General features: G+C 46.0%; 1 protein-coding gene and 1 long non-coding RNA gene across 3 annotated transcripts; one reads left to right on the forward strand and one right to left on the reverse strand.

Moving 5' to 3' along the window:
• Positions 1-3,638: 3,638 nt before the first annotated feature.
• LOC125393414 (uncharacterized) lies at positions 3,639-4,603 on the reverse strand. Its single transcript, XR_007229804.3, has 2 exons — positions 4,156-4,603; positions 3,639-4,054 (listed from the first exon to the last, which is right to left on the reverse strand). It is a non-coding gene; the product is annotated as an uncharacterized LOC125393414 (long non-coding RNA).
• A 22,475-nt stretch (positions 4,604-27,078) lies between these two features.
• On the forward strand, positions 27,079-121,257 carry Tgfbr2 (transforming growth factor beta receptor 2). 2 transcript variants are annotated; one of them, XM_048424419.3, is made up of 8 exons: positions 27,079-27,583; positions 46,556-46,630; positions 71,119-71,287; positions 73,242-73,432; positions 95,650-96,449; positions 101,912-102,053; positions 115,677-115,804; positions 118,524-121,257. In XM_048424419.3, exons 1-8 carry the CDS (start codon positions 27,490-27,492, stop codon positions 118,701-118,703), a joined length of 1,779 nt encoding a protein of 592 aa, XP_048280376.1. In that variant the 5' UTR covers positions 27,079-27,489; the 3' UTR covers positions 118,704-121,257. The 2 variants fall into 2 exon arrangements, with proteins under 2 accessions (XP_048280376.1, XP_048280377.1); XM_048424420.3 differs by lacking the exon at positions 46,556-46,630 and having other exon boundaries at positions 27,081-27,583.
• Positions 121,258-121,896: the final 639 nt, after the last annotated feature.

Here is a 121,896-nt window from a genome sequence, read left to right on the forward strand (position 1 = left end):
CCTAGCACTGTGGCCATCTCTCTGAGGTCACAGCAGGACTGTGTAGTTGACGTGTTCACCCAGGTAAGAGATGACAATCGAGGCTGGGCTCCAAAGCCAGGCCTGACTCCAGAGCCTGTGCTCCCAACACCTGCACTAATAATCACAACAGCTGTTGGTAAAGTCGGATTTCAAAGTCTGCTGTGATGGAGCTCCGCCGGAATTCCAGCGCGTGGCGGTGGATGCAGCAGGAGGATCAGAGTTCACTGCTAGGCAGGGCTAGGGAGCAAGCCTGAGGTCAGCTTGGATTACATGAGATCCTGTCTCAGGCTTTGCAAGGCAGCTCCCGTGTGCTCCACATTCAGGTGACTGTCGTGCTGACCTCTGCTCTCCCCTGCTCCACCTGGGATGGTGTTCACGAGATTCCCGGGGATCAGATGCCCTGCTGTGAAACTCCTGCAGGTGACTGAGGAAGGGGACTCAGATCGCACCACACCATGCATGCTCCTTGCAAGGATATTCAGGGACAGACAACAAAAGCCAATTCTATCCAGAGAGCAGGGTCAGAATAGTTACAGCCTTCTGAACTGCTTGGTGGTGAACACCACTACTGTCTAAGCACAAATGCTCCGCTCCCGTCCTGGGCATCTAGGCCTGTGCTTTCTGTTTTACTTTACCCAGACCTTTTTATGTTCCAAATTTTGCATTTTGTTTGATTCTGTTCTAATTACTTCAATGTAATTTGTCTGTCATTTTGTGAAATCTTGTAACTTTTTTCTAAATATACTTTAGAGGGAAGCAAGGTATATAATAAACTAGTAATAAAATGACTTGGCTTACTGCCAAGCCTGATGACCCGAGCTTGACCCTTAGAACCCACATGGTAGAAGGAAAGAATGAGTCCTCTGAGTCTCACTTCCAGCTGACACGCTTCTGTGCTCTCTCTCTCTCTCTCTCTCTCTCTCTCTCACACACACACACACACACTAAATAATTTAATACATAAATAAAATTCATAAATAATAATTCTTAAAAGGTAAAAGAAAATGAAATGATGCCCAGCCTATGAACTTACATCAATGCTGGAGCTCTTGCTAAAGATATGCAAAGCAAGCCGTGAGTTCACCTTGAAGCACTGAAATAAGTAGAACAAGAACACACCTACTAACAAGGCGATTTTAAGGGTGGTGTAAGTCAGTAAACAATCCCAGCAATCAGGGCGCAGAAAGAGAAAACATCGTAAGGTGAAAACCAGCTGAGTAATAGAGAAAGTAAAAAACAAAAACAAAAAAACCAAGGACTGAGAATGACTCGGTGGTAGAACACCTGTACATATAGAACACCTGTGCTCTGATCTGGAGTTTATCCCATTGTGCAGAAGAATAAAAGATAGTTTTGAGTACGTGTACAAACTGTATGTGTTATTGTGTTGAATCTGTCTGTGTATGTATACAAGTTGTATGTGTGTGTGTGTACAAATTATGTCATAGGTACAAGACCATATTCACTCAAAAAGATAAGTCAAGTTTCAGAATTGTATAGAACTTAAAAAAAAACTCATGGTTGGGTGCTCACACCCATAATCCCAGCACCAGGCAGGTGGGACAGTAGGGACCAGGAATTCCAGGTTATTCTAGGCTACTCAGTGAGTCCTGAGTCAGCTGGGGTGACATGAGATGCTGCCTCAAAAACCAAGAGAACAGGAAAATTCCTGTGAAAATATCCCATTAAGAGAAGGTGACTTTAATCCCAGCACTCAGGAGGCAAAGGCAGGTGGATCTCTGTGAGTTCAAGGCCAGCCTGGTCTCCAGAACGAGTTCTAGGACAGGCTCCAAAGCTACAGAGAAATTCTGTCTCAAACGAACAAACAAACAAACAAACAAAGTGTTTTTAAAAACCCACATCTATTAGTGTTCTCTTAGGTGAACAAGACAGAACACTGACCTAGGACAAACGACAGTCAAGGCCTCGGATCCTTCCTCGGCAGCAACATGGCACAGCCGAGGTGGTGTATGGCACTCGGCTGTTCTTTGCCTGGATGGCTGGTGAGGTGACTGTCACTCCCTGATGGGCTGCTGTCAGCTGCAGAAAGTAGGGGCAGGCAGCTCACACGACAATAATTCGCTTTCAGTCCTTGCTGCTTCTACCACAGAAGAAACCTCCTTCCTACAGACTCAGCAAGGCGGCTTACCTATCAGTCTCCTCCGTGCCCGGAGCTATGCTGGGCCACCATTTTCTTAAAACCTCCAGTAGTGGGGATGCGAGCAAAGACGGAGATTAAAGGATGAGGGGCAGGGAGGTGGCTCCATGGTTAAAGGCGCACAACACCACACCTGATGACCAGAGTTTGATTCTTGGGTCTCATTGGTGGAAGCGGGGGGAAAAAATGATTTCTGCCCAGTTGTCCTCAAATCTCCACACACACGCCCCAGGGTATATGCCCCCTCCACTAAAGAAAATTAACTCAATAAAAATGAAAATCATTTACTTTGATTATTTTAAATTTTATGTGTGTGCCTGCACGTGGGTATGTGTTTCTGAGCGCAGGCGCCTCCAGAGGCATTGAGAGCCCTGAAGTTAGAGCTACAGGAAGTTGTGAGGGGCCATGTGGGTGCTGGGAACAGAACTCAGCTCGGCTGAAAGAAATAAGTATTTTTAACTGCTCAGCAACCTCACCAGTGCCTACAAAAGAAAAGGACTATTTCGAAGCTACAAAGATGCAACTTCCCTGGTTCTCTCGAGCTAGACTCCTCTCTAAGCCCTTGTGTTTCCCAGCTGCCTCTGAAGGTTCCATTCCGCCTCTGGACCAGTACTCCTGGTTTCTCTTGGCTCCTGTCCACATATGTAAAGTAAAAGTCCAGCTCTGCACTGAAAGTGTTCTATATAAATTAGCTCGTGGTCCCTGCCAGGAAGGTTTTCTTCCTTCCGTCAATGAGGCAATATTTTATAATTATTCTGCCTGATGCAGGCTCCCATCCAATGAGGAATTAAATAGAAACAGGCGAACAAAGAAGGCCAGTGCTTTCTGCACGCGGTTGCAATGCAGGCTCGCCTTGATCAGGTTGCAGCACTGTGACATAGACTGACTTCCAAGGGTGGGGGCTGTCAGCGTGCTTCTTGCGACTGCAAAGTGTCTGGGGACATTCTTTTGTGGTAATAATCCCCCTCTCAGGTCATGAGATTGTTTCTAGAAATTAAACCAGGAAGTTCTTATGAAAATTATAGCTTTTTTTCATTGATCGCGACAAGAAAAAAACCCCACAGATTAATTAAGGACTTGTGCATTCGTTGCTTTACGGTATTGATTTCAATTCAGGATTCAAACACACCTTATCACAGGAGAAAGCTTGTGAGCTAGTTCGAGACCCCCTTCTGGAAGGGTTTAATTCATTACTTCAGGTAGTCTTCCCCCAGCTTTAATTGTTCTTAACAAACAAAGCAAAGATGTTTGTCATGCTTGGCAGAGTGAAACTAGAGCGCTCCCAACCATGGACTTTCAGCATTCATTTTTTTTCTTTTTGTAATTTCTCCTGAGACTTCGCTATTCATGACAAGGTCTCCTCTCCGTGATGTTGTGAACATGGACCCAAAGAATAAGAGGCTGGGTTTCCTTCACAGAGGAAATTCCCTAGGACCCCGCGTGGTAATCAAGAGGGATGTTGTTTTAAAAATTTTTATTACGTTTATTTATATGTGTGAGCCCACATGTGACCAGGGCATACATGAAGAAGTCCGATTACAACTTGCTGGGATTGTTCTTGATTTCCACCTGAGGGTCCAGGATGCAGTTCACATTGCCAGGCTCAACAGCAAATGCCTTTACAATGACCCATCTCGCTAGTCCAAGAGGAACAGCTTCAATGACAAACAAAAATGAGACTTCTCTTCCTGCTTCAAGCTTTCAACCTCACCTTCTCTTCGTTCCTCACTTTCTCCTTCCTTCTTAATGTAATTACTTTTCTTATTAACACTTAAAATCTCTTTGTAGAGTCGCCATCAAATACCATTTTGTGTCTCAAAGGAATGCCGAGGAAACGAGGGAGGAACTAAAGCCGGCTTGGAGGTGAGCACTGTTCTGTGCAAAAGCAATGCAATATTAACGAGAAATCAAGCTAATTACACTGGAAGCCTTAGATGAGAAACCACCCCCAAATGCAAGCATCAGTGACCACTTACCCCTCAACTGCTCTTTGACTTGGAGAGCGAATAGAGCCCCTTACTTGTAAACACTCTGTATTCTTTTTGTTGCCCTGATTCTGTCCAGTTTGGGGATTTCCGTTTGTTTCATTTCCACTTCTAATTCCTGTTTATATCTTACCGGAAAAAAAAATCGAGCGACTCCTAAGTGGGCCTCAAAGTCCCGCTGGGGAGTGGAGACAGTTGATAAAAGTAATCCCCTTTTCTTCCAGCCTGGTGGGTGAAAGCTGAGTGGATTAAGCAGATTTGAACCAAACCAACAATGGTCTGTGGAAGGTCAAGCTGTGAGGTTGGTGTCAGGGCAGAGGACACTCTGGAACCTCTCCTGAGGAAGGGAGAAAGGGAGTCAGCCTTCCCCCACCTTTTTTCTTTTTACAAGGATCAAACCATGTAGGATACCTAAAAATTAGCCAGGCCTGACGCTGCACACCTGCAAACCCAGTACTCAGGGTGGAGGCCTGAAGGCCAGGAGTCCACTGACCTGGAACTCACCGAGTTTAGGCTGGCTGACTAGGGAGCTCCATAGACCCTCCCTGCTCCCCATCGCCAGCTCTGGCATAATATGGGTGCCACCACATCTGGCTTTTCAAACTTCCATTCTGGGCATGTGACTTTGCAAGCACTTTATCTACTCAGCTGTGCCCCCGGGACCTGAACTGGCTTCCCCATTTTAAAAAACAAATTCAATTACCAGATCTGAAGTAGCATTGGCCTTCACACCGTCTTCCATGAGCTCATTTTGTGATTAGATATACAATATTCATGTGTGGGAGGAGGGCACATTCAAATCACAGTAATAGATACACAGCAGATTAGAGTAATTTTTCTGCTTCATTACATTTCCTATTCTTTGTGAAAGTTAAGGAAGTTCCCAGATAGGCAACCTGACAAAACTTCTGAACTTAGTTCTGTGAATTCATTTGTGAGAAGTTGGTGGCCCATGGCAACTCAGGAAATCCGTAAGTCCTGCTAACTGTGCTTTCCTAGGTCCAAAATAAACAATGAAAACACATGACTGTGAAGAGAAGAGACAGCACTCATATGACTTCAGTCTGGAAATTCATAGTTGCTTTGCTTAATTTTATCTCATGCGTATGAGTGTTTTGCTTCAGTATGTGTGTGTACCATATGCATTCAGTGCCCTCAGAGGCCAGAAGAGGGTACTGGATTCCTCTAGTACTGGAGTTAGAGATGGTTTTGAGCCAACACATGTGTGCCGGGAATTGAGCTCAGGTCCTCTAAAATAGCACTCAGTGCTCTTAACTGCTGAGACATCCCATAGTATTCTCATGTCTGTTTATATTTCTTCAAATGCAAGACATTTAAAGACCCCAGGAAGGATCCTATCTTGGAGAAACAAAGATGTGAGTAGTTAATTTTTCTGAGTTATTAAAACCAGAATGTTTTAAATCTTTGCTGAACATCCTTAGGTTTGAGATATTTCACAATTATTTCTGTTGCTTCCCGTGAATGAAGCTTTCTATAATTAGAATGAATAAAGTACATTCTTTAGCCAAATACCTGTGCTTCTTTAGAACATGTGACTAGAAACCTCTATGAAGTCACTGACCAGCAGATAAATTAAGGCTTGGAAACAAGCTAGGGTTGCAAATGGGGGCTGCTCACAGACTGATGTCAATTCTTTGTTCAAACCGTTATTCTTCCAAATGATCTTGTTGTTGTTTTCTGTCTGTCTGTTTGTGGTGTTGGTGGTAGTAGTTTTAAGACAAACTTTGATGTATTCCAAACTATCAGGATTAAATCATGAGAATGGGACCCAAGATTCAGTTAATTAGACATATGAAATTCTTATATAGCCAAGGATGACCCTGAACTCCTAATCTTCCTGCTTCCATCTCCCAAGTGCTGGGGTTATAGGTGATTGCTCTATACCCGGATATATTTTTTTATTTTTCCTCTGACCATTTCTATTACTAAGAACTTTGTTTTATAATTCATAATAACAATTTTAATCTTTAAATATATATAAATATATATTTATAATTCATAATACCAATTTTAATCATATATATATGTATATATATATATTTCTACTCCATGGGGCTGCAGATATGGCTCAGAGGGTAAAACACTTGCTGTGTAAGCATGAGGACCTGAGTTCAAATCCCCAGAACCCAGGTAAATGTTGGCTGGGTGTGGCAGCCATGCCCGTATTTTTAAATTTAGAAGCTAAGACCTGGAGTAAGCTGGCCAGTTGGACTAGCCTGAGACCCTGCCTCAATGAATAAAATGAAGACATTAAGAAAGACTTCAAGTCTTTATATGCACATTCACACATGTTCACCTATACACACGTGAACATACACGTATACATGCACACATACACAAAGGGATGTTAGCATTGGCTATGAATATAAGTTTTGCTAGATCTTCCACATTAGAAACTACTGCCTGAACCCCACATTAGAGCCCATGGTGTTGCAGATCTAGAAGCAAGTTTTCTTTCCACGCTCTCTCATCTGTAGGGCTCTGGGCCAAACACCACATCTCACATGTGTTAGGCCAGGGCTCTGTCACTGGGCTGTACCTCAGCTCCAGGTACAGCAGGTTTTCAGTGACCCCGCATCTTACTGGATTCTGCACCCATTCAATGTCCATATGAGAATTTTCTGCATTGTGACCCTTCCCTTGAGTTCCCTACTCCTGGACATCTGGAGTAGTTCTAAGTTGGTCCCTTAGCGCTTTGTCCTCCAGCAACTGTCTTGGATGAGGGTTTAGATGACAGCTTTGCCCAATGACACAAGTTCCTGTAATGCATGGAATAAACCACAGCTAATTAATTGCTGCAATGTTCAGGTATTCCGTACATTTCAGTAAATGAATGACTAGAAAACTGAATATTAGGATGCTGTTCTCAGTGATCAACACTTCATAAATACAGAAGATGTGCCATACTGTTGCATTAAATAGATAATGCTAACTCTGTTAACACCAGTTTAAAAACAAATCTCACCTATGTGACTATGAAGAAATCTGGACAAAGTCTTTGGAAACCCTGGAATAACCAATCAACGATACAAAGGAACCTATCATCTCACTAGTACCCACACCAAACACTGCACGCATCTCTGCCTTCTATTTCTGTGTGGTAATTTAGGGGGTTTGGTTCATTAGTTAGATGGTTGCTTGCTTTTTTGAGATAGGATTTTATTTCACTATGTGGCCTGGTGATCTGGTTTTAGTCTGTTGCTGCCGTACAAATCCCCAACCAAAAAAAAAAAAAAATCAATGTGCAGGAGGATTCATCTTACAATTACAGATTATAGTCCATAGCTATGGAGAAGTCATAATGGCAGGAGCTAGAAGCAACCAGTCATATCACACCCAAAGCTGGAAGCAGAGAGAAATGAATGCGCCTAAAATGTCTGCTGGATGACTCTGTTCAGCTGGCTTTCTTCACTCACACAGTGTAGGGCTCAGCCCCTCAAAAGGTGCCACTCCTGTTCAGAGTGGGTCTTTCCATCTCCGTGAATGAGCTAGAGAGTCCCCACAAACATGCCCACAAGTCAACCTGTTCCAGGCAATGTCTCCTTGAGACTATCTTCCCAGGAGATGTTAACCTGTGGCAAATGGACACCAGGGCAGTGGCTGTGCCATCAAGTATATCTCCAGCCCTTGCTGTCTCTAAGAGCCTGTTGGTCACTCCCACAACAGAATGATCCAATTTTATCCCCCAAGAAATCTACATCCCAACAATTACATGCAAGTAAAAATAAATAGGAAAAACACAGTGTGCAAATAGGAACGAACATAGAGGCTGAATCTCCAGACGGCACCAACATCAGCTACCTGACCTTCAAGAAGCATTGCTTTCTGGGCTCCAGAATCTCTACACTTAGTTCAGTTAGGGAGTGGATTGTTTTCATTCAAAGTGCTAATAGATTGTATATCTCACTGCTTAATCTACCATCTCTTTGTTTTCTTTTTCCTCTCACTTCACGCCTCTGTACGTGCGTGTGTGCATGCATGTGTGTGTGCACGTGCTTTCATGCTTGTGGGTCAGAGGATAATCTTGGCTTCAGTCTTTCTTCATTGCCCACTACCTTTTTGTTTTGAAACACAGCCTCTCACCGGGAACTGAGGATTGCTGGAGAGTCTAGGCTGGCTGGTCACGGAGCCTCAGGAGTCCCAGATCTGCCTCCCAGTGCTTAGATGTCAAGCACACACATCTATATCCAGCTGTCTCATTTTTTTTGTTTTTAAGTAGGTTCTGGGGATCAAACTTAGATCGTTCAGTTTACCAACTGACTGAGCTATCTCTTAACCTCTTCTCCTTTTTCCTCTCACTATGAGAATATGAGGAACAAAGTTCTCTATGAAAAAGCAAACGCCTTTCTATTGGGATTTCAAGTTCAAACAGGTTTTAGTTGAAGTCCTCTTAACACTCAGCTTATGGAGCCGCTAGCCCCGCTTCCTAAAAGGGTGTTCCCATCTCGGGCTATCCAGGAGGTTCCCGCTGTGTTTGTGTTGTTGGAGACCTGCATGCTCAGAAAGAAAAAACGCCAGCAGCAGGAGCAGAAATCAATCTCTGGGATCTGAACAGCAGATGAAAATCTTAGGAAACATCTTTTTTCCAGTGACAGAGAAGAAGTCCTTAGGGTTTTGATTGTACATAGAGGGCCCCTAGAACATTTCATTGTGATCTGAAGAGAATAATAGATATGAAGGGCTCCCTGGTGATCATGCAGCAGATTCCCTCCAGAAACACACGCAAGAGCTGCAACTGGGTTCCTCCACCTCTTGAGCCTGAGCCCTCAGCAGGCTGCCCCCACACATATTTCCATGGGGCAGTCACCACCATGGTCAGAACACTGAAGACCCTGCTTTGGTAAACCTCACTTCCATCCCTGGCTCTGCTATGATCAATGAGGACACTAAAACTTACTCATGTTCTCAGAGTCGGGTTCCATCTGCAAAAATGGAGGCTATGTAATATTTTACTGAGATGGACTGGAGGCTATGTAATATTTTGTTAAGATGGACTGGAGGCGATGATGTAATATTTTGCTGAGATGGACACACTCTTCACTCATTATTGCATGGCCAACTATTCTAGGACTGGGCAGAGCCTGCCTGTGTCACAGTGCTCATGGATTTCCTTGTGTCCCGGAAGTTCAGGTAGCATAGCTGGTGTAGGTTCCTTGAATTCTACTGTGTCAGAAGCCCAGCTGAGAACTCGCAAACTGCTGGGCGGGCTTGAATGTCTGGAAGTCAAGATTATCCAGACTTTGGTTCTATTGTGTCTGGCGCCTGGGTCAGAATGATGCTACCGACACCTTGGTGTCCCATTCTGTGTGCTCCAAGAGCTTCACCATGGGGCTTTCAGCAGGACTCTCAAAAGCGGTGACCTTATGGAAAATGGACTTCTTCCATAGAGACTTGGATGCTCTGCCTGACCCTTCCTCAACAATGGTACAGTACTATCTCAACACAGCCCAGCCTTGCTCCAGTCCACCCAAATTTATGTATCCCACTCTCCCCATGAAGCCCTGAAGATGAGTTTCTATTGCAAGGGGGACAGTAGACCATCTTCTTATCACAAGATGAAACTGGTTTGGGGGTGTTGAAGAGCACCCCATGGGATCAGGTCATGCCAACTGGTGCCGTGTCTCTGGTGAACTTTCTCCTTTTCCCATACTGTTCTCCTAAGTCCCTTTCTTCCTGGAGTTCTTTCTCTATTTAAATAATGTGAACACCCTCTTTGGTGACCCCACCTACGAATGTCCCTGAAAGCATCTTGAACCGTGGGTGGTGTCTTCCTGGCTCTGCTCTTCAAGCTGAGCACTCCCGGATTCTCTGTGCCCAAGGGAAGTCCAAGGGAAGTTCATTGTTGTTTACCCTCCGAAGGCTCCTTGGAGTTCTGTAGAAATCACTGGGCTCACACTGGGAAAGGTGCCTGAGAAAAATTACATGACCTGAGCTAAATACGGCAGGCAGCGGGTGATGGCTCATACAAGGCAGAGTGAAGGACAAAGTGTCCTTCTGATGTAGATGCCACTGACGGTTTGCTAAGAACGGCAGGAAATTAGGCCACTTTACTGAGATCCACATCCCTGGAGGGACATGTAAGGTCACCGAGAGACAGGATGGGTGGATGGTCAGAGTTTAAGTCAGACGTTCACACACCACTGCCAGCATCGCATATCATCATGGAAAGATTTGTTCATCTTTTTACAAATTAGTTGGGATACAGTTTGAGGATGTGACATTGGGTTTAAGAAGTTATGACATATGCCTCCACATGGGAATTTCTGAACCTGTGCTGACCAATATAGTAGCCATTTATCACAGGCTATTGTTGAGCCCTCGGGACATGACTAGTACAAACCGACGATGGATAACAAATCTAAGAATGAAAATGCACAGGAAAGACTTACAGAATACGGTGGTACAAACCGTAAATCCCAGCACTCCTGAGACAGGTGGGAACTTGTCTGAAAGTTCAAGGTCAACCTGGATTGAGTTCCAGACTAGTCATGGCTACACAGCAAGATACTGTCTCAAAAACAAACAATTGACTGGAGAGGTGCCTCACTGGCTGAGAACAACTACTGCTCTTTTTTTAAAAATATTTATTTATTAATTATGTATACAAATATTCTGTCTGTCTGTATGTCTGCAGGCCAGAAGAGGGCACCAGACCTCATTACAGATAGTTGTGAGCCACCATGTGGTTGCCGGGAATTGAACTCAGGACCTTTGGAAGAGCTGGCAATGCTCTTAACCTCTGAGCCATCTCTCCAGCCCCATGACTACTGCTCTTGCAGAGGACCTAGGACCAGTTTCCCAGCACCCACATGGTAGCTCATAGTCACATGTAGCTCTAATTACATGAGATTCAATGCTTTCTCTGGCCTCTGCAGACTCCTTCACATATATACATGATGCACATTTACACAGACACACAAAATAAAATAAAAAATTGAGAAACACAAAACAAACAAAAATGATTCAAGGATTTACTACAAAGAAAAGGTAAAGTGATAATTTTATGCTGATCATGTACTAAAATGGTATTTGAATACGTTAAGTGAGATAATACTACTGAAATCAGTCTCATTCCTTTAAACATGGCTATTAGATTGCAAATAGGGAGTTGGTGACTCTTTGACCTTATTCTTCTGCAATACTTTTCTCCATCCTGTGATCAACTTCTGTAATATTTTTCTTCTTGCCTGATCAAAAGCAGTGTGAGGAAGGAAGGGCTTGTTTTGGCTCACAGTTAAAGATAGTACAGTCCGTCATAGCCAGGAAGGCATGGCGGCATCTGCAGTCAGGAAACAGAAGACGGGAAGTGACTGGGCTGTAAGAACACCCTCTGGTCTTACCTTGCTGCCTTTCCAGAGGACCTGAGTTTGAGTCCAAGCACCCACAACCACCAGGGACACTAGCATTCATGGATCTGACCCCATCCTATCTTCCAGCCTGCATCCATTGGCCTCTGCACATGTATGACACATATATGAACATGCACATGAATAAAAAGTAGAAGTAACTCATTAAAAGAGTTACATCCTTCCATAACAGCTACATCAGCTGAATGCCAGGCCTACAAATCCCGGACTATGAAGGACATTTCACATTTAACCACCTCTTTTTTCCCTTCCCTCCTAGGCCTGGATGAGACAGGACTCAGAATGACAGGAGCTTATGACATCAGAGAGCAGTCAGATTCATTCTGGCAGGTGAAATCTTAAGTTTGTTTCATATGAGAGAAAATTTGTTACACCTTCATATTCCCATAATGAATAAAGAAAGACAACCAAACTCTTGAAGATCTGGATCTGTGGCAAGGGTAGAATTCCATGATTAGTGATGAGAGATGTGAAAACAAAGGGAACAGGGCCAAAGAAGAGTGAGCTGGAGGTCAGGGAGGAGCTGTCTCTTCAACACCTGTCCCAATATCCCTGGAGGAGCAAGCCAGCCTGATCACCACTGCTCTTCTGCTCAGTGGGTCTTTCAGAGACACTGTATCCATCACTTTTCCATCCCCATAGCAAATACTAAGGATCAAGATCAAAAGAAAGAAGGTTGTTTGTTTCTTTTTTTTGCTTTGTTTGTTTCTCAAGGTTTTGAAACCTCATGGTCAGATAAGCACCTTGTTTGGGCCCGAGGCAACACAACACATCACAATGGAGATATGTGGCCAGCAAAACTGCTCATCTTTTGGACAAGAGGCAAAGGAGAAGGGAGAGGTTGCAACGCCATCAAGGGCTTACATGCAGTGACGTTACTTCTTATAGGTTCCTCCCAATAGCACTCCTCTGGAAAGGAATTGGGCAGGTTTGCTGTGGGAGGTCCTTCTGTCTATGTGTTGTTTTTATTGGTTAATGAATATAGTAACTGCTTTGGACCTATAGCAAGTCAGAACTTAGGTAGGCAGGGAAAGCTAGGCTGAATGCTGGGAGGAAGAAGGGCAGAGTTGGAGAGATGCCATGGATCTGCCACCTGAGATAGACATGCTGAAACTTTGCTGGTAGGCCACGACCTCGTGGTGATATACAAATTAAGAGAAATGGGTTAAATTAAGATGTAAGAGATAGTCAATAGGAAGCTAGAGTTAGTGGGACAAGCAGTGATTTAATTAATACAGTTTCTGTGTGATTATTTCAGGTCTAAGCTAGCCAGGCAGCTGGGTGAAGCAAGTGACCCCTACCCCTTCACAGGATAGAGGGGTTTTTTTTGTTGTTGTTTTGGTTTGGTTATTTGTTTTTGGCTTTTTTGTTTTGTTTTGTCAAAATGACACAAGCTGAGAAGAGGGAACCCCACTTGAGAAAATGTCACTATATGATTGGCCTGTAGATTGCAAGTCTGTGGGACATTGCCCTGAATAATCACTAACGTGAGAGGGTCCAGCTCTCTGTGGGCGATGTCTCTTCTTGACAGGCAGCTGGTTGGGTTGTATCAGAAAGCAAACTGAGCAAGCCATGAGGATCAAGCGAGTAATCAGTGTTCCTTCTTGGTCTTTGCTTCAGTTCCGGCCTCCAGGTTCCTGCCATGACTTCCCCGAGTGATAAAGTATGATCAGGACATGAAAGCCAAAGAACTCACTTTTCCTCCCCAGGTAGCATTTGGTCATGTGCTCGTCACACCAAAATACATCAACCCTTTATAACACATAACCTTTGGATGACCTTCAAGATGTAAATGACAGCTGACACCTGGAGGTTAGAGGAGACAGACTTTCTTCATTTGCAGTTCCGCACTCAGGTCTTGTTTTCTCTCATTCTTCCCCCTTTCACTTGCTCTGCCATTGCTTTGTGGTTTTTTTTCCGTGTGTGTGTGTGTATGTGTGTGTGTGTGTGTGTGGTTTGTTTTGCTTTTGTTTTTTTGAGACAGGGTCTCTCTCTTTATAGTCTTGACTGCTCTGGAACTCACTGTGTAGTTCATTCTGGCCTTCAGACTCACAGAGATCCTCCTACCTCTGACTATGAAAAGCTGTGATTAGAGGACTGTACCACCATGCTCTGCCAAACCTACCGTTGTTTCTGAAGACTTATGCAGTCATCTGTTCTTTCCGCTAAGGCCAAAGTAGACTGGAAAAATTACAGATCAAAGCACACAAGTTGCGATGAGGTCACTCGCCTACCGCATGAGAGCAAGACCAATCCTAGGCTCACGCTTTGATCACAAAAGGCTGTTTAGCTATAGGAAGAGTCTTGTCAAGGTTTCATGGGGGCTGGAGAGGCCAGGTTATCACTGTGCAGGACATATCTTCTAGCACAATCTCAGGTGTTGACTCACTTCCAACATCACAGAGCTTTTCATTTCTGTCTCTCTAGCCTCTGCCTTTGAACACCATGTGGAATTCAGATACCAATTTCAGCCAGAATAGAGTAATTACATCTCCACTTCTTCACCTCCAGAGAATATCTCACATTGTCCAAAACAGCACCCTCTTCTTAGACTGAGTTTTAGGTTTTCTTGATTCTTGCGATCTTTTCTTCACATGAGCATCCCTGGAATTCATTCCTTCATTAACTCATCTGTTCATTTGGCAAATAAAGTATCAGGATCCTGGGAATTCAGCCTTCCAGCCAGGTGTGGTGGCTTGCAGTTTTAATCCCAGCACATGGGAAGCAGAGGTAAGCTATGTTTATTATAACTGAATCTCAAGAGTTGTATGACTCACTAGATTGGAGGGTCACGATGTCAAAATCCTAGCCTTTTCTTATAAGAGCTATTTCCTCGTTTGCCTAAAATCTGAGAGATTTGTATTTGCATTTGATGATAGTTTGATTGGTAATTGAGAACTAATTATGTGTACACAACATTTCTGTATTCTGTTAATGTAGACTGATGTTAAATTTAGCATGGTGGAAGTGCAGTGTGACCATTCATATGCAATGGACTTTACTGTGTGGTTAAATATTCTAGTCACTGTGTGAGATGGAGAGGCCAGCTGGATTAATGTCATAAGAATGGATTGATTTATGCGATTGAAGTGAACAGAAACTGAGCAGTCTTTAGGTTTGATCCCAAAGTCCCTGGCATCCTCAGTTCTCAGTTTCCTATAGCTCTCTCTCTCTCTCTCTCTCTCTCTCTCTCTCTCTCTCTCTCTCTCTCTCTCCCCTTTGTTTGTTTCCTCATCCCTCAAGAGGCCAGGCAGGGGTTCTGAGGGTCTGTTCCTGCTTCTTCACTTCAACGTAGGGGAGATTACTTTTATATAAAATATCAATGAAAACCCAAAGTTTCAATCTGACTATGAGTGTTCTTATTAGCACCTCCAAATTCAGAAGAAAGGTGGGGTTGTCTTGGTTAACATCAGCCAACTGCTATGTCTAGTGCCTGAGGTGTAATTACTTTCTGTCTAAACATTATATCCCATATCCATAGAGGAAGGGTAAAGCAATGATTGAGGAACTCCAGAATGTCACTGCCAAAGAACAGGGAGCAATCTGAGTTATATAGCGTACTTGCCCTGGTATCAGGGACAATTATATGAAACCTTGAACATAACATAGACCATACAAGGGAAGAACGCACAGGCTGGGTGAATGAATTTACTCACAAGATAATTATAATAGGACTGGAATTCAGTAAGTGACCAAAAAAAAGTAATACAGGTTGATAAATCAGTATCAAGAAAAACAGAAATGTGGGCTTGGAAGCACCGGGATTCGAAGCCCAGTTCTACTATGCACTAGCTGTGAGACCTGAGGCCCAGTTCCTTGGCAGTGAATGTATATGAAGGCATTTCATAACTATGGGCATCTCAGTTACACAGAAAACAAAGCCAGAACTGTAATTATTCTGACTGTGAGATAGTCATTTACCTCGTGTTTGAGAAAATCAGAGTGCATGTGTAAAGGTACGAGTGGCGTCATTAAGAACCGATACAGCGCCTCTGCTGCTGGTGTCTTTTCTCGGGACTATTTCTTCATGTTTGCTAGCTGGCTACAGTATTACAATCTCTATACACAGACGTGCTCATAACTCACAAAAGGGAGCTGTTAAAGAAAGCTATTTTAAGATGTGCTTATGCTGTGTAACATTTGTTTAATGATGCAAAGATGTGTTGCATTCTTTTATGTTGTGTTTGCTTAACTCTGTGAACCTGTGTTACTTTGCCTATCTGAAACACCTGATTGGTCTGATAAAGGGCTGAATGGCCAATAGCTAGGCAGGAGAAAGAATAGGTGGGGCTGGTAGGCAGCAAGAATAAATAGAAGGAGAAAAAATAAACAGGATGAAGGAGCAAGAAAGGAGGAGAGAGAATTTTCAGGACCAGACACCCAGCAACACAGCCAGACATAGAATAAGAAGGAAAGATAAGGTATACAGAAACAGAGAAAGGTAAAAGCCCAAAGCAAAAGATAGACTGGATAATTTAAGAAAAGCTATAAAGAAACAAGGCAAGCTAAGGCCAGGCATTTATTTAAAAAAAAAAGTCTCTGTGTGTGATTTGGGGGGGAGGGATCTGGGTGGCGGCCCCCTAAAAGAGTAAAGAGTAATAAAACAACCAACAACAGGAAACCCTATATCTCTCACTAAGAGCAATGAGATTGTCACAAACTGCCTTTGTCCTGTCTCCTACTCACTTCCCAGCCCCAGCAAACTTCCTGTTTGGCTAGAACGGTACCACAGGCCAATGTCTTGAACTCTAGATGGCAAGCTAGTAAAACTGCATGCTGGACGCAGATAAATGGATGCTCATTCTCTTGATGTGCAGGAACAGTGCTTTCCTTCCTGAGGGTTATGTGGATCTCCAGAAAGGAAGCCCTTAAACAGAGTCTGCAAAGAAATCCGGGACAAACGTGTGATATGCTGTGGAAGGACACAGTTCTGTAAAGGCTCGAACATGAGACCCACCCAGGAGGCACTTTGAACTGAAATTGTCTCCTTTTTGCATGGCTCTTCCTGGTTGTTTCCCTAGCGCTGTTCTAGAACAAATGTCTTCTACATCCTCTAAGGTGATGTTTGTGTGTCCATCACAGCAATGAAGCTGTCCGTCTATCCACAGTTACTCTCCTACACAGTCATATTCAAATCCTAGCTCTAGGATGCAAGGATCTGAAATAGAGATGGGTGGTCCAAAACATTTCCTTCTGCACAGGCCTCCCCATGGGAGAATCTTATAAAGATGGTGCTGAGCGGGATCACATCTCAGAAAGTGATCCCATAATTGGAGATAAATAGATAAATACCTGGTGTGTCATGGGGAGAGAGAGAGAGAGAGAGAGAGAGAGAGAGAGAGAGAGAATATATGTAAGAGGAGTAAGGATCAGGCCCATGCATGTGCAGAGGCCAGGATGGCATCAGGTGTCCTGCTTTATGGTCTCCACGTGATTCCCTTGAGACAGGGCTCTCACTGGAGCTAGCTGTTGACCTGTGAGTCCGAGAGAGCCTCTGGTCCCCCCGCCTCACTCACTCCTTAGAAGCCCTGCACCCACATCCATCCTCTTACATGGTGCTGAAATTGCAGGCTCTGGTTTCCTTACCCACTTAGTCATCCCCAGCACCAAGGAAAATATCTTGAAGTATGTGAATGTAACCATGAAAGAAGCGAACACATTTCACTAGGCGCAGGTGGGAGAGATGAATAACAGAATGGTATAGTAAAGGCATTCATGACACAAGTCACATAATACATTACATATTAAATGCAAATAGTATAATGGTGTGATTGTCTTTCAGGACATTGTTTGATGTATAGAGGCAAAATGATAAGGAGAGATGTCAAGGCGGCCTCCCCAAGCAACTTCCTCTGGATTCCCAAGGAGCTGGTAGAATCTGATAGCACTTTAGGTGCAGAAAAACTAACCGGGAGAGGTTGCTTTGATTTTTATTATATCTCAGAGATAAGTAGTTAGGACGGCAATTCTAAGCACTAAGGAATGGGTTCATTGTCCACTTCAGGAAAGAGGCAGCCTTTGAAATATCCAAAGGCCCAAGTGGCACAAGCTTGCCAGTGAGTCGGCAGGTTAATCATTAGTGTCCTCTTGAGATCTGCACAAACCCTTATGCAAGAAACAGGAATGCACAGGAAGAAACTGTGCATTCTTCACTACGGACACACCAACACCCAAGTGTTTCGTCACCAAATAGTCTTTGTGGTTGCTCTTAGCATACAGAGAACACTTCTGCACCAATCAAGGCCAGATTGTCATGTCATACACTGGGGTATATGACTAGGCGTGGTGGGTGGGAGTCACCAAAAATGGAGGACTCAAAGTCTCCCCAAATCCTGCTACCAGGCAACATGCTAAGAGGAAAGTTTCAGATGGAACTTGGTTACGTGTGCCAGTGTTTATTGACAAGCCAACAGGGAAAACCCACTATAAACAAAATGAAGGCCCACTCTTGGCCACCATTGTGCATGCTCTGGATAGCCATCTCTCTAGCAGTGTGGATCAGTTAGTTTGAGATGAATGTTAGATTCCAAAACTGACCAGACATGGGGCTGCGGTCTTGCAGTTTCAGGCTCCACTCCGAGGACATTGTTTTTCATGCCCCGTTCATGCCATGGCAAGACTATTATCTGACTGTGCCTTTAGCCAATCCCATATCTTGGGTACCAATCATTTCGCCAATGAAGATTTATTTCAGACCTCCATTACACTAATTCCTGAACACTTTTGAATTGAGACATTCTAGAAACTGTCTGAGGATGCAGTCTTCTGGTAAGAGTTGTCCAAAGGCTAATGCTGTTCTTGAAACAGTGGTCTTTCACCAGGCAACAGCGCTCTCCCCAGACACTCTCAAAGATGCGTTGTGATTGAATCTAGCCCACATTCTTCTATTTGATTTGTCCTAATGTCTACTGTGTAGCACTGTTTATTTGGAGTACACATTAAATATGGTACTTTAAATGATTGGTATGATAACATATCAACTGTCAATCGAAAGACTCAGAATCACCATGGAGACGGATCTTGGGGTGTCTGTGAGGAGTATCTTGCCTAGTTAACTGAATGTAGGTGGCAGCATTCTCTGTGCTGGGGTCCTGGACTCTGTGAAAGCAGAGATGGTTAACCGAGCAGCAGCACTCATCAGTGTCTACTTCCTGACCACAACTGCAATGTGGCCAGTCACTGTCAGGCCCTCTCTGCCATCATCCTGCCACATCTGGATCCTCAGACCATTAGGCAAGAGAAACCCTTGCTCCCTTGTGTTGCTTATCAGGTCTTTGGTCAGAGCAAAGAGAAGAGTAATTCATACAGTTGCTGTTATTATTTATCAGTCTTAATAAAGACAATAAGTCAATGAACTTGTATTATTAAGTGGCCTTGTATTTCGGGAAATGAAAGTTAAATTACTTTGCTGTGTTAAGTTGATAACTGATGCTTGATTACATATTTGACTTCTGAGTTTTGTAGTCTGGTTGATAAATGCTCCTAACACTCAAAGGAAAAATGAAATCCATTATTTCTCTGAGTAAGAAACATATAATTAGGTTGCTTTTCCTGTAATTTTTAAAGTTAAGACTAGGAGCTGGATGTCTTGACAGGATGAAACTCATTCTCTACAAACAGATAAGATCAGTGTGTGCCATCTATGTTCTCCATCAGCAGCTGTGGCTTCAGTTTTCTGATAGCAACCTCCTGATGCTATGTAAGACCCAGGCCAAGCATTATCACCCTCGTTGGTAGCCTGGCATTGTTGGCAAGGCAGGTTTAATTTCCAAAATCCACAACCTTCAGAGTTACCACTCTTGACTCACATGGCCTAGCCCTCCAGACAAATATATCACACATAAATGAAACCAAATCTTTAAAATATTCTGTTAGCTTCCACACAGTGTGGTTAAATGTGACTTTTGGGGTTTCATTGTTGAGAAGAAAGACACCAGCATATTAACTGTCTTGTCCTCTGGCTGTGCTCCAAGGTTGGTGACAGAAGGGCTAAGAGGCAAACGACACTTTCTGTTTTGTTTTGAGATGGGCTCGCTGTGTGTCTCAGACTAGCTTCAAGCTTTATCTTTCTGCCTTTGCTTCCCCAATGCTGGGAGGTTACGGCCACGGCACATGGCCGGAGCAGAGGGAAGGCAGAGGCAGGGGTGTGAGGCAGCTGGCCTTATTGCATCCACAGTCAGGAAGCAGGAAAGAGGAGCTCAACTCACCATCTTCCTTCCTTCAGCCCAGGCCTCCAGCTCACGCACATTCAGGGTCCCTCCAGTGACATCTGACAACATTTTCACGAACCTACCCAGAGGAAAGTTCCTAGGTCACTCCAGCTCCTGTCCAAGTGACAGTGAAGCTTAACCATGTGGGGCAAAAGCAGCCACATGAAGTCAGGAAGTGAGACTGAGAGAATTCTTCAAACAGCAGAAATTCTGGTAAGTTGACTCCGAGTGGTTCACAGGTTAGGTCTGCTGAGGATGAGATCTGAGCTAAAGGGAGGAACTTTCCAGTGAAGGCAATGCCATTGGCTGATCAATGGGGGTCTGCCCTGTTGCTGAGATAAGATTCCATGACCAAAGCAACTTACTGAAGAAGAAGTGTATGCGGGCTTACAGATCCAGAGGGTTAAGAGTTTACCCTGGCTGGGAAACATGGCTGCCCTCAAGGGCACAGAGGCAAGAAGCTGAGGGCTTTCATCTCTGCCATGAATATGAAGAAGAAGAAAGGAAAGTGGAAGTGGCTTGAGGCTTCTAGTCTCACAGCGTAAGCCCGGTGATGCACTTCCTAAAGCTCCTTCAACCATCGGCTAGGGAGTAAGTGTCCAAATGCCAGAGACCATGGAGGGCAATTCTCATTCAAACCACCGTGACCAATAACAGACCGAAAGCAGCCATAAGGGAGGACAGCTTTGATCCTTCTAGGGTTGTCTTAATAGCCTATAGTTACTAGTTCAGCAGCAGGGAGGAAACCATTCCTTCTGTCCTCAGAGATAAATAAAGGGCAGGCTAGTGGCAGGCAAGCTGTTTGAACTGACTAGGTGCACCCAGGCAGCAAAGCCAAGAAGAAACCCGAGTGCTCAGAACCCAGGTGGGATGTGACAGGAGCCTGGTTCCCTGAGGAAGAGGAGAGAGAGGCACCTGGAGGAGAGTCCGCACACTGGGAAAAGATGAATGAAGTCTTAGGACACACAGCAGTTTGGACAGCATGGCAGGGCTTGGAGTCAAACTCTAGTCTCTTGGGATTCATTTAATCTGTCTGGTAGATGAACTACTAGGGTGGGCGCTCTCAAGGTTCTGTCTAAAGGCAGATAAGGAAATCCGGGAAAGCCTCATCGGCATCTGTGCTTTGGGCTTTCGGCTTGGCGAGGAGCAAACCAGAGGGACCTACTTTGGGGTGGCCTTTCCTGAGCTTTCTGACTGAATTTTTACAGTGCACAGCCTCCAGAGACAGTATAGACCTGGATTTATATCCTATTGGTTAGGAGACCTTTGCCAAGTACTTAATCCTGCTAATCCTCAAATTCTCCATCTGTAAGGGGAAGGGTAAATTAGAACTGCAATGGCTTGATTAAAAATATTAGCCGTGATTATCTGTGAGCCTAGGGTTAGGCTCCTCTTTCATTTTTCTGAAAGACTTATCTGCATTTCCTATTTTTCTACAGTTAACATACATTATATTTGTAGACTGTTACGTTTTTCCAAAAAGAATATACTAATGCTTTATGTAAACGTGCACAAATGCAACCGATTAGCAACTGCAAAGAAGGGCAAATAAGAGGACGGCTTGAGAAGATAGAGAAAGCCATTTCCCCTTCCTGCAAAAACCGGATACACACACTGTGGGACACAGAGTGGAAATCTAAGTAAAAAAAAAAAAAAAAAGAATATTTTTGTGATTTCTAAAAAGTAAATGCAGACCTTAATAGACTCTTGGTCAGGATGGAGCAAACAGTGGAATAGGGAAACACAAGAGAGGAGGCGCAGAGAGTCCGGGAGCTTGGTGCCAAGGCTGAGGTCTTGAGTTCAGTCTCTGGGGCAGCGAGGGTTGGGGGAGAAGGGGTTCTACTAAGCTGTCTCCTGTACACACACACACACACACACACACACACACACACACACACATTCTCTCTCTCTCTCTCTCCAAATAAATAAAAAAATGACTCTTCATTTTTCAAACTCTAACTTAGACTCCATCCTTTCTCTTTCTTTCTTTGGGAGCACACGCTCGTGTCTCGTGGTGCACATACGGAAATCAAAGGACAGCTTGCAGAGTCTGTCATCTCCCACCACCATGGGATTGAACTCAGGCCTTCGGGCTCAGTGTCAGGCCTCTCTGCTCTCACCAGCGCCATCATTTGCACATATTATTTTGGTTCCCTTTGTAAATAACTCAATCTCTCAAATGTTTTTATAAATACACAGATAGCCCAAGTTAAAAATGGTGTACGAAAATGAAACAGTGTCCCCCCTTCCTTTCTGGTGTTTTGAGACAGGCTTTCTGTTACCCACGCTGGCCTGGAATCCATCATGTAGATCAGCCTGGCCTCAGATGTACCACAGTCCTAACATCTTAGTGTCTCCAGTTCTGGGACTACTGACATCAACCACCACCCTTAACCCAGGGAAAATCTCTTAGTCAAGGCCGTTGGACTTCCCTTTTGCAAGCATCCCCAAAGGAAGGGCAGGCTCTTTGAAAAGTTTAAGTATTTTTCACACTGAAAGTTGTTTCGGAGCATCTGCAAGATACATGCATGGGTTTAGGGTGCTGTGATCTTGCAGTGATTTCTAGAAGACAGGTTTGCCCTCCGCAATGCCTAATGCTGGGCTCTTGTAGTCCTCATGTGACTGGGTTAGATCACAGGTGTCAAGGTCTGTAGAGAGCGGCGTGGAGCCGCACCTAAAAGATGGCGCCGGCTTCTCCTTCCACCTTCCTCGATCCTGAAAGCGAGCGCTCTCAGTGGTAAACAACACCTTATTTGGCTAAGGCCTGGATTGTGTGGTGATCTAAGCTGCTTGCATTATAAGTGGACCTATGGACAGTGCCCACGTGGCGATTCAGGATTGGCTGTTCAGGGCTATTTAAGGGCTGGGAGGGGCTTGCCTGGAGAGAGAAGCTATTGTAACAAGGTCCTGAGTAAACTGCCTGCAAGAAGAGCTCCGGTGTTGCATGTTCCTTGCTTGTCGAGGCGGTCGCCACAAAGTGTATACTATAGAGACCAACAGCACTAAGTGCTGGAACTCACCCTCTAATCGTGTAAAGCACACCTTTAGCACAACTGTGGTCTGTGTCTGTGTGTGTGTGTGTGTGTATGCGTGCGCATGCAGTGATCTATCTCCTGCAGTGAGGTTTCCCTAGCCATGGTGGAGGGTTACAGGCAAGTCCCCATCTTGAAGGAGTGGAAGTGTTAGTCTGTTCTAGTTAGAGAAAGGGCTAGTTTATGTAAGTTTGTCTATTTAATAGTTTCACTTGTTTTGCTATTGTTGTTTCATTTTGTTTGTGGTTTTGTTTTGCCTGCCTGTTTTCCTTCCTTCCTTCCTTCCTTCCTTCCTTCCTTCCTTCCTTCCTTCCTTCCTTCCTTCCTTCCTTCCTTCCTCCCTTCCTCCCTTCCTCCCTTCCTCTCTTCCTTCTTTCCTTTCCTTCGACAAGTTCTTCCACTGACTGGCCTGAAACTTACCAAGAGGGCTCGCTTGGACAGCCAGCAAGCCGCAGGATCCATCTCCCTCCTCCTCCTAGAGCTGAGATTACAAACCAGTACCACCAGGCCCAGCTTCATTCACGGGGTTTCTGGGATCAAGCTCAGGCTTGCTTGCTTGCAAGATAAGCACTTGATCAACTGAGCCGTCTCCCCGGGCTCCTTGGGATGGTTTAACTTTTACTTGTTTTAGCACACACGGAGAAGATGGTACAGGAGAATTTGGACAAACTTAAGAAAGATTAAGAGGACAGAAAAGAGTGGGTTCACTTCCCCTTTCTCAGGAAAGGGAAGTGGCATTTGCATGCCCTGCTGAAACCTCATCCGCTCCCATCTCTAACTGTCAGGTTACATAATGCTTTTCCCCGAGTTATGAAATAGCTAGGTCCCTGAGGTCACTTGTCATTTGATTCCTAGTTACCACGTGTGTTCACTTAGCCAACACATGCCTGACTACACACCTATTATGTGTTTGGTGTGGAAATGCAGTAGAAGGGGAAGAAAAGTATAGAGTGCCTGCCCTCGAGACATTCACAGTTGAGGGAGGAATGTGATTGGGAATTAGCTAATGAGAAGTCATTGTGGCATTCAGCTGTAGTAAGGGTTGTAAAAGATATCAGGCATGGTGCATGCATGCCTGTAACCTCAGCAGTTCGGAGGTGGAGGTAAGGATCCAGAGTTCAAAGACAGCCTTAGTTACCTAGCAAGTTGTGACCTGTGGACTACATGAGACCCTATCACAAACAAACACATGGACAATAAAAACCACACATAAACTGAAATAAGCACTGAGGGGCAGGCATATGGAGCCACAACATACATGTGCTCATACACTGCACACACATATATCACACTCATACACATATACACGCACATAAAAAAACAAGTTGGTGTAGATGCCTCTGAAACCCCAGTACTGGGGATGTAGAGACAGGAGGATGTCTGACTTTTGCTGGCCAGCTAGTCCAGGCAATCTTCTAACTCCAGGACCAGCGGGAGACTCAATCTACTTTACACAGATCTACTCAGAGAGGTGAAAAAAGCTTGCTCACCTTGGGGTTGAATCAACCAAGACAGAGATGGCCTCATTGGGAAGTCAGGAGTCTACAGAGTCAGGCTCTGGGAATGCGGGACAGGCTCTGGGCAGAGCAGGAGATGCAGCCACTGCGGGGCTGTGCGGAGGTGGGGACTCTAGAGCATGCCCAGGATTTGGCTTCTACCTTCTCAGGCTCACAAAGCTCTGTGATGCCATTGAATGGGTTAATGACAGAGCTTGCATTTTAAACGTGTCTTCAGCTCAGATCTGAGATACGAAGCGGAAGGACCCAGAGTGGCCCTGCTGGAGGATTAGTGGCCCTCAAGACACATGCTCAGGGGATGGCAAAGGCCTGGGAAGATCTTCCAAGAGGGAAGTGGGGGCGGGGATCAGATTCTGAACTCAGCCTGTCTTCCTCACTAACTGCAAGGCTGCTGTGTGCTGATATGCCCAAGGGTGGCCCATCCTCATGTTCCTACTGTCTGTCCATGTACTTCGCTCACCGGATGCATGAGAGACTTGAAGGGCCCTCCTCCTAGAAGAGGAGTTTTTGGTTTCAGCAAACTCACCCTTACCTGCCAAAGTTACCAGCAGGCACTGGGTTTGAGGAAGGGCTGTTTGTCTTTGTTCTGGGTGGAAGTGGCTGCGGGCCTGACTCAGGCACCGTTAGTTCATTGGCTTGTAGGTTGATTGGTGCTTGACGTGGGAGGGCCCAGCTCACTGTGGGTGGGAGCGCCTCTGGGCAGGTAGTCCCGGGATCTATAAGAAAGTGGTTGTGTAAGCCATGGGGACCAAACCTGTAAGTAGCACTCCTCTATGGCCTTTGCTTCAGCTCCTACCTCCAGGGACCTGACTTAGCTCCTGCCTTGACTTCCAAGTATGACTGACTATAAGTGAGAAGATGAAATAAACCCTTTCCTTGCTGAGTTGCTTTAGGTCAAGGTGTAAGTCTGCAACAAAAACCCTAACCCAAACAATGAGCTATTCAGTGTCCCTATCTTGGAGAGCTGGATGTAGGTTGACCGTGTAGTTCATTATCTATTCATATATCTGATGGAGAGCGGAGGTTCTGTTAATAAACTGCAAAAGAGAAGCTGGGGAGATGGTTCAGTCTGTGAGATGATCACCACAAAAACTGAGACCCACCTCGAGCATGCCAAGAACCTCCAGCATCTCCAGCACCTGCATAGAAAGCTGGGTGCTGGGGCAGGAGAATGCTCCGTGTGGAAAGTGCTTGCTGCACAATCGTGAGGACTTGAGTTCAGGTCCCAGCACCCACATAGAAAGCCTGATGTTGCCATAAATGTGTCTGTAACCCTAGTTTTGTGGAGTGGAGACAGGAGGGTCAGTGGGGTTTGCTGGACACCAGCCTAGCTTTAGGCTCACCGAGAGACATTGTCTCAAAGAAATAAGGTGGAGAGTGGCAGCAGTACGCCTGATACCCTCTGGCCTCCGTGTGTGTGCCTGTTTACAGGCACCCATGCTCACACTGCACACATATGCAGCACATTCACACACATATACAAACAAATTAAAAACCAAAGGCTGGGACAGACGCATCTGAACCCCCAGTGCTGGATGTCTGGGCTTGCTGCTCAGCCAAGCTAGCCAATCTTCTATCTCCGTCATCCGGGAGATTCATATAAGGCAAGGGGCTGGGGAGCTCAGCGATTAAGAGCTTTGGTTCTTATAGAAATCTGGATTCAGGCCTCAGTTCTTACATGGTCACCTCCCAGACATAGTGGCTCACAGCCTTTGGTGACTCTAGTTCCTGAAGATCTGATGTCCTCTTAGAACCTCTTCTACAACAGGCACACACAGGGTGCACATACAGACATGAAGGCAAAATGCCCACACATAAAATAAACCTTCAAAAATAAACCAGGTGACGTGATTGAAACAGACACTGGATATGGATCTCTGGTCTCCCCGGGCCCACACATGTACACACAATGCACACACTGAGCCCGGGAAAAGCTGGGATTGTCTCTGGAAAACCTGGTCCCTCCAGGAGGAAGGGAAAATTGAGGGGTGTATTGTCTTCCCACTGAGATCCTTTCTACCTTCAGTCAGGTATTTTCCTCCCTCACTCGAATTACCGAAGAGAGAACCCTAGAAAGCAGGAAGCAAACCCCACCACCAAAGTCACTTTTATTCCTTACAGGCAATGCCCCAAAACATCCCCACCATGGTCACATGGCTGACTATTTGGCTTCACCGGCAGACCACGCCCAGGAAATGGTCCTTCCAATGGGAGGCTCTACCCAGGTGCTCATTAAAAATGCAGACACGCCCTGGCCCAGACCTACTGAACCAGAACGTGCATTTTAGCAGAATTCACAACCCAAAGTGATTAATACACACATTAAAGTCTGAGACAAACCTCTGGATTTTTGCCTCACTTAAGAAAACAGCCCTTTACAACATGATTACGCTCACTGTACATAAAACTGAAACCAAGCTCTGGTGAAACAGTGCTTACCGTTATTTTATTAGGAAAAACAATGCGTTCAGGACCCTGGAGCTGCATTTCCGAACCTCCTGCTTGTTCTCAACGGAATTATGAAGGCCCTGGGAGCAATGTCTAGAATGTGTGTGTGGGGGGGGGGGGGGGTGCTTGGTGGGGTATCAAGGAAAGTGGTGTATCAAGGAAAGTGGTGTTAAGCACTTTCTAGCTTGCTTTGCAAAACGTGCGCTTAGTCACTTCTGAGTCTGAACTTGGAGCCGGAACCTGGGGGGGGGGGAGGGCTGCGAGGGGGCAGCTGAAAGTTTGCAGAGTCCTCACAGGGGCCTCGATTAGAGGCAGTAGGAAGGCAAAGGGGCTGGAAGCTGGAGAGGGCTGGAGCTGGAAGGCTCTCCGGCGGCGAGAGGTCCTGCCCAGCTGTTGGCGAGGAGTTTCCTGTTTCCCTCCCGGCGCCCGGGTAGAGTTGATGAGTGAGTCACTCGCGCGCACCGACCGACGACACCCCCCGCGCGCGCACACGCTCGCTTGGGGGACGGAGCCCCAGCCTTCTGCGCAGCTCTCCTCGGCCGCCGGGGGCCTCCTCCCGGCCTCCAAGCTCCCCCGATCTCCGGCCACATCTGGCCCGCACTTCTGCCCGGCGCGCTCAGGACGGCCCAGGCATACTGAGAGGACGAAGAGTCAAGGCGCAGCCCGGGGTCCCCGAGGCTCGGTTCGCGGCGCCTCAGGGGCCGGTCTATGACGAGCGACGGGGGCTACCATGGGTCGGGGGCTGCTCCGGGGCCTGTGGCCGTTGCACATCGTCCTGTGGACGCGCATCGCCAGCACGATCCCACCGCAAGTTCCCAAGTCGGGTGAGTGAGTGGCCACGGAGCGACGCTGGGGATCCACTAGTGCTCCCCGCTGCTCCTCCAACCCCCAGGGCAGCGATTGACAGTCGGCCGCGGGTCCCGGCGAGAGGGCGGAAACGGGACGTTTGTAGCGGCCCGAGTCGTCCCAGGCCCGCGGGGATCCCGGGAAGATTTCTAGCAAAGGAGGACAGTTCTGTTGCGGGAGACTTGGGGACGCTCATGACCCCTTTGTGAGCGCACGAAAGGCTAGGGCGGCCGCGAAGGGCCTGCACCCCCGGAAAGGGAAGTTTGAGAAGTTGGGGCTTGGAGAAGTCATGGCAGGGGATTGGCAGTCCAGCTGTTGCACACCTGGGCCGAGTACCGCCCCAGACACCCTGATTATACCAGACTCTCAGTCCTCAATTCTACCACCTCTGAAATCAGGGATTCTGGGCCCCGACTCACTGGAAACAAGTTCGAGAAAAGAACTGATCTCAAAGGGCTGTCATCTATCCCGCTGGCCTGCAGGGATGGGGACTTAAGGGCTGAGAATAATTTACTGCGTGCCTACTAAGTGCTGGGTTCCAGGGTGGTGCCTGGAGTCAAATATCTCAGTAGTTGTCGCTTAGTGGAAACACCTAACCCAGGATGTCCACCAGGTCCAGTGCCAGGGGCTGCATTTAAGGTAGAAAACCAGGAATCAGGACTCCTTCCTAAGGACTTGCCTGGGAAGTGCAGAGTCTCAGATATTTTAGCTCACAAAAGTTAGAATTGTGGCAGCTATTTGTGGTCAGGGCCACTAGTTGGTTAAGTCACGTGACTCTGGGCCTCAGTTTTCCCCCTTTGTACATCTCCGTGGTTCAGTTTGCGTAAGTTTGGCACTCGTTTCATCTTTGACTTTCCACTCCCTTCTCTGGTGTTTTCAGTGACTAGGAGATGGCCAGGGTCGCTTTGGATGAACTTGCATTTGGGTGGGGGAGTTCTTTGCAAGTGTCAGAGTAGGTGAGGCGATTTTAAGAGTTAAAGATGGTGTTGAAAGCGGCAGTGGAGCATTTCAGAAGGAACGCCTCGCACAAAGCAAGGCAGCAAAAATCCTAACAGGGTTTTAATTCTGTAGTTTCTTAAACGCTGCTTTGGTTTTTCCGGTCTCTATTAAGCGGCAGCTCCAGAAAGTTAAATCCTCTCTGTCGTTACCCAAGCCTTGACTGGAGACTTGGTTCCGTGGCTAAGATCGTTGCTGTGCAAGCTTGAGGATCTGGGTTCAAATCCCCTGCGCCCATATACAAAGTTGGGTGTGGCCCCCTTGCCAACTCCGTGGTGGTGGGAGAGGACTGGAGGCCCTTTGGAAACTGATGGATGACAACCTGGGTCTAGATTGGGTGAGAGACCCTGGCTTAAGGGAATCCTGGGGAGAGTGATAAAGAACACCTGGTATCCTCCTCTGCCCCCACCCACACATGCACATAGATCCTCCCCCCAACACACACATAGACACAATTTTTTAAAAAATATTAAAAGAAAGCCGGCTGGATTTAGCTGATGACCATCAGACATGTCACCCCTCTTACTCTGTGTACACAACATTTGCTTTAGACGGGGAAGGAACAAAACTCAGGAGGCCCCAATTTAAGTCTTGTTTACAAGATTAAGATTTGTGATTTTCGAATCCCAGGCTCTGTAGCCATGAGTCATTTATACACACAGTTTTAAACAATTAGCTGACGGGCCTGGTGGGTCTTTTTAATTTTGGGCTTTAAATAGTTTTATGAAACGGAGACTTTTCACATTTCTATGGAGTTGCGATTCCAGAATGTTTGGACAGTTTGTTTGGAGTTGTTCTCATATGGTCGAAGTTTCCAAAGATGGTTTAAAGATGGAAGACAGCTCCTAGGAAAGTGTGTGGAATCCCACTTGCCTTTTCGTTTTCCATAGATGGGTAGGGTGTCGGGATTTCTCTGACATAAGTGGTAAATTGTGAGAACCATTTCCAGGTAACTTAATGCAAGGTAAGATGCGAAGGCACCAGAGAAAGACTTACAAAGTCCTAGAAGTCCTTAAAAAATGAGTAAAACCCATTTTATACTTACAGCCTGCCAGATGAGCAAGTACGTATACACACACACACACACACACACACACACACACACACACACACACACACACACCTTTTTTCTCGTGGGTATCTGGGGGTGCTATTCATGAGTGCTGGACTAGACTGGACACGCACTTGGGGGCTCATGGGTGTGGAGGCCAGAGGTTGGCACCAGGTGTCTTCTGCAATGTCTCCACGCCATTTATGGAGGCAGGCTTCTTTGATGGTGCTGGGCCTGTAGCTGAACCCAGAGGGTCCCGTGCTGGTTCGTCCTGCTAACCAGCTTGCCTTGGGGAACTCCTGTCTCTGCCTGCAGGTGACCATCCTCCTGGCTGTTTAAGTAAGTGCCTGGCAGGGATCTAAATTAAGGTCCCACACTTGCAGAACAAGTGCTTTTTGAGCTGAGCCAAGAAATATACTTAGACAAATTTTAACTTAAAAATTGTTTAGTGTGTGTGTATGTTGTTATGTATGTGCATGTGTGTACATGTGCATGTGTGTTATGTATGTGCATGTGTGTACATGTGCATGTGTGTGCGTATGTGACTGCTCTTGTGTTGAAGAAGTCAGAGAACAACTCCCTCGATTATATGAGACTGAAGAACTCAGATTTCGGAGCTTGACTGCAAACTCCTTTACCTGCTGAGCCCTCCTGCAGGCCTCAAAAAATTAAAATGTTTGTTTTTGATGTATTACAGTCACACTTGTAAGTGTTCAAAAATCAGAAATGACTTTTAGAGAAAAAGATACCCTGGAAACGTCAACCCTTGAAAACTATGGTTTTTATTTTTGAGGTGCCTACAGAAGGGCTCTCACAGAGAGCTAAACCTTGGTCCTAGTGTCCTGGGGATCACCGGTCACTACAGACTCTCTAAGGACTAAGTCACCTTGTCCAGGTCAGGAACTAGAAATTGTCTAGTCCTGGAGTTTAATCTTTGGCCTACTTCTCTCCCACCCTCCCGTAAGATGCATTTTCACCCACAGGGCACTTCCTTTAATGGCGTCTTATTTTTAACAAGTGGCTTTAATTTGGTGCCTCTGTTTTGACTTAGCGCCCCACATTGAGGACTCCTTATTAAAGGCCCACCCACTGCAGCTCCTCTATGACACCCTTCTTCTGCCATAACCTTGACAGTTTTCTTTACATTTATGAATTTTTATTTTAAAATTTGGTTTCATTTATTTCATTGTGTGTGTGTGTTTGTGTGTGTTTGTGTGTGTGTCTGAGGTAGCCGTGGGTATGGACATGAGCGTGTACTGAGTGTAGGTGCCCATGGAGGCCAGAAAGTGTTGGATCCCCTGGAGCTAGCTGGAGATGCAGATGGTCATGAGTCTTCCGTGTAGATGTTTGGGAACAGGATTCGGGTCCTCTGCAAAAGCCCTTAACAGCTGAACTCGCGCCCCAGCCCCTGGGAATGGCTCTGTTTCCTTAACGTTAATGCACCTTATTAACATTATCTTCCAAAGTGCCTTCCGAGTCTTCCTTCTCCACAATGTTTATTGAATATCTCCTTCGAGGGCATCAGTTCTCAACCTGCGGGTTATGACCGACCCTTTCACAGGGGTTGCTGCCCAAGACCATCGGAAAACACACGCTATGACTCATAACAGTAGCAAAATTAGAGTTATGAAGCAGCAAGGAAATAATTTTACGGCCGAGTGTCACCACAGCATGAGGAACTGTATTAAAGGGTCGCAGCACTGAGAAGGTGGAGACCCAGGAGACGTTCCCCCAGATGAGGGGCACAGATGCTTTCTTACTGTGTTTCTTTGAGCTCTTCTTCCCTGCCTCATGTCACAGTCAGACACAGGACACATCAGGGGCTTAGAACATGGTCACGTCCTGTTTGACTTTCCAGTCCCCGTAATCTAAATCCCTCCTGTCTTCTTGAATGCCCTGGGAGGGTGTGCACATTAGATATTACCTTCTCGGTGCCTCTGTGTGTGTTTCTCATTGCTGTGTTCTTACTTCACTGGCTCTGTCTGATTATAGGCCAGCCCTAGAAGACCCACAATCTCCGCTCTTTCCTGTTACATGAGCTGGGCCGAGTGTGTCCTGCCTGTCTTTCTATCGGATGGGCTGGAGGTAGAGTGAGGGCTGCACGCTGCAGATCAGGTTGTCTTGGGTTCCAGTCCTGCCCCCCCCCAACTGACTATGCAGCCTGGGAGTGCTTGGCACTCACTGTGGGAAACTGGGAAGACAGACTTGAGGTAGGGTTGAGTGACATAATGCTTCCCAGTTCTTGGTCCCATGTTCATGCCCCACAAATGACTCTGGTCATTATTAACTCTTGAGTCACACCTGGAAAAGGCCTCATTGACCCTGTTCAGTCTGACTTTGCATCCTACCAGGGCCTAGAGCGTCCCAGGCCTCAATTTAGGCAGCTGTTCCTCTGTTCACTCTCTACTGCCTCTCTTCTGGAATTCCTATCCTCCTGCTTTTTCTCATCTTTGAAGACCAACTTGGGTCTCCTAAGGGAACCTGCTTTGGCATCAGCTGCTTTCAGGAAGGGCTGAGCTGAGCGTCCCTTCACCCTGCTGGGGAGGAAAGTGTGACTAGAACACAGCCTTTACTACCCAGGCAGTCGTGGGCGTTGAGTTTGGTCTTGAATGGTTAGAGGTATCTGATCAGTGAGGCTTTGGTTTACTTTGCAGCACCTGCGATTGAACCCAGAACTTTGTGTATCCGCCATCCTTCTCTTGATTTGGTATTTTGTAGCAGGGTCTCACAGAGTCGCCCTAGTCAGCCTTAAGTTCCCTGGGGCAAAACAGCCCTTCACCCTGCATTGCTTCTGCCTCAGCCCTTAAGAACTAGGCCCCCAGGCCTGGGCCTCTGGGCTCAGCTTGGCTATTTCTATGCTATTTAATTGGTTCCTATATTCTGACCAAAGATAGAAAAAGATGTTTTGACTTTCGACATATTCTTAAGCTGGTGCAGAGGCTTCAAAACTATGACACTTTAGAAAAGTTTTCACCTATATAATTAACCCATGAATGCAAGATTTTTCTCTTTTTTTGCTTTCTCAAAGATTGTAGAATGGAGACAGAATTGCAAAATCGAATGCTGAATCTAAATGCAGGTTTTGTTGTTTTGGGGTATTATTTGTTTATTTTTAAGACAAAGTTAAACTATGTGGCCTAGGCTGGCCTGGAATTTGCTGTATAGCCTAGGCTGGCCTGGAATTTGCTGTATAGCCTAGGATGGCCTGGAATTTGCTGTATAGCCTAGGCTGACCCCACACTCATAGCAATCCCCCTGCCGTAGCCACCCACATACTGCTATTGCAAGCACGGGCCCATCTTGAATTGAATGTTTACATTTACTTGTCCACCCAGGCTTCGTGTTTTGGAGTCTGAGCACTGTGTCTAAGGGAAGTATTTCCTCCAACACCAGCTGTCTATCATAGAGCATCCTGGGGATTATTTAGGTCAGATACAAACCACCAAGGCATTTCAAAATAGGCTGCACAGAACTTTACTTCCTGGCCCCGGCTCTGCATACTCAGCCAAGTGCTACTTACAAGTTTACCGCCAACACCCGGCTAGGTCCGCTGCTCCAGCTCTTATGGATCTTTGGGTGGTTGAAGCTGTGGTTTTGGGAACCAGCCCAGGAGGTGAGCAGTAGCAACATAGTGTGCTCAGGCTGCTGTGCCCTTCTTCCTCCCTCCCGCAGGTGCTTGCGGTCTCCGCCGGGGCAGAGGGCAGTAGATTGCTCTGTTTCCGCGTGGGGTGTGCTGAGGGGTTTGGACAGCTACACAGACACTTGGGCTCCCCTTGAGGAGCAATTAGCAAGATAGGTGACATTGCGTCTTTAATTTAATCATAGGAAGAGACCAGGAGATAATTCTTATAATTCTCAATTTTATAAATAGATGGAAGCTACTCATATTCACTTAACGTGTGTGTGGGGGGGGAGTGTAAGTGGGTCTTGATAGAGAAGCTGGAAGGGACAAAGAGGTGTCATATTTGAGATGGGGGAACCTTCCCACCTCAAGTGTCCTCAGCGTGTCAGCCCTGATTGGTTCCCATGCTTTTGTGATCTGCCACCTTCTTCCTATTTCATTTTGCATTTCTCCTTATATGTATTCACTGCACATAGTACTATGTGGTCAAAGGACACTTTTCATGGAAATGTGCGCTGTGCCCCTTGGTGACCTTTGAACCACAGAAGGTCAAAGCAGGAAGAGTCTCTTACACTTGGATACTTCGCAGTTCTCAGCCTGACAGCCGCATCATGGGAACCAAGGGGACCTGGGTTTTGATATGCATAGCAATCCAGCTGCTCGTGTTCCACAAAGTTTATTGTAAAGTTCAAGTTCCAAGCATGTAGGACCATGACCCAGGCACAGGGCTCAAACAACCGCTGGGGATCAAATGCAGAATAGAGCTGACCTGACTTCCTGAAGATGGACAGATTCCCTTTGGAGGTCCAGCTCAGGGAAAGCCTGTAGCCAGGTTAGGATTCCCTTTTACACTGCAGCTTGATGGATTGGGACTTCTGCTGACCTGGGTGCTCCTTGTCCCCCTTCTCCTCCTTCTCCCGAGTCAGGGTCTCTTGAAGCCCAGACTGTCCTCAGACTCACTGTGTAGCTGAGGTTGACCTTGAACCCTTGATCATTCTGTCTCTAACCACTGAGACTACGGTCATGCAATACTACTCCTGGTTTTGGTGGTCTTGGGTTCGAACCCAGGGCTTTGTGACTCCAAGCAAGTACTCTACCCAGGGAGCATCCAGATAGATGCCCACCAGAGAGCAACAGCTCCCTGGACTGCAGTTGACTCAGTTAACCTCTGGCCTCCAGCCTAGGGGGACCTGGCATCTGTGTGTGCTGTTCCAAGAGCTGGAACTGTAAGCCATCAGAAGGAATTAGCTGCCAGGCAAGAACGTGTGATGGGCGAGATACTGTCTGGGGAAGGTCAGGCATGCAGGCGCTCCCTCTCTTTATCTCATGGAATCTTTTCTTTCAAATACTTTTAGCATTGCGACTAAAATATGAGCCTGGTATATGAGCAAAAGGAACCCATGTCCTCAGGCCATGCCCGTGGGGAGGGATGCTCTTCAGATTGCTGATCTTCGCACTGCTCCCTTTGTGATCTTGTTTGGGGTATCTGGATCGCCACACTTCTTTCCCCCCACAAGCATCTCTAACCTACAAGGATGCTTGGGTCATTTGCAAAGACCTCCCTCGCCTCTGGTTGGACACTTTATACTCTAGAGGGGATAAAGAATGAAGGGGCCAGGAGGGGGAGGGTAAGGAAGAGGAGTCAGAAAACTCATTAAAAGATGTAATTTTCTTTCTCGGTGTTTTGCATTTAAAATTTATTTTTATTCATGTGTACATCTGCATGCTAGTGTGCACATGTGCATGTGGGTACCTGTGAAGGCCAGAGGAGGGTGTCGGATGCCCTGGAGCTGGAGTTACAGGTGATCGTAAGCTGCCTGATGTGGGTGGTGGGAACTGTTCTTGGGTCCTTTATAGGAGCGGTCCATATTGAGCCATGTCTCCATCTCCTTATGATGGAACGGGCCATGGAGAGGAAGGCAAGATGTCTACCAGGGCTCCCATTTCCAAAGCAGGTCTTTGAGCAAGGCAGGGTTTCTAAAACTCATCCAGGCCCTCTCAGCACCGGGGAGACATATTTGTCCATCAAGGTACAAGGGTATAGTTCATTTGGGTCAGCCGTGCATCGGTTTGGTTTGTGACTTTATCCATTTTGGTCCATGACCTTCTAATCCTGGGCCTTCCAGTGTCTGGGTGGGCTTGGCACGGACCACATTCCTCTACAGAAGAATCGGGCAGAAGTTACATCTGCTCACTGCATCTTGTTTTCCTGGAGCAGAGAACATGCCCGTTAATGAAAGCTAGGAGCCTGGCCACCTTCGCGAGTGAGGAAAACTTGGGTTGGCACAGAAGCCATGCTGTTGCAGGAACGAGGGCTCAGTCAGCCGGGCTTGTTCTGTTGCAGCAGCTTGCAGAATTCACGGTGCCTTGGTTTCATCTCCTCCCCAGACTGAGATGATTAGCGCAGGGAGAATGCATTTTTTCTGGTGTTTTGAATATTTCATTTGAGCAAACCATTGCTTCCCAAGCATTCTTTAAAACTGGGGATCCTAGGACAGTTTAGAGAAGTAAAAGCCTGGCCTCTGCTCCAAGCCACAGGACTGGGAAAAGCAGGCAGTTTGTAGAACTTCAGGTCTGACTGAACACACACGTCTGAAGGACAGTAAACGGTGGTCCGTGTTGTCAACAGATGTCACAATAACTCTTCATCAAATAAAGATCTAAACTGTCCTAAAAAGATGGATTTAATTTGGCGGGGGGAATCACTCACTGGTGCCTGCAGATGACTGTCTTCACCCCCAAGTTCTGTAGCCGCCTTCCACACAGAGAGATGCCGTTGTTCTGTGCACCTGGTAATAGAGGGATCCGGAATCTTTGTGGGCACAGTTCCTAACTGTGGTGGGAATTCTCTGAGATCCTCCTATGGCTTGGAGCATGCTGAGATCTCCCTGTGTTAGGGAATACGAAAGACACTCTCAGGTGGATTTTCTAATTACACTCTCTTAGGTTTCCATTGCCGTATAAACACTGTGGTCATAAGCAATGTATGGAGGAGAGGGTCTATTTGGCTTATACAGTTCATCACTGAGGGGAGGCAGGGCAGGAACTCAAGGCTCTTAAGAACCTGGAGGCAGGAGCTGATGCAGAGACCATGGAGGGACGCTGCTTACTGGCTTCTTCCCCATGGCTTGCTCAGCATGCTTTCTTATAGATCCCAGGGTCACCAACCCAGGGGTGGCACCACCCACAGTGAGCTGGACCCTCCCAAGTCAGTCAAACCTCAATCAAGAAAATGCCCCGCTGACTGCCACAGGGCAATTTGGTGGAGGCATTTTCTCAAGTGAGGCCAGCTCATTCCAAATGACTTTAGCTTGTTTCATTGGTATAAAAACTAGCCAGCACATATAGTATCTTTTAGAGGATTTGGTTTGGGGATCTGAACCCACAGTTCTTATGGAGTACTGATTCTAGGTTGTCTCAGCAGACATCAACAGTTCTCCACCTGTGAGAAGCCCTAAGAGTTAAGAGAAATATGCTTCTCCTGCATCAGCATTCAAAATATAGTATCCCGTTTCACTTCCTCATTGAAGTAAAATAAGGCCTGATCCATGTACCATGTATGTCATGCCTGACAGATGGCCTCAAGATGAACATGCACATTGCCCTGCAAGTGGTAAGCTCTCAACAGACTCACGGAGGAGTTTAGGTAACTTTGGTGAGACAGGTGAGAAGGACTAGGGAAGTTCAAGACTATAGTGTGGAGTTGACAATACATGAGGTAAATCCAGGAGGATTTGCCATAAAAAACATTTTAAAGTTAAATTCAAATCGCCTACCTGGTAGACGCCCAGCTCCTGGTCTGACCCTGTGGCTAACAAGTATCATCAATGCAAACAGTAATTAGGAAACCTCACAAGGGTTTTGTTTTCCTGTTGGATGTTTTCCTAAGTCTGGAGACAAACCAAAATATTTATATGGAATTACCTGTAATGAAGTATGAAATAGAAAGAAAGTTTTGTAAATTATCAAGGAGTAAATTGCCGAGAGGTTGGAGACATGACTCTGAGACTATGCTTCCAGAGGACCTGAGCTCAGTTCCCAGAACACACTTTGGACTGCTAGCAAGTAATTCCAGCGTCCGGGAATCTGATGTCCTCTTCTGGTCCCTATAGGTTCCTCGTTCACATGAGCATACCCACACAGACACAAACGCACACACACAGACAAAAGTACAATTAATTTGGAAAGCGTAATGAATGATAAATTCTGATTTGGGTCTTAGAGGAAGGATGGAGAATTTTTTTCTTACAATAGAAGATACTACAAGTACAAGATCATTGGGAAAGAGGGTCAAAAAGCAGGCACAAAACGTGGGGAAGATTTTGAGAAGTTTGTTGAGTCACTAGTGGACAAAAAGATTTGATGTTTTTATACATATAAGGGTTTCTGTCTGTGGCACCTGTAGTTTGTATGATACCATTCTAATGTTCTAAAAGAATATTCACTCTCACAGCCATTCTTAATTATGTGTTAGTTTCTCAACAGCGTGTCTCTAAAACACATAAACATCACCTTTCTCAAGTCTTGAAGCTGTGCCTAATGGTATTGTTCACACCCTGGCTTAGAGATGTATTTAAGAATAATGTCTCCACGTCCTTTCCCCTGCTGCAAACAGACTTGAGTCTGCACCGTGGCGTCACCAAACAAAACCTTTCCCCCTGCTTCCCCCAGCACAGCTAAAACCCTTCATCACTTGCCCCCCTTTCCAGTCCTGTGCCCAGGAGAAGCCACATTGGGAATGTGTAATTACCACAAGACCTTGATCTTAACTGAAAGAACTGACCCTTGTTTTCTGAGACAGCAGGTAGGGGGCTGAGGCACCAGGCACAACAAGGTATCCAGGTGAATCTGCTAAGTGTTGGCTTCAATGAGGCTTGTTTTTAATTACTTGTGATGAGAATTGGACTGGCAGAGATTTTTCTCCTTTTTTCTTGTCTTTCCCTTTCTTTTCGGGTGCGCGCATGTATGTGCACGTGTGCACAGGGTATGGGCAACAGGTGCACACCTACCACAGTGCACATGTGGGGTCAGAGGAAAGCCTAGGTCTCCTAACAGATGTGTTGTAGTGAGGTCTCCTGCTTTTGCTGCTGCACCACGGAGGCTCCTGGAACTCAGGCCCCAGGTTTGCTTGGCAAGTGATTTTGATCTGTTGGTCCATCTCCCTTGCCCAGACAGTTTTTTTGAGAAAGGATCTCTCATCGACCTAGAAATTGCCAATTTGACTGAGGTTCAGGGAGCCTCTCTACCTCACCAGTACTGAGATTGCAATCTTTGCTATGCCTGGCTTTTGATAAAAGTTCGTTTTTCTTATTTTTAGTTATGTGTAGGTGTTTGGGTGTGTGCATGTGAGTGCGGGAGCCCACAAAGGTCAGAAGCATCAGATCCCCATGGAGCTTGTATTATAGGCAATTGCCACCTGCCCAACAATGGCACCGAGAATCAGACCCAGGTCCTCCCCAAGAATGGTGCACACACTGAATTGCTGAAGCATCTCTCCATCCCCCATGTCTGGCTTTTTTATATTATTTCTGGGGACCCACTCTCAGGTTGTGTGCCTTACCCATGGAGCTACCTGAAACATGTAATTCTTTATGCTAATAGAGAAATTTACCAAGTTTGACTTAGAAAACGTTTATTAAATCCTGGACTAATCCAAACAGGAAACTACAAAAACCCTTACAGGTCAGACCCACCGTTTCCCTGGAATTTTTAATTCACTATTATTGTCATTTAAAAATGTACTACTGTAGTTAAGAATTCCCTGCTGCAGGTGTGTGTGTGAGTGACAGATTGCAGAAATAGTAGGTTTGCTTCAACTGGCGCTCATATCTGACTCAAGACAACCTCAGTTGGTTTGGTGGTAATGTCATTTCTCTTTGGTCTATTACAGTGTTTGCTTCTGATCTTCCCTTGAGTGGGTAAAATGTTCAAGAAGGCTTTTCTCGTGGTAGAGAAATCAAGAAGGGCTTTGCTTTGTCTTGAAGAAGAAGACCCAAGGAGTATTTATGTGCCTTGGTTAGAAAAGGAAATGTGCGTGGGTATAATTAGTGCTCTGTTGCCCTTCAGAGATTCGCCCATCTCTTCCCTTAAAATACTCTTAGAGGAGACAGACATAGCCATGGCCTGGCAGCTTCTAGACTGCTGTTTTAGGCAGGGAGGAGCTGCCAAGACCTGTAATTGCGTTTTTGTTTAGTTCACAGACCCTTGTTAGGCATAGGGTATGGGTATTTTGGTGTGTGTGTGTGAGAGAGAGAGGGGAGGGGACAGAGAATCTGTGTGTAGGTGCACAATGTATGTGAAGGTGTGGGTAACCTTGGCTTTCATTCTCCAGGGCCATCATCTTGTGTTTTTGAGACAGGGTCTCTCACTATCCTGGTTGGCCAGCGAGTGCCAGGCATCCCCCAGTCTCTACCTCCCTACCGTTGTCTTATAAATGTGTGCCATCTAATAGCTTCTGAGAATAGAAAGGGTCAATTTTTTTAAGGGTGTGGCTCCTGGTAATTCAGCTACATGCCTGTGGATGGCCCCACACCCACATGTCTATGGACAACATAATTGGGGTTAATGGTTTATGAAAATAATTTTGTTAAAAAGAGAACATGAAGTTGGGGGATAAGGAGGAGGGGTAGATGTGGGAGGAGTTAAGGAGAAGAGTTGGGGTCAAGGTGATCGAAAAATACAAGGAAACATTCAAAAACGAAGAAATAACAAAAAGAAGCCCACTTGCATGCCACCATGGCCAGCGTTCTACACGTGCTACCATACCACTCGGGTCCTCACATTTCTGAGGCAAGTGCTCTATCCACATAGCCATCTCTCACCTCCAAGTATAGGACACTCAGTGACTCTCACGTGACCACGTATCGTGGTCATATTTTATTCTTTATAATAATCTGAGGAAATGGTCATTTGATAGTTTCTGCTTTGCAAAAACACATAAAAAGGAAAAGCAAGGCACAACCTTTGACGACTCTCTAGAATCTCTGCGGCTGTGTTGCTCTAGACTGAGCACAGCACCCTTAGCTCGTGCTGGGCACTCTTATCTTTTGTTGGAACCATTGTTAGGGAAGCTCATGGTCATCATTCACAGACCCTTCTCGCTACCTGCTTTTTGTTTCTGGAGTGCAGGGCGCCATCCTGTGTGCTGTCCTGTCTCTGTCTCCTCTAGCTGTGGCCTTGCTTGTTCTACATCCTTCAGCAGCCCTCCTCCCGTGAGTTCATGTCTCAAGAGCCCAAATCTTAAGTCCCAGTGCTTCAGAATTAACATAGTAGGTGTCTGTTTCTTATCACTGGTAGCAACTAAAGATTTTCTGGTACTCACTCTTCCTTGTGGTCCAACTGATTAGCATCCCTGGAAATCTTGCGCCCTTCTACACACCTACAGCTTCAGAGATTTTATTTGTTAAGATCCCCAAAAGGCATTTACAAAGAGGGTCTACTTGTCTGCAGTGATTTCAGTGGGTCTCCACAGGCTGAACCCATCATGCAGGAAGAGAAGGATTCTTAGGGGAGCTGTCCCCATTGTTACCAACATCTTTCACTAAGCTTGTACCCAACATGCTACACCTGGCAGGGAACTGTGCCCTGATCAGCTGCCAGTCAATGGAGGCAGTTTGCTTTACTGCAGCCTCCCTGGACTTTTCAGCCACCAAATGCCCATCTCACTCAAGGATCTGATTCTCTATGGAATACACACCATTAGTGATGTGACATCATCAAAGTCTGCCTTGACATATGTAGGCTTTAATCCATGCTGTGTTCTTTGTGACATGGCATCCCTTAAAATGTCCTTCCTGCCCGGTGCCAAGTATGTGTGTGCCCAACAAATTAACAAATTAATGGCAGTTATTTGGGGAGTTCGTTCTCCTCAGTCTCTCAGTGTTGTTACTTTTGAAATTGTCTATTTGCATTACTTATGTAATAAATATTTTCTCTTTACACGCTTATTTATTTCGCTTGCACATGGTGAGGGACGAAGAGGCATGTCATGGCGAGCATGTGGCGGTCAGGGTACCACTCGTGAGCGAGTTCTCTGCTTCCACTGTGTGGGTGCCAGGGGCCAAACTCAGGTCCTCAGACTTGGTGGCAAGCACCTTTACCCCCTGAGCCCTCTCTTCAGCTCACCCCCACCCTTTTCCAATCTTCCTCTACTGTTGTGAGGAACTCAGTTGTTGAAGCTCAGGAAAGACCCACTAGCCTTTTTCCAACAGGCTGGATGTTGCCTTTCAGGCATTCTGAATGTGCGCCCTCCGACTTGCTTCTGTATGGGGCTCAATCCTACGTCAGCCTTTAAACCCTGGCTACTTTCTTCTTCTAGAATTCTCAGTTCCTGTTGGTGATTAATGCCCCTAAGTAATACTGTAACAATAAACAGTTCTCAGGGTTAAGTTGCTCACCTTCCCAATCGTTTTCTTACTTTTTTTTAAACCTTTGCCATCTGAACTGTATTTGGCATGAAGAAAAGAAAAAGAATAAAACATTTCCACTGCCTTCTGCGTCTCATGCTGATTCCTGTTGCGTTGAACCTCAGCATCTTCCTCAGACTGGCTTGCATCCTGGACCTGTTTAGTGAGATGTCTGTCTACTGCAGAAACCTGGCTGTGTGAAACGCGGGGCCACCTGGTTTCAGCTTTCCTCTCCAGCTAAGCTACTGCAACACCACTTTCTGTCGTCAAAGACTCTCCTCATGGACTTCTCCTTGGTCACCCTTGACTGTCTCTAATCGGTCGTCAGCTGAATCTCTCCTGGCCCAGCATTCTGTGGGTTCTCTCCCTGAGTCCACGGTGACCACATAATTTCTCTTCCTCTGTGCGGCTGATACATAGTAGCCAGAGCTTTGCAGATGCACTTCGTGAGGACAGGCATGGGTCAGACCGGGTCTCTCTCATCTCCCATTCTGCTATTGCATACTTCATGCCCTGGCTCCTACTTAATTCATTAACTAATTAATTATTTTTCGGTGTGTGTTTATGGTATCTATGAGGATATGCATTTGTGTGTATATTCATGGTATGTGTGAGGGTACATGTGTGATGGTACATGGAGAGTAGGGGGTGTGGCTATGGTATGTGTGAGGGTACATGTGTGTGGGTGTGTGGGGGGTGTGTATGCCTGCCTGGGCATACTAGAGACCAACTGGGCAACTTGGGCTGTCATTTCTTAGATGCTGTCAACTATTTTTTTAAAGTAATTAAAACTTTATTGTAAAGAACTTTCATATATAAAGCATTACTCAGTGAGATTAGCCAGACCCAAAATTTATACATCTCAATGGACTTAAGTAGATCACTTCTTTGATGGGCCTGGATCTTGCCAAGTACACTAGCCTGCCTGGCCAGAGTCTTACATATCTGCCTGGGTTATCTATGGAAGTCACTAATGGTTGTGAGCCACCATGCAAGTACTAGAAATCTAACTCAGATCCTCTGCAGGAGCAACAAACGCTCTTAACCATTGAGCCATCCCTCTAACACCAAGGCTATATCTTTAACTCTTGGGAGCTCATTTAAATCCCCATCTTTCTCTTGCTCGCTGCCTCTCTTGCAAGCTCATTCACATGGTCACTTAGCCACCTATCGTGTGTGCCTTCTCACTTTGGTATTAAACTGAAAACTCCCCAAGGGAATGGCCGTTGATTTCTTCCTCTCCCCATCTCCTTAGCAAATGTTCTCAGTATCCATGTTTGTGTGCATGCTGTGTTCTTTGCTGCTCTCAATTCCTGGCTTTTAAAGGCAAAGGAACAGGCTTGCAAACCTAGAATACTTGCCTTCTTGCTATTAAACATTACTGCCAGAGCTTTGCTACCTATAGCTACAGGCATGCTTCATAAAATGCTGGGCTTGTAGGAAGTCTTACACCATCCACTCTGTTGCTGTCTACAGTACAGATTTGCTCAACCTCCAGTCTTTCCTTCTGTGCATCTGGGGGTGGCACACTGGGAAGGGGGTTACAAGGCCTGTTGTTTTTTCGTACATTGCCTTTGTCTTTGATGTGTTTATTCTTTTGTCCATCACTTAGGACAGTATGATTCTAGATACTCACAGAACTCATAAAGTCAATAGCCATATTGCTTAATATTGCTTAGTACAAGTACTGGCCACTGCTATCTTTCTTTGTATGAATTTCATGTTGTCTTCTGCCACACCAGGACTGTTGGAGAAGGGATGAGAGACTGTGGAGGAAGAGGAGAGAGTTAGATGACTCTTCTTCCTGCTTGAGATTAGTTCGAGTGTCCTTGTTACGAAGGTGATCTTTTCTGAAAGCCCTGTTAGAATGAATGACACATTCGTAACCACTGACCATGAGGCCTTGTTGTATGGATGCTCAACAGAAGCAGGCCGGGAGGCCATTCTGGAAAGCTTGTAACCCTCTTCTCTGCCATGGTGTTCTCGGCTCTATGAGGCAGCGCCAGTGCACATGTAGCCTGGGCATCATGAGCTGTGTGTTTCCTGCTCTGCCTGCAGGCAGATCACCATGTAGTTCATACACTGGATCACCCCTGTGTTGCTTCCTCTCTGAGCAAAGTCTGAAGTAGCCACTGACATCATAATATCCCTCGGGCTTTGTGCGAGGTAGATTTTCTCACCATTGTGACAATAGTACCAGGCAGAAGCAACTTGAAGGTAAATAGATTCTTTGGTTTGGGTCCGTTGTAATCAGGAAGGCATGGTGTAGAGGTCATGGCCACTCTGGCAAGGAGCCTCTAGCAGGACTTGTTCACATCTGGACTAAAGGACAAGGGAGAAGACAGTTCAAGCTAGAGCCAGAGGCAGCTGCTGCTTGCAAGTCTAGGCCTGTGTGACTTATGCTAGGGTGGGTGTGGTCTGGAAGAGTTCACAACCTCCCCAGACAGTGCCACCGTCTGGAGATGCGGTATTGAAACATGAGTCTGTGGGGGACATTTCACATTCAAGCCAGTCAGCAGGCGTGCACTGACTGACCGAGCATTTACCCACTCTGTAGAGTCAGAAGAAATGAAAGAAAAGTTAATAACCTTAGCCCTAATAGTCCGACACTTTTCAGAAATGGTTGAGAGATAAGACTCTTAATTTGACACACCATTGGTTAGCTTTTAAAACTGCCAAAAACGTTCATCTTCCAAGATTTTAATGATGGTGTTGGCGAGAGTGTTTGGCCATCATCTAATCACTTACACTGTTCAGGACGTTACTGGCCATTATCACAAACTTAAAGTGTCACCTCTCACCCACTTATTAATGAGATATCTGGAGAGTTTCCAGGCACAGAAGAATACCCAGTTTCTTTTTAATAGTGATTAATTGTGCTATTTGACAATTCCATAGTGCATCCAGCACGTTCTACTTCCTCTCCCTGTCCTGTCTTATCTCTCCCTCACTGCGCCACCCTTCCCCTATCCCTCCAGCACATGACTTGGCTTTGTGACCCATTTAGATAAGCAGGGCCACCCATGTGACAGTTGAGTTGATGGCATCCAGTGTCTTAACAGTTCACCGTTATCTTCTTGAATCACAGCTATAACTTCAGCTCCCAGGAACCGAGTCTATTGGTTTTATCTCTACCAATGTGGAATAACAACACCCCCACCACCTCTTCTTTTTCTCTTGGTGTAAATATGTATGTGTTGTGTGTGTGTGTGTGTGTGTGTGTAGTCATATGTGTGTAGAATGTGTTTATGTGTGTGTATGTGTGTGGAGTGTGTATGTGAGTGTGTGAAGTTTAGAGGGTAATCCTGAGTGTCTCTTTCTATATTATTATTATTACTGACAGAGTATCTCTCTGAACTTGGAGCTCATCAATTAATTAGGTTAGATATGCTGGTCAGCAAGCCCCAGGGATCCTTGTGTCACTACCCCCCCAGAGATGGGATTTTAAGGAATCACCACCATGCCCAGCTTTTTCGTTTCGCTGCTGTGAACCTGAACTCAGGTTCTCTTGTTTACATACTGGCACTTTACTGACTGGGTCATCTTCCCCTGTGACTCCTTGTATATAAAAAACAGCTGGCCTAGGTACTCAGTGTCTACGTGAGTCATGCTTTGCCAATCAAAACAGCCCTGTTCTTCTCCGAATATTTCTTCAGGTGTTCATCTTTTAAAAGTTCTGGGAAGGGAGATGAGAAACAATAAGCAACCTCTGATAGAAGGCTAGTTGGTTATGAGTGGTGCTGCCTTTGCAGGCAGCCCTCGGAAGCTTGGGGGAATGTCATTGACAGTGTGGCTTCCAGTAAATCTTCACTATGATGTCATTAGGGTGTCGACTTCTTGGCTCTTGTGCTCTCTGAATGGCAGGGTCCTAGACTCAGAAGGAAATGGGGAGATTAGAGGGTCCAGATGACATTCACTGGTTCCAAGCAGAGCGTAGGCTGCATTCCGGGAGGTCAGTGTACACTCTGTTGGAGTAACCAGGGACACGGCAGGGCCAGTCTGGTAAATGTCACTGCTCTATTAGTGATCCTTCTCATTGCTGCAGTACCTGAGACAGAAGCAACTCAAGGAAGGGAGGCTTGTTTAGACTCACAGTTTGGGTTTACGGTCAATTATGATGTTGGAAGCATTGTCTCACTGCACCCACGGTCAGGAAGCAGAAAGAGATGCATGTTGGTGTTCAGCTGAAGGACCCAGTCTGAGAGATGGGGCCTTTCACATTCAGGGTGGGTCTCCTCTCTTCAGTTAAATTCCCCTGGATACACCCTCATAGACACACTGAGTTCTGTTTCCCTGACAACTCTAAATGTAACCATGTTGACTGTCAAGATGGGTCATCTCATTGCCTGTGCTCCTCTTTGTTCTGTATAATCTAGGAGCACGTCAAATGTCTTTCACTGTTTGAATAGATAGAAATGAATATTAAAACAAATATTTAAAATGAACATTAAAATGAAATGATGAATATTAAAAACACGACCATTATGTGGCATGGGAATACAGTTTAGTAATGGAACTCCTGCCTTCTGGGAGGCCTGAACTTCAATTCCCAATACCACACATGCAAAGGTTGTTAAAGTGGCTCTTTCCCCACCTCTCTCGTGGTGGGAAACCAGTGCCCAGAAAGCAGGGCAGAAACTCAGCTTGAATTTCTTTATTCTCAGTGAAATGGGTAAAGAAGAGCAGTTAGGCTTGGGATTGCAGTCTCATAGGTCTGAAGACAAACTATTGCCCATACCTGGCTGTTATGTTCTATACTTAGTATTTTTAACACAAATACAATACTTCATTAACTGAAAACTGTGTTCGCTTGCTTGCCATGTCCAATCTCGGAACTGCCCTCTAAGGGGGTATAATTCTCCATCCCATTTTACAGATGTGGAAATGGAGGCCCAGAAAGACGCGCCCATCCACCTAAGCTGTAATAAGACCATCCATCCACTGAAACGCTGTAACGTATTGTGAACTTGTCTTTTCGTCTTTCTATCCTTTGTACTTACTTTATTCTTTCACTGCTTACTTTCTACATAAGTTGCCATAGAAATCTGTGGTCCTAGGGCTGGAGAGCTGGCTCAGCCGCTAGGAGCACACGCTGCTCTTGCAGATGGCCTGAGTTCAGTTCTCAGCACCCACATTAGGGCAGCTCACAATCCTGTATAATTCCAGCTCAAGAGGATCCAATACCCTCTGGATCTGGCCTCCTTGGGCATTGTACTGATGTGCACAAACTAATCCACAGACACACACAAGGATGTCTGTACCCCTGTCATATTTTCACATACTAGTAGCTAAATTGTGGATGAGGTTGGGGGTGGGGACTAATACCGGAAGCCTAGTTCTCGCTTTGAACGTTAGAATAATGGAGAATTTCTTCTTTCAGGTCACACTTCTTTGAAGTCTTTTGCCCCTGTACCCACGTCTAATGGAGTTCAGACTGTCCAATGTGTCTTTTTCTTTTCTCTTTTGCTTGTGGGGGCAGCCTCTCTTCTGGGCACCATTGTGGTCTTGTTAATCCCACTGGTCATGAATACTACCAGTACCACAATTTAAAGCCATATTTGAAGCAAACTTTAAGTAAATACTGGCCTGGTGGATGGGCGCTGGCCAACTCCATGCACAGTTTACCAGGCAAATGGCTCCGAGTCACAATTTGCAGGGGCTTAAGTATTTCCCATGAGGTCCAATCAGGGGCAAGCCTACATCCTGATGTATTTCCTGCCTGTGAACCTCCCACTCCCAAGCACTTCTGGTGCAGATGGATCAAACAACCTTGTTTAGGGGAGTGAAAACATGCGGCTTGTTATCTCTTATAAACAGTAACCTCCATCATTTCAGGAACTGTCTGTCCTTGGGCAAGGGGCTTGCAGCTCAGAGGCATTTTTGTCTCATGGATCTCAAAGGCATAGTAATTAAAACTCATAATGTACTTAGGCTCTCATAGTCAGTCCTCTTGAGGCTGTAGCACCATTTCCAGGAGACACATGTTGCCATTTATAAAATGCTGGGTAATGATGGTACAATCCTAGAATCCTAGCACTTGAGACGCGGAGGGAAGGAGGGTCAAGAGTTCAAGATCAAATATCTGGTCAGCCTCAGTTACAGAGGCCCTGCCTCACAATACCAAAATAAATAACTAAACAAGTAAATGAGAACATATAACAGGCAGCTAGTTGCTGTCGTTCTGTGACTCCCTCCTTTCCCGGAGCTTCAGGTGCCCAACACATCAGTGAACACAAGCATCTCTGTGTAAGAAGAGCGGGTCCTCACCCTGTCAACCTAGAAGGCAATTGTTAACTTTATGTACCCTTCCCACATAGCTGCTTTTGTGAATCTCCAAATGAAGATGTGAAGAAGCATAAAGGTGTTTCAGAGGCGGAGCAGGAGTAAGAGAGACACCCAGGGTGTCGTCAGATTGCTTGGATAGAAAACAAGATTGAGTTTGAGAGGTAGCACAGCCTCTGTACAGCTATGGCATTTCCAAAGGACATGGGATAAAGAATGACCCGAAGGGCTGGGGAGGTGGCTCACTGGTTAAGAGCACTGGCTGCTCTCAAGGACCTGAATTCAGTTCCCAGCACCAAGTCCAGTGGCTAACAACCACCCGTAACTAGAGCTCTGGGGGGTCCCATGGCCTCTTCTGGCCTCCCTGGGTGCTTGCACACATACACCTTCATAATAATAAAACGAATCTCTTTTCAAAGAAGAGTGACCTTGGCTAGCAGACAGTGTACGTGACCTGCAAGGTGACCGAGCTAATTGGCACTCCCAATTTTCCACAGATTGCTTTGCAGAAGTGTTACTCTGAAAAAGGAGAAGTTGAGTCATGATATTTTATTTAATTTTCGTCAAAGGATGAATTAAGCGAGCTTTGGGGACAGTGGCTTCATTCTCTCCTATGCCACCCGTCCTCAGCAGGGTGCGGTTCCTGCGGTTTGAGTGAGCTGGAGGGGCCTCGTGATCCTGCTTCCTGCTGCAGGTTTCCCATTAGGGTCGGGCTTCCTGAAGTAATGACTGGATTAATGGATTTATGTTAGAATTGGCAAAATTTTCCTCAAATTCTTAGGGATTTCACTGTTATGTTTTATGTACTTCCTTCTTTAAAAAGATTGCTTATTTTTAAGTCTTCCAGAATAATCCTTTTCATACAATCCTTAAAAACTGTCGTGTACGTACTGATTCTTGTATTAAGGAAGAAGTCACTGTAACAACAACAACAACGCTGAATTTGAGCATTTCAGAAATGGCCCTTCTTCAGGTTGGGATAGAGGTAGTGCACAAAGGCTAGGGAAGGGAATTACATTGCAGGGAGATAGTGGCTTAAGATGCATCATGTTTGCGTTGTATCTGTGTAACCGCGTGCTTTTTTCTGAAGGACAAGTTTATACACAGCTGTCAGCTCTGAACTGAGGAGCCATTTTCTGTTGACTAATAGGAAGGTGGTAGGGTTCATGACCATCATGATGGGGAGCATGGCAACAGGCAGGCAGGTGTGTTCTGGAGCAGTAACTGAGCGCTTACATCCTGAGACAACAGCCACCAGGCAGAGAGAGAGGGGAGTAGGCCTCATTTGGCCCCTTACACACCTCCTCCAACAAGGCCACACCTCTTAATCTGTCCTAAACAGTTTGGCCCTTTCTCATTCAAACTACTACAAGGTCCCTAGAAATTTAAGCCAGCCTGTGAACTCTCCACTCTCCATGTAAGCAAGAATGACCTTGAACAATTGAACAACTGTCCGTGTGTGTATGTGTGTGTGTGTGTGTGTGTGTGTGTGTGTCCGTCTCCAGCTGCCTCCTGGCTGCTGGGATTACAGACTTACCCCATCAGGACCAGTTTATGGGAAGCTGGGGATCAAACTCAAAGCTTTGTATATGGAAAGCAAGTACCCTTTGCTGAACCACATCCCCAGACCTCAAGACACTTTCTAATTTTTAAAATTATTTGTATTTAATTTATTTATGTGTGTGGCTGGTATATGTGTGCACGCATGCATGCGTAGGGCAGAAGACAAATGGAAAACTTTTGGAGGTTAGTTTTATTCTCTCCTTTTGTCATGAGGATCCTTCCTGGTGCTTGAACTCAGGTCATCAGGCTTAGAGACAACCCCCTTGACCCACTGAGTCATCTCACCAACCTAAGGCACAGTTTAGAAGTTCATTTCTCTTGGATGGGAAGGGATTCACAGGGATGAACATCTGTTGAGAAGCTAGAGGTAGCTGGTGACTGTGGGGGTGGGGTAGGGGTGATGAGGTTGCTTTCTTCACGGGTGAGACCAACGGTAGGTTGCTGAGGCTACAGTGCAGAGCCTAACATCCATATGTGTTCAGACAACACTGTCTCTATCCATCTGTCTCTGCCATCTGTCTGTCTGTCTGTCCATCTCTCTCTCTTTCTCTCTCTCTCTCTCTCTCTCTCTCTCTCTCTCTCTCTCTCTCTGTCTCTCTACCTACCTACCTACCTACCTATCTGAACTAGGACATAGGGTAGAAAGGAAATGGGAAAGGACCTAGAAGAGTTGGAAAGTGAGAGGTGGGTTTGATCAAAACCAGATACATTCATGAAAAGGAAAAACCAAGCAGGCAAGCAAGCAAACAAGCATAACAACAACAAAAACTAAGAAGAGAAATTCAGCTTCATCAGGAAATTCTCCATTCCAGTTTTTCAAATGACTCTCCTCGAGTCCCGCTGGGAGGACTGGCTAAGGAGTTCCACCCTTTCCAAAGATCATAGCTGGCAGAATTCCTTCTGAAGAATTTGCCCAGAGTGATCTTTGAAGACGAATGTTCACAGTGAAAATGAACGGCCCTGGAGCCATGCGTTTATCTTCCCTGCCTCATCCCCAAACAGGATCAGAGGTTGAGTCATAGGAAGATGCTTTGGGTTGGGCCTGGCCACACCTGCAAACAACTCTGGAGGTGCTGTACCCTGGCGGCGTGCTGTGCTCCAGACAATTAGGAAAGCGCTTGTGGGCAGCTGCTCACTGTCCAGCCCAAATGCACTTCTGTCTGTTAAATTCACCAGTCTGTAGAGACTCCAGCTCTTTCCCTCCCATATGTATTCTTAAATGTTACTGGCTTTAGATTCATCTTTTTCATTGTATGTGTATGAGTGTTGGGTCTTCATGCATGTATATATACCATGTGCATGCCTGGAGCTCAAGGAGATCAGAAGAGAGTGTTGGATCCCACAGATCTGGGGTTACAGATGGTTTTTGCTAGGATTAGAACTTGGGTTCACTGCAGGAACAGCCAGTGCTCTTAACTGCTGAGCCATTTCCAGATCACCTTCCTAGTGTGTGTGTGTGTGTGTGTGTGTGTGTGTGTGTGTGTGCGTGTGCGTGCGTGTATACATTTGGATATACATGTGTGTGGGGGTGGGTGTGCCTGCACATGTATGTTCATTCCATTGCAGGCTGAAGAACAACTTCCAGGGGCTTCCTTAGAAATGCCTTCTACTTTCTTTTTGACACAGGCCCTTTCACTGGCCTGGTGCTTGCCAAGTATGGTAGACTGACTAAGGAGCAAACCTGGGGACCCTTCTTTTTCCGCCTCTCCAGCCCTGGGAATATAAGCCCACTCCTCCACGGTGATCATCTTTTCATAGGTTCTGAGGGTCATACTCAGCCACTTGTGCTTGTAGAGCAAGAATGTAACCAAGTGAGCAATTCCCCCAGCCCAGCCCCAAGACTTTGTCCTTTGCTGAACTGTGTTTCATTTCCAACCCTGGCTGTACATCCAAATCATCTGAGAAGTTTTAAAGTAATCCCGCTGCCTGAGTCAACCCGTACATTCTGGCTCACTGGCCTGAGTACGGCCTTGGCTTCTTCTCAATCTAAAAAATAAATAAATAAATAAATAAAAATCCCTAGATGCTTCTGATGTGGAAGCCAGGATTAAAACAGCAATTCAGCCAAACCCAGTGAGAGTAGAAATAAGTAGGTGCCCAGGAATGGCAAGATATTTAGGCAGTGCCCACAGTAGAGGAACGCCATTTCCTGGGTTCAGCCGCTCCCATTCCTTGACACTGTAGCAAAGACGAACAGGAAGACTTCAGAGCAGAACTGTGTGAGAATAAAGATTCTTTTATTTTAGAGACATCCACGGAATGGCAACTTCCTCGGAGATGGGGTGTAGCTTGGTTGTCTAACGTGTGAAGCCCCGGGTTGCTTCCCTAGTGAGGCCCCAATGGGGTGGGAAGGCAAACGTTTGTAGCCTCGGCTTGCTGGAGGGCAAGGATTCCAGGATCAGAAAGTGATCTTTAGCTGTATAGTGAAGGGGAGGCAGCGATTCCCTGCTCTTGCCTCCCTGGGAGATCTGGGGAGGCAGAGTCAGGGTAGAGTCTTGCACTGACCCTGGGCCTGCTGGTTCTATTAGGTGAAGCCAGCTGGCCTACCAGCCCCAGAGAGTCTCCTGTCTTTGCCTCCCAGTGCTGGAATTACAGGCACGAAATGCTGCCCTTATTTAATTTGGTGGGTGCTGGAGATCGAACTCAGGATCACCATGGCTGCATGACAAGGGTTTTACTGACTGAGCCATCTCTCCCGCCCATTACATATCCTTTGAAAATGACATGTAACCATTGGCTATTGGGATCTTTTCACATCTCACTCTCCTTGGATCGTAAGGGGGCATGAGGGGGACAGATTAAATTCTTTGTTTCCCTCTCTCCCCGTGCTCTGTAATAATAGACAGCTTCTGTATGGCCATCTAAGGCTGACCGTAACGTGGTTGAATATATAGTCTAACTATCCTGCTTTGTCAGAGGAATGAATGTCCAGCCAGGCTGCTTTTATTATGTAGGATTTTAGCTGTCATCTGTGAAGGGCCCTAAAAGCAGTATTGTCAGACAAGGGAGATGGCTTAGTGACTCAGTGAGTAAGCGTGCTTGCTTTTAGGCTTAAAGACTTGAGTTCAAATCTCTAGCTCACTGTCAAAAGGCTGGGTGGTGGTGACTGCATGTGTTTGTAACCCCAGGGCTGTAAAAAGCAGAGACTGGAGGATCACTAGGGCTTGTTAGTATGCAACACACACACATACACACATTCACATACATCACATATACACACACTACACATACTCACACACACTCATACACACAAACACACATATATACCACACAGACACACATATACAAACACATATATATATACACACCACAAAAGACACACATATACACCATAACAACACATACATGCATATATATACCAGCTCACACACATATATACATACACACACATACAAACACACGTAAGCCACAATACACACACATACACATATAGACCACACATACGTGCACACACAGAGATATCCATGTACATACACACATGCATTACACATACAGATGCACATATACTACACATATGCGCACACGCATGTGCACACACACACACACACCTTTGTAGAAGGGCTGTAAGAATAGTATTGGCAGGCTGGAGAGATTGCTTAGGGGCTCACATACTTGTTGTATAAGCGTGAGGACCTGAGTTTAGATTCCCTAGCACCCACATGGTAGCCTGTGTCTGCCATTCCAGTAGTCTATGGTGAGGTGGAAAGCAGAAGAGACCAGAGAATCCCCTGCAGTTTTCCCTCAAGGTGGAAGGCAAAGGCCGACATCCGAAGTTGTCCCCTGACCTCCACATGCTTATTTCTGCACACGCACACGTACACGTACATGCACTCACACATCACACACACCCACACACACACACACTCACAGAGGTTAAAAACATGGTATTGTTATGTGGAAGTAGAGTGTGTATCTAGTCTCAGCCTCTGTGTATAGGGCAGTAGGGATAACGGGATCATAAGCAGCTCAGATGAATCTTGGACAAAAAAAGCAAAAGATTGGAACAGTTGTGGGGTTTAGAGGGCGCACAGGGAAGGCTATGGGGGGTGGAGTAGAACACAGCATGATAGCCTGTTTGTATGAGAAAACCATAATAAAACCCACAGCTTTGTATATTAATTTTTTGTATAAAAACCTCTCCTGGAGACAGAGGAAAGGAGGGAAAAGGCAATGGAGGGAAATCTGAGAAGTCTCAGGACTTCTGCTGAGGAATGCCTACTTTTAACTGGGCCTGACTTATATCAATGTGTCCTGCAGAGAACTGTCTTCCCTGGGGCCTTGGGGTTTCCCCCTGTGAGTTGGTCACCTCTCTTCTCCTTCTGTCCTGGGAGCTCAACAGTCTTTGGCAGACTATGGCTGAAATCCTCCCAAAAGCCTTGCATTTAAAAAAAGCCAATATTTTTTTTCTGAAATATTAATTTCCTCGCTCTAGGCTGCTGTGGACTTTGACTGGAAACTTAATCTCCATGCCTTGGTTCTGCATTATGTTTCTGTCATTGAAATGGGGCTTAGAGAGAATTACTTGATACCTTGGCAAGCCTCCCTATTTTAAACAGTCTTTTATCTTGGGGCCAGGGATTTGCATTTGGAGAGGCTAGGGCAGCTGACTCCAGCCCTGGCAGGTTGCGACTTGTTGCAAATCTTGTTCTACCCATTTCTCTCGCTATTAGAACCTTCTGGCCATGCCACTCAGGGCTTATGGGTTTAGCAAGGAGTGCTAGTCCCTGTCCTTAATTGTCTTCTGCTTTTGCTCCACCAGGGACAACAAGGCCAGAGCCAGCAAACCACCTAATAGAAGCCACATTCCCCCAGGGGCAGCATTCCATCCCATTGCCAGCTCTGCCCTACTACCTCTAGGACCTCTTCTCTTGAGGTCTTTGTTTATTAGTGGGGTATTTTTGTTGCTGTTGTTTTTATTTGCTTGCTTGTTTGTTTTGAAACAGGGCAGAGCTCAAACCCAGGAACCATTAAACCACTCCCCGGCTCCCTTTTTGAAAACGTGCCACAGTGGGCTAGGTCCACTGGCTGGTAAGCTCCAGGAATCTGCCTGGATCTCCTGCTAGCTCAGAGATGACCATCAAACACTAGGCTTCTTCTTGTTTTTTTACATAGATTGACGGGATTGAACTTTCGTCCACATTCATGCGAAGCAAACCCTTGACCCAGTGAGCTGCCTCCCCAGGCCCTGGGAGGGCTTTTCCTGATGAAAATCTCTCTGTTGTTGACCACATGTGACAAGAGGCTAGTGTGACACATAACTGAGTATGTCATTTTATTTACCTATTTTTTTTTAAAAAATAATAATAATGGCCTTGAACCCAGGGCCTCAAGTGTGAGCGATAATAGCCACCACTGAGCTACTGCCCCGCTTGATGTTACTTATCTTAATTTTAAGTGTAGTTTGATGGTAGCTGCCTTGCAGCTTGGAATCCTGCCCTTGACCTCAAGACCTCAGGGAGGTACTTCTTGCCAGAAGCCGTTCTGGGGGCCTCTGCAGCCTGGCTCCAGGGCCTGACTACTTCATGGCCAGCTCCCGAAGGAAAGCCGTTCTCCTTGGCTTCTACGCCAATGTCCTGTCCTCTCCACTGCTAATTCTGACTGCTGAAGCCCTCAGCTGCTTATCTTTTACAAATTATTCACACCCTTGTATCTGGATTTAACACGCCCCTCCCACCTCTATTGTCTTCTTTCCCCTGTGAACATATCCCAATTCCTTGAACATAAACTATAAATATGATTTCATTTTTTAGAGATCAGATGGACTTGGCAGAAGAAGACTTTTTTTTTTTTTCTTGAAACCTAAAGATGGAACATGGGAGGGGGATGTCACTGGATTTGAGAGAACGATCAACAAGTGTGTACTAAGAGCCAGCCAGGGCAGCAAGGTCAATGTTGGAGATGCCCAGAACAGCCAGGAACTAAAGCAAGTCTGTTTAAGTTGAAGAATGGACTCAAGTCATAAGTGAGAGGCAAATTTAAGGAAGGGACAAGAAGCTGGTGATGGGCGTCTGCCATTTAAAAGGACTTATCAGGAATAGCCTGGGGCCCTGCCTCATCTTGTAAGTGCTCAAGCGTGGGAACCTGGGTTCTGCTTCCCAACACACAAAGCTGGGTGTGGTCGTAGGAGCCTGTAACCTTAACCCTGGGGAGGCAGATGCAGGAAGATTTGGGGGGGCGGGGTTACTGGCCCGAGAGTCTAGCTAAATCAGTGAGCTTCAGGATATGAGAGATTAGGTGGGGGGTGAGAGAGGAAGACCCCAAACGCCAATGCCCAGCCTGCATGTGCATGCATGAGAATTTACAGACGCACGTACAACACATGCACAAGGATTTAAAGAAGTAAAGAGTAGCCTGTTGGTAAGGTTGTATTTGAGCAGAGGCTGGAATCAAGGCACAAAGAGGGAGGGCTGTGGAAGTGAGAACACTGCAGTGGGGTACCCCGTAGCTGCGCTTGTCACCGCCATGGTTTCCTATAGTCACTTTTTTAATTTAATTTTTTTTTTCATTTATTGGTACGTGCTTTCCAGTGGGCTCCATAAGGGTTGGGAACTAGCTGGCCTGACTGGCCTGGAAGAGAATCTGACTAGTTTAAGGCTAGTAGGACACTTCCTACCCAAATACATTCATTCCTTAGTCACCGCCAGCCCCGAAAGCCCACCTTCTCTCCAGCAAGGGACGGTTTTGTGAGCAAGTTATTTGAATGAGGGTCAAGGTGAAAAGGTCAAAGTTAAGTTAATGGTAGAGCTTCCGTAAAAAGAGCTTACTCAGAGGTCTGAAAGCAGAGCTGGGGTGATAACTCAGTTCAAGGATAAAGTGTTTGACAGGCAATCTTGGGGTCCTGAGTTCAATCCTCAGAACCCATGCTAAAAACAAACAACTGGGTGTGACGGGATCCTGGCACTGAGGGAGAAGCCCGCCCTGCAACCAGCCTAGCCAAAGAGGTGAGCTTCAGGCCAGTGAGAAACCCTGTTTCAAATAAGCAGGGGGGGAGGGGTGTCGTCTGAGGAGCAGCCCCCAGGGTTGTCCTCTGTCCTGCACACAGAAGGGTACACATGTGACCACGCATTCACGAGCACGCAGGAGCCTGCGCAAAGGTGTCTATGCTTAATTAACGAGTCAGCCTCGGGTCCTTCACTGCGGCAGCAGGAAGGAGCTAAAACACCAACTTCAGCAACTTCAGTGGGGATGGTTGTTGTTGTTTTGGTTTGGTTTGCGGTGGCTGGGGGTGGGGTAGCTGTTGGAGGCAGCCTCGGCAGGTTGCAGTTGCTTCCCTCGGGGAGACCTGTATGCTGTGTATTACAAATCACATCCCTGTCAGAACAGTGAGCAACGCCCAGGGAAGGCAGCCATCAGCAGCTCACTTTCTCATCTCGGCCCTCTGTGAGAAAACCAGCAAAATCGCCCAATTTCAGGGCAGATTCTCGGATTTCGTTTCAAATTTCCTGCCCTTTGTTGTCTTTTCTTGAAGTCTGAACAATGCTGGAGCCTCGATTCTTTTACTTTTGACTTCCTCTGTTTGGCAACCACGCAGTGGAAGGCTCCAAGGGGCCTGGTGCTATCTCAGAAGCTGAAGTGGATCTGAACTCACAGTCGGCCTTCTGAAGCCAGCCTGTCAAGCAGAGTTTGTGGGCTAGAAATGACCATTGTTTTAATCCCTCGCCAGAGCCACACAGAGGATTGATGTTGCTTTCATTTCCTGAGAGAGGGCTGTATCTCTGGCCTTCGATTTGCACGGAGAGGAGGGAGAGCCGCTTGAGTAAGTGGTATACAAGAAGGGGGTTCACGTTCAGTTTTGACTTTCAATTCTATTGATATTTGTTAGGCAGGCTGGGGATGTAGCTCAGTGGGGAGAAGGCCTACTTAGCACACATGACGCTCTGAGAGTCTCCTCCAGAATTACAGGCAACTGGATGAAGTAGAGCACAGGCCAGGGACTCCAGTGGAGGATTAGAAGTTCAAGGTCTACAAAGGCCAGCCTGGACTACCTGAGACCCTGTGGCAAACAAAACAAAGCAAAGCAAAACAGTCAGGAAGATAGGATGGGTACGATGGCTCAGGGTGCAAAGGTGCTTGCTGCCTAGCCTGCTCCTGGTGTCTGTCTGCGTGAGGGAAGACGAAAACCCATTCTTACAAGTTGCATCAGCACTAAGGCAAACACATCTGCACATGTACACACAGAGTTAATAAATGTTAAAAAAAATCTAGGATGATATATATATATTGAGCCCATATTAGATGGTAGAGCCAGGGCTGGAGTAATCGTCACTTCCCAGCAGTGAACAGTCCCTTCCTCAGGACACTTCCAACTGCTTGTCTGAGCCAACTTGAGCAATTACTAAACCACACCCCTCCTCTGGGAAACATGAGAGCAGACATCAGCGATTGATTGTGTACTAGCTGTTTATATGCAATTGCCCTGGCCTTCATCATCACCTATCCTTCAAGCCGAGACCAGAAGGCATCAAATAGATGCTGGCTAATACTAAGGCTGAGTGCAGTGCGTTTGAGATTCTTACAGGAAATGACTTGCTCTGAAATGGAGCTTCCTCCTTGGCCCTGAAAAAAAAATGGAGGAAATGCCTACAACCTCCTTTGTCACTTGGCAGAATTTCCCTTCCTCTGAACTCGTGATAGCCAAATGACACTGTGTTTAGTCTCGGGAGCCTGCTCAGTTGCAGTGATTGTATGTGAGCCGTGGGTGGGGACGGGGAAGTTGTAGAGAGGGAGTCTCATGCAACAAATAAAGAGAACACAGCATACAGCGACTCACTTGGGCTCCACTGCTCCCTTCTCTTTGTCTGTGTACAACCATGAGTTAGTGTGTGCTTATGTGCGCTCTGCTGTGTGTGGGACAGAGGACAGCCTTGGGAGTTGCCTCTGTTACACCACACGGGTCTCAGCAAGCAACTCTGCTTGTCAGACTGGTAGCAAATGCTTTTATCTGTGGTACCGTCTTGCCGGGTTCACTTTATTTGGTGAGTTCCAAGCTTACTGCTTCAGTAGGCTGGCTGGCCTGCACGCCATGGGGGTCTGCAGTCTCCACTCCCCCAGCATCGGGATTGCAATCGTGATTACAAGCACACACCACCACACTGGCCTTTTTTATGTGGGTTTTAGCGGTCAAACTCGGGTCCTCATATTCGCATGGCAACCATTTACCCACTGAGTTGTCTCCCCAGCCCAACTTTTCCTTACAGGCTAATTCATAGTGTCCTATTCTGTGAGGCTGAGGCCAAAACACTTAGATTTCCTAGCTCTTGGAAGGTGAATTGAGAATGCTTTCCAAAACCTTAAAGATTATCATAGACGACTGACCTGTTTGGTTCGTGAAAAGACAGAGAGTTGAGTGGCCAGTTGCTCGAACACCCGAAGCCTGGTTTGGAGCCTTTTCTACTTTAGCCTGCTTGTGTTTCCAGCTTGCTGAACTCGTCTTCAGAGCAAATTAGAAGGCAGTAATATTCAATTAGCCTTCATTGCATGGAAATTGCTTGAGGAGAGAGTAAGGAATTGCTTTCTATCTATCTGGCTGAGCGGAGCACCTCTTACCTGGATGCCTGAGGATGTGCTACATAATGTTGCCCACATTCCTTTCCAGTTCTCTTACTGACTAGGAATCGAAGTGTGTCTTTAAGAAAACTGAACACAATATAATTTCATCTCAGTATTTGAGGGTCACAGTTTTAAAGTGCATTATCGCCTTGTCGTGTTTGCGTATGAACGCTCCAATTAGCATGCTACCAAGTGGATCAGTTCTCACCTGATAAATGGGCAAGAAGCCAGTAGAGGATCACACTCTTCCGCTGGATCGTGGCTCTTACGCTGTCAGTTCCTGATGGTAATGTGGTAATGAACAATCTTAACAAACAAACAAGCACATCTAGGAATTGTGTGCAGGGCCTTGTGCGTGTAAAGTAGCTGTGTCACACACAGTCTGTGCACAGCTCAGAGCAGTTGCTTTGGTTCTAGAAGGGCTGTATAAAAATCCTTGAAAATACTTCTTATTAGAAGACAGAGGTTGCCCCTTGTAGAAGAGATTAGACATGCCTTATATCTTAGCTAGAACTTTCCCTGTGCTGCCAAACTCCTTGCATATAGCAACCCCTAGACAAGTGGGACTATAGGATTAGTTTCCTAAACTATGACTTTATATTTGGTCTAAAACCTTCCTTAATCTGCTAACCTCAGAGATCCCCTCCCCTAACCTCAGAGACCCCTTCCCTAACCTCAGAGATCCCCTCCTCTAACCTCAGAGACCTCTCCCCTCTAACCTCAGAGATCTCTCCCCTCTAACCTCAAAGACTCCTCCCTTCTAAACTCAGCCACTCCTCCCTTCTAAGCTCAAGGCCTCCTCTCCAAGCCCAGACACTCTCTCTACCCTGCTACCTTCTATAATAGCAAGATTCTCTAGACTGTTGATAGGTCTCTTGTCTCAGCTCCTCCTGAGATGATGGCCAGCATCCCTGAAGGAGATTCATCTGAAATCCATCCTGGCACATCTCTGTTGCACCTGGGAAGAATATAATTTGTGATTCTGTTTTCCCCATGGAATGTTTTGAAGTACAGCAGCAATAGCACATAGTAATGCCATGCTTGTCTGTCCACTCAGACTTCTAGAAACATTTGTCAGGGTCCTAAATCTGCTGCCTCCCAGTAACACACAGGGACAGATTGACCATGGTCTTCATTATCTTGCCGCTGTTTTCTAAAATTAGTTTTTGATTTATTTGTACATATATGAGTATTTTGCCTGTATGTATGTAAGTGTGGCATGTGCATGCTTGTGCCTCTAGAGGTAAGAAAAGGGCATCAGATCCTCTGGAACTGGAGTTACAAATGATTCTGAACCACCTTGTAGACACTAGGAATCAAACCTGGGTCCTCTTCACGAACAACAAGTGATCTTAATCACAGAGTCATCTCTCTAGCCCCCTCTTGCCATTTTTTCCTATAATTTTCCTCATGGAGGGACTGTTGTATGGAGTGTTACTTATCCAAAGAGAGGGCTGAGTCATGCTTAGAGCATTTTCACACATTCTTCTGGTGTGTTTCTCCATCCTAACCCTGTAAGGTACCTTGCCATTACTCAGAAAATAGAGGTTGCAAGAGATTGAATGGATGTGGTCCATGGCCCTACAGGAAGTCCAGGGCTGAGCCTAAAATCACCCTTGGTCCTAGTTAACTTTGTGAACTTGACACAGACTAGAGCCATCGGAGATGAAAGCCTGCTTGAGTAACTGCCTAGATGAGGTTGGTCTGTGGGCGTGCTCCTGGCAGATGGTCTTGCTATTAATCGATGCTGGAGGCCTCAGGCCACTTTGGATGACACAATCCCTAGGCAGGTGGTCCTGGGCTGTGTAAAGAAGCTGGAAAGGCCTGAGTCTGCCCGAAATATCACACAACATCTTCCATGGTTTCTGATATAAGTGAATTCTCCAGTCGGAATTAACACTGCATAGAATAGCAAACTGACCTGCCTGTGCACTCCTGCTTGGAGTTCTCTCCCCGACTTCCCGCAGGGATGGACCTGGAAGTATACGATGAAATAAACCCTTTGCTTCCCAAGTTGCTTTTAGTCAGTGTTTGATCCCAGCAATCTAAAGGAAGCTAGAGCAGTTCTCAAATCGTTGTCCTCGGAGTGCTGGGCTTCATTCACTGTACCATCGACTGTAATCGTCTTCTGAAGAAAGTGAGGTGATGACCAAAGACCAGTCTCTGTTCTTAGAGTCCAACTGTGATGTTTGGGATTTAGTCTGGTAGAGAAGAGTGCTGTGGGCAAGCAGGGGGACATGAGTTCAAATCTCAGACACCTGTGTAACAAGCTGTACTACTAAGAGTCATTTTATTTTTTATTTTCTCTCTCTCTCTCTGTCTCTCTGTCTCTGTCTCTGTCTCTCTCTCTCTCTCTGTGTGTGTGTGTGTGTGTGTGTGTGTGTGTGTGTGTGTATGTGTACAGGTCAGAGGTCAGTTGTTTTAAATGTTTAATATTTCCTCTCATTATGGTGTCCTGATTTGGGAACATGTAACCCTACAAGGAGAGAGAGAGAAAGGAAAAGAGGGAGAAGAGGAAAAGAGAAGAAGGAGAGAGAAAAAGACAGTTCTGCTCAACCCCCGAGATAATCTAAATCCCCTCATTTACCAAACCGAGAGAAAGCCAGGAAACTGTACTCGGGAGGTTTTGGAGTTGCTTGGTTTGCTAAACGAGGAAGGAAGGAAATGAATTTCAGTTCAGTTATTTGATGTTTGGAACTTAAAAGAAAATGATCACTTTTCCATTCATCTAGTTTTTTTTATTCTATAAATGGCTTCTTTAAAATGTCCTGTCAAATATATTTTTTAGAAATCTTCAGGGACAGCCATTTTTCCCCCCTCAGATTAATCCTTCTGAAATACAGATAATTACTCCTTAATCCCTAAATTTACTTGCTTGGTGAATGTAAATTTGTGTTTATGTGCTTTTCTTGAAAGAGCTTTGACTATTAAACTCTTGAGCTATTAATGAAAGTTGCTGAAACCCTCCCAGCCAAATTCTCCTGGAAAAAGCAGTTGCATAAGCTTGGGTGCACACGAAGAAGCGACTGCCCCTCCACCCCAGCCCCTGTACAGTAGCCTGCATAGTGGTGAGTTTGAGTTGGAGCCGCAGGAAGGTGGTCTGCAAGTGGCTTATTTATCCTCCTTTACCTTGGACATTTTAAACAAGGCATAGAGTTTATACAAATCTTTTCACAGACAATAATAAATTGTGCTCTTTAGATGGATAGTCAATCCTAGGAACAGTGGACAACCCTACCGTATCATGTGACTTCCAGGTGAGAGACTCAGCCAGCTGGCGAACTTTGCCCAGCAATTGGGCCAGGCAAGGATGCTCCAAAAGAACTTGCCCTGTCTCTTGGTGAAGTTGCTGGGTCTCCCCATTGATCAAACTCTCAGAAAGCTTGAAGATACCCAACTTGTGAGAAAAGAGCAGCTCCTTGCGGCTGAGAGGCAGGAAGCAGGGGTGGAGAGAACATCCCCAGGGCAGTAGAAACTGTCCAGCCCAGGTGTCCACTCCGTACCTCTCCCCGCATCTTGCTTCTTTTCCTGAGTGCGGTAGTCTGGGTGGTGCCACTTACAAAGACAGAGCTATCTCCTGCTTTCGGTCCACTCTGTTGTATGGTGTTTGGGTGGGCCTTGTAGATGCTGCTGCTGCAGGGAAGCCCCCAGGGAAGGGAACAAGTGCCTCGAAGTGAAAGTGCCAGGTGAGAGGTGATTTGCATTCGCTGTTTTCACAGACACGTCCCCTTTCCTGAAGGAGCACAGGCCTGCACCCACTCTGTGAGCTGTGAGCGTGTTTCTCCGCCACGCCTCGGCCAGCTCACTGTGACATCTGACTTGCTCATCTTTTCTTTCTTCATCTCTCTTTCCCTCTTTCTTCTTGTTTATTCTTTTATCGTTTTCCTTCCTTCCTTCCTTCCTTCCTTCCTTCCTTCCTTCCTTCCTTCTTCATCCTTCTTTCTCCCTTCAATGCCCTCCAATTTTCCTTTCTCCTCCCATCTTCTATTTCCATCCCTCTGCTACCCTCTCTCTTTCTTTCTCTCTTTTTTTTTAAAAAAAGCATTTTTGAAATAGTCTCACTTTATAGCCCAGGCTAGCCTGGAACTTTATAGCTCAGGCTGTTTTCAGATTCACAGCAATCCTCCTCCTTCAACCTCTCAGGTTGGGATTACAAGCATGAGCCACACCATGCCTGATTTGGATGGTTTTTGCTAGTACAAGGCAGGTGAGGTCAGCGCCCACTGTAGCCAGGGTTTCCCTCGTTAATCGTATAGTTCAGAGTCTTTAAGTCCTTACTCTCTGATGACAAGAACAGAAACTGCTGTTAAAAGGGTTTTCTTTTCAGAGCAACAGGGAAGAGGAACCGCCCAGCGGACTGGGCCACTCGTTTTTAGGGACCCTCGAATCTTGCACTATTTGTTGAGATTGTTTTACTTACAAAGCAGGAAACATAAGGCACTAGCATTTCAAATAAATTTCAGAACATTAACTCTGTTATTCTTGGAAGCTGTTAACAAAGCATTTTGTATGTGTACATACATGTTCATGTGTGTATGTTGGGAGCAGAAGATAACTCCAGGCCACATTCTGAAGGAACGCTATCCCCGCCCCCCTTTTGAGACAGGGTCTCTCATGCTCTCATGGGCCGGCAGGTCACCCAGTAGGCTCTGCGGGCCGCGGGTCCCCTGTAGGCTCCGCTGGCTGCCAGTAAGCCCCAGGCGTCTTCCTGTTATTGCCTCCCAGCACCGGGATCATAAGTGTGCCATTGTGTTTTGCCTTTTTACATGAAATTTAGGGTTGAACTCAGGCCCCAATGCTTTGTAAAACAAACCCTTTGCTGACTGAACTGTTACTGTCTCCCTGGCCCCATTAATAAAGTACCATAACCGCAAAACAGTTGCGCAAGAGGGTGAATGGATGCCTTCCTGCAGCCTCCATGGTTCCCCAGTAAGCTAAGTAATAGCTGCCTAGTACCAGTGTCTAGGGACCACAGGGCATTGTCACCTGAAGATCTGAAGATACATGTTCCATTCGCCCATGTCAAAATACTCAAATTACATGGGGAAGTGGAGTCAAACACATTGTTTTAAAAACAAAAACTCAATGAGGAAGCATTTTTGCATTTGTTGGATGACCACCATATTGGGTAGGAGTGGGAACTTTTGATTCCCACTGACTTGCTTCTTTGTTCTGGGTGGGAGGTCATGTGGTCGGCCAGTGGACTGGTCCCACCTGGTCTTCTGAGCCGTGGGTGTTAGCTGCCGGCTTTGCAAACCACATCGCTGTCTGCCAGATGGCGGCCTGGGTGTCTGACTCTGAAATGCCAGCTGCAATTAAAACCCATTCAGAGAGCGAGTCTTTCAGCGCGGGCCCAGATGGTGCGCCGGCCTCTGGGCCTGTGATCACTTAAGGAGGCCGAGCTCCAGAAGAAAGTCCTGGAAAATTCAAGGACACAGTCTTCCATTTTGCCAGCCCTCAGATCCACAGAGGAAGGGGAAAATGGCGAGTCTCCTTGCTGTGTGTAGTGATCCTCCATCTCAGAGGAGAACATCAGACTTGCTAGGTGGGTGGGTGTGTGGAGTGCATGTGGCTTCCAGTGTGTATATGCACACGTGTGTGTGTGTGTGTGTGTGTGTGTGTGTGTGTGTGTGTGTGTGTGTATGTATGTAAACCAGAGTACAATCTCAGGTGTCATTCCTCAGGTGACAGACATCCACCTTATCCACCTTTCAAAACATTTTATTGTTTGAGATAGGGTCCTTCACCCCTCACTAGTTTGAAGCTTACCAAATAAGCCAGACTGAGTGGCTAGCAGGCTCCGTGGATATGCCTGCTTCCACCTTCCCAGTGCACTGCCATGCCCATTTCTTTTCTTTCTTTCTTGTTTGTTTTGCTTAAATCATGGAGTCTGGGGATTAAATTTAAGTCCTCATCCTTGCTAACCAGGCCCTTTAATGACTGAGCTATAGTTTCCCTAGTTACCATTTCAGCCTTTAAATGAAACAGTCTTGGTGCTGTCATGAAGGCATTTTGAATCTGTGATTGCCAGCTGTCGTCAGGTGGATTTACCTAAAGGAGGATGCCATTAATCACGTGAATCAGTTATATACTAGAAAAGGGGACACTGAGGTTTCCTGGGGAAGAATTCTGCTCAGAAACCTGAGCACAAGCTCCTGTATGGTTTCTATACTTCCGGTCTACCCTACAAAAGTCTGCTGCACCAGCTCCTACAGCCCCGCGAGCCAGTGCACTCCCTACACCTGCAGATTCAATGTTTCCCTTGAGGGCTTCCCATGCATATTAATATTTGACAAGCAGTTGCAAAGCATAGCGAGTTCTATTCACGGCTTGCTGCGAGCTATTCTTTGAGCTGCTTCCCCTTTCTTTAACTGCATCGCTGACAATGACATTACGAAATCTACAGCACCAAGCCAGACATCACAGGTGGCTATGGAGTAAATGAGCTATATCAGGTTCTCCCCAAACCTGGCCCCTCATAGGGGAGTGCATGAATTCAGAGTTATATGGATGAATAATGGTGAAATGGATCATCGGATAGAAGTTGTTGCGCAAGCCTGAAGACCCTAGCTGCATCCCTAAGACCTGTGAAGAGCTGGAAAAGAGAAACAACTCTGCAAAGTTAGCCTGTGTCCATGCTGGGGCATGCTTGCTGTTTCCACACCTCACACACACAATAGTAATAAATATGAAGGACCAAGTTCAATGACTTGAACACGTGTCTGGCAAAATGTTAAGCACTCTTGGTGAAATCCTGACTTCCCCTAACTTTCCAGACCACTGGTAGACACCATTTCAAAGACATGGACCAAAAAGTCTTAATCCCAGCTAAAAATCTGATTTCTTCTTAGGCTGCTCCTCGTAGAGCCTTAGACAACAGAATTATTCTAGAAGTCAATGGCTCCATTCAAGGTCAGAACTTAGTGCCTCTGCTGCAGGCAGCGAGGGTGGGGAAAAAGCGAGAGAATGATGGTGTGACCTAGGGTGAAGGGTTTGCTATTACTCAAAGGCTTGTTGGAAGAGAAGTGAAATGTGACGGACCTCGTGAGTCTGTCACATGCTGTGACAGCTGTCCCTGTTTGCAGGCCAGAGTGATATTTTCTAGGTGAGAGGCCCTCTTACTGGGACTTCTTTTTTGAGAACATTTTGAATCATTAATTTGCCTGCTACGGGTAGGAAACTCCCTAAGGATAGACAGCTGCTAATAGAGGATCTGTAGCAATTAAAATGTTGCCTTAATATTAGACTTTAACTAAACACACGAAGACTAATTCAGCTATCAGATTGTAAAGCATCTTGAATTTTGTTTAGAGGTTGTCTTGGTGGTGGTTTTTTAGTGTGTGTATGTAGGAGGTGCACAGGCATTTGCAGATACACGCACGTGTGTGTAGGCCAGAAGATAACCTTGGGTGCTGTTATTCGGGCCCATTTCACTTATGTTTTTGAAGCAAGGTCTCTCATCTTTCTGAATCCCTCCAGCTAGGCTAAGTTGGTTGGCCTATGAGTCCCAGAATACCACTGTCACTATCTTCTCAGCAACAGGATGACAGTTCTATGCTATTGTGCCCAGTTTTTGTTGTTGTTGTTGTTGTTGTTGTTGTATTGTTTTGTGTTTTTACATGGGGTCTGGGAACTGAAGTCAGGATCTCCTTGGGCCAGGAGAAGTTTCTTGGGGTGTTTAGAATTATATCTCTGTTCTGAGCTGTTTATCTAGATGCATTTCCTCGCATTACCATCCGTTTGGCCCCTGACACATCACAGATTAAACCTAAGGAATCCCTGCTTGATGCTGCAAGCATGGTGGCATCATTTCTTCCTATGGAGTGGGGTGAGCAGTATGGTTTCATCCATCCTCATGAGTTTACCAAACCTTCAGGATTGTTGAGAACACAGAGGGAGGCTTGGGAGTCTTCACTTGTTGCTTACAGTCTGCCAGGGCATTTGCGAACCTCTTGAAACCATGAACAAAAGCTGGTGTTTCTCTGCTGCCTATCCTACAGTGAATTCATGGAGCTTTTATCAGAACGACTTGAGACTAACACAGAGGATGAATAGTGTTGTAGTCTGGCCGCATTTGTCTTAGGACAGTTTCACAAAGGCCCAGAGGGCTGCTGTCACATAAAGGAAAGGGGATGTTGACCTAAAGAAAAGAAAGAAGGTTTATAGACTTCCCGGGGGAGGGAGGACTGATGGAATAGCTAAAGTGGGCATGTCCTTTATCAGCTATAATAGGGTTACTGGGTGGGGGTAAAGTGTACCAGACATGCCTCAAGTAAAGTTTACAAAAAGGAAGCCAAGGAGCTAGTTAAGGAGAAGGAGGAGGAAAGAAAATATCCTGGGCAAACCTTAACAATGGTAGCTTTTATTTTGCTGTAATGGTGGGAAAATAAAATAATAAAATAAAATAAAAAGCGTGTTCCCAGTCAGATATTGAGATGGTGTGCTGTAATTCTAGCCTGTTTCATAATGCACACAGTGCGCTGAGCAAGCACACATTCCCCTTCCTGCACACTGCCTTCCTCCTTAAATACCCATGCTTCCAAATGTGAGGTGTGGGTACTGTTTGCCTTCCCTCCAAATTCAATGGAAAGACTTCCCCTTGGAGCTCCTTGGAGGGCAACATGCCTGTTGCATCTGTGTGTGCATGTCTAGGCCCTGGTCAGCTCAGGCTGCTGTAGGTAGCATCAGGGGCGATGGGACTTGCAGTCCTAGTGTCCCTCCCCCCCTTCCCTTCTATCCCTCCTCCCTCCCCTTTTCTGCCCTCCTCTCTCTTCCCCTCCCCTGCCCATTTTTCTTCCCTCTCTCCCTTCTTTCTTCCTTTCCTTTCTGTATTTTTTGGATGACCCCTTCTGTTTCTTCCCTGTTGGGTATGTGTTCCAGGCACCAGACCTTTCCAGGCACTTATCCTTGTCAACACATCTGTTTGGTGGCTGCTGCCATCATCAGCCTCAACTGCTTTTCGTGCTACATTATCACTGCTGCCTTTTGTCACTTCCCTACCACGTCTAGGCTTTTGCTAGACAAGAACTGGTCAATATGGGAAAGGAGACAAGCGAACTCTGTCTTTGCAGGCTGCTTTTACAGGGGAGCTTCTTCCCAGCATTGTCGAGAAGCTGTCCTTCAGCACCGCATCCATTGCATAAATGTAGGTTTTGCTTTTGGTTTGATTTCCAGACAGGGTCAAATGTAGCCTATGCTGGGCTTATGAGAGCTCACAACTTGATCCACATGTAGGAGGCAGAGAAACCCCCACTGCCTCCAGTTCCTCTAGACTGGACTGAACTTCCTAATCTTCACAAGTTTCACCCACTGGGGACCAAGTATTCAAATCTGTGAGCCTGTGGGGGTCAGTCTCATTCAGCCCACCACACTTAATACATAAATAAAATAAATTTCCAAGAAAAAAGCAAAACACTAAAGCACCAAAACCCAACACCCAGGCTCCCAGGCTATGTGAACCATTCAGTCAGGACATGTGAAAGCCACCCAAAGCTTTGCTATTTCTCCAGTTGCTTCTGCACTGTCTAGAAAGGTGAAGCTGATAGCCGCCCTAAGATCTTCAAGTGTTAGGCTAAATTCCATCTGTTGAGGAGACCACCAGAGCCCCCTAACCAGAAAATAGTGTGTTTTTTAGGACAGAGTCAAAACCAAGAAAAGAACCTGACTGTAGAAAGTACAACCCTGTACTTCTTTATTTTGTTATCTTATAGGAAAATCTAAGGGGTCAAAAGCATTGTTCCACAAAAGGATCCAAACACAACCATTGCTGGAAAAGTATATCCATTGTTGTGTTGGTACCAAATTTAAACAAGGCCCAGGGCCCCTTGATGCCTATATTTTTAGCCAAGCAGAGCAGTCTGGGAGACATTGAGGATTTCAAAATAGTTTCTTACCTAAAAATACACTTCCTGAAATGAACTAGAGGCCTGAAAGGGATGAATGGGCTTGCTTTTTTTTTTTCCTTCTGTGTTTACTGTCACCACAAGAAAGCAGATCTTAAATATATAAGCTTGTATTTTTAGAGACCCAGGAAGCAGGTGTTGTGCCCAAACAACACAGGAGGTCACAGGGTGAACCGCTGAGGACAGAAATCCAAAGTGTGCACCAAGGAGAGTGACGGGGAGGAACCGAAGCTGGTATCCTCTGGGCAGGAAAAACTCGCACAAGGAGAGTACATGGTGCCCTTCTCAGGCCTCTCCAAGGGGACCTCTTGGAGAAGTCCCTCCCTGTTGCCTCCAGGCCAGCATCTGTCCTGCAGCCACTAGCAATTCAAGTGTCTAATCTTAGTGCAACAGAGAACATGAGTTGATGTCCCTCTGCTTGGTTGGATCCATACCAGCTTTGCTTTACTCCATCAACTCCAAACCACATCTTTAATGAGCTCCTTTCCTCTCTGCCTACTGACTGCATACAGATGTGACCAGCTGCCTCCCATGCCTGTCCCCATGCCTTCCTCGCCATGGTGGACTGTCCCCTCAAACTATGAGCCAAAATAAACCCTTCCTTCTCTAAGTAGCTCCCTGCCAGGTATTTGGCCAGCAATGAGGAAGGGAGCGAATACAGATGCTGTCTCTATGGCAGGCACTCTGTGACACACAGGAGATGCAGCGTTTAAACAAAGCAGACTGGGGCTCTTGGAATTTCCATGTTGGTGAATAGGTCATAGGGAAATATGTGACCCAATAGCTTGGCCAATAAGCGAACAGAATGCGGTGGTAGTTACTAGCTGGTCATTTTAGGATGAAGGGTGTCATTTAATCAGAGACCAAAAAGGGTGACAACGGTGATAGAAATAGACACTAAAAATTAAACGAATGTGTTCCTAGAGGCCGCCATACTCTCTGGTATGAGGAATAAGGTGGGAGGGAGCGGCAGTGTGAGGGATGTGGTCAGGCTGCTAGCGGGTTCTTGAAGTATAATCAGTTTTCCACACAGAGGCAGTGGAGAAGGGGCACAAGGCAGTGGTAGAACACGAGAGAAAGTGGGCCAGGTCCGGGGAGTGTGAATCTGGGAAAGACATACAGCTGGCTGTCTTGTTCCCAGCATACACCCGGGAGAACTGTCAGGGCCTTTGCACAAGGGATGGCTCCACCACCGCCCTCTGCTTCTGCACCACTGCTTCTAGGAAGACTGAGTCTACCTCAAGGACCTGTTCGTGGCCTGCCACCTCTTGGACCACATCCCCCACACTGCAGTCGCCCCGCTCCCTCACCCTTTGTTCCTCACATTGGAGGGTTTGGGAGGATTGGAGCACAGCAGCTCAACCCTGAGTGTATATTTCGACCACTCTGTGTCTCGCTTTGGCAGTTACTTCTATGCCCACTTGGGTGATGGCTCTTTTCTGGTACCACCATCTTATGTGCCCACCTCCATTTTGTTCCGCTTTCCCTGTCTGCTTTATTTATTTAGTTAGTTATTTTAGACAGGGTCTCATATGGCCTGGACTGGCTCCAACCTCTCTTTACCTCTGAGGATAACCTTGAACTCTTGCCCTTCTGTCCTCTACTGCCTATGTGCTTGGATCCCAGGCGGCACCGCTATGTCTAGCTTACACAGTGCTGAGGATGGAGCTCTGAGTTTCCTGATAGTTGGGCAAATACTCTAGGAACTGAGCCACATACCCAGCCCCAATAGACCAGGTTATCTCCAGGAGAACTTGGACCATTCAGGGTGGTGGTTCAATCTGTGTCTTTATTGATAAGGTTTTTGTAGAAAGCATGCTGTATGCCTGTCATGGACAAAACCCAGAAGCTGCTCCGCATCCCCATCACCTCTCCCATGCAACACACATTACTCCTTGTGTGAATCCTGGAATTCTAATCTGATTAGGGCTTTCTTTTCTTTATGATCTTCCTCCACATTCTTTTGTTGACTTATTTGTTCTGGAGGGTGCAAGCACACACCATGTGATATGTGTGGAGGTCAGAGGACACCGTTCAGGAGTTGCTTCACTCTTTCTCACACGGGACCCGGGGATCTAACTCAGGCCACCAGGTGCATGTGTGGAGTTCGATAACCCTTTGCTCTTTCTTTCTCTCTCCTCAGTTAACAGTGACGTGATGACCGGCGACAACGGCGGGGCGGTCAAGCTTTCGCAACTGTGCAAGTTTTGCGACGTGAGATTGTCCACTTGCGACAACCAGAAGTCCTGCATGAGCAACTGCAGCATCACATCCATCTGTGAGAAGCCACAAGAAGTCTGTGTGGCTGTGTGGTAAGCGGACCTTTGAGGAAGGGGGCCTTACTTTCCCTGTTACCTTACACGGGGCGCTGTGACAGGACACCTGGCCAAAGCAGTTTCAGGAAGAAGGGTTTGTTTTGGCCAACAGGGCAGGATGGTCCATGATGGCAGAGAAGACATGGCTGACGGTCACATGTTATAAACATTTAGGGAGCAGAGAATGAACCAGCTGGAAATCAAGTTCATACACCTGAGCCTATTGGGCACATGCCACATTCAAATCATGACACTTCATTTTCCGTTCTTTCTTGTTAGTCACACATGTTCATGGCAATAGTCACTGTTTGTATCCCTTGAATACAGATACGATATTCATGTTCCCCTCTGCCAATTATTAAATCTGATTGCCAGAATACTTTTTTGTTTTTTTGTTTTTTGTTTGTTTGTTTGTTTTCGAGATAAGGTTTCTCTGTAGCTTTGGAGCCTGTCCTGGAACTCGCTCTGTAGACCAGGCTGGCCTCGAACTCAGAGAACTATATTTCTCTGTCTTCAGAGTGCTGGGATTAAAGACTACTGCCCTGCTAGAATACTTTTTATTATGGTTTCAATGTGAAATGCCCCCAGAGGCTCTGACATTTGAACACTTAACCCCCAGGTGGTTCAGTTCACTTCCCAGCACCCGCGTGACAGCTCATAACCTCCTCTAATGCCAGTCATAAGAGATCGGATGGCCTCTTCTGGCCTCCTCTGACACTAAGCACACACATGGTGCACATAAAATTAAAATAAATAAATTAGTATTTAAACAAATATAATAATGTCTGTGCAGAGCCAATCGCCTGGGAGTTTCCCCAAATATATACCAAGCCATTTATCTTTTGATCTCTAGGCCAAATTAGTCTCCAAACATGTGGGTGGCAAAGAGATAATCAATTTCTGATGGCATGAACTGTTCCTATTTTTCTGTTCTGGAAACATAGAACACCGAGTCCTTCTTTCTACTGTGTTAATCATTTGTTCCCCCCCCACACACACACCCCTTTCTCAAATTGAGGAACTTAAATTTCTTTAATTAGGATCATTCTTCCCCTGTTGTTTTGGGAACCAGCTGTTGTGCCCCCCCACCTCCACACACACAGAGTGATTTTTGACCAGCAAGCAGGACCACCTGGATTTGTTTTGTGACCAGAGTGACCTGTGACCAGCAAGCAGAACAAACAGGCTTCAGAAACGGCTTAGTTTTTAAAGCACTTGCTGTACAGGCGTGAGGATATGAGTTTGATCCCCAGAAACAGCCGGATGTGGTGACATACGCCTGTAATCCCTGTACTCTGGAGGCAGAGACAAGAGCACGCCTGGGGCTTGCTGGCCAGCCACGTAGCTGAACTGTCCAGTTCCAAGCCAGAGAGATGCCACCTTAGTAATCAAGCTGGACATCTCCTGAAGAACAGTGGTTGAGGTTGACCTCTGGCCCCAACATGCTCATGTACACAGGTACACATATATGTACATACACGTGCATACCAAAGACGAAAAGTTCTACCACCATGTCCCTAGGCAGCCTCTTTAAGAACTCTCTGGTTGGACAGGACACGGTCTCTGCCACAAGAGTTAGACGCACAGTGTGAGGCTGAAGGGCCCCAGGAGTGGGAGATTTGAAATGACACATCCACAGGAACTCTTTCCCACATTTTTTTTCGTATAAAGATTCCAGTAAGGCTGATGCCTGAGTTTTTGGGTTGAGATCCCCCAAGGAAAGCTGTCTCACTTCTAATCATAAGTAGGCTCTGAGCTGAGCAAAAGATGAAGGGAAGTGGGCGAAGTTAATGCAGGGGAGTACGGGAGAACTTAAGGATGTTGGGGAACAGGAAGTGGAAACTACTTCCTGAAGAAAGATCACACTTGACTGTTCCATCCAGAGCCTCTTCATTCATTCGCCCATCTCTCTGCCCCTCTTTCTGCCCCTCACCGAACCTCTGCACCCCAGGAGGAAGAATGATGAGAACATTACACTGGAGACGGTGTGCCATGACCCCAAGCTTACCTACCATGGGTTTGCCGTAGAAGACGCCACTTCACCCAAGTGCATCATGAAGGAGAAGAAAAGGGCCGGCGAGACTTTCTTCATGTGTGCCTGCAACGTGGAGGAGTGCAATGATCACATCATCTTTTCAGAAGGTGAGCTGTCCTCTCTGGCTACGGTCCTCCAGGGGCGCCCTGCTGGGCCCTGCTGTCCTCTCTGGCTGCAGTCCTCTGGGGGCGCCCTGCTCTGCAGGGCTCTGGAGCACACTGGAAGGTCATGTGCCCATTTCCCTGGAGGACAGAGGTCCTCGGGAAGCAGTGGGGTCCGTGCTTGCCCTTCTCCGATTTGTTTCCCCAGGGTTTATCTTGGTATCCGGTGTTGGTGAATAGTTTCTTTTTCCCAGAGCAGTGGTTTGCCAGGTCTTTTCTCAGGGCGGTGGCAGCAACAGCAGCAACTGAAGATTTGCTAGAAATGTGAATTGTTATTATTATTTAAAATTTATTTTCTCTCTGTGTGTGCATAGATATGTGAGAGTGTGCACGATATATGTGCATGTGTGTCACATGTATGTGATGGCCAGAAACCAACCTTGAACATTGTGCTTCAGCAGCCATCTGCCTTGCTTTGTGAAGCAGGGTCATTTATTTGGGGCATGATTAAGCTGGGCTGGCTGGCTGAAGAAATTGTTCTATATGAAACTCTGGATAGACAATGAGTATAGCCAAATATGCTACTGAGATACTTAGAATTAATGAACTAATTAATCTGTTTATCTATTTATTTACTTATCTTTAGATAGTCACCATGCTGGTCAAATCAGCCTGCAATTCGCTATGTACAACGCAGGTTGGCCTCAAATTTGGACTCCTTCTGCTTCAGCCTCCTGCGTGCCAAGATTAGGCACGATTACTCTTGGATTGAGATGTTTCAAAACATTCCTCTCATTCATTTCTTTCTATAAAAATAAAACACCATTTTAAAAGTGCAGTTGCGGGAGCCTGATAGACGTGTCCAGGGAGTCAGCAGCTCCATAGTCCAGAAAGACACTCTCTGCGACTCCCAGTAAGTCCTCTCGTGTCCTTTGGCACTGAGTTCCTGTTGGAGCTCTTATTAATAAAAAAAAAAAAAAGGAATTTTAAAATGTTTTTTTTTCCCTTCCTGTGTTTGCTGACTTCCAGTCACAATCAATAGCCATGGCCTTGACACAAATCCTTTAAAAAGTGATTGTTGAGTGCACTCAGTTTCTGAGGGCATGATGTGCCTGTATTATTAAACCTCCAGATGCCCCAACCTCTGAATGAATGGATGGATGGATGGATGGATGGATGGATGGATGGATGAAGGAACAGATGGACAGACAGACAGTTTGGCTGGCCTTTTCCACCTGTCTACCTGCTGCATGCCAGACCCTTCAGAAGAAGGGACAGATTACAGAAAGACCTTGCCATCTAGTCAGAAACCCATCCAGGCATCCCCAACACGCAGCCTGTAGGATGGCTGTGAATGCAGACCAAAAGAATGTCATACACCTACTTCAGACTTTGTACAGTGTGCATCTGCACTTTGTTGATCATTTCATTTTGTGTGTGATTGGTCATGTGGTTCTCCAGCGTGAGCTTTCAGATGACAGCATATGAGAAGGCTACGCGTGCCTGGACGTGTTAAAAAGCTGGTGGCTTTGCTTGCAGCAAAAGCCATCACCCCTGAAGTCAGGCTCCACGCATTGCCTGGTGGTTTCAGTATCTCCTGCACTGGCCAAGGAAAAGGGGGATGAGAAAGCCTTAAAATCAGGGGGCGCACTAGCCTCAAACAGTTCACAGCTGTCCCGAACACATCTCCCTTCCCATCTCTGAAGATCTGTGTAGCTGCAAGACCTGAGAACCTACTCAATACTCATCTAAATTCAGAATGCAAAGTAGAAGAGGGCATGTTATGATGGCCAGGTGACAGACATGTGTCAGGCAAGATGTGGTGGGTGCAAGGACGGACATGCAGTCTGAGGTGTAGGAAAGGAAGATGTTTTCAAGTGCAGCTGCCCTGTGACTGGGAGACAGCATGCCAACTTTGCAAGAGATCTATTTCATTTTTAATATGTGTGCCTGTGGTGTCTGTGTGCACGCGTTCATGCACATCTCCACATGTGTGGGTACATGTGTGTGCATGAGTAAGCAAAAGCCCAAGGTTGACACTGCTTGTCTTTCTCTGTCGCCTTCTACTTTGTACGTGGAGGCAGACGCTCCCTGAACTCAGCGCTCACCTTAGAGCTCATCTAGTTAATCATCTTAGTCTAGGATTCCTGTCTCTGCAGCTAGAGTACTGGGATTCCACAAGGGTTTCACATCCACACCAGTGGGCTTTTGTGTGGGTTCGGGGGATCCAAACCCTGTTCCTCATGCTTTGAGTGCAACAAGCCCTTTACCTGCCGGGGCATCTGGCCACACCCCTCACAAGACACCCACTCTACCTGAACTGCCAGGGCCAAAGGCGCTCACTGTCTACTCATCTCTTGGTTGTGTTCATTTGTCCATTTCTTACCCCCTCCCCCTCTTCCTTCTGTCCTATCTAGATAGTCTTCTGTATCCCAGACAGTTTAGAACTCATTAGATAGCAGAAAATGACCTTGAACTCCTGACCCCCTTGGTCCACCTCTTAGGTGCCGGGATTCCAGGTGGGCACCAGACCTACCCAGCTATTACAAGCAATGAACTCTGGTCGTTAAGCTTTTGTGACAAGCACTTTATCCACTGAGTCACCTCCCAGCCCAGCCTTTTTGAGACAAGCTCTCTTGATGGCCCAGAACTCATCAAGGAGGTTAGGCTGCACACTGAGTCCCAGGGGTCCTTCTGTCTTTGCTTCCCTGATGCTAGAATTAAAGGAGTGTTGTCTCGCTTCAGGTCTGTTCTGGCATCTGGATTCTATAGCTGTGTTCTGACCAGGCCCTGCGAACAGAGCATCCAGATAGCTGGGTACCACACCACAGGCACACTGGAAAGCTTGCTCTGTTTTAATATGTGACTTTTTCTGTCTCTCTTTTCTCCCCCCGCACCTTCCCCAGTCAAAGGGAGCGTGCTGAGTCTCGGATTTCTAATCAAAGCTAACCACAGTCCTTATGTTGCTGGATAATATTACAAATTAGGCGCGTTGTTCCTGTTCCGACTCAGGAGCACAGCAGGAAGCTGCTAAATAAGAGTGGAAGGGCGACAGGGCCTCTCAGATCAGTGACTGGAGTAATCACGCTCTGGGCCACAGCAAGCTTGCTCAGGGCTGCATGGTCTTCTGTTGGAAGACCACACCATGCTTTTGGATTAGTGCTGTGATGGCATCTTGGGGTTGTTGTCAAGACTCCCGAGTCCCCGGCACTTGCTGTGGAGCTCGTCTGTGTAAAACACAGCTGTTGTCGTCAGGTTTCTATTGCCGTGACAAAGACCATGACCAAAAGCAATATGGGAAGGAGAGGGTTCGTTTGGCTCACATTTCTCATCGTTAATTCATCATTGAGGGGAGCCAGGGCAGAAACCCATCACGGGAACTTCAAGGCAAGAACAGAAGCAGAAGCCATGAAGGAATGTGTTAGGCCAGTCTGATGGAGGTAATTCCTCAGTTGCAATCCCTTCTTTCCAGATGTCTCCTGAATATGTTGCCAAAAAAGAAAAACAAACAAAACAAGCAAATCCAAACTCCCCAAACCAGCATCTTGTGCGCCAAAGGGAATGAGTGTTCTGAGGCAACTAGGAGTGGGGGTGATCTGGGGACACATCAGGTCGGCCTGGAGAGTGTGGCTACGGTGGGAATGGTTACATCATCAGCCTTTATAGCTATAACACAAAAGGCAGCGGAATATCGAGACAGCTAGTAAATGCATTGTTGGGGGGCACCAGGCAGGGTGGTTCTGACACAGCAGAGAAATCTCTCCCCAGATGTTTTCACGCCCTGTCTGATGTTATTCTTAGCTTCTGGCCTGGTGGAAACCAGGGGCCTGCGAGTCGCTTAGCTCATTCCAAAGGTTTCACCTGGTCCTTCAAGGATGTTAAGTCGGATCCTGAGGTTGGTGAAAACCAGCAAGTAAAGGGAGTAAAGATAGCCCGAGATAGGTTTCACTCTGTGACTGCAGGATTCTAACTCGACCGCCAGCTCCATCTGGCAGGCTAGTCAGTGGCCCTTCTGACCTGCAGTACAGGGCTAGCTTTCCTCAAAAACTCCTGCTAACATTCCTGCCTTCCCCATGCCTCCCTTGTAAGGAGCTGGCTTCTGAATGGGCCAGACTGGCTGGGTGCCTCCAGCATCCTTTCTGAATGGAGCAGACAGACGAGCCAGCCCCACGTCTCCTCCATCTGCAGCATCACAGGGCCTTGGGAACACTTAAATATTAGTGGATATGGGCGCGAGGGTGGGGAGGGGTGTTCCCTGAAGTGCTGACTCAGCAGTTAAGATTGCTAGCTGCTGTTCCAGAGGACTGGAGTTCTGTTCCCAGTACCCAGGCCTGGTGTCTCATAACCATCTGTAATTACAGCTCTGGGGGATCAGACACCTTCTTCTGGCCTCTGAATTACCTACACCCATGTGCGTGCACATACACACACACACACACGTCAATAAAAATAAGATCTTAGGTTAAAGAAGCACTGGGGGACTCACCCAGGCAGGTGGAACCAGAGAGGGCCTTGCTAACTTCATGCTCACTAAGGTAACAGGACCTAGAGCAGTCATTCTGGCCCAAAACAAACAAAAGAACCTTTAGTTTGATTCAGTTGGGTAATAGACTAGAGGGGAAATCAGTGGAAAAAGTCTCCAGCTGTAAAGAAAATGAGACGCCTTTGCCCTACATATTTCTACAGACACTTCAATATTTTCTAGAAAATATATATGTTTAATATGTGATGTCCATGCACGTATGTGGGGATAGACATTGTGTGTGTGCAGGTGGAGGCTGGAAGTTAGTGTTTGATGTCTTCCAGTCACTTCCTACCTTATTTTTAAGACAGGGTCTCTGATATTGAACTTGGGGTGCACTGTTTCAGCAAGGCTGGTCAGCCCACAAGTTCAAGGAATCCTCTTATCCGCCCCCCCCCCATGCTAGGGTTGTAGATGCACACCTAGGTTTTGTGTTGATCCAACATGTGCCCCACCTCCCATGCTGGGGTCATCGGTACACACCTCCACACTTAGCTTCTGTGTAGATCCAACCTGTGCCCCCCATGCTGGGGTCATAGGTGCACACCTCTACACTTAGCTTCTGTGTAGATCCAACCTGTGCCCCCCATGCTGGGGACATAGATACACACCTCCAGACCTAGCTTTTGTGTAGATCCTACCTGTGCCCCCCATGCTGGGGTCATAGGTGCACACCTCCACACCTAGCTTTTGTGCAAATCGAAATTCAGGTCCTCATGCTTGCAGGGCAAGCATTTACCCACTCATCCCTTAAAACACAGCACAACCTTAAAATATTTAATAGACATAAGAATTGTATATATTTGGGGAGCAATGTGATGCTTTGAGTACAATGTGACACGTAGATCACAATATAACATATACGTACATGTGTCACTATCATTGGTACAATTGGCGTGTCACTTACCTCAAACACTTATCACTTCATTGTGTGGAGACTTCCAAAGCTTTCTTTAGTTACCATTTTGAATATTCATAAGCTTTTGTCACCCTAGTGTCTCTGGTGCGCTATAGAACATTAGCCATCATTCTTCCCACCCGACTGCACTCCTGTACGCCAAGCTGCTCTCGCCGCACCCTCCCCAAGCTCCGGTATCTACTATTCTGTTCTCTGCCGCTGAGAAGGCAACTTTTCAGTTTCCAGGTGGAAGAATGAGCATTGTCTGTCCTCCTGTGTCTGCCTTATTTCACTGTGGCACCGTTCATGCTACTGAAGATGGGAGAATTTCATTTTTAATAGCAGAATCATGTTCCACCCTGAGTGTGTATGTGTGTGTGTAGATTGTTGCATAGCTTTTCCTGATGATAGGAAAAGGCATCAACTGCTAAGTATGATGTTACCAAAGTCCAGCTTGGCAGAGCAGGAAGTTTATCAGGCTTTACTTACAGAGCATGAGTGATGGGGGGGGGGTGCTTACAGGATCACAGGTGACTTCCAAAGCAAAAGTGTAACTGCAAAATCTCGCCCCAGCATGGATGATAACTTCCCCAGAAGTGCAAGGATGGATACTCCCACATCCACACTTTACATGTAGTATAAACTTTAGTGACTCCGAAGACTGAGACCCTGAACAGCTGGTGTGGAAGGACATATAGAAAGAAGTGACCGAGAGCTCATCAGAGGGTCCAAGGACCATTCCCACTGCCTCCTTCTATGAGGGAAGTCAACAGGCTCCATCTTGAGGGTCTCTGAGGTCATCGCAGCTTCTCTGTTGAATGTAGGGATGGCTGTTAGGCTCAGAGGAGGGCATCCCACAGCAGACAAATGCACACATTCACATTTTGCTCATCCATTCATCCACCAGTAGATTTTAGTGTCTGTCTGTTGGCCATTGTCCATAGTGTTGCAGTGAAGATGGGCATGCAGTGCTCTCCGAATAGTTCTAGACATATTGGTTTTGTTCCTTCTAGACTAATGGACCATATGGGAATTCTATTTCTAGCTTTATGATGGCCACCATTGTCATTTTTCATGATCACTATGTAGGCCAGGCTGGTCTAAAAATCTTAGAGATCCACTTGCCTCTTATTCCGGAGTCTTGACATTAAAAGCATGCACCAACCACTATGCCTGAATAAAGAATCCTTTTCTCTTTAGTTCTCTAATGAATTAGCCATTTGTGACTAGCCATTTTGGCAAGTCTGGGTTAGATTGGGAGTCCCTGCCTCGTGCTTCAGGTGGATGAGTGATGGAGGTTGATTCCTGACATCCCCCTGGGGTCGTCACATGCATAGGCATTCACACATATGTACCCTTCCACATACATACAAACATATACCTGGGACCTTCACATACACAGGCACCCACACACATGCCCTCCCACATGGAAACATGCATGCACAGAGAGAGAGATAAGAAGAATGGTGAGCTTAAACAGGATGCTGTGAGGATAAGCAAGCAGAGCCGCTGTGGGCTTGGAGAACATAGCACAGCGGAACAGCAGTCCCTTGAGCTATGTGAGGTTTCCGTTGCTGCACTTTGGGTACTATCGGTGATTGCAGGGCATCATACAGGTCACGTGTTCTCCACTGCCCTGATGTTTTCCCCTATGACCAGTGTAAAGGTGAAAAAACAGGGCATCCGAGGTAGTACTATCAGTGGCTTGATGTCCCTCCACAGAAGGCTAGAGAGGACGCTGTTCCCTACAAAACATTAACTCCTGCGTTTGTCAGGTTTTTTTTTTTTTTTTTTGACAGTCACTGCAGAATGGCATTGTATTTTATAGAGTTCATTGTTGAGAACATTGCTGTGGGGTTGCAACACTAAACTGCAAAAAAAGAAAATTCCATTATGAGGCCTGGGGATGCTTGTCTAGCATGCATAAAGCCCCGAGTTTAATTCCAACATGACATAAGGATGCTGCCGTTCATCTGTAATCCCAACACGCAGGAAATGGAGGCAAGGAGGATCAGAGGCAGTGTTCAAAGCCAGCCTGAGCTACATGGGGCCTTGTCTCAAAAAGAAAAAAGTGTAAGTCAGCTTCTGATTTAGTGTTGGATGCTTGTAATGTTTCTTCTTGGCTACATGTGGTCATATCCAGTCCGTGGCTGAAGGTTGGATGCTTCTGCTGTGGAAGCCGGAAGTTCCGCATACTCTTGTTGTACGATGCTTTACTCTTTTGGTTTTTTGAGGGGCCCTCCACCCAGCTATCAAATAAATCACACACAGAGGCTTGCTCTTAGTTACGAATGCTCGATCTTAGCTTGGCTTGTTTCCTGCCAGTTTTTCTTAACTTAAATTATCCTGACTACATTTTGCTTCTGCACTTTTATTTTTAACTTTTGAATATCTTACTTTCCTTCTTACTCCATGGCTGGCTGGGTGACTAGGCCCTGGTGTCCTCCTTTCCTTGTTCTCTTGCTCCTCCTCTTCCTCATTTCTCCTTCTGTTTATCCTCTCTGCCTGCCAGCTCCTCCTATCCTTGCCCCTGCTTCACTATTGGCCCATCATCTCTTTATTGGGGGCATCAGGTGTCTTAGACAGGCACAGTAACACAGCTTCACAGAGTTAAACAAATGCAGCGTAAACAAAATTCACACACCTGAAAATCATATTCCCCAATATATTCTCTGCCTAGCAATTGTTCTTATTTTTTAATAATAATAATAAATTACAGTATAATTATATCATCTCTTCCTTCCCCTTTCCTCTGTCCAGATTCTCCTGTGAGCCCTCTTGTTCTCTCTCGAATTTCAAATTCTTTTTCTTTAATTGTTGTTCTCACTGGAGTACATGCACACACACACACACATACAGAGGCTCATGCATGCACAAAATAAATAATTATTTTTAAAGAAATCAGGACTTTCCAAACCACTTCTGACTCCAAATGCAGCCTTCACAAATCTACAGGGAAGCAGAGCATTGTGTTACCCAGCTGTGAGCACTGCTGACCGCAGGCTGCGTGCAGGCTTTAGCAGTTAGCGTGGAGCCACACACAGGCTGACCTGAGATGCTGAGAGAAGCGGGGAGAGCAAGGACTCCTAACCACAATGCTTCGTTCCTGCCTCTCTCATTGTTGTAGGATTTCTTTTTAAATTAAAACAGCCTTTTGGCTTGTGAGCCTTGCTCTGGCAGGAAGACAGATGATTTTTTTTTCTCCCTTTCTTTTTCTTTTTCTTTTCTTTTTTTTTTTTTTTTTTTTTCTAAGCAGTATCAGACATGTGGTTTCCTGTCTGTGTTTAACTTCGCTAGCAGTACATCTCAGCCAGCTGGTTCCCTCTGGGCCCGTTGCAACCTTAATGGCAGTGCTTCACGCCATCCAGTCAGGCCATTCTGTGTGCACCAGATGCCTCGCACACTTACTGTGTTCCAGTGCCTTTGGAGTGAGAGAAGTTTAGAAGTGCTACCCCCCCACACACACCCGCACACCCCCACACACACACCCCCACACACACACACCCACACACACTGATCTCGGGGCTGTCCAAACCGAGCACTGGGCGACTGGCTTCTTAGAAGAAATTCAGGGTTTTTTCTTTGAGTTTTGTTTTGTTACAGATTCTCATATAGCCCAGGTTGGCTTCAAATCTTTTACACAGCTGAGGATGGCCTTGACCCTCTTATCCCCCCCCCCTCAGCCTCTGTTTCCTATGTGCTTAGATTGCAAGCCTGCATCACTGTGCCCAGTTTATGACCTGTTCAGGATCCAGCCTATGAATGCTAGGCAAGTCCTCTACCAACTCCACTCCCAGTACTGACCTTGAGCTTTCTGCTTCTCCTGCCTCCGCTTCTCAAGTGCTGAGATGACAGATATGCTCCCCTAAGCCCAGTGTTTGGGGTGCTGGGGATCCACTCAGGGCCTGCTGCATGGTGAGCATGCAAGCACTCTACCACCTAGGCTGCATCCAGGTCTTTTTAGGTCTTGCATGCAAGCAATATGAAGAGTAAGTGTCACCGCGGCAACCCCAGGCCTCTGGTGCCATGCTGCCTTCCGAGTGTGCACTCAGCCCTCAGAACAGCTGCTTCCCAGCTGTGCCTATCTGTTTGGAGAGGAAACAGGCAGATTTGCTTTCTGGACTAACTACAGATTTTTAAAAAAAATAGGTGTGGAAATATGGTTGAGAGAAATTGTTGCAAGAATTAGTATGGATTAAAATCGATGACTCTCACTTGAGTGGCAACTCAGAGCTGAAGGGACCTCGGGTTGTGTACAGACTTTGACTAGAAAGCATGTCCCAGGTCCCCCAAAGCAACCTGAGTGTGTACAAAGAGAAATATGAACCACATTTCAACTCAGTCAGTCCCAGCATAGGAAGTAGTTGAAGTATTGTAAGGTAAAGCAGTTCTCTTTTATAAATTATGTTCCTCCTGAGCTGAGACATGGCCGGAGGTTGTGAGAACGTACTTGTAGAATTCCATTCTTCCTGAATAATTGTGGAGGGCAATCCAGTGTGTGCACAGCCTGCCCTGGATTCATCCACTGGATATGAGTGGCCGCTGTAGCAACCAGACCCTAGGGCTGGTACGGCACTGACTGCAGGTTTATGCCCCACCCAACTTGCTTCTATGTGTTCCACAAACTCCACACCCATATGCTGTAGTAAATGGTTGGTGTCAGAGTTTGCTACTTTTAGAGAGTCTGTAGTCAGAGGGCACTTGCTTGTTTCCTGGCCACCCAGACTTCTGGCTGCCCAGAGTCCTGAAATAACCACACAGAAACTGTGTTAATTAACCACTGCTTGGCCTATTAGCTCTAACTTCTTATTGGCTATCTTTTACATCTTAATTTAATCCATTTTCATTATTTTATATTTTACAACAAGGTTCATGGCCTACCGGCAAGGTTCCAACATATCTGTCTCCAGCGGTTCCATGGCTTCTCTCTGACTCCTCCTCCTTTCTTCCAGCATTCAGTTTAGTTTTCCCCACCTAGCTCTATTCTTTTGCCTTATCACAGGCCAAGACAGTTTCTTTATTAACCAACAGTATTCACAGCATATAGAGGGAATCCCACATCAGAGAGTCCCATTATATAATAAGTTTTAAAAAAAATTCTCCAAGAAGCTGGCAAACTTTGTATACTTTTTTATTTTTTTTTAATTTCTAACCAAACTAAATTCCAGGGAGTGAACATCAAAACTTCTCTATGTACAGTTACCTGGCTTTTGAAAGTCTAATCTGAGAGCAAGCCTCTCTCCTACCTACTGTTATGTAAACCTTTAGTTATACTTTAAATTATATCTATTAAAAATAATGATAACAGGGCTGGAGAAGATGACTCAGTCAGTGCTTGCCTTGCAAGCACTCAGGACCTCAGTTGGTTGGGACCCTGGAATTCGCATTAAAATGTGGAGTATAGTAACATTTACTTGCAATCCCAGCACTGGGGAGCAGACACAGGAGGATCCCTGGGGCTTACTCCCCAGCTAGCCCAGCTAATTTCTCAAGCTCCTTTCAGGAACAGACACTGTTTCAAAAACAAGGTGGGCAACTCTTAATGAACACCTGAGATGGGCTCTTGCCTCCACACATACATACATACACATTCATGCTTGTGCACTGACTCACACACACATATTCACATACTGCCCACACACATAGACACACTACCAAAATGTTGACTTTTAATAAAACAATTCTCATTTGTCCTTCTGACTTTAGGAAAGCTATATATGGGGCTGGAACAATGGTTCAGTGGTTCTGAACACTTACTGCTCTTGCAGAGGACCCAGGTTCAGTTCCCAGCATCTACATCAGGTGACTCACACCTGCCTGTAACTTCAACTTCAGACAAATCGAACCTATTATTTCATACACCGTGGATGTGAAATTTAGGTGTTAAATGTTTTCTGCTTTCCCAAGCCAGGCTGACATAACTGCCATGGTGGCCGTGCCCAGCTCCCAGGCGTCTTGTGCATTCTGCATTAGCTGTGGCCCCCTCCTGCAGGTTCCAGCTTAACTGCTCTGGAATGGGTATCAATGCTTTCTAATCCCCCACGATATCTCAGTATGTAGTCAACACCAAGAACCACTAGACTCAAGAACAATTGTTCCGCTAGACTCTGTGTCTGTCTCTGTAGTCCCTATGTAGCCTGGACAGAACCATCAGTGAGTAGAGACCATCCCCACAGAGGAGGCCAGCATTCTGTTTACGACTCAGGAGAAAGCAAAGACGCCTCACATCTAGGCTAGCCAATCTCAACTAATTATAAGAAGCTAGTTCAGTGAGGCCCCTGGATCTAGGGGAGACAGGCATCTGTGGCTGTAGAACAAACCTTAAGAGTGTGAATGAGAGGTGGAATGTTGAGGACCAAGTAGGTCCCCAGAAGGCAGGGTGCACAGCTTACGGCACTGGTTCTCAACCTTCCTAATGTTCTGACCCTTTAATACCGTTCCTCATATTGTGGTGACCCCCAACCATAAAATTATTTTCATTGCTACTTCATAACTGTAGTTCTGCAACTGTTGTGAATTGTAATGTAGATATTTGATATGCAGAATATCTGGTATGCAATCCTTGTGAAAGGACCATTTGATCTGTAGACTGAGAACCACTGGTTGAGAGCAAGAAGGGTCAGGCCAGTGCATCTCTATTTTTAGGATTCCCAAGCACAGGCAGGAGACGGGCAACCTGGGAACTGGCTCAGGAACTGACAACCAGGAAAATAATGGAAGATCCCGAGTTAAAGGCAACTGGGTTACAGTACACCCTATGTCAGGAAGCGGAAGGAAATGACCCCCAATGTTCAGCTCACTCTCTCCTATGCATTGGGTTCAGGGCCCCAGCCCATGGAAGTGTGCCTCCTGCAGTCAGAATGGCTCTGCCCACCTCAGTTAATCCAGTCCGTGCTCAGAGGTTTGTCTTGCAGGTGGTTGTAGAGCCTTCCAAGGTGACTGTGTTAGCCACAACAAGGACTCACATAGAGTCGGGATGATGCAGGCCTCTGGAAGTCAGAAGACAACCTCAGATGCCATTCCTCATACACTGTTCATCTTCTTTTTGAAGTTAGCTCTGTTACTGGCCCGCAGATCACCAAGTAAGCTAGGCTGGCTGGTCAGTGAGACCCCTTGTTGCTGTCTCTCTATTGCTGAGATTACAAGCATAGACCACCATTCCCACCTTTTTTTATTTTATTTTTCTGAGGGTTTGAACTCAGGTCTTCCTGCTTACAAAGCAAGCACTTTACCAAGTGAAGTATCTCCCCAGCACTCATACAGGGTGACTTTGAAATATCCCAGTATTTGAACTTTGTGCCAATTGTGGCTAAAGTGGCAGCTACCAGCTTGAGGTTTAACCCCCACATCCCAGGAGTAAGCTAGAAGAGGCTGTTGCATTGGTCTGAAATTTATTCAAAGTGGAGTCCAGAAGAAATTCATGCAAAGGAAACTGATGGGTAGGGAAGGGAGCTGGGGGTTGGCTTGGCTTGGAGATGTTTGCAGTAGGAATTAAAACAGAGCACACAGAGAGAAAGCCTCTTCCCTCATTACAGGAAAAGAAATAGTCTCAAAATTTACCCAGAATGCTTAGCAGCACTGTCACCACAGTGCCAGTTCAAGTTGCCCTGTGTCTCCTGCCAGCTTACTCTCCTGTTGTACAATTAAAATCACTTTTAATTGTTTGCTTGCATTTGTTTGCTTTTTGTGGAGACGATGAATGGGGAATCCTATCTCACTCCACACTCCTCTGCTGGTTAATTGACTGGAAGATGCTTGTGGGTTGTTTTCTTGTTGGCCAGTCAGAATACAGTTGTGCCAGCACCCTGCCAACGATGCCACCAAGAGACTTAGTTTCAGGACTGCATCGTCTCTGACAGAATACCAAGAAACTGACTCCAGCTTTGCAGAGGTACTTCTGGAACCTTAAAGTATGGATACGTTACCCAGGTAGCACTCAAGTGCACACTCTGACCTGGTGATAATTTAGAGTGGGGGCAAAGATGCTGCTTCCCAAAGAGCTCTTAGGTGATGTGTGCTCAATATGCTGGTCTGGAGATCTCACTTTCAATGGCAAGGTACCAAGAGATTCTGCACCATGACAACAAGATGCTTAAAGATCCAGGTGAGGTCAGCAAGATATATGGACTCTAGAATTGTCAAATATATATAGAACACTATAGCTGAGCTTGTTCCCTTTCTCTCTCCCTTTCCCCATCTCACTCCTTGTCTGTGTGTCTGTCTGTCTACCTACCTACCTACCTATTTATCTACCTGTCTATCTATTATCTACCTACCTGCCTGCCTACTTAACTAACAACTTACACACACTCACAAAAATGCGTGCATGCACACCCACACCCCCCCCACACACACACATATGCACACATGCATACATACATGGATAGATACACATAGAGATACTTAGACAGAGGTACATAAGTAAATTGAGCAGGACTGTTCTGGTTTGATTTCTAATGTGTAATAAATACCGTAACTGAAGCACCTTTGGGAAGAAAGGGTTTATTTGGCTTATACTTCTAGGTCACAGTCCACCACTGACAAAGTCAGTGTAGGAGCCCAAGCAGAAACTAAGCAGAGACCACGGAGTGATGTTGCTTACTTGCTAGTTCTCTGGGTCATGCTTAGGGAGCTGTTTCATACAGCCTAGCCCAACCTGCCTAGGGATGATGCTGCCCACAGGGGGCTGGTCCCCCCCACATCTACCATCCATCAATTCATCAAGACAATCCTTTACAGATGTTGCCACAGGCCAAAGTGATCTGGGAAGCTCCTCAATTGAGTTTCCTCTTCCCGGGTGATGCTAGATTGTGTCAAGTTGGCAATAAAAACTGACCAGGCCAAGGCCAGAGCGTTGCTTTTGTAAAGACAATTTCAGCCGGGCGTGGTGGTGCACACCTCTGATCCCAGCACTCGGGAGGCAGAGGCAGGTGGATCTCTGTGAGTCTGAGGCCAATCTCGCCAAACGAACTCATTCCAGGACAGACAGGACTACGCAGCGAAACCCTGTCTCAAAATAAATATATAAATAAATACAAATAAAAAAATAAAGACACTTTTAGAATCTGTCTTATAGTTTCTTCTCAATTACATGTGAGCAGATGTTTTGTAAGGCTTGGAATGGTTTGTATTAAAATTGTAGGACAGTTTATTGGAATCCCCGAGAACAGAGATTCTGCAACATTCACTCAATCCTGTTAGCATGAGAGCTGCACATGCCCACTTCGATGGTGAAATCATAAAACAAACAAACCCCAGAGAAGTTCCAGCTCCGGCCCGTGGAGGAGGTGCTGCTTTGGAGGGAAAGGAAGGCAGTTGTCTGAAGGCAAGTTGGGGATCTTGAAGAGACTTATGGGATGCCTGGAAACATATTTTATTACCAGACTGGTGGTTTTAAAATTGTTTGCCTTACAATAATTCATTGATCTTGACACCTGTTTTCTGTGCTTTTCTGTCTTTGTGTTTCATTGGACTGAGAAAGGAAAAAAAATCAGGACACAATCAGAATAGTAATTTACAAAGGCCAAGTTTTGTTCTTGGGCTAAATGTGCCTTGGATACCCTTGTGTTCTAGTATCATTTTTGTTGCAGGGATAAAATGCCTGATAAAAGACAATTTGTGGAGAACGGTTTTCCTTGGCTCCAAGTTCCAGGTTCCAGTCTATCACTGAGGGGAATGAGCTCAGGAGCCTGAGACAGCTGACTGCCTCATGTCTGTAGGCAAGAGCGAGAGGAATGAACACATGTGTGCTCAGTTCCATCTCTCTACTCTCATCTGCCTAGGGAATGACGCCACCCACAGAGGACTGAGTCTTCTCACAATGGGCAACTTAGTTAAGACAATCCCCAACAGGCATGCTTGCATTCCCACCCCATGTCGACAATTCTGCATTGAAATCTCTCCCCAGGTGATTGTAGTTTCATCAAGTTGACAGTGAAAGTTGGCCATCACACCTGGAGATGGAACAATACTCTGGGCCCTCTTTCCACATCATTGTCTCATTTTAGAGATAAGAAGTTCAGAATACGGGTGATGTGCCCAGGACACGTGGCCCAGGTCTGCGTTCCTGCACCGTCTCTATTCCTCCCTTCCACCTCACAGTCTCCCCAGCATTGAAACTTCAAGGGCATCTAAAACTTTCTGTTGTGTGTGTCCCACAAGAAAGGCCAGGTCTAACTGAAGATGAGAAATAATTTGCCGATTTCAGAGTCCAAAAAAGTAAATAGTTTTGAAAGATACATTTTTTATTTTCTTTGCTTTGCCCTTAAAAGATAAAGATCAGTATGCCATAAAATTATACAGGCTGACAGGAAAACTCAGGGCAGAATGTCATGGTGTACTCTTCTGTACAGTGACTGGAGAGAGAACACCTTGATTTCTAAACCAAGCCTTGTACACATACACACAGACATACACGCACAGAGATACACACACACACACACACACACACACACAGAGAGAGAGAGAGAGAGAGAGAGAAAAGAACACACACAAAAGTATACACATATACAGGCATACACACACAGAGGTACATACACTCACAGACATACACACACAGAGGTACACACACACAGACATACACACAGAAGTGTACATATACACAGGCATACACACACACACACACACACACACACACACACACACACACGAGATGAAAGCAAGTGACTCCCCAGGCTCTTATGTCCTTTGTCATGCCCACATCTGATACTAGTGGCTAAAAAGAAGTTAAATCTGAAACTCTCTAATGGTTTTAAGTAAAAGTGACTTAGTAAAAACAAACAATGAGGTCAACATGGTGACAAAACCATTCCAGGTGGAGGCCTGGGGCGCTGCTCAGTTCCTAGAGTGCTTATTTATCACGTTCCAACGCCCTAGGTTCCACTCCAGTGCCACATAATGGTAGTGCATGCCTGTAAAGCTACCACTCTGGAACTGAAGCTTGAGGGTCAGAAGTTCAAGGTCATCTCCAGATGTATGTAGTCTTTGAGGCTAACCTGACCTATGTGAGACACTGACTCAAAACATAAAGCAAAAAATAAAAACTAAAACAAGCAAAAATTCTAAATTGATTGTTAGTTATGTCTTGATAAAAACTTGGTGAACACAGAGAATGAATTTGAGAAATGGGCTCTTGTGTTACTATTTAAAGTAGTTGAGCAATTCCAATGAAGACATTTGGAGTGAAAATTCTTTATTGTAACTGCACACTAGAAAGGAACATGTGGCAGTTTCCACTCACCTTGGTGATCTGGTGTGTACGTTGACGAACAGTACATGACATCTAGAGAGATCCTTGGAGAGATGTCACTGAGTCTGTAAGTGCGAAGACATCCACATGTCTCCCGTGGTCATCTGGGGTCACAAGATATGGATGCAACTGTCCAGGAAGGAAGTGGAGCTAGGATGAGATACAGGAAGGGAAGGAAAAGCATCCTGTCTCAAGTCACTACCTTAATTAGTACTTTAAAATTAACACATTCATTTGTTTGCTCAGTGACTACCAGAGGGAAGTGCCCTAGGGATCTTTACTGAGTAAGCTTGCTGTGAGCAGCCAGTGCCTACCTCCACAATGTTGGAAAGCAGAAACTAACTCGGGACTGTTGGGAGGAAAGTCATACAGTGTTTGTGAATGTGTTGCTGAGTACCCTGCCTGCCAAAGCTCACTGTATGCTACTCGTCTTTCCGGAGAAGAGAATCACAGAGGTCTCCCCAGACTCAGCAAAGCGGTCAGCAAAAGCCTCAGTTGCTTCCGTGGAAAGCCATACACCAACCCAGGCAGATCTACCTGTAGCATCTGTTACCCACATCCCAGGGAGATGGGTCAGTCTTGAACTTGCTGTAGGAGCACTGTCAGAGGGGCCAGCACTCCGTGCTTCTTCCAAGGGCACCTTCTGTTTTGTGCATGTGCACTGTGGACTAATTGAAGTCAGATGAAGTCTGTAGAATTGCTCGGAGAGACTTGTAAACGCGTGTGAAATACTGCCGTACTGAAACGCAATGATCTCACATTTTTATAGATGAATATGTATTTCTATAATAATGCTGGGGCAGGATCTAGCAGGAGATCTAAAAGGAAAGAAAGACCGAGATGTCTGAGTGACAAGCAAAGCATGCATGTGTCGAGGTGTTTGCTCCAGATAGAATGTGGCGTGAACATGTCTTTGATTTCTACTGCTGACACAAGCTTGGGTACGGCAAACACTTAGAAATGATTCAGAGTGCTATTTTGGGGCAGGAGTGATGGCTCAGCAGGGAAGAGTACTTAATGCTCTCGCAGAGGACTCAGGTTTGTTTCTCAGCACCCACACAGCAGCTCACAGCCATCTGTAAATTCCAGGGAATTGATGCTTTCTTCTGACCTCTGAGGGTACCATACACACATGGTACACATATATTCATGCAGACACACACACACATGAAATAATAAATAATTATCTTAAAAGATAAATAATACATGTTAGTTAAAGGTGGGAGAATGTGAGGCCTGTTGCTCACTGAGTTCATAGGACCACTGAGTTCCACTCACAAAGCCCAGGCTAAGAATATTTGCTATTGCAAACATAGAGCCTCATTAAAAAATAAAATAAAAAAAAGAACCTTCAAGAAATTCTACCCAGAGCTAGCTCTAATTTTATGTTACATAAAACACTTTTCATGGCAACTAGTAAGACTAGTTTCACAAGCATGATTTGATTCCCCGTGTGCGTGAGGTCCTGTAGCAGGCTTCTAAGTTCTTGCTCATGTTAAAAACCTTTTCTCCTTAGCAGGAAAAAAAATGCCCACTTAGGGGCAGTTCCTCACTGTGGTTTGGAATTGAGAATGAGAAGTAATCTTTGTGCAGATGGCATGGCCCTTTAGAGGCTGGCACCACCCAAGAACAAACAGTGTGGCTCACTGTTAAGAGCACTGGCTGCTTTTACAGAGGACCAAGGTTCAGTGCCCAGCACCCACGCGAAGGTTCCCAACTATCTATGACTCCAGTTTCAGGGGATTCAACACTCTCTGGTGGCTTCCCTGGGTACCAGGTGTGCAGGTGACGCGCATGTATTCATTCAGGCAAACACTCAAACACAGAAAAAGAAAAATAATTGATTGTATCACTGAGCAGATGGCCACCAAAGTGCTTGCTGCCTCCAATAAAGACAGACACTGTATCAAACTGAAAGGTTAGTTAAAACCATTCTTTGTTGGCTCTCAGGGTGTCACTGGTGTGACATTTAGAGACACTGTAGCATAAGGCTAAGAGCTCTGGTCCAATAGAGCTTGTTGCAAACATTATCTTGCTTATTGCCTGCGTCAGTCTTGGGAAATTAAACACTCTGAACTCCAGCGTTCCTTTCTGGGACATGAGTCTTAAAACGTAGCTGTTTCTACCCAGCAGAGTTTCCTCAGCAATTAAATATGAGAATTATGTAAACCCTGTGAATCCAGCCAACATATGGCATGTGCTCAGTCTGGGAGTCTCTCTTCCTTGGGGGCTGGCAGGAAGAAGCATATTCTGTGACTTTCTGGGCCAAGGAGACCCCTGCGTGTGTCCACACCTACAGCTCTCTTTGTCTAATAGAGAAGCCCAGAGGCCAGCATGGTGGCGTGCCTGGGCAGCTCTTGTTTAGATCCAGCCACATCCCAAAGCTTCCTTCCGGCCTCGGTTGCTATTGTGACTCCCTTCACCTCTTCTTTGAAGCTTCTAGACTGACAGATGTTATTCCCCCTCCACACACGTACAACTTTATGTGTAGGTTTAAGAAAGAAGGAAAAGGAAAAGGTCACAGGAAACAGGAGGGGAAAGTGAAGCTTTCATTTTTGACCTTAAGCCAGGGGATTTCTCGAACCTTCTGCAGTCAATGTCACATGTTAATTTCAGTTTGGGTACTTGCCGCTGACTTAGAAGAACTAGAAATGAACAAGGAAAACCTTTTCTGTACGTAGTTAGGATTTATAAACTGATCAGTATCGAATGAACAGTTCATGCAGGCGTTTTAATGCATTGGAGACTCAGCTATGAAATTATGCAGGCAATAGTTAAAAGTCTGAATTGTATTTCTTATATGTGGAAAGGAATATTCACAATGGACCAAAAGTAAAGTCTGTCCAAATCCTTCCAGTGTATTACAGGGTATTAAAAACCACATTTATAGGATGGGGGCTGCTGATTTTCTTCCTATAAAAATACTGTCAGATAGTAAATACTTTTGGCTTTGTGGAATAGAGTTGATCTTAATTGCAGGGAGGTCTCTATTAAGAGCATCCACAGACGGCTTCTCTCTCTTTTCCCCATCCTATCTGTTTAACAACCGTTGAAAGTGTGGGAATATCTTGATCACAAGGTCATATAAAAACTGATTAAATCTGCCTCCTTCAGAAGGTAAGGCAATATTCATCCGACAGCCAAACGTGGGAAATCATGGAAGTGGCCCCGCCTGTGCCAGGTGCCAGTATATCCCCATGGTACCAGATGACCTAAGCATTGCCCCTGTAGAGCTCCCATCGTTCTGAGAGGAACATTAAGTCAGTTAACCAAAGCAGTTTTATGGCAAAGTGTCTCATGGAGAGCTGACTGTGGAGAGCTGAGACAAGCAAGCCTTCCCTTCCAAATATGTCCACAGGTACTAGGGATACGGGCTGTAATTTGCTGCGGCACCTAAATAGTATTTCATCTGTGTCTTTAATTTTGCCATCTAGGATTGTGTGTGTGTGTGTGTGTGTGTGTGTGTGTGTGAGAGAGAGAGAGAGAGAGAGAGAGAGAGAGAGAGAGAGAGAGAGAGACTGTCATGGTCTGCCATCACTGCTGCCTCTCATTCCCTGTCCCAACAATTTGATAGTTTAGAATTACCCTATAATTCCAGTTCCAAGTGATTTGATACCCTCTTTGGCCTTTGAGGGCACACACACACACACACACACACACACAGAGTTGCATATAAGGCATTGTTAGGTCTCGGTTGAGCTGTCTTCACCATCGGCAGCAACCAAAGCATGGAAGCAGGAGGGAGACTGAGTGGATCGCTGACTTCCAGAGATGACTTTCCCCACTGCTCAGGCCTAGAGCTGGTGTTTCAGGGCAGCCTGAGTGGGAGTCAGAATGAACAGAGTGAATTGGAGGTTCGGATCAGTAGGAACAACGGGACTGTGGCAGTCTCTACAACACTGGTTCTCAACCTTCTTAATGCTGTGACCCTTTAATACAGTCCCTCAGGGTGTGATGACCTCCCCAACCATAAAGTTATTTTGTTGCTACTTCATACTATAGTTTTGCTACTGTTATTAATCATGATGTAAATATCTGTGTTTTCTGATGATCTTGGACAGCCATCAAGGGTCATTCAATCCTTAAAGGGGTCATGACCCACCATTTGAGAACCACACTCTACAGTTTTATCAGATTCTATATGAATTGGTTACTTTTGCATTGCTTTAACCAAACGACTTGACCGGAATCAAATTAAGGAAGGAAGAAATTATCCTGGCTTGTGGTTTGAAGGGATACAGTCAGTCCCAGGGGTGAAAGCAGGCTGGCAGGACCTGACCACAGCACATTCATAGGAAGCAGAGAGCATGTTACACATCTCAAGACCTGCCCTAAAAGAACTGCTTCCTGTAGGGAGTGAGATTCCACTTGATGAAGGTTCTATAAGCTTCCCAAACAACACCAGCAGCTGGGAATCGAGTTTTCAAACACAGGGCCCTGGCCAGGTGGGGAAGGGAACCAGTTAGTGCTAAATCAATCACTATGTAAACACTCGTTTAAAAACGGGAGTTACATCATTCTCTGTTTATCCCCAGTGCCTTGACCTTAGTTTTTGTTCAGCAGGTTGTAGTCACTCAGCTGCGATTATGCTGCTGACACACACAGAAACACAGCCGCACGGGAAGGCTAGAGAAGCCGTATGATTGCGTAACACAAGACACTTCACTAAGTTTTCCCAGCTTTTCTTAGAGAGTGACCTTTAAGCTGAAGTTTGAAGAGTAGGGGATATTTGAGTGAATTGTCTCAAGCAAAGATTACCTTTGCCGCTTCCCAAGCTCCCACCTCCTCTGCTTCTGCTGTGCTCGGGCCACCCTGAACCATCAGCTCTGTGCCTGAGGGGTAAGGAAAAGCATAGAAAGAAAGGATCTTTTGGGAATCTGTTATGTTATGCGAATATGGTATCTGTGTGTGTGAGTGTGTGTGTGTGTGTGCACGTGCACATGCGTATGCATGCATACACAGATGTGTGTTTATGTCTGCAAGGAACACAGGTGTGCTAATGTATGCATGTGGATGCTAGTGGATTTCTTTGGAATGACATGTACCCTTTTTGTGACAGGGTCTCTCACTTAACCTGAGCCTCACTGATTTGGCTAGTCTGGTTGACAAGTGAGCCTCAGAGATCCACCTGCCTCCATTTCTCCCAACCTGGAATTACAAGCATCTGCATTTTCATATGGGTTCTGGGGGGTTAGCACAGGTCCTCATGCTTGCAAGGCAGATGCTTTACCAACAGAGACATCTCCCCTGTCCTCCCCACCACCACCATGTGCGTGATTGCTGATGAAGAAGAGACCTGGAGCTGGTATTATCTAACAATGTCTTATGTATCAAACTTTGGTTGGTATGGTATCCTTGATCATATATGATTTGTTTCACCTTGGGAAGAACATGGATGGTGTACTAGTATGTAGCATCCCTGCAAAGAATCACCATCTAGTATCCATGGACACAGTTCGATGCTACTGTGTACAAGTGCATGGTTTTAGACTTGCTTCCTGGTGGCTCACACTTTCCAAACCTAATCAGTCTCTCCCGCCTCCTCTCTCCATCAGAATACACTGCCAGCAATCCTGACCTGTTCCTGGTCATTATCCAAGTGACGGGCGTCAGCCTCCTGCCTCCGCTGGGCATCGCCATAGCTGTGATCATCATCTTCTACTGCTACCGTGTCCATCGGCAACAGAGGCTGAGCCCGTCCTGGGAGAGCAGCAAGCCCCGGAAGCTCATGGACTTCAGCGATAATTGCGCCATCATCCTGGAGGACGACCGCTCGGACATCAGCTCGACGTGTGCCAACAACATCAACCACAACACGGAACTGCTCCCCATTGAGCTGGACACACTGGTGGGGAAGGGCCGCTTCGCCGAGGTCTACAAGGCCAAGCTGAAGCAGAACACTTCGGAGCAGTTCGAGACTGTGGCAGTCAAGATCTTCCCCTATGAGGAGTACACGTCATGGAAAACGGAGAAGGACATCTTCTCAGACATCAACCTGAAACACGAGAATGTCCTGCAGTTCCTGACTGCTGAGGAGCGGAAGACGGAGCTGGGAAAGCAATACTGGCTGATCACAGCATTCCACGCCAAGGGCAACCTGCAGGAGTACCTCACCAGGCATGTCATCAGCTGGGAGGACCTGCGGAAGCTGGGTAGCTCCCTGGCCAGGGGCATCGCCCATCTCCACAGTGACCACACTCCCTGTGGGAGGCCTAAGATGCCCATCGTCCACAGGGACCTCAAGAGCTCGAACATCCTCGTGAAGAATGATTTGACCTGCTGCCTGTGTGACTTCGGGCTGTCCCTGCGTCTGGACCCTACTCTGTCTGTGGATGACTTGGCCAACAGTGGGCAGGTAAGTCCGAACTGCCGCTCCAGACCCTAAGCTCACACTTGGCCTCACTTCTACCTTTTTCTTTTATTTCCTTGTAGTCGTACCAAAGAGTTCCACAATAGCCCAGAATGGAATATAGCAAAGGTTTGTTTATTTGGGGATACACTCACAGTAAGGGTAGCGATCTGCAGTCCTCTGAGTGTGCTGGGAACTGGAACTGAATCCAGCAGAAAAGAGGGCTGCACACGCTTTTTGTCTGCACTTACAATACATGAGACCACACCCTAAGTGGGTGGTATCTTAATGGCTGCTGGCTGAAGTAGTTCTCAAATTTCTTCTCTGAAATTTTTCAATTAGAGAGGTGTGTGTGTGTGTGTGTGTGTGTTTGTGTGTGTGTGTGTGTGTGTGTGTGTGTGAGAGAGAGAGAGAGAGAGAATACATGTGTACATGTGCACACACACATACTCAAGTGCACACATGTGCTCACCCAAGCAAGCATGCATGTGTGGAGATCAAAGGTTGACATCAGGTGTCTTTTCTTCATTGCTTTCCACCTTACTTTTTAAGACAGGGTGACTTACTGAGCCAAGAACTCACTGATTGCTAAAATTGGTGAGTCCTGCTCCTTCAACCCCACCCCAACCCAGAGGCACTGGGATTACAGGTACGCCAGTGTGCCCGGCTTTTACATGGGTATTGGAGAGCTGAACTCAGGTCCTCATGTTTATACAGTGAGCACTTGATCCACTGAGCCATCTCCTGGATCCTCATTTAATATACTCATTAGTACACTATAAATAAGTTATCCTAAGTAATGCATTTCATTATGACATTTCCATCCATGCATATAAAGAACTTCAAACAATGCCTTGGGTGAATATCTTCCTATTATCCCTTTTCTTCCCTGCCTTCTTTCTCCTCCCATGTCTCTAAAGGGCCCCCACCCCTTATTTCCATTTCCATCTCTTCCTCTAAATCCCACACAGGATAGACAACACTCACTATGTCTTCCTGAGCCTGGCTTATTTCACTTAACACGATGCCCTCCAGGTCCATCTATTTTCTTGTAGATGCCATCTTCTTGTTCTTTACATCTCAATAAAACTCAACTGTGTGTGTATGTCCCCCACACATGTGTGCATGTATGTCAACCCAGGCTGACTACATAACTTGGCTATTTTCACCTCCCCTCTTGACCCACACACCTGACTTCTTGTCTCAAGGAGCTCTACATTGTGCGGTTTATTAAAGGAATCTAGAAAATTAGCATGTCAGTACCCATTAGTCCCCAACATCCCACAGTCTCTCAACTAGGTTATCTTAATTAATAGATAGCATTTTTCCAACTCTGTCTTCAAATCCTTTCTAACCTGAGTCAGCTGTTGCTGCTTCCCATTCCCCTTCCATTTACAAACGGTTGCCTTTCTTTCAGGAACTGTTGACATCTTACCTCTAATTTTTCCTCTCATATGGTTGTACTAAATCATTTCTGCTGTTTAGTCTTAGTGGTTATACTAGTTCTTGGTTCTAGAAAGAGACCTTGAAGTCCAAATCCACACTTACGAGGCTACCAAAGATACCCACCATGATGCCAGGCAGTGAAAGTGACCAATAAGTATTTGTCGAAGGAGTGAACAGTTCCATTTGTCCACCTGTCCATCTGTCTGTCTGTTATTCTGTGTGTGTGTGTGCGTGTGTGTGTGCACGCGTGCAGGTACACATATGTGTCAGTGCACATACACATGCATTGTGTATGGAGTCCAGATCTATTTCTCCATTGCTACTCACCTTGTTTGGGGAGACAAGGTCATTTGCTGACACGGAAGCTCACCAATTTGGCTGGGCTGGATGGATAGATAACTCTAGGGAGCCTCCTGTCTTCGCTCCACCTCCATGCAGTGGTAGAATCACAAAGGTGTGCCATCATATCCACTTGTAGCATGGATTCTGGGGACTGGATTGCTGTCCTCTTGCTGGTCTGGCAAGCGCTTTACTTACTGAGCCATCTTCCCAGCCCAGTGATTCCATTTTTGAGGCATTGTCCCAGATCCAAATGGAAAGCCTTAGAGGAAGGTACATTCGGAGGATGTCCTTCCCAGGTGACCGCCGATGACTAACACAGTGGCTCTCCCATGAGGACGGCAGCTCTCTGTGGCTGGCTAACAGGGTGCACTCTAAAACCCGCCTCAGAGTGGACCGCACTTGTGAGGTTCCTGCCTTGTCAGGGCTCTGCCCCTAGCAGCATGTGCAGGGCGGAGGTCATCTCACTGAGACACAAACAAGTCAATATGTCAGGGCGGTGACTCACAGAGCGCTCTGTTAAAAAGGAAAATGTCTTCCAAGACAGGCCGATAAGAACTATTCTTTGAAACAAATGGTATTAATTATTTGACCTCTGTATGACAGTGATGGACGTTGGATGAACTCATATATACTGCGATATCAAACATTTCCATTTGAAAACCTTCCCTTAGAAATGGCATTCCCTTTTCCCTGCAGTCCTGTGTTTGTTTAATGTCAATCATAAAACTGATCACAGACCTAAATAACCAGAATATAGCTACACATCACATTCATAGAAATTATTGTATGATCTGGTCTTTTCATATGGCTTTAATTTAGCAGAGATTTATGAAATTATGTCATAGAGGCCATGGGGTAAATTAAAATTAAATGGTCCTTAAGTGACCCATGTGAGTGACAATTATTTTCATCAAGAGTCTTAGAGTTTCAAACATGAAAAAAATATCTAATTTGCAAAACCAAAAGTAAACATGTAAGGGGTTGGAGGATGACTTAGCCGCTAAGGGCACTTGCTGCTCTTACCGGGTGTTATTCTAGGGGTTTTGACCAGGTTCCTTTTCTCTGCCAGTTAAAGAATTTAAAGGTAAGAGAAAAAACTCAAGGGTGAAAGGTAGCAGTGGAAAAATTGCAAACCACAGCAAAAATGGACAGAACAACAACTAACAGGAATGGGAAGAATCAGCAATTGAAGAAAGGTGTTTGTTGGACTGAAGAGATGCAGGCATGCAGCAGACACACAGAAAGGGGCCTGCAGAGAATGGGGGGGGGAATCTTCTCGAGGACTGGGGGTTTTATCTTCTCTGACAGCTCTTACTTCCCTAATTTAGCATTGCTCAGTTTGAAGAAAGTTAGAATGACTGATTGGCTCAAATGTCATACAGAATGTCCTGACCAGGCCTTGAACTTGGTGACCCCTCCATCCAGAGGCCTACTGGTGGGAGAAAAAAAGCCCATGAAGCCCTTGTTTTAAGCTGCCAGTATTTTGTATTAGGTCCACAGGGTGAGGAAGAGTCAGCCGTTTTGGAAGTTCACCGCCTTTATTACCTAGTCATAGCCCACACCGCTGTTTGTCTGCCTTTCACGGACTCTGATCCTTAGTCCCTCCAGGGGACCTTGGCTTTCTTCCTAGCACCCATATGGCAGCTCACAAGAGTTTGACACCAATTCCAGGGCATCTGATGTCCTCTTCTGGCCTCTGTAGGCACATGTGGCGCAGGCCAAACACTCACCGCATAAAATAAAACTAAATAAATCTTTAGAAATATATAAGCATCTAAAATATCATAGATGTGGTCCTTGAGGCTATCTATAAGAATACTGAATAACAGGATGGCATATGCTGTTGAATTAGTGGCTCTGGGTTGGGATACTTGTTTGAGCATGTTTTGTTTAGAGTCTTTGAAGAGCTTTCAGAGAGAAAATAATGGTATGTGTTCTGCCTGCCTGTGTAATTCTCGTCATTTAAAACAGCACTATGATTTTTTTTTTAAAAAAAAAAAGAGAGAATCTGTACAGGGCTGTGACTCAGTCAGCAAAGCACTTGCCTAGTGTGCATGAAGCCCTGAGTTTGAGTCCTAGGATCACCAAAAAGTGGGTGTGGTATGTTCTCTCAGCGCTCTGGAAATGGAGGTAGGAGGATAGGTGGCTCAAGGAAATCACCAGCTACAGAGGATGAGGCCAGCTTGGGCTATGTGCAACCATGTTAAAAAAAAATAAAGGAAGGAATGGAGGGAGGGAGGGAGGGAGGGAGGGAGGGAGGGAGAGAGGGAGGGAGGGAGGGAGGGAGGGAGGGAGGGAGGGAGGGAGGGAAGGAGGGAGGCAGGCAGGCATACAGGAGGGGCTAATTGACCTATAATGCTTAATGCCTGTATAGCTTAAAGACTACGACTTCATATTAGAATATTAAACAATCTTTAAGCAACTGTGCAGCAAGTGAGTACAGTGACCTCAAATGTAAGCAGTATATAAGAATCTTGATCAGAGATAGAGTGTATAGTGCAATATGATAAATATATGTTAGATATATAAAATTGTGTCAGTATACAAAATGTCTTAGGCAGAGGTAGAAACATGCATGTATACAATATGACAAAGTAACTTTGCATAGGTGTACAAATATTGTAAAGAGAAATAGGAGCATGTTCAATGATAACAAACATAATTTGAATTCATATCAGTATACAAGAATCTATACCAATGTTAACTGTCTATAAATAATAGGTCACAAGTATTCACTCTGTTACTCACTATTATTATTAGTGTGAGTAAGCTCACACTAATCTACTTATTATCCCATCCAATTTCCCTTCTGTTTTCAAAGAAGATCCCTGAGCCTACATAATTTCCACCCTAACCCCCAACCCTATACCAGTTATAATCACCTCAGTCTTTTCAAAATTTTAAAGTTTTATCAGTAGTAAAAGGCAGGAAGGAAAAAAAAAAAGGAAGGGAGGGAGGGAGGGTTAGGAAGAAAGAAAGTACCCCACCCCACCTCCAGCTGAAGAGCTGTTGCCAGTGGGTGGTTGCTGGGGAGAAAGGAGAGGAGTCACGTGTCTTCAGTGGTACAGCCACTGATAGTTACCCTGATCCCAGAAAGCTCCCACTAATGTTTTTATGAGTAACTCTAATCAAATGCAATGGATCATTTCAAAAAGACATGGAAGTAGGTATGGGACTTGTTAGCAAGAGGGGATTCAAGAAGTGGACAAGAAATAAGAGAAGATAATTGTTGTGGGAATTCATTCCGTCAATAGTGTCTTGGATACCAGCCCATAAGGGCATGGTCTGAGGTACTGTAAGCACAAACAGGAAGCATGAGAGCCCCTTGCTCTCTCTTGGTTGATGGTTGGCGTCAGGTTCACAGCTTCCAGCCCCCATAGAGGACCACGGCTCTCTAATCTTACTGTGAGTTTTCTTCCCAAACCAATAAATACTTGTTATCCTTTATTCCAGGCTCTTGTGGGCCTCCTTAATTACATCTACAGATAATAGGGATAAATTTGATCAAAATACATCATATACATGTATGGAGTTATCTAAAAATAAAGAAAGAAGCCTCAAGAAACAAAGGAAAACATCTGTAGATGTGAAGCCCAAGCTCAAATCCCCTGTGACAACTTCACTCAAAATTGAAGTTCAGTTAGGAGCTTCATTCTGTGTTTTTGTTTTTATCTTAAAAGGTGGGGACAGCAAGATACATGGCCCCCGAAGTTCTAGAATCCAGGATGAATTTGGAAAACGTGGAGTCCTTCAAGCAGACAGATGTCTACTCCATGGCTCTGGTACTCTGGGAAATGACATCCCGTTGCAATGCGGTGGGAGGTACGTAATTGGCCTCGGTGCAGTCAGGGGTGGGTCCCCATTCCGGGTGACATAATGGTGTCTGTTTCCAGCACAGTCCCATGGTTCAGCAGTGGACGCCATCCTGGGTGGTAGCTGAGCTCATGTAGTGCACAGGTCTTCTAGAATTATTCTGATTCGCCGAGGTTTCTCAGTGAAGAACCACATTGGGAACAGAAGCCTTACCATACAGCTAGAGGGAATTATGTTTCTCTCCACAGATGAGTTAATATCTTGCAGGAGGTGGTCGCGAGAAACAGGAATAAGAATGGTTTCTGTGGACCCAAAGGGGAATAGTCAGATGACCATCTGCATTGTGTTTCTTCTCCTTTGGATTTAAAGGACCGAGAAAATACTTGACTAAATATTTGCTCTTGTAGACATGACTTCTTTTTCGCAAAACGAAGCAAGATGGGTTGATACGTCTGTTTGGGTTTTAAAACCCCAGGGATACTTCTTAAGGAAGATAGCTAACCTGTAAGACCTCGCCTCTGCATTCAGTAGCTTCTATCAGGACTCACCTGGAAAAGGAGTGCACTCCTGCCTTGTACAGAGGAAGTCAAGCTTGGATTCATTCTTGTTTGCCTTTTTGTTTTATAATAATAATAGATTTACCAAATAGAGTCAAGAAGAACACAGAGAGCTGAGGAAGTAGCTAAATCACTAAAATCTTACCACACAAATGTGAGGGCATGAGTTCAGATCCTTGGCACCCATAGAAAAGATGGATTTTGTGGAGGGCACCTATAATCCTAGTGCTGGGAAGGCAGACACAGGAGGATGCCTGAGGCTCTATGGCTAGGCAGATGACACAAATCAGTTTGCTTCAGGCTGAGTGAGAAACCCTGTCTAAAAACATAAAGAACACACATACACACACTTCAACAAAATTAAATAAAAATAAGATTAACATAGAGATCTAGAGGTGTAATCCCAGCACTCATGATGCTAAGGCAGAAGATTGAAGCAGGTTCTAGGTCAGTCTGGGTCAGTATTAACTTATGGACCAGCCTGGACTACAGAGAAGATTCTGTCCTCAACATAGACACTGATAAACAATTGTAACAACAGCAACACAGATGCAGAGATGCCAGCCCACCTTTAATCCAGTGTTAAGCTTTGCCTAAATCCAAAAGACAAGAAACGATCTAACTGCATTAAAGCCAGGGCATTAACATTGGTGCAGTGCCCTGTGTTGCCCACAGACCTCACTTATACTTCCGGGTCACCAGTAAGGTGCTCTTCTGAAAGAAGACTTGGGTTAGGATTCATGTGGGTCTAACTCACGTGCTTTCATTGTCTTCCATGACCTTGGTACTTGTGAAATTGAAATGAGCACCTCAGAGCCTGGATCCCACTTTGGGCTTTGCTGGTGTTTTCTCATCATTAGATTGAGATGACATGTCTGGAATAAGAACACCATAGACACTGTGGTAACTCCTCTGCACATGAAACCAAGGACAGGCGTGCTGCTGTCGGCTACGAGGTCTGACTGCCAGGTTCTCCTCTGTAGAGATGCCATTTTCCAGTCTGTAATGAGCACTCACCAGGGAAAGAGACTCTGGTTTTATAGTCTCACCTGTTAATTTGAGGATGGATGAAGAATTCCCACCTTAAAGGATCATCATGGTGATGTTTGCCTCATGCAAATGTTTCTGTTTTTCTTACCCCTTGTAATTAGTAGGTATCTAACTCTGAGGGAATCCCTATCCTTCCTCTCACTATCCCTTGTTATTTTGCCATTATTTGTGCATTTCTATCAGCTGGGGACAATGGGTATTTCTTTCATTCTGTGAATGTCCAACGATGGCATCACTTATCTCGTTGCTCAAATAGCGACCTTTTTGGTTACTCACCCAAACTTGCTGATGTATTGCCCAAAGCCGTTCCACCCGGACCCACCGCTATTTCTGAGCCTTCATTCCTTGCGGAAGCTGTTTGGCTCCCCAGAACCCCAAGAAGGATCAAGATCACCTCTTCTTCATCCCTTGTTGAGCTACTGTCATCTAGGTCTCCGACCTTTGTGGAGACGGTAATTCCTATCTGGTTGATATACTTCTCTCCTGGTTTCCTGCCTACTATAGGGTCTTCTTCCACACTTGTAAAAGTAGCTGTGTGTGTGTGTGTGTGTGTGTGTGTGTGTGTGTGTGTTTTCCTCACAGTTATATGGTTTAATCAGCTACCAACTATCATAAATGATTTTCTGCTTGGATGCTGCTTCGGCTTCAGAACGACTCTATAATTGACAGGAGTCACATCAAAGGCAGTGCTGTCCCCGACAGATTCAATTTACCCGGCTAGCGGTGTCTTCTCCCATGCCCTGAGAGCCGTGCTTTTGTAAACAGCCCCTGAGATCATGTCTGGTCTCCAGTTCTGACAAGGCAGCCAGTCTAAGGCTCTGGTGCGCTCTGCTTCCAGTGCCGTCACTGACAAGAGCCCCTTCCTGTTGATATTTGCTGAGTGGAGAAGAATTGCGGATGTGAGGTAGAGCCAAGCTCACCAACTTTTATGGGTTCTAAAAAAAGCTGTGGGGTAAACAAGTTTCCCTGTGGAAGGAACCAGGATCTGTTTTCTTCGGCTCATCTCAGGAAAGACCTTTCCAGCCTTTGTGGTAAAAACAGGCAGGAACTGAAAAGAACCCCCTCCTGGCATTCCTTTGTCTGATGGTAACTTCCCACCCCTGATTTTCCCATCTCCCACTCACTCCCACAATAATAATAATGAATAAACTTAAAGAGCAATGCAGAATGTTTCCTGAGTACAGCAACCAGAGATTGCTCTGTTACCCCACGATGTTACCCTCGGTGTTACCAGGAAGAGAGTGTAAACAGATGATACACAGTTCCTTCCAGAGCCGAGCCTAAGCTTCCTTTAGCATGCAGTCCCACCGCAGAGCTCCCCAGACCATCACAGTAAGTGAAGAGTGCTCTGAAGAGGAAGGAGGCATGGTCCAGGTTAAGCAAGCCCTGGAGGGATCCCAGACACCATCGCCAAGACAGTCACTTCATCCATCAGTGCCCTGAATCCGCCAGAATCGCATCTGGGACGTGCTTCAGTCAGCTTCCCTGTGCAGATGAGAAAACCAGTTTCCAGGGGTAGGACAGCCACGGAGCCAGGAGCTGTGTAGCCACAGGCCTTCCCCCTCCCGATTGGTGAAGAACAGGGAGCATGAATACCCAGAGTCGTATGTGGGGGCCTATGCCCCCTGCACATCATGCACTGAGGCACTGCTTTTCAGAAGTACTGGATGAGGTGGGCCAGACTCCTCAGAGGCCACAGTTCTGAAAGTCTGCATCTCTGAATTTTCCTGTCTCCCTTGATGAACACCTGAGTGTAGTGTGTGTGTGTGTGTGTGTGTGTGTGTGTGTGCGCGCGCGCGCGCACGTACATGCGTGCGCACATCAGTGTCTGTGTATGTGTGAGCTTGTATGCATATATGTCTGTGTTCGTGTGTGAGAGAGAGAGAGAAAGAGAGAGAGGGAGTGTGTGTGAGAAGGAGTGTGCATGTGTACCTGATTCTCTGTATGTGAGCTTGTACATATGTATGTGTATCTATGTGCATGTGTGTGTGAGAGAGAGACAGAGTGAGTGAGTGTGTGTATACATGCATGTATGTCTCTGTGTGTGAGCTTATGTGCATTTGTAGCTGTGTCTGTGTACATGTGTGTGTGTGTGTGTGTGTGTGTACATGTGTGTGTGTGTCCAGAGGTCAACCTCTCGTACGGTTCTCAGGCAAGGTCCACCTTTTTTTTTGAGACAAGATATTTCCCTAAAACTTGCCAAGTAGGCCAGACTGACTGATCATCCAGCCCTAGGTATGCACCTGCCTCCTCCACCTCCTCTGGAATGCCAGGCATGTGCTGCCACACCTGGGTTTCGTAATTTGGGTTTCTTGTGATGAAATCCAGGTCCCTGTGTTTGCTAGGCAAGCATTTTGCTGACAATCCTCTTCCCAGCTCCCAGATGCCAGTGTTAAGAGTTAAGGCTGTTAATCTCTGTGCAGGGATGTCTTAAAATCTCACCTTTTGATCCTGCTTTCTCCAAGGATAGCCTTGTTCATTCATTCCTTCACCCATCCATTTATTCACTCACTCAGAGTCTATCTGATGAGTGACTTGTGTCCAGGCCCTCTTCTCCGTGCTGGGGAACAGGGGTTCATTTCTATATCGGGGGCAGGGCCTTGTTAGGAAGCTCACAGAGGCAGCACACTCACAGTTCCCTCTAATCAGACTCCTTGGGACTGGAATATCAGGAAGGTCACTACACCTGGTGAGAGCAGCAGATTCAAAGGCTCCATCTCCCCAAGGGAATGGGTCTCGCAAGGAGCGAAGCTAGGATAGGTCAGCTGCAGATGTGGTGTCAAGCAAGAGACGGGTAGAAAATTAAAGCAGATGTAGAGTCAGATAATGCTGTTAGGACGGGTGCTTCAGACACTTGGAGCATCTCAAAGAAGACATAAGAAAAGTGAAACGAACACACTGAGCTGTTTAAGGAGAACAAGATGGAAGGGCAGTTGATGCCCACTCCTTTTAACGAAGAGAAGGCCCGAGACCTCAACCGGGCAAGGACAGAACTGAGATTGGCTTTCTTTTACAAAGAGCCTCTGTCCCAGGCCAGGCAGTTGGCTTTGGATCTGGGCAAGTGTTTGCACTATGGTGTGTGGGAGGCAGATGTGGGAGGTGTCTAAGGTCCCCTTTGGGGAATATGACAGGCCCCGCATGTATTCATCCCCAGCCAGAACTGACCCATGTGCAAACCGGTCTAAACCCTGGCCACCTGGGCCTCTGAACAGAAGCTGGCCCAGCGGCCAGTGAGCAAGGATTTGACACAGACAGCCCCTTCTTGAAGAAACATCAAAGTAACAATGGGCCAAGCAGGAAGGAAAGGGAAGGAGGCTTGGGGAAACTGCAGGAAGACCAGGATGGAAACCATTTGCTTTGAGTGGACTCCAAGGAGCACCATTAGGAAAGTAAAGGGCAGCCTCAACAGCTGTGGGCCAGATGCTGATGGTCAAAGCGATACCAATGCTGTCTGGGAGAAAGACAGGCTGTCTCCCTGCACAGGAGCTGGGGGACTTCCTGAGAGCAAGGAGGAGCAGCAAATGGTCCTCAGCCTGGGCTGCAGGGAGAAGGGGAGGGAGAGAAAAGTCTGCACAGCGGGAAAACCAAGATCTCTTAGAGAAGGTGTGTTCTGAACGGTGTGGAGGACACAGGACATTCTTCCCCAGAGACCTCAAGATGGGCTGCTTTAATGGTGGTAGAGGCATCTGTTTTAGTCTGAGCACCCTGGGTCTGGCAAAGAGGAAGCTGAGTAAACACTGTGCTGGCGCCATGCCAACCCCGCCCTCCCCTGGTGACTGTGGTGAAGGATTGAGACTGTCTTGTTCTTTCTCCACCTCTGGCCCTACCACTACCCCACCTTTCCCAAAGCCGGAATACACAAGTGTTTGGGTGCGCTGTAGGGGAATCACAACAGTTAAGGGGATTTCTTTTTAATGGGTAATTTCTCCATAGCTTGTTTAGAAACTACCAACTGTCTGCGTCCAGCAGACCCTAAAAAGCCCTTCCTGAGGGACTTTGGTAGAGACATTTGTCAGGGTCTCAGTGGGTGGGGTATTCCCTAGTGGGGCTAGCTCTGGGTAGGACTGGGGAGCACTTTCTGAAATGCTAGGTGAAGAGAAGAAAATTAACAAAGCCTTAGCAAGACAAAGCCAGTCTGCAGGGTCCCTGAGTCACCAAGAGAGCAGCTCTGTCTGAATCATTTGCTTTCCAGCCTCACTTTTCTTTCTTTTCCTCTTTCTTTCTTTCTTTTCCTTTCTTTCTTTCTTTTTCTTTCTTTCTTTCTTTCTTCCTTTCTCTTTCTTTCTTTCTTCCTTTCTTTCTCTCTCTCATTCTCTCTCTCTTTCTTCTTCCTCCTTTTCCTCCTCCTCCTCTTCCTCCTCTTCCTCGTCCTCCTCCTTCTTTTTCCTCCTCCTCCTTCTTCTCGTTTCATTTATTTGTTATTTTGTTTTGTTTTGTTGAGACAGAGTTTCTCTGTGTAGCCCTGACTGTCCAGGAACTCACTCTGTAAACCAAGCTAGCCTCAAACTCTGCTCCTCTTCCCCTGCCTCTGTCCTAGTCCCTGCCCCTGCCTCTGCCTCTGCCTCCAGGAGTGCTGGGATCTAAGGCCTGCACCATCACAACCCAGCTCAGCCTCACTCTTCTTATGGGTGAACTGTAGATATTGGATCCCATCTCTTTCTCAGCATCCTCTGCCGGGCTATTTGACACTCTCTAACCACCCTTGGTACAGGCGATCATTTTCCTGTGTTGTGGTCCAGCTACCACTCCCCCGGCACATTTAAAGCCAAGGCGCCGGAAGGGCTTGCTCAGACCTGCTATAGGATAAGGAAGAAACCAAGCATGGGTCTCAGGAACTTTACATTCTTTATGACATTATTTATCAGGGCAGCACATGTGGGCATCGGATTATTTATCAGTGCTTATATAGATCAGGGGACAAGTTGTAGGAGCTGGTTCTCTCCTTCCTCCATGTGGCTCTCAGGGTGACTTGGGTCTTCAAGTTTGGCAGCAGAGGCCTTTGCTAGCTGAGCCATCTTACCAGTGCACTAAGTGACGTCAGCAGCAACGCAGTACAGCTAGAGATGCAAACTTGGATTCGTTTTTCCGATAGCCTCTCTCCATTGAACTGAGGTCGGCTCACTTGATTTTTTATAAAAAGTAGATCTAGAAATGCTCAGTAATAACCAATAAGGCAGTGGTTTAAATCCTCTTTTTCTCACCTAAACCACCTTTGTGGAAGAACCCAGGGGCACAGCGATGAAAGGAGATTTTGTTTTTATAGAAACCATCATTTAATGATTTCATGGCTTTAAACGTGTGCATTTTCTAAAGTATTTTAAGCAGCAATATGAAAGATAAGTAGGTGGGGAGGAGTCAATGTGGGTTTGGCTGTGGCACTTTTACTGAGGGGGAAGAACTGCAACCTACTAGGCTGGAGACACTGGAAACCAAATAGGTGCAGGGCACCAGTATGCTGTCAATCATCCGTTCTCCTTCGTTTTTAGTACTGTTTTATGGTGCAGAGTATGAGAGTTCCCAGGAAGGCCATCAGTGCCCATGCGCCAAATACAGGGCTTCCTGCCTGCTAATTTTCTTCCTCAGGGGTCTGACCTCTGACCTTGTTTCTCAGAGTTCAGATTTTAACTCAGGGGTCTGCCTTCTCGCTCAGAGTCAAGGTGGTTATCGCCAAAGCTTGAAGCAAATGTAGAACTGAGGAACATTTAGAAAACCTCTTCAGGAGGGAACGGCCTTCTGTGCACTCTTCATGTGCACATGAAGCTTCATGGGCTCCCAGGGAGGCTCAGAGAACAGCAAATAGGATTGCCTGAATAGCCACAAAAGTAGCAACCAGCACCTCTGCTTTAGTGCCCAGAGCAGATGCTAGATATATTGACTGAGTGGCAGGTGTCCACACAACCAGGTGTAAATCATCGGCACACTTGTGGGGCGTGAGAGAAGAAAGTAAGGTCAGGATTTGCATGTCCAAAGGATTTGCATGAGGAAAGATCACAGAGGTAAGAATCAACAAAAGCCATGGTAAGAAAGGATGTCTAGTATGTACTGTTATCTGCTGTGGAAGCATATATTGTGCAAATATGGCGTCTTCGGGACTTAAAGGAAAAGTCACTTTGAAATGTGTGCACAAGGATGCAAGGTGGCTCAGAAAGTGCAGACACCAGCTGCCAAGCCCGAGCTCATGAGTTCAAGTTCCAGGACCCGTGTGGTGGAAGGAAAGAATGAACAACTCCCAAAAGTTGTTCTGTGACCCCCTGGTCTCCACAAGTGCAGCTCGGCTTGTGTGTACTGATGAGTAAATAAACAAAAGTAGCCAGGCAGTGGTGGTGCGCGCCTTTAATCCCAGAGGTAGGCGGATCTCTGTGAGTTCAAGGCCAGCCTGGTCTACAGAGTGAGTTCCAGGACAGGATCCAAAAGCTACACAGAGAAACAGTGTCTCGAGAAAACAAACAAACAAAACTGTAGGTATGTGTGCACACTTCAGATTCTCTGCCTACACCTAACCTGAGTGATTATGAACACTGATAACTTTTTTGAGATGGGGGTAGTCTCACTTGTAACCCAGACTGTTTGTCAAGAGGTCACTGTGTAGCCCTAACTGGCTTCAGATTTATAACATCCCGCTGCTTCAGCCTCCCCAGTGCCAAGATTATAGGCATGTACCACTGTACCATCTCGAAAGGTCACTTTCGAAAGACAGGTGCCTACCAGTTTGGGTCACATGATATTCTAACTAAACCCAATTTTTCCAATTTAAACTTAGAAGGCAGCAAAGCTCTCAGCTCCTCCCAGTGTGGCACAGACAGTCTCTGCCAGTGCCTTGTGGATGCATGACCCTTGACCTCCCTTCCCCATTTTAGCCAAAGAGAGGAAGTAGGCCTTTAGAGCACAGGAAGCCTCATAGTTCCCAAGGTCTCAGGAAAAATGAAGAAACTCAATGAAGCTTCCCCTTGCTTTGGGGAAAAAAAAATTATGGCTCCATTCTGACAGGTGTAAGATGGAATCTCAGAGTTGTTTTGATTTGCATTTCTCTGATGGCTAAGGATGTTGAGCATTTCCTTAAGTGTCTTTCAGCCATTTTTGATTCATCTGTTGAGAGTTCTCTGTTTAGGTCTGTACCCCATTTCTTTATTGGATTATTTGTTCTTTTGGTATCCAGTTTCTTGAGTTCTTTGTGCATTTTGGAGATCAGCCCTCTGTCCTATGTGGGGTTGGTGAAGATCTTTTCCCATTCTGTAGGCTGTCGTATTATCTTGTTGACCGGGTCTTTTGCTTTACAGAAGCTTCTCAGTTTCAGGAGGTCCCATTTATTTACTGTTGCTCTCAGTGTCTGTGCTGCTGGGGTTATATTTAGGAAGTGGTCTCCTGTGCCAATGTGTTCAAGAATACTTCCCATTTTCTCTTCTATAAGGCTCAGTATGGTTGGTTTTATATTGAGGTCTTTTATCCATTTGGCCTTGAGTTTTGTGCATGGTGATAGATATGGATCTATTTTCATTCTTTTGCATGTTGATATCTAGTTATTCATCATTTGTTGAATATGCTTTCTTTTTTTTTATTTTATATTTTTTGCTTCTTTGTCAAAAATCAGGTGTTCATAGGTTTGTGGATTGATATCTGGGTCTTCGATTCAATTCCATTGGTCCTCCTGTCTGTTCTTATGCCAGTACCAGGCTGTTTTCAGTACTGTAGCTCTGTAGTAGCGTTTGAAGTCAGGGATTGTGATGCCTCCAGAAGTAGTTCCTTTATATACAGGATTGTTTTGGCTATTCTGGGTTTTTTTTTTCTACATGAAGTTGAGTATTGTTCTTTTGAGGTCTGTGAAAAATTTTGCTGGGATTTTGATGGACATTGCATTGAATCTGTAGATTGCTTTGGTAAGACTGTCATTTTTACTGTGTTAATTCTATCTACCCAAGAGCATGGGAGATCTTTCCATTTTCTGGTATCTTCTTCAAGATAAAAAACACTGATGACAGCTTATTCTAGAAAGGATGTGGGGTTAAGGGAATACTCCTCCATTGCTGGTGGGAGTGCATGCTGGTATAGCCACTTTGGAAATCAAACAATTTTCTCAGAAAATTAGGAAACAATCTACCTCAAGACCCAGCAATACCACTTTTGGGTATATATCCAAAGGATGCTCAATCGTGCCGCAAGGACATGTGCTTAACTCTGTTTATAGCAGCATTATTTGTAATAGCCAAACCTGGAAACAACCTAAATGCCCCTTGAACGAAGAATGGATAAAGAAAATGTGGTACATTTACACAATGGAGTACTACACAGCAGAAAAAAATAATGACATCTTAAAATTTGCAGGCAAATGGATGGATCCAGAAAACATCATATTGAGTGAGGTAACCCAGACCCAGAAAGACAAATATCATATGTACTCACTCGTAAGTGGTTTTTAGATATAAAGCAAAGAAAAGCAGCCTACAATTCACAAGCCCAGAGAACCTAGACAACAAAGAGGACCCTACGAGAGACATGCATAGATCTAATCTACATGGGAAGTAGAAAAAGACAAGATCTCCTGAGTAAATTGGGAGTGTAGGGATTGTGGGAGAAGGTAGACAAGGAATGGAGAGAAAGGAAGGGGAGCAGAGAAAAATATATAACTCAATAAAAACAAAAAAAAGAAGAAAATTCATGGCTTATCTCCTTTTCCTCTGAGCAACCATTACTTCATCTCTGCACCCACTTTCTCCCATGCTCCACAGAAGCCTCTTTTAGCCCACACTTAACTTCCGAATTAAAGTAAGTACCATGATTGCAGCTGTGGCCAAAGCAACTTAAGAAGGGAAAGGTTTCTGTAGGTTCGTAGTTTGAGGGTACAGTCCATCATGGATAGAGGAACCTGAGATGACTGAGGGTCACGTGTGTGACCATCATCACCAAGCAGGGAGGGAATGTATGTATCCAACTGGATTTCTCCTTTATGGCTTTTTATTTAGTTTAGGATGGGAGCCCACTGGGTGGTGTTGCACACTCAGAGCAGGGTCCTTTCTCCTCCCTGAACCTCAGAACTACACCCAGAGGTACATCTCCCAGGTGCTTCCCAGTCCCGTCAAGGCGAAGATGAAGATGAGCTGTCACAAATGACTTTGATGGCTAGAACTTGAAGTGGAATAAGCTAGAACTGTGGCCCCTGGAGCGTTTCCTGGGAAAGAGAAAGCAAGGGAGCCTCTGGAAAAGCGAAGGCACTTCATTAGACCCCCACAGTGCTGTAGGGTACTGTGAGTTCTTCCTGCTTTTCCAGGTAGGGCTTGGAGAGCTCCCTCCTGGAGGGATGGCACTCATCTTCAGATGGGCAGCAATGCAGATATTACCAGAAGTAGGACCTGATGTGACGATTAAGGGGGCATTGTTTATTGAGGAGTAGGTCTCATGGGAAGCAGGAACAGTCAGGGAAAAGGGGCTGAGCTGGGATTTCTACATAATTCATGGAGAGTCTGGCCTCAGCCTTGTCTCACAGATGCTCTTAGAGTGGCTTGCAGAGACTTGAGGAAGACTGGACTAGTCAACACACTTGTCGCCCTGTGACATAGCTGCCACTGGCAGGTGGGTGTTATGGACAGGCATCCCCAGGCTGGGGCATTTCCATCTGTCCAACAAAATCCTGCAGAAAAGGAGGAAGGAGTGAGACCCATGGGCAACGCTTGAGCTGCTCTGGAGTTCTTGACTTGGTAAAGGTGTCTAGTCAGGCAAAAACAAAAAAACCCAAAAACAAACAAACAAACAACAAAAATGCAACAGCAACCGCAGTCAAAGGGTTAGAAACGGAGAGTCTGTGACCCAGTACAGTATCTAATGCAACTTATATCTCATATAAATCCCATGCCATCTTGCCCTTTCTTTCTTGGTATAGTGCAACAGGGAAATGTGCTGTCTGGTTGGATTGGACCACAAGATGCTGTAGGGAAGATGGTGGTCCCTCAGTCCGTAGGAAGAAGGCAGTGATGAGCATGGTATCTCATCTGGAGCTGGCTCTGACCCTCCCAGCTCTGGCTTTTGCTTGACGTCATTCCAGTTTGTATTTACTGGATGCCCACTGTGTATAAAGCAAAACTGAAAGCATCAAGCAGAGGAAGACAGAAAATCCCACCTAAGTCTTGAGCTTCAGGACCTCAGCACTCTGATAGAGGATAAGGAACAGGAGAAAGACAAGGTGGATGTACCCCACAAGTCAGATCTCAGAATTTGCCCTAAAACTAGTGTAGATGAATTATTGGGATGTTTGAAGTCAAAAGGGGACAGAAGGGGTCATGTTCATCTCAATGTCATAAATCAATTGCCTTCTAAAATCTAATATGAAAAAATAGAAAATCTATGAAAAATGAGCTACAAAAACTTACCCTTGAGGGATTGAAAACAAAGAAAGAGAACAGAAGGTTAAGAAGAGAAGGGGGTCACTAGAGAGAGTTGGCGGAGGTGGCAGTGGATAGATATGATCAGAACACAGTCTATAAATGTATGGACATTTCAAAGAATAAATAAGAATATTATTTTTAAAAATCAGCCAGCAAATAAAATGATAAAATAAGATCCTGACAACTTTTTTGCTGGGGTGAGGCTGTTAACGATAAATGCACTTCTGGGAAAATGAAAGAGAAAAATAAAACATTTTGCCGTGAAAACATCTTCAATTTTTAGCACAGAAGGCAGATTACTGAAATTTTTGCTCATTAAGGAAAATAATCTTGAAGTTAAAGGTCAAAGATCCTGCATATTTTGGAGGAAAATGTGGAATGTAGCCCAGCCTTCCCATCAGCAGTCTCCTCTCTCTCTCTCTCTCTCTCTCTCTCTCTCTCTCTCTCTCTCTCTCTTTCTTTCTCTCTTGTGTACACACACACATACACACACACACACTTTCTTACCTGTTGTTGGGGATTGAGTTTGAACTCAGGACCCTGTGCACACTAGGCAAGTACTCTACCTCTGAACTACATCCCCAGTCCCCTGGCTTGTTTGGTCTTGTTATAGATAGGGTTTCCCTATGTATCCCAGGCTGGCCCTGAACTCCTGGTCCTTATGCATCGGCCTCCTGAGTGCTGGATGATGCCTTGTAGGACTGCAGCAGCTTTAAGCTGGCTCTGATAACAAACACACTCTCCAAATAAGCCCTTGAGGCATTAGTGTGTTCATCCATGAGATTTATTAGGAAAACATTTTCCCCAGCCGACTATGGAGGCCCCACCTGGTTCTCCCTTTCTCCCTCTTGATTCCTCTAGATGGTGGTTAATCTCCAGTGTGACTGTTGGAGAGGCATTACATGGGACCACATAATATTTGCCTTTAGTATCTGATTTATTTCCTTTACTGTGTCTTTAGGAACCCTCCAGGTTGTGGCATCTTTCAGAATTTTATGATTTTGTAGAGTTAATGTCCCCAAGAAATTTAACACATTTTATTGAATTTCTTTGTATATTGTGGGTCTATGGAGGACCTGAAGCTTTGTGATACATTTGCCTTTTTAAAAAAAGATTTTATTTTTATTTTTTAAACTGTGTGTGTCTGTGTATGGATGTGTGCATATGAATGCAGTGCCTACAAAGGCCAGAAGAGGGCATCAGATCCCCTGGAGCTCTAGTAGTTGTGAGACACCTGTTGGGTACTGAGAGCCAAACTCTGATCTCCTAGAGGGACACACTCTAATTGCTGAGCTCTCTCTCTCCAGCCCATGATATGTAAAGTTTTTGCATCTCTGAAGAACCTGATTCCTTCCTAAGAAGCAGTATCCCCTCATTGAGCATGCCTGCATTGATGGGAAAGCTGGGTCCCTGTCGGCCTTGTTAGCATGAGGCTAAGAAGGACCAATCCGTCACCAGTGGGCCATTTCCCAGCATTCTTCCACCACCTGCTTCCTTCTTGTTTTAATCCATCTCATCCAAAGTGTTCTAGCAATGGCAGGCACATTCTGCCCCTGTATTCCTTGTATTATCCTTCCAGGCACTCGCCAACCACCCTTCTCTCGGCCATGTGCTGCCCTGTGCTCAACGGTGTCTGTCTGTTCTCTTCACAGAGGTGAAAGATTACGAACCCCCATTTGGCTCCAAGGTCAGGGAGCACCCTTGTGTGGAGAGCATGAAGGACAACGTGCTGAGAGATCGAGGACGGCCTGAAATCCCCAGCTTCTGGCTCAACCACCAGGTAAGCAGGGATGACTCGGAAGGGCCTGAAGGGCCTTGCAGAGAAGTCGGCTGTCAGGCCGCAGAGAATTCTGGGAGATGGAGTTTAACTCTGAGTGCAGGGCCCTTGGTTCGTAGTAGCCCTGTTTGGTTTGTATTCCTAAGGAAATTTTTGGTGTAGGTGGATGACCCTGTTCTCCTAAGTTGCCGTCATCGGGCTTATACAGCATTCACAGGGAGCTCTACTGTAGGCACTGGTCACCTTTCCCAAGCCCTCTTGATTCAGGATTAAGATATTTTGCTAGCTGTGTCTGCTGTCTCTTCCAGTGTCTTCACGCCAGGAGCCTGTATCTCGTTCCCTCTCAATTCTGACTTTGTTCTGCTGGGGTTCTTCAACTTCACAGAGAAATACTTAGCAGTTAGAAGCAAGCAGGGTTGTCGGGTAGCTGGTGTCCTCGTATCTGCTGGCTATGCGTGGAGGTGAGAGGAGAGCCCGTATGAGCGTGCTTGGGAAGGAAGAGACTGGTCACCACGATGGAAGCCAGGAAATCAATGAAGAGAAGCTTGCTGGTGAAGGAGGATGAGGAGGCCAGCCAGTTGAGTGGCGTCTACATGGCTCTCTATCATTCCTTCTGAAGAACTGGAAGTTAAGGCTGCTCATAGCAGGAGTGGGAGGAAAGGAGAAGGAAGATTAGGCTGTGAGTGACAGACAGTTGGCCATGTACGGGGTGCACCAAGGAAGAGCCCCGGTGAAGAAAGAGCTGTTACAGTATTTTCCTATCTCTCTGTAAGAATGATGCTTTTCCACACAACAGAGCCCTTTACTGCTCTCGTGGATAAAGTCCTTTATCCTTGCTGGCTATGGGCATGTAGGTTTGCCTAAAGCCATGGGGAATTCAAGTGAGCACCAGAAGCAGTAAGCCAGGCATAATCAGGAAGACGAATAGGGCAGGAAGCGTGGTGGAGCCAGCCCTGGCCCAGAGCCAGCCCTGTGATCAGGAAGTAGGTGAGCCAGGCTTCCCAGGGTCAAGGTCTTTACCAGGCTCTCAGACAAATTGTCTTTGGTTCTAAAAATGCAAGATTGTTTGAAAAAAAAAAAAACCTAGGAATTAGAAGGTGCTGGGATGGTGTCTTATTGAAACTATGTCGCTCACCGTCTCTTGAGGTCTTTCCTGTAAAGTTCTTATAATGAAGCCGTTATTCATTATGATAAAATTCTGGAGAAAATTTGCATAATACATTTTTTTCTCTTAATGAGATTTGTTGCCCTATTGATTTCAAGGTAATGCTTAATATTTAATTCAATTTACTGCCTGTAATTACTGTGTCAGAACAAAATAAATGTTTCTGGTATAGCAACAATAACACTCTACTCTTAGCAGGGCCATCAATCAATACCATCAGTTAGGTGAATTATGCAATTAATTCCACATCAAGAACTGAGGGTGGGGGAGCTCCCTAGATGTAAAAGTGACTGGGATTGGCAGGCAAGTGCCAACTCTCCACAAAGACTGTTAGGTGTATCTGTCCTACCTATACAGAAGTCACCAGGGCAATGTTGGCCTCTATATGGAAGGAGCTGATCTTATTTCTACGTCTCAGACTATTTACTTACCTTCTGACTTTCTGAGAGGCCTTGAAATATTATCAAAAATCTTCTTGATGCAGAATGAAATCCAGCCTGTGGTAGAGCCCTTGCTGTCTGGACAACCTTTCCCGCTTGGTGGTCATGCTCAGTGGGTGGAACAGCCTTGGGGAGGACAGGCTACAGAATATCTTACAGTCAGGTATATTTGGCATACAAAGACAGTCATATCAAAGAGCCTGGCTTAATGCCATTGGAGGTGACTGGGGCATCATGGGATCACCCTTGGCAGTCCTGGGAGCAACTTCTGAGTCATTCTATCAAATATAGACTTTATAAAGTGAGCCCAGGCTAATGCCTGCTCCATCTGAGCTTGGGTGTCCAGCTTTGTTCTAACAGAAGGCTGCCAGTGTTCTAGCCATGTTATATTCTGAAAGAGTAAAAGTCCAGATGCCGAGAAAGGAAAGGGAAAGAGAGAACCAAGGCCTAAGGTGGGAAATGGGTCTTTCAGACTCTGGAATGGATATGTCTTACAATCTTTATAATGCGTGCCACCAAGGATGGACCCGAGATACTAGAGAGATGGCACAATTAGGAAAGGGTTTGCAAATGAGCGTTAGAACCTGAGTTTGGATCCCTGATACCCATGTAATAGCTGGGTGTCATGGTGTGCACCTGTGAGACAAGTGTGGAGGAAGAGGCGACAGAAGAGTCCCAAGGCAGTGGACATGGGGTTCCGTGAGAAACCCTGTGATCAGTGAGCTCTGGGTTCAGTGGGAATCCCTGTGATCCGTGAACTCCGGGTTCAGTGAGAATTCCTATGATCAATGAACTCGGGGTTCAGTGAGAATACCTGTGATCAGTGGTCTCTGGGTTCAGTAAGAATCCCTGTGATCAATGAGCTTGGAGTTCAGTGAGAATTCCTGTGATCAGTGAGCGCTGGGTTCAATGAGAAACCATGTCTCAAAACCTAAGATGGAGAGAGATTAAGGAAGATACCTGACATCACCCTTGGGGACACATCTGTGCACATATGACCACATAGGAAGACTAAACCCTATTCTGATAGGACATCGCTTGACAACGATGTGTTGATGCTAATTCCATGGAGACCACCCACTGACGATGCCCTTGGAACCCCTCCCTTCTTCTGCAGGGCATCCAGATCGTATGTGAGACGCTGACAGAGTGCTGGGACCATGATCCTGAGGCCCGCCTCACAGCCCAGTGTGTGGCAGAGCGCTTCAGTGAGCTGGAGCATCCAGATAGACTCTCTGGGAGGAGCTGCTCCCAGGAGAAGATTCCAGAAGATGGCTCACTGAACACTACCAAATAGCTTTTTCTGGGCAGGCTGGACCAAGCCTCCAGAAGCCGCCTTTTCACCAAAGACCAGAGGCAGCTGGATGCTATCCTGACGGATGCTTCTGGGAAACCAAGGACTTGCTCCCTTCTTACCTGATAGCTGCTCCATATTCAGAAGCAGCAGCAGCAGCAGGAGGAGCAGTAGGGGCTAAGTGACAGAGAGCATTCTGTGCCTTGGATTTTGTCATGGCATAAGCTGTATTAGCACCTCCTCAGGAAATGAGATTGATTTTTACAACAGCCAATAACATTTGCACTTTATTAATGCCTGTATGTAAATATGAATAGCTATGTTTTATATCTATATATCTATATATGTCTATATCTCTCTATCTATAGCCATACTCTGCAAGGAGACAGAGAAAAAGATCAAATGCTCCGGGGAAATTAGCTTTTATTGAGGAGTTCCAAAAGGAAGCAGAAGGGACTGGGAACAACATTAGCACTTGACAATCACACACGCAATGGTCCCCCGAATGTGGGGTTGGGGGGATGGTTGCATGAATAGGATCCATGCCTCACAGCCTGCTTTGGCCACAAAACACTTCTGTTTTGCAATAATTGTCCTCTACATGCGGGTGCTCTCCCGGCCAGGGAGCTAAGTTCCAGCCCACCGCTGTGTCCCAGGGTCTTCCATGTGCCTTGCTTTTGTTCATATTATCATCGACATTCAAGCCCCACATTTGGCTTGTGAACCTGTGGACTTGCCTAGAGCGCTGGCCTCACCCTTCTGCTTTCATGGGCCGCTGAAATCAATAAGGACAGATTCCCCACCCATGAATCTGATAAGATTGTGCTGTTTGATTTTTCTTCTGTGCCGAAGTTACTATTACTCATTCCCAGCTGTTCTCAGTTGTTTTTTTGGTTTAGTGTGGCACACGCCGCACCCCGCCCCTGCAGCATTGTGTTTCATTTCTGTCACTCTCCTGCGGAAGTCGCCAGCTTGCCATGGCAACACCCATGGCTTCCATCTTCCCAGGCGCCTGGATAGGAGACAGAATTTAAATGACACACACTGCCCATACTGTACAACTGTGTCTGGGGATACTTTGAGCCCGTGTTTTGCTTAGTCAGCACAATGTCTGTAAAAGTTTAAGTATTGGAGAAAAATCTCCATTCTAGGTGAGGAGGAAGTGTGTTCCCGCCCCCCACCTCTAGAGGGCACCATTTAAAGTCAGATGGTGTGACTGGCACCTCTGCTTCTCTTCGCAGCCTTAAACAGTCTTCACATTACCCACCCCCACCCAAGTCTGGAAATGAAAGCTGCTGCCAGTCAAGATCCATTGTAAGAAATGAGCATTTGGGAACCTGGAGAGATAGCTCAGCAAATAAAAACGAGTGCCTTACAAGCAAGAGGACCTGAGTTCAGTCCCCCAGAACCCATTGTCCTCGGAACACACTTGTAATCTCAGCACTGGGGAGGTGAACACCCATGGGAGCTTATTGGTCAGCTAAGAAGACTCTCGGCAAGGTGAACAGTATCCTGGTGAATAACCCTGTCTTTGACCTCTGACCTTCAGACACACATGCACCACACATGCACCATCACACACATACACACACTAGAAATGGGCATTCAAGCCACCATGCATTGGTGCCATGCTGGACTGCACGTACCTTGTCTGATGTTATGAATTGAAGCTGACTAGGAATTGGATCTCAGGACCTCCTGTGCATGATCCTCATTAGGTCAAGTTCTTGGTCTCTGCATGGTCCTAACCCTTGCAGGAACGACTTTGAAGAGGGGACACACAAAACTTCCATGTGGAGTCTGGAAATCTGTGTCCACTAGGATGAGTGCAAAGAATGGGATTTCAATAGGGATCTTGCTAATCCACCTGCAGATGTGGATGTGGCTAGCAACAGTGCCTTTAAGAAAAAAAATTGTATTTTTGAAGCATCTTTTCAACCAAATAGGAACATGATTGAAGGACCACCAAAGATCTTTTTATTCTGTCTGGACCATGGGAGGCCTCAGATCAGAGGGGGGGTTTAGGATACATGGTCAAGATGGGGATGGGACAGAAATCTGTGTACTCGGCCCTGTGGAAGTGTGTTGAGCAACACCTTGGAAATCCCCCAAATCCATTTGCACCTTAGGGCGTGCCGACGCCCTCCCAATCGCTGTTGTTCACCGCCCTCTAGCGGTGAGTTTCTAGAATACTGGTCCACTAGTGGGATTTCTAGGGTTCAAAAGTGATTTCTTCCGGGTTATCATCAGAAACTGGAACACAGTGTCATGTTACTGTGGCTTGTTTTGTTTATGTCATTTCTTATTCAAGAAAAAGACCAAGGAATAGCATTGCAGTCATTCCTCGCCATGCTGACTTCTGTTCACTACTCCGCATAAAGGGAAGGTTTTATTCTTTTATTGAACACTTCAGCCATACTCATGTATTAAAATAGGAATGTGAATGCACCATGTTCTTTTTATATCAAAATCTAAAGCACTTATTTTCATTCTATGCAGTTTTTCTTTTATATAAATAAAAACGTCAAGTAGATCAAATAAATCAAAGTTAATGGACGATCTTACCCCTCGTTGCTATTCCCAGTAGCTAAACCACTTCTCACACTGGCTTGTTGTCAGCATGGCTGAAAATGTCATCTACAAATCCTCCCTGACTTTTCCACGTGGATTGTGAGTACCTTTCCCCTGGGCGCAGACATACACCTTGTCTGCTAACCTCAGATTAGGGCACCAGGGGCAGAACAAAGTAATGATCCCATCAAAGTCCCACTGGGCGAACAAATGAGTTAGCAAGTGTGGTACAAGGTGAGTTAGGGGTGTGTGAGTGACCCACCAAAGAGTCTTCTGCACAGATGAAGCCCATCTTCAGTTGACCTTGCCTGCATCCTGAAGGATATTAAGTTGCTACTTAGCATAAAGGCAGATTTATAGGAACATCCCAGATAACATTAAAAAGACACGTGGTGTGGGAGACACATGGTACAGGCCAGGGGAGGTGGAAAGGGTCTGCCTATCTTGAGTGTTAACAAAACACTTAGTGGTCATTAACCCTGATTCTCCATCAGGCCTAGGAGGGAGGGAGGATGCCCAGCTTCAGGGGAAGAATTGATTTTTTAGAACACAGATTTTTTAGAACAAGGTACACTCAGGGGCAAAGCCCGGTTATCCTGGAGCTAGAAGTTTGAAGAACTGAGTG

The sequence above is a fragment of the Myodes glareolus genome, chromosome 4 (assembly GCF_982192425.1).
Source record: "Myodes glareolus chromosome 4, mMyoGla1.1, whole genome shotgun sequence".
Classification (NCBI taxonomy): Eukaryota; Metazoa; Chordata; class Mammalia; order Rodentia; family Cricetidae; genus Myodes; species Myodes glareolus.

Coding starts and splice junctions, on each gene's coding strand:
- Tgfbr2 (XM_048424419.3), top strand. CDS start 27,490: ATGGGTCGGGGGCTGCTCCGGGGCCTGTGGCCGTTGCACATCGTCCTG. Junction 46,631..71,118: donor CATCCATCCACTGAAACGCT/GTAACGTATTGT, acceptor CTCTCTCCTCAG/TTAACAGTGACGTGATGACC. Junction 96,450..101,911: donor ACTTGGCCAACAGTGGGCAG/GTAAGTCCGAAC, acceptor TTATCTTAAAAG/GTGGGGACAGCAAGATACAT.